Raw genomic sequence first — 141,215 nt, forward strand, 5'->3', positions numbered from 1 at the left:
CAACAGAATTCCATCTCACAGTTGCCTCCCATTGCCCCTCCTATACTTAGCCTCCAACAAAAGGTTTCCTTGCCTGCCCTCCACCCAAAAGTTAATTAGATCAAGGTACCTTTAAATCCTTAGAGGGACCACACCCTGATTTAATCCCCAGGTAGTAGCACCATTTACTGACAAAACCCAGAATTACAAGCAATTTAATAAATTATATATATTTTCTTAATCTCCTGATTACAACACCAAGCAGCACGAATGCTACTCTGCATGAAAGCCTTCTGGCTTTTGCCCAATCGGGAAGGTTTCAGAATGCCTCCTTTCCCCTATGTTCTTAAGAAATTTTCTTTTTCTATTCCTAAATGTTATGACAAGAAATGCTACCACACAGAAAATTAAAGCTGAAATGTAGGCCAACATGCAAATTCAATTGGATAATTTCAGATACTTCTTACCGGGTCAAATGGCAAATGCTGACCCCATCCAAAACATGTCTGATTTTTATAAGCCTGTTCCTGAACCACTAAGAGAGGAAAATCCCATTTCTCCCAAAATGGGAGAGGGAAGACCTATTTTCTATATATCAGGTGCAGAACCACCTCTCTCATGCTCTGCAACTCCTGGCTAACCTTACCTCCCCTGATCCTTCTCCTTTGACCCTTCCTCTCCTGTCCCTTCTCCCACCCCATGATCAATTCCAGCCCTGAGGAAATCTTGTCCTCCTATCAAACCTGTTTCTCCCCATGCTGCTTCAGTATGCCCACCATTACCCAATTCCAATAAATTCCTTTTCCCCTTAAGGGAAGTGCCGGAAACGGGGATGTGATAACCCTAAGACACCATAAACCTTTTATTCCCCAAGATATAAAGGAATTGATATGAAATGTTCCCAGTTATGAAGAAGATACATTTATGGTAACAAAAAAGATGGCTGACATAATTTTTCAATATAATCCATCTTATAAAGATGTTGAAAATTTGCTCCAGGCTTTTCTAATGGAACACGAGAAAAAAAAATTGTTTCTCATGTCAATAAAGTCTGGGGGCACAATGCAGCACACTGGTCATCTCAAGATCCAGAATGGGATTATAACAACTCTGAGGACTATTTACAACTATATCGTTGTAGGGAGGCCAGTCTAACAGCAATGAGAGAATGCTCTGAAAATAGGGATACATGGACAAAATTTGAAAACCATAATCAATCATATGATGAAACACCCTCCAAATTCATGGATAGGCTCACTGAGTTTGGGGGTTGGTACCTAGACTTTGGTCTTTCTAAAGAAGAGGATATTAGGCAAATAAGGTGACACTTTGTCAATAACTCTTGCAATACGTTCTGGAATGATTTTAAAACGCATTGCCCAAGGTGGCCTGAAATGGATCTGGACAAGTTGAGAAAAACTGCTACTTATTTTCCAAAAGGCAACAAAGAAAAACAGGAAGAGACTAATGACTTCATGGAAACAATTTGGAAGTAAAATATTTAAGAGATAGGATTGATAAATAGGAAAAAGGGCAGGATACTCAACCAATGGCACTTGCCCCTCTCCAAGAATCTATCGATCCCTTACCTGCTACTTCTGTGAGAAGGGTCACAAAATAATAAATTGTAGAAATTTGTTCAAGGCAATAAAAATAATATCCAGTTGAATAACAACTGCAGAAATAATAATTATGCAAATAACTCTAATAATGATTATAGGAATCACAACTTTAGGACTGATAACAATTCTAGGAATACAAATTGGACAAATGAAACTCAAACCAAATGACCCTAAAACAGTATAACTTAATTGGAGCTCATCCACGAAATACTTGAGTGCTATTGTCCCTCTATATGGGGCAGAAAGTGATGCCCCTTAGACTATTGTTTTTGTTGATGTTAACCCTCTTCAGTTTTGCCTCCCCTCCACATAGTAGCAAAGAAGAAACAGGTTTTTTTTAATACAATGCTGGTCTACCCTCTCACTATCTTGATTTGTACCATCCTTCTTGTCACATTGCAACCTGGTCCGCCTACCTGTACACAACCTTTAGAGATTTTAATAACCTAAATACTAATTGATTTTAAGGGGTTTTCATAGCCCCACTCCCTCTGACTGCTTGATATTGATTTGCGTGTAATAAAAATATAAAGGTCCATTTGGTAACTGAAGTGCTGTAGCAATATTTGTATTCCTCACTTCTGCTTTTTTAGAAATGAAATAGATGAAACATATAGAGGGTCAGTCTCCTGGGAGACATGATACCCCTGGGTAACTCCCTAGAGGGAGCATTTCCCATGAAGTCTACTGGCTTTTGGATATTTTGGACCCAAAAGAGTATTTTTATCAGCAGTACAGAGGGTTTGTGTTTTGGAATTTGTCGAAACCTATCTCCTCCAAGGTAACAAGATTTGTTAGATGTAAAACAACTTGTAGCATGTATTTGTCACACAGCAACTCATGTGACTGATTGTGCCTTATGTTGATAATTAATAATTGCTTTGACTATTGATTATGATAAGAGTTCCCTATTGATGGATCTGTACTATTTTATTGCACTGAATGTGATTGATCCTTCTACTTGAAGAAATTGCCCTTGTAGGACAACACATATATTACCTTGAAAAAGAAAACTTGTAGTAGTGACCTATATTGACCTGATGTGCCTTTTGTAATTTTTTTTGCATTTTCTTGAATGTATTATTTATCTACCTCATTTGCACTTATACTGTGGATCATGGCAAGTTGAAGAGGAAATGAATCTTATTTTTTTGGGAAAGTAGCCTCTATACTTTACCTCTGTGATTGTGAAATATACACATTTTTAACATTCTTATTTTTCTCCCTACATATGCCATACAGAATTTGATTTTTTTCTCTCATGTTTTGCATTTGAAGCACGTCACCAATATTGAGAAGTGTCTTCAGCCAGAGGTCCAGTCTCCCAGCAAGCCGTCACAGGATCCAGGAAAAGGTGTCCTCTAAGCCAAGGCAGGAATCTCTGAAACCAATCTCTCCAGACACCAGGAAGGGAATGAATGCTCGACCACGTTGGTCTCTTTTTTCACGGCACTTCCTGTCATTCCTCCTTCTTCACAGAAACCAATGGCAGTCTTTCAATTTGCCTCGCACTCTCCAAGGAGGGGGGAGGGGCAGTGACCTTTGGAGGTGTGACCTGTGAACTCTCATACTTAATGGCAAGTCGGGTACTTTAAGTTCTTGATTTGATTGGCTAAAAATGGACAACCCTATCTTCCTAGAGCACCCCATGGCCAGATTAGAAAAGGCTTCAATCTCCATCTTTCTGCTTTCTTTATTCAAGTAATATTAACAAACTCTACCAGACCTGGAGTTTGTCATTTAACTTCAATACCCTGCCTGGCCCACAGAAGCCCAGACATCGCTGTCTGCTATATTTTTAATTTAAAATCTAAGAATTTTTTTTGAGATTGTATTTTTATAAAAATCCAAGATTTTGATTTTTGTTCGAGATAAAGATCTTCAAGAAATAAGCTTGTTAACTCCTAAATCCAGAGAATGGATTGTTGCAGAAAGATGCTGGAAAACCCACACTACATCAAGAAGATCAAGGATGAACTTTGGATATGGTTGATTGAACTGAACTTTGATTGAACATTTATTGTAAAGGTACACATTTATGCCAAAAGGGACTGCCCCTAATTTGGCTTTCTGTCAATGCACCCAGCAAAACATTGGTTTTGCTTTCTTTCTTTTCTATTCCTCCCTCACTACTCTAATTTCCTCTTAGAAAATTGAATATTGTGTATATCTGTAGTTAGAAGTGCATTTAGGACTACAAATTGATTATGTCAAATGATCAATGGGGAGACTAGTCTCCCAATGATCATCAGGGGGGACTGTGAACCATAAAAATTCTCAGACCCTACTTCATAAGGTTGGATTGTGAACATTAAAAATTCCCCATTGGGACCATTCCCCATTTGGGCAGTGAAAGTAACTTAGATCAGGAATGTGAGAACTCTACTTCACCATACTTAAGCATGCCTTAGGGGAAGATAAAGTTGTAAACTCCTTTCTGAACAATGAAAAGTACTTAAATCCATACTTATAGTGGGACAAAAAGTTCTTTTTTTTTTAAAATATATTTTATTTGATCACTTCCAAGCATTATTCGTTAAAGACATAGATCATTTTCTTTTCCTCCCCCCCACCCCCCATAGTCAACGCGTAAATCCACTGGGCACTAGATGTTTTCTTGATTTGAACCCATTGCTTTGTTGATAATATTTGTATTAGAGTGTTCATTTAGAGTCTCTCCTCTGTCATGTCCCCTCAACCGCTGTATTCAGGCAGTTGCTTTTCCTCGGTGTTTCCACTCCCATAGTTTATCCTTTGCTTATGAATAGTGTTTTTTTCTCCTGGATTCCTGCAAGTTGTTCAGGGACATTACACCGCCATTAATGGAAACGTCCATTATGTTCGATTATACCACAGTGTATTAGTCTCTGTGTACAATGTTCTCCTGGTTCTGCTCCTCTCGCTCTGCATCACTTCCTGGAGGTTGTTCCAGTCTCCATAGAACTCCTCCACTTTATTATTCCTTTTAGCACAATAGTATTCCATCACCAACATATACCACAATTTGCTCAGCCATTCCCCAATTGATGGGCATCCCCTCGTTTTCCAGTTTTTGGCCACCACAAAGAGCGCAGCTGTGAATATTTTTGTACAAGTCTTTTGGGACAAAAAGTTCTTTAAGCCATGCCTATTTTAGGACTAATACAAAAGGGTGCTAAGTACCTCTAAAGGTCAAGCAACCTGTGAATTTACAAGGAGCGAAGAGGTGAAAACTTACTCAGAGATTTCCTGGTGTAAATTACTCAAAAGTTCACACCTTCTTGTGAAGTAAGAATGGGCTGTCCTTTGAAAAACGTCTACTGTGATTGGTAGATGGAAGAACTTAGGGGAGGTGACATAGGAGAAAATGCCCTTTAAATAGGAGCTCAGATTCATTCAGATGGGCATTCAGAGTGAGGATTGAGCTGGTGGAGGTAGCTGAGATGAAGCTGGCCTGGTGTCACTAGAATCCTGGCTTGGACAGATCTTGTGGTGAGTGATTAAGGACTGACTGATCTTTCTCTTAGGGCTTAGGCCTGGGTTGGCCAGGACTGGCCAGGGCCGAATTATCCCTTTCTCATTATTCTCTCTTTTTCTCTCTTTTTTTAATTCCTCATTTGTATTAATTAATTAAAATCTCTATAAAACCCTGCTATCTTGGGTATATTTCATAATTGGAAATATTTCCCTGGCGACCACCTTATATTTGATTTAAAAACAAGACACTGTAGTGAAAACATTTTCTGCGGTCACAATTTACTCATCCACTCTTATATCTACTACAATTTATATCTTCCACTATTTTAACTCGTACAGTTTATGGCCCCTCACTACTTTAATTATTACACTGCGAGGGTCCCAGGATGGTGAGAAAGTCCAGAGAATCTTCCCTCACTGGCTTCTTGTGAAGACTGGAACAGGGAAGGTGCTTGGCTCTTCCGGGACAGCGAAGGTTCAATATAACCCCGCCTCTTTTTAGGAGCCACTACTTCAAGGTTGAGGCTGAATCACCCAAAGTGCAAACGTGAAGTGGGAGGTCTGTGGGGCGACCAATCAGAATCGACTTCTGGCCAGTCCTAGAACAGAGCTTCACCTGTGATTTGTGGCCCTGGAATTGGGGGCGGCACAGAAGTGATGCCAGAGAAATGCCTTTAAAAGTGAGAGTGCTGCGGGAGTAGGACTTCCATTCCTGCCAGGACAATTCTTCCTCTTTGGAGTTGAGGCTGGGGAGGAGGGGCAGAAGGGTGTGCCCACTGCACTGACGCGTGGGGGAGTGGAAGCTGATGTTAAGGTCTGGGAATTCACCCACCACCAAGGCAGACCTCCGGCAATGTAATCAGACACGGAAAAGGCCCCTTATTGTGGAACTGATACCCGCATCAGTGGGAACCTCTGCCGTCAGAGTTCCAAGTTACTTCTGACAGGCTGGGCTTGAAATACTTTTCATGAATAACCTTTGCTGGAAAGTTGTTTTTGCACCTGGGATCTCGGGGCTGAAGCTCATCAGGGACCTTGGACAGGCCCCAGCGCAGGGGCCGAAGCTTATCTGTCTGTAGGGGGCCTCGGCCAGGTCCGACGTTTGCCTGTCCGCAGCGGGGCCTCGGCCAGGTCCGACGTTTGTCTGTCTATAGCGGGGCTCCGATGTTTGTCTGTCCGCAGCAGGGCCTCGGCCAGGTCCGACGTTTGCCTGTCCTCAGCGGGGCCTCGGCCAGGTCCGACGTTTGTCTGTCTATAGCGGGGCTCCGATGTTTGTCTGTCCGCAGCGGGGCCTCAGCCAGGTCCGACGTTTGTCTGTCCTCAGCGGGGCCTCGGCCAGGTCCGACGTTTGTCTGTCTATAGTGGGGCTCCGATGTTTGTCTGTCCTCAGCGGGGCCTCGGCCAGGTCCGACGTTTGCCTGTCCTCAGCGGGGCCTCGGCCAGGTCGGACGTCTGTCTGTCCGCAGCGGGGCCTCGGCCAGGTCCGACGTTTGTCTGTCTATAGTGGGGCTCCGACGTTTGTCTGTCCGCAGCAGGGCCTCGGCCAGGTCCGACGTTTGCCTGTCCTCAGCGGGGCCACGGCCAGGTCCGACGTCTGTCTGTCCGCAGCGGGGCCTCGGCCAGGTCCGACGTTTGTCTGTCTATAGTGGGGCTCCGACGTTTGTCTGTCCGCAGCGAGGCTTCCGCCAAGTCCGACGTTTGCCTGTCCGCAGCGAGGGCTCGGCCAGGTCCGACGTTTGTCTGTCTATAGCGGGGCTCCGACGTTTGTCTGTCCACAGCGGGGCCTCGGCCAGGTCCGACGTTTGCCTGTCCGCAGCGGGGCTCTGACGTTTGTCTGTCCGCAGCGGGGCCTCGGCCAGGTCCGACGTTTGTCTGTCTATAGCGGGGCTCCGACGTTTGTCTGTCCGCAGCGGGGCCTCGGCATTTTTCCTGGCTGAATTTCTCAAGGCAATTTTCAATTTGGATCTCCCTCACTGACTCCCCCGGCCCTGGCTAGTGCTCAGGCTGGAGGGCTCACCCTAAGCTCTCCCTGACTTCCTGCTTCGCTGTGAATCCGCCTCTGTGGAATTACTCACATCCCCAGCTGCGGCTTTTCGGCTTTTCTCTCCTACATTCCGGAGCTCCTCCTCCCCCCACTTTGATCTGACAGCACCCTGTTTCTGCGCCCTGGCTGGGTGCCTGGGCCTCTCTCCTGGGGCCAAGGGCCTGCTCTGGTGTCACACTTCCCGGCTGGGAGAGCTTGGCTGGTCCCTTCACTCCACCTGCCTCAGTTTCCTCCTCTGTCGCTAGTATAAGGGGGAGCCCTGGGGCAGGACCTCTTTCCCCTCATCTGGAAAATGGGGCTAGAAGCCCCGCCCCTTGCTCCTCGGCCCTCCCCTGGCAGCCCCTTGCCCCCTCCCACCCTGCTGCCAGCACCCTCCTGGCTGGGGCCCGCCAATCAGGGTGACGCTGGGCGGGGCGTCTTGGCCCCGCCTCCTTCATTCTGTGTTTCTCTCTACCCCGCCCTTTTCTCTGGCACTGAAGAGTCTGGCCGCTGGGCTGCCTCTTGCTGAGGGAAGAGGGGCGAGCCGGGTGCCGCGCGTCTTTCTCGGGCCGAATCTGCGCCCTCTTCCCCCCCTGCGGCCCCGCCCCGCCTCTCTCCTTCCTCCCCTCCCCCCCCAGCGGGGGCCGGCCTGTCCCAGCAGTCCAGAAGAGAATGTTGGAGGAATAGCCAGGGCGGGGCAGGGCTAGTGGGGCAGCTCTCCAGGTGTGGAAAGGCAGCTCCTCAAGTCCACTTGGGGGGGGGGGGGGAAGGAAGCAAAGTCACCCGGCCCGGGGACTGATCCACGAGCCACACTCGGCACGTCGGCCTCTCGGACCCGCTGCTCGCAGGGGGCAGCTACGAGATTTCCGAGCCCGCCAGCTGTGGCCTCTCCCTCCACAGGCACACAGGGCCGAAGGGAGAGGGAGGCAGGAAGACCTGAGTTCAAATCCTGTCTAAGACGCTTTTTGGCCGGAGTGACTCTGGGCAAATCACCTCGCCTCTCTGCGTGCCTGCTCCTGGCCTCAGCAATCTCCAAGCGCCCCGGAGGGCTCTGTGCCCAGGCAGGATCCCATGTCTCCCGCTAAAACGCAGCACTAGCCCTGGATGGTCGGTTTCTAAGCCCGCTCTGGTCCAAACAGCTCGAAAGCCCCGGGCTGAGCGGTAGCTATGGATACCCAGGATTAATTGGCTCAGGGACTACGTTGTCCCGCCTTCCCACGCTCTGCGTCCCTTGCAGGCGGGACTTTGAGGCGGCGGCCGGTGGGAAGAGGGCCGGCTGTCCCGGAGTTTTCTGGGATTTGTAGTCCAGCGTGTCTCTGAGCGCAGGCGCACTACGGTCCCTGAGTCTCGGCTGGGCGACCAGGCGCGTCCGCCATTTCAAGCTTTGTCCGAGTGGCCGTCCGTCCGCCACCGCTTCTTCCTCGCGACCCAGACAAAGGCTTTTCTATCAGGTATGGGCGAACTTCAACGTCCCAGGCCTACTGTTTCCCGGGCTGGATCTAAGAGACGGGGAGGGACGAAGACTGTTTCGAATGGCGGGAAAATACAGATCCTGGTGACGTCATCGGTTGCTAGGGCCCTCCGGGCAGAATGTAGAGCAGCTGCCGAGCCCCAGATGAACCGATTGCCCGGTGGCCCCCCCTGCCCATCAGCCCCCTCGTGCCTCTTCCCCGGCAGGTTTGGGGGGCCCAAACAGGAAATGTCAGTTTTGTTGGCAGAGGTCTCGGGGTGTCCCCGGCCTGCTGCCGCACCCCCTTGACGGTCGGGGACCCCGCGGAGGACCGGATGCTGGAGGAGGGAGGTGAGAAGGGTGCAGGGTCCTGGGTCCGAGGCCTCGTGGCAGCCTCTGATCAACCCTCGCCTCTTCCCCCAGCACTAGCCGCGGGAGCCGTGGCCCCCCTCCGTCCTGAAGCAGAGGCAAGGGGGGAGGAGCTCCCGGGCCTTCACGGGTTCTCCCCGCCCCCTTCCTGCTCCTCCCCCATTCAGGTGCCGTCGGGCCTCCCCTGTGGCTGAGGCGCCCCAGCATGCGCATGCGCGGCAGCCCACATCCTCCAGCATCCTCCTGCCGGGACTAGAACCACAGAACCACTTAGAGACCAAGCGCACTGTGCCAGCTGGCCAGAGCGGGAGGGGACACGGGGAGCCGCTAGTTCTGGGCCCGGCCTCCAGCAGGGTCTCCGCGGGTGCCCCTGGAAGTGCCCCCAGCCCTGGCCCTAGCGGGCACCGGCCTCTTGGGGAGACCCTGTGGGTGTGCCGTGCCGGCCGCCATTCAGACTTGGAGAGGCCGGCCCTTCCCCCATCCCACCGGAGGGAGGCGGAGCCCGAGGGCTCTCCGCAGGGCTCGCTGGCCTCTGGGTGGCGCCCTCTGTTGGCTTCCCCAGGCCCCGTGATGGGAATCGCCAGGCTTCTCCCAGGATCTGCTGCATGTTGACCGGGGAGGAGGAGCCTGGGTGGAAAGAGGGCCCGGCCAGCCCTCCCCGCCCCACAGCCATGAAGGCCGCCTCCAAGGGGCAGCTTCACACCGGAACTTTCCAGCAGGAGAAGAGCGGGCCAGCCTCGGAGGGAGGGCCTGGCTTCTGGGCACACGTCCGTGTTGTCTGGGGAGGCTTTGCTGGTAGGAGCGCAAACCCCCCCCCGCCCCCCCCCAGGGTTGGGTCTGAGGTTCCAGGGGCTGCGATTTGAACACAGGTCTGAGCCAGACCCAGGGCTGCTCCCGCTTCCTCTCTAGGGAGGTGCTATTGGCTTGTGGGCTCCGGTTGGGGCTAGGCTTAGCCTCCTGGCACCCTGCAGGGATTAGGCAATCCACAGCCAGGCCCCGAGGGGCCCCAATACACAGGAGATAGAGAAGCACTGAACGGGAAGTGAGCCCCAGGCTTCTTGGCTAGGATCACCCTCCCCGATCAGGGCATTTCCCCCTCCAGCCTTCTGAGTGCAGAGCGCCAACACCAAATCTCCACCTTCGGATCCCCGGCCCTCTGGACTCTGCCTAGGCATCGACCCCCCACGCTTTGGCTTCTTCCTTTCTTGCTGCTTCTCATTCTCTCCCCGCCATGCAAAGACACCCTTCTGGCCTCTGGTCATCTTTTTTAGGTGCGCCTCCGCTGCCGCCACATTTTCCCTGCCAGGCTCCCACTAACGCCTTATTTCAATCCCTCGCAGACTCCTCTCCCATGTCAGAGGTAAAGGAGCCCATCGCAGACAATGACTCATCCCAGGACCTGTTGCAAGAGGAAGAAAGAAAGCGAGAGAGCGAGTTGAAGAGGCTTGTGAGGCCAGTGCCTGCCCGCCACCTTCATCCTAGGGAGAAAAGGGAATGCGGTGCGTGTGGGAAAGCCTTCCTCAGCCACTCGAACCTTGTCGTGGCTCAGGGCGTTCCTGGCAGAGAGAGAACGTATAGATGTCATTCATGTATGATGGCCCCATCACAGAGTTCTCACCTCATCCCCAATCAGAGAATCTGCACTAGACAGAAGTCCTACAAATGCAGCGAATGTGGCAGAAGTTTTAGTCGTCATTCACACCTCATACAACATCAGAGGATTCACACAGGAGAGAAGCCTTATCAGTGTGAGGAGTGCGGGAAAGCCTTCAGTCAGTGTTCACACCTTATTAAGCACCAGAGGATTCATACTAGAGAGAAGCTGTGTCCCTGCGGTGCATGTGGGAAAGCCTGGAACAATCAGAGGATGAACCCTGCAGATATGCCTTATCATTGCGGCGAGTGTGGGAAGGCCTTGGGTTGCCACTCAGACTTCCTGAAGCATCAGAAGAGTCACACTGGAGAGAAGCCTCATCAGTGTCGTGAATGTGGGAAAGCCTTCAGTCACTGCTCACACCTTATTGTTCATGAGAGGATTCACACAGGAGAGAAACCCTATAAATGTAATGAGTGTGAGAAAGCCTTCACTCAGTTCTCAAACCTCATTCAGCATCAGAAGATTCATACTGGAGAGAAGCCTTTTCGGTGCAACGAATGCGGGAAATCTTTTAGTCGACACTCCCACCTTACTCAGCATCAGAGAATTCATACTGGAGAGAAGCCTTACCAATGTCAAGAATGTGGCAAGGCCTTCAGTAACCGCTCTCACCTTATTCAACATCAGCGAGTTCATACAGGAGAGAAATCTTATCAGTGTAATGAATGTGGGAAAGCCTTCAGTCACTGCTCCCACCTTATTGTCCATGAGAGGATTCACACTGGACAGAAGCCTTATCCGTGTAATGAATGTGGGATAGCCTTCAGTCAGTGCTCAAACCTTGTGAAACATCAGAGGATTCATACCAGAGAGAAACCTTATCAAAATAACGAGTGTGTAAAAACCATCAGTCACCGCCCGTACCTTATTAAACATCAGAAAGCCTTCATTCAGAACACGCCTCTTTCTCAGAGGGTTCATACCCAGTTAGAAACCTAGTTGTTTCTAATTTAATTGAACTGTTTCTGAATTCTAATCTGAGGCTTCATCATGGAATAGAGGTGACCACAGGCTCTTGATCTCTATGGCATAAGGACACACACTTGGGGAGGTTCTACCATGCTGTAAAGGCTTCAGATATGGTCCAAGCAAGAGACTGTGATTGCTTCAAATAGGCAGCCTAGACATCTAGAAGCTTGTTACTATTCATTGGCGATGATTTCTTTGACCTTGGCAACCTATGAAATCAAGCAAAATACAAACTGGCCCCTGGGCCTATATAGCCTTGAATTCTGAGATGTTGGTGACTGTCAGAAAAGGGGATCTCAGAGGGTCCCAAGGATCACCACGTTGAACCTTTTTATAGTTTAACTTACCTCTAATTGAGTTCTTTATCTAATGACCAAGAAGTGGACACACCACTGGAAGAACTGAAGAGTATCTGTTTCAATGTGGTCACTTTATATATGAAACCAAAAGACAAAAGGGAGTTGCAGCTCTTAGAAGGATGGCTCAGTTTCTTTGAAGAGAGGTCAATGTAGAAGTCAGTAAATTGCTCTTACCATGTATCTGAAGGCACCAAGGAATATTTTCTGAACTATTTGGACTTCTCATATTTCTCTGATAATGAGAATTAAAAAAAAAAAAGACCATTGTGAAATTTATTTCAACTTAGTTACCAACATTAATTACAGAGAATTAAGTGGGAGAAAAATTCTACAAACACCTCAAGAAGACCCTCTAGATTAAATCAGCTCATACTTTAGCTATCCAGTGCTTTGAGTGTAAAAGTGGGACTAGGCAAGGATAGAGAAAAATATGTTGGGAAATGTGGTCCAGGAGATTAAGGTGAGAGAAGCCAAGGATGTGAGGACTATACAGAATGTTCAGGCCTATATATACACCTCATTAATATCAAAATCACAGAAAAACTCAAGGGCTTTATTATTCCTGGAAATGGTGATAGCATCAATTGCTATTTCATCATGCCTATTTTCCTGTTATGTAATATATATATATATATATATATATATATATATATAAAAGAATCCATGAACTCAAGAAGGCTATTCTTTGTAATAGTATTAAAAGGGAGAAGGCAAGGTGTTGTAAATTATACTTCACAATAAACCACATCTTTATCACATTAGGGACTGAAAAACGAGTAATTCCAACGTTCTTCATTATTATTTTGGGAAGCATTTGATTTTAGGATAGTAAAATACTGCCTTAAAGGCTTTCCTCCAGTGTATCTTTGAAACATGTCTCAAAATCCTGTACGATTCCTTGAAAGATGAAACAGAAGTGATGATGATCAATAAACCTGTGACCAATGATATGAAACAGAGATATGAGCTTGCAAGCTTCTCACCCTTGGGAAAACCATTGGAAGACATGGACCAGGTGTGCGTTGTGATCTCTATCCTTTGAGGGAAAATTACTTCAGTATGTTGACATTCATTGGTGTCATGAGTTTATTGTTTTGCATTAAATATACTGCCATTAAGCAACATAATGATGTGTTTTGCTTCTTGATTCCATTTATTTAATGGGCAAATCGAGACCGTTTATGCTAATGAGTTCTACCTTCTGTCATTTTCTTTTTGTCCACACTTCCTGGAAGCAGTGAAGTCATTTTTATTAAATACAACTATTAAAACTAGTTGTTAAAACAAATTCTGTTTTTAGGTCATTCTTAATACCTTCTTAATGTTAATCCTCTGTTTTACACATAGTATTTCTTCTCTTGACAATTCTTGAATGTCTCCAGTTTATCAAGTGACTGAGAAATGGCATGACTCCCCAGTTCCATTCATCTCCAGATCACCTTTATCTAGACATTTGACAGCTTGTTAGAAATGCCCCCTTCTCCCTGAAAATAAATTGATTTGAATTCAGATCTTCCTGACTTGGGCACAGTGCCATATCCATTGGAAAGGAAAGGAAACAACCCAAATCGTCCTCCACAGAATTGCACAAATGCTTGTTAGTTCCTTCCTTCTCTCTAGGTTCTTAAATTCTTAGTCCGATTTCCATCTCCACTACCAAAACTGTTCTTCCCAAGGATGCTAATTATTTCTCTTTTTTTTTTAACCTCTACCTTGCATCTTAGAATCAATATTGTGTATTGGTTCCAAGGCAGAAGAGTGATAAGGGCTAGGCAATGGGGGTCAAGTGACTTGCTCAGGGTCACACAGCTAGGAAGTGGCTGAGGTCAGATTTGAACCTAGTACCTCCAGTCTCTGGGCCTGGCTCTCGATCCATTGAGCCACCCAGCTGTCCTCTCCAGTTACCTCTTAATTGCAATGGGTATAGTGCTGGGCCTGAAATCAGGAGGATCTGAGTTCAAATACCATCTGAAATACTAGCTTTGTCGCCCTTGGCAAGTCACTTCACTGCTATCTGCCTAAGTTTCCCCAGCTATAAAATGGGGATAATAATAGCACCTGCCTCATAGGGTTGTTAAGAGGATTCAATGACATTGGTCAAAAACAGCACAGTGGCTGGCACATATTAGGCCCTTATATTTATTTCCTTCCCTGTGCCACCCCCTTTAGTGGGTTCTGTCCTGGACTCTTCCTATTGTATACTTTAAAAATGTTTTATTGTCCGGGCTGCTCGTAGATACAGTTTTAAATTCTGTATACTTCTCTTCAGCTTCCATGGGTTCAAGTATACTATCTAAAAAGTTTCCACTCCATTGCTGTCGGATCTGGGAGGGGGGAAGGAAAGAAAAATAATCATGTAAACATGGGAAAATATCTTAAAAAATAATAAACGTTTCCACTTGACTCTACATAGCTAACCTTCACATCTCTGGAGCTCCAGCCTTGCATTTCCAACTCCGGGCTGGGAATTCCTCTCCTAACTTCCCGTTTCCAGCAAAGGCACTATCATCATTCTGGGGTGCCATTTGGGTTCCTCGCTTCTCTTCCTCAAAGCCATGTCCCTCCCGCTGATCAGAAGGAGGCCCGCAGGCAGCAATCTTCATTTCCTCTTCAGCTGCACAGTGCCTCAGGGCATGTGTTATCCCGCTGTTTTTCAGTCATGTCTGACTTCAGGAGTGTTACAGATAAAAGAGTGGTTGCCTTAAACTGTGACCATGAAAATATGGTTTCAAGATTTTGAATTGCCAAAACTGTAAGATAATTTTTTGTGTCTTGATTTTATATTAAAAATAAGTGGTCGCCCAAAAGAATATCTACCCTTTGACCCAGCCATAGCACTGCTGGGTCTGTACCCCAAAGAGATAATGGACAAAAAGACTTGTACAAAAATATTCATAGCTGCGCTCTTTGTGGTGGCCCAAAACTGGAAAACGAGGGGATGCCCATCAATTGGGGAATGGCTGAACAAACTGTGGTATATGTTGGTGATGGAATATTATTGTGCTCAAAGGAATAATAAAGTGGAGAAGTTCCATGGAGACTGGAACAACCTCCAGGAAGTGATGCAGAGCGAGAGGAGCAGAACCAGGAGAACACTGTACACAGAGACTAATACATTGTGGTACGATTGAAGGTGATGGACTTCTCCATTAGTGGCGGTGTAATGTCCCTGAACAACTTGCAGGGATCCAGGAGAAAAAAACACCATTCATAAGCAAAGGATAAAATATGGGAGTGGAAACACTGAGGAAAAGCAACTGCCTGAATACAGAGGTTGAGGGGACATGACAGAGGACAGACTCTAAATGAACACTCTAGTGCAAATACTATCAACAAAGCAATGGGTTCAAATCAAGAAAACATCTAATGCCCAGTGGACTTACGCGTCGGCTATGGGGGGTGGGGGGGAGGAAAAGAAAATGATCTTTAACGAATAATGCTTGGAAATGATCAAATAAAATATATTAAAAAAAAATAAGTGGTCGCCATGGGGAAAATTCCCAAATATGAAATACCCAAGTCAGCTGGGTTTTATGGAGATTTTAATTAATACAAATAAGGAATCAAGGAAAGGGAGAGAGTAAGAGGAAATAAATGTATGAGGGGCCTAGGCCAAAATGGCCTAGGCCTGAGCTTTAAGAGAGAGATCAGTCAGTCTTTAATCCACTCACCACAAGATTTGTCCCAAGCAAGATTCTAGTGTTCAGAGAGACCCTTCAGTTTAGCTCCTCAGCTCCACTAAGTTCAGCCACCGAGCCCTCCAATTCAGCCTTGGCAAGCTGAACCCCCTCAGAGGCCTTTCTGACCTTTTAAAGAGAATTTTCTTCTATGTCACCTCCCCTAAGTTCTCACATCTACCAATCACAGTAGACGTTTTCACAGGACTGACCATTCTTAATTCACATCTTCTTTAGTTCTCAACTTCTCTGGGTAGACTCAAAACTTCACACCTCTTTTGTTAAGCTTGTCCCTTGCAAGTTTGCAAGTTGCCTGACCTTCATAGGTACTTAGCACCTTTTTGTATTAGATCTAAAAATAGACCCAGCTTAAGGGCTTTTGCCTCACTATAAGTATGAGTTAAGTACTTTTCATTGTTCAGTAAGGAGTTCACAACTTTATTTTCCCCTAAAGTATGCTTAAGTATGGGTGGAGTAATGTTAGAGTTATCACATTCCTGATCAAGTACCTCCATTGTTTAAAATGGGGAATGGTCTTAACCAAATGTTCTAAGGTAGAGTCTCAGAATTTTTGACATTCACAAGTCTGAGAAATTTTAAGATTCACAGGAGGCAATTTCGGGTTTTCTTGGTAGAGATGTTGGAGTAGTTTGCCATTTCCCTCAGCTCATTTTACACATAAGGAAACTGAGGCAGAGTTAAGTGACTTGCTCAAAGTCATACAGTTCTTAAGTGTCTGAGGCAGATGGAACTCGGGAAGATGAGTTTGTGATTCAAGATTCTCTGCAGTGTCAGACAGGGATGACCTTGGAGTCCTTGAATCTTGCCCCTCACCCTCAATACTGAGTCACCAAATCATTTCCATCTCGCCTCCACCTCTCACTTTCAGCCCTTTCCACGTACACAGCCATGACTATAGAAGGATCCTCCTTCTCCAGACTCCTGAAAAATAATGTCAGAACTGGTCTCCCAGCCTCTGGCCTTTCCTCTCAGCAATCCATGCCCCACAAAGCTGCCAAAGCGCTCTTTCTGCAGCTCTAATGTGACTCTAGTGCACCCTGCTCAAAGCACATGCTGTTGCTGCTTCCTCTTTTCTAGTTCCTGCCATCCCTGAAGTTCTCATCGGAAAGCTCTTCTCCATTTCTTAGCCAAACAACTCTAGGAAAAAAGGGGTCAACACTTGCCACCAGCAGGCCTTGTCCTTGCACTCACTGTCTTGCAGTCTGCAGTTCAAGCCCATCATTCAATGGAAGGAAACTCCTCTCTCCAGAGTTACCAACTATCTTTCCACTGGAAAATATATTTTACAAGTTTTTTTTTCCATTAATTGATTTAGAACATTATTCCAAGGTTCCATGATTCACATTCTTCCCCCCCCCCCCCCGGAGCTGATGAGCAATTCCACTGGGTTCTACATGTATCATTGTTCAAAACCTAGTTCTATGTTATTGGAAAACTGGAAAATCTATAGACATTAGCTCAAGCCTCATCCTTGACCTCTCTGCAGGTTTGAACACAATGGATTGCCCTCTTGCAATACTTTCTTCTCTTTTAAGTTTTTGGTTCCCCCACCCCCACCCTTTTCTCCTTTTTGTCCTGCCTCTCGAGCTGCTCTTTGGTCTCCTTTGCTGGATCTTCATCCAGGTCCTGCTCTCTATGGGTGTCCTACAGGGTTCTGCTCTGCACCCTCTTCTACATCTGGTGATCTCATCAGCACCCTTAGATTCAATCATCATCCAAAAATGATTCTCTAATCTACTCATGGAAGCCTAACTTCTCCACTTAGCTACAATCTCACATCTCATACTGGATGTCCCATAGGTGGATTTTTTAAACCCTTACCTTCCATCTTAGAATGAATACTGTATATTGATTCCAAACAAAAGAAAGGTAAGAGCTAGGCTATGAGAATTAAGTGACTTGTCCAGGGTCATACAGTTAGGACTTATCTGAATCCAGGTCCTCCCATCCCTAGGCTTGGTTCTCAATCCACTGAGCTGCCTTCCAGTAGACATCATAATATCAAGACTTTTCCAAAATTGAACTCATCTTTTTCTCCAAACCCTCATTTATTTTTAAGACTATTGATTGATTGTCACCATATCTTGCTAAAAACATTATCTGGTGGCAGATTGCTTTCAAGTTAGAATGCCAGAATTGGAACTATGCCCAAAGGGTGCTAAAAGACTGTCTGCCCTTTGATCCAGCCACAGCACTGCTGGGTTTGTACCCCAAAGAGATAATAAGGAAAAAGACTTGTACAAGAACATTCATAGCTGCACTCTTTGTGGTGGCAAAAAATTGGAAAATGAGGGAATGCCCTTCGACTGGGGGATTGCTGAACACATTGTTGTATATGAGGGTGATGGAATACTATTGTGCTCAAAGGAATAATGAACTGGAGGGATTCCATGTGAACTGGGATGACCTCCAGGAAGTGATGTAGAGTGAGAGGAGCAGAACCAGGAAAGCATTGTACACAGAGACCGATACATTGTAGCATGATCTAAGGTAACTGACTTTGCTACTAGCAGCAATGCAATGACCCAGGACAGTCTTGAGGGACTGAGGAGAAAGATTGTATCCACATCCAGAAGAAGAACTGTGGGAGCAGAAACACAGAAGAAAAACAACTGCTTGATCACATGGGTTGAGGGGATATGGCTGGGGATTGTGGGAAGGAAATCACTTTAAAAGACTGATATATATTAATTTAAGGTCGCCAAGGAATTCAGCTATGTAATTGCTAAATGAAAACTCAAGTCAGCAGTCAACCTTTTATGGAGTTTAATTACAAACAGGAGGAAGAAAGGTATTAGAGATAGAGAGAGGGAGAGAGAAAGGGGAGAGAAGGGAATAGGGCTTAAATACCCCTTCTGTTTAGGCTGGGCCAAAAGGCCCAAGCCCTTAGATAGCTGAGGCAAAGAAAAGAGATCAGTCCCTATCACTCATGTGACCAAAATGGAGAAACAGTCTCAGGGGCCTCCACCTCCAGCTTCCTTCAGAGCAAGCTTCTCAGAGCACAACCTCTCAGAGCAAAACCTCTCCAACCAATCACCTCTAGTCCTCAGACCCCGCTATCTTTAAGGAAACCATCCAAGTTCCCTCCCCTCAGTTCTCACACCTACCAATCACTGTCCATGTCTTCCCTGTGCCAATGGTGGCTCTAGCTTAACCCAGGACCGCCCAGAGGTCTGTGGCTTTGCACATGTCTGTTGAAGGTCATATTCTCAAATAATTAAATCTTGATCTATGCTGCAGCCCTTCCTAAATCCTGTTACTCTGAGTAGGGTGGAGATTGGAAGTTCCAAGACCTGGTTCTGTCATTCCAAGTATCTCTATTGTATCAATTCTAAAATCAATCATGACTCAAAGAACTTCCTGTTCTATGCTTAAGCATAGGTCAAAGCCCTTTCCATTGTTCAGCAAAAGGTTTCTGTCCTAAAGTAATCTTAAGTAGGGAGGAGAAGGACCCTCCCATGCCAATGGGGTTCACATTCCAATAGACTATCAGTAAGAAATTTTCCAAGTATGAAATTTCCCAATGGTGAAATTTCCAACATTTATAAGTCTAAGAAATTTTAAGGTTTACAATCCCCCTGATGATCATTGGGAGACTAGTCTCCCCATTGATCATTTAACATATTTTGTAGTTCTAAATGCACTTCTAACTATAGATATACACAATATTCAATTTTCTAAGAGAAATTAGAATAGTGAGAGAGGAAATAGAAAAGAAAAGAAAGCAAAACCAATGTTTTGCTAGGCACATTGACAGAAAGCCAAATTAGGGGCAGTCCCTTTTGGCATAAATGTGTACAATTACAATAAATGTTCAATCAAAAGTTCAGTCCAATCAATCACATCCAAAGTTCATTCTTGATCTTCTTGATGAAGTGTAGGTTTTCGGCATCTTTCTGCAACAGTTCATTCTCTGGATATAAAAGTTTCAAGCTTCTTTCTTGAAGATCTTTCTCAAACAGAATCAAAATCTTTGACTTTTTTATAACAGTAAAATCTTAAACAAAATTCTTGGATTTTTATAAAAATACAATCTCAAACAAAAAAAAAATTCTTAGATTTAAAATTAAAATTCAATCCCCCCTGAAGTAAGTATTTAAAAAAATATCAAGTTTAGCTCAGAATGCAATGTTCAGTTATGGGGTTGTATGTGTCAATTATCAAAAGAATAGAAAAATAATCAAAGACATAAGAAAAATTCAAAATAGACCTTGTATAGGTCCAGTTTAAAGTAATTTCTATCCCACAAATATGTAGGACAGGATGCAGTAATATTTCACTTAGCCATTTGTAGCCAAGACTATAGGAAGTTGCCATAATATAAGAAGAAAAGAATTAGAATTCTATTTTGATGGGGAAATGTCATTCCCTCGTCTGATTTTTTTTCCTCAGGGATATAGGGAGCCAGCATGATAATCAAGCTTTGTACTTGTTTGAGTACTTTGAAAAGAGTGTAGATACAAGGAAGCCCTACGACTTAAACATAAGTTAAGCGTCACAACCTCGAGTCTCACTTTAATATTTCTTGTGTGCTCTATTGGCACTATTCAGGTTTAGTCTGTGCTCCTTGTTTTTATCCCTTTTCCTGGAATCAGACACAAACATTAATCACAGTCCTATAATATTTTATCAATAAATGGCAGGTTCCCATAGTTTAAAGCTTTTAGGCATATATTGATATTATAGCAAGAGTATATATATTAACTTGTATTACTGCAGGGAAAAATAATATTAATATTAATTATGTGTACCTTCAGTACAAAAAATGAGAAAAAAATCAAATATTCTGATCAAAAAATAAAAGAAATAAGAAAAAATAAGAAAAAAATCAGTAATTCAATATATTCTTGAAAAAACAGCATCCATTTGTCTATGGATTATTATCTCCAATTCATATGATAAGATAGAGTCACAATTCATATGATAGGATAGAGTCAATCAGTCTCAGCAGAAGATGCTTTCTTCACATGTGAGCAGTGAATCCAAGAGTCTCTTTTCTCCAATCTTTATAGATGTTGGAGTAGTTAATAATATTTGGAATGGTCCTTCCCATGAAGGTTGAGTTGCTCCAGTTCGCTTGAAATTCTTGATATAAACTTTATCTCCTGGGTAGACTCTAAATGAACATCCTGGTGAAAATATCAATAGTATAGAAATAGGTTTTGATCAAGGACACATGTAAAACCCAGTGGAATTGCATGTCAGCTATGAGTGGGGGTTAGGGGGGAGGGAAGGGAAAGAACATGAATCTTGCAACCATGGAAAAATATTCTAAACTAATTAAGTCCCCCTCCCAATAATTAAAAAAAGCCAAGGCTGTAAGTTAGACTCTGTCAAATTGTCTTACCAATAGTACTCTGGATAACTGTCACCGTGATTAAAATGTCCGAAGCCCACTCTAAGCCTTCAATACTTTCTCTAGATGGATATCGTAGTGTAATTATACTACTGAATTTAAAGAGATGACATGGTTCACAAATCTGATGACATCTTGGTTGAAATAATGGCCTTCCTTGAGTTTATATATGTAGTATGTTCTATTGCATGAATATTTGTGTTTTTTATTCAACGAATAAACGTAGCTTAAGCACCAAAAAAAAAAAAAAATAGAATGCCAGAAGCAAACAATACAATTAATTGCTGTTCAGGACTGTTATATGAGGACATGTCAGGGCATAAATTCTTTGGGTTTGTCAACTAGAAAAAACACAGAACAATTAGTCAACATCACTCTTTAATCAAGGGAAAAGGGGTTCAGTGCTACTAGTTGCAACAACAGAGCTGCCCTGTAAGGCTCAGCGCCAGGGTCGGCCAGCCCTGTGTGCCCTTGCTTGGGGTAACGAAAATGAAGAGTAACGAATGGACGCTATATGAAATGCATAGCGACAAAGTTTAGTGGATTCAGACAAAGCATATATAGGTTACAACCACAGGAAGGTATGACGTTACAGCCCAGCAACAGCAGGAACCAATAATTGGGCAGATTCATAGGAATTCATGACGTTACCTGCCAGGCACCAGGAGGAACCGAGAGGATTCCAAACAAGGGCAGAGAAACAAGTTTCTCACAGTCGTTATCAAACCTCCCTCTGCTGACTATTCCAACCTTGAACATGCAGCTGGGCAGGTTGTACACAGTTCAACCCAAGACCTTGACTAAGCAGCCCAAGCAGGGAGAAGATGAGGGCTTCCACCATTACGGCTCTGCCTCCACTACACTGCTCCCCGAGACTGCACAGTCTGGACGCCCTGGTCACTGACCCCTGGGAGTGCCACCGACTCAGGATGGACTCCAGGGAACAAAAGAACTTGGGGAACCTCTATACCCTTTGGGGAGTCCAGGGGCAGGGAAAGATGATGGACATCACTATGGCTCAAGGAAATGGGAGTGTTCAAACTACACTGACAGGATTCAATCAAGCTTGGGAAAGGAATCCTAGCTAGAGGCTGGGTGTAAGAGGAGGGGCTGCTTACAATGGATACTGAAGGATGGTTCCTGCTCAGGTGTGGATCTTCCTGGGAAAGGTTCTAATACAATAGGGGAGACACCTAAAACAAAGAGGGTCCTTAGCATATGCTTAAATCTCACCCAACCAGGATCCTCATTTCCCTGAGGGTCCCCCACTCAGTCTGAAGCTGCCAGCTTGGGATTCCCTTCAGGGTAGATTGGGGGGGGGGGAACAGGGAACAAGGACAAGCTTTGGGGTCTCCAATCTATAAGCTAGTCCTGAAAATTGGGGTTCATCAGATCCCACTAGGCCACAAGTTTGGGGTTCCTAAATTCCATGCTGACAGGTTTGTGATTCCGAAAAGAATGGTGATTGCAAAAGGGATGCGCAGCCTTCAGGGCAAGATGATGAAGCTACCCCTGGACAAAGGATCCCATTCCACAGGGCCTCCTCCTTTGGAGCCAGACGCAGTGGCAGAGGTTGAACAGGACCACTGAAAGCCGCAGCTCCGGCCGTGATGCTCCGAAGGATCACGTGGGCACTTGGCATCCCCTCTATTGCCTTTCCTTCTTTAAAGTGGGTTTTCGGAGTGGCATGGAAGCTCCTGGAGCACTTTACCATTCTTTTGGCGACCCAGCGCCAGGTGGGTCTGGTCTTGACACTTTTGGAGGATGTCGTTGGCTGTGTGGAGAAGTTCTTGGCCATCTTCTGGCCTGTGGGAGGCATCCCAGAATCCAGGCTCTGGTTTCTCACAGCTGCCCTGTGAAGAAGGGACTTGACCATCAACCCAGGAGCCCCTTCTGTCCTTTTTCAGCGGGGGTGGGGCTGGGGGGAGGGGCAGACCCGCTCATCAAACATGCTCGGAATCGCGCTGTCCCCGCTTCCTTCTTCATCGCTTCATGGTATCCTCCCCAGACAGTCTGGGCTAAAAAAGGAAGGACTTCCTTCAGGAGGCAAAGCGTCGGGCACGGGATTGACGTGTCCTGGGGGAGGCCAGCCCAACCACCCCGCCAGGCCCCACTTCCTGTCGAGTCATCCTCCCAGGCTAGGCCAGCGAACCCCTCCGAGGGAAGGACGAGGAGGGCGCAGCTCCAAGGGGGATTGCCAGGGAGGCCTTTATAGGTCCAAAGAAGAGCAACCTCAGGGGGGATGAAGGTAGGAGGGCGGCCAGGAGTGGCCTCTGCCTGTCAGGGTGGGCCAGGGGGGTGGAGGAAAATGGGGGAGCGGGCTGCCCGACCCCTCGCCATTCTCCGGGGGCCTCGGGAGAGGAGAGCCGGGAGGCCTAGGTGGCGGAGTGACGAAGCTGCACCCGAGAGAAGCGGATCCCAAAGGATTGGATCGGGGTGCGAAGGAGGGGCTGAGGGCCCCGTCAGAGAAGAGGGCAGGAAGTGGGGGAGACTGTTGGGGAGACCCAGGGGTCCGGGGGATGGGTAGGGAGCCTGGGCCGCAGGGAAGACGCCCAGGGCCAAGCGGAGTGTGGGATGGAGAGGGGGGAACTGTGGGAACCTCCCGACCGCTAATAGTGGGGGAGCCAGCATGCCAGCACCAGGCCCAAAGGAGCTCCGGGCAGGGTGAAGTGGAGATGATGCATGGGGAAGGAAGGCATTAAGGGGCGGGAAGAGGATGCAAAGCACCGGGGAGGAACAACTGGGCACTGTCCACACCAGGGAAGCCCATGAGAGCTCAGGAGCACAGCCTGTGCAAAGGCGCAGAGGCGGGAGATGGGAGGGCAGGAAAGCTGGGATATAAGTCGGCGCTGACCTCACCAGCTCCTTCCAAGCACCGGCCGAGTACCCCTCCTCCGCCCCCTGGGCTCTGCCTCCTTCCCTGGAGGCGCTAAATAAGTGCTTGGCGAAGGAATGACAGGGCTGAGTCTCCCGAGGACTCTGGGACTCGCCATCCCCACACCGACTTTGGGGTGCCCACTTTGGAGCACGTGCCCACTTCTGCCAATGCCGGAATCCCTCCAGTGGTTGCCATAGAGACGGAAGGGCGCTCTCCGCCAGAACCAATAAGAAGGAGCTGCATGGACATTGACAGGCTGAGGACTGGTACAGCTTGGGCCTTCCCATGGACATGCGCAGTGGAACGGAACCTGCGACTCCGCCCCCTCCTTTCCCTCCAGGCGTTTTTGGGATATGTAGTCCGGCGACGGAAGATGCGCAGGCGCACTGAACGCCCCGAGGCTGGAGGTGCGCGCGCACTCGCGTCCACCATTGCAGGCCAAGTCCGGCCGCTCGGTGGAGGTGTCTCTGCAGCCTCTTCCCCGCACCCCGGGGGAGCGTCCTCGCGGTCTGTACGTGCGGACCCCAACGGCCGAGTGCCCCGAGTGCCCCGACCCGGGAAGGTTTCCAGAGGGAGGGCAGGTCGGGGGTGGGCAATGTTGACGGGAAGGAAAGGGGTGGGGCCTTGCGATGACGCCGGTTCCCTGTCAGGACCCGAATGGGCGCGCGGATAAGGGGCGGGGCCAGGGGCAGTCGGCGACTCCCTGGGGCTCCTGCTCATCTGTGGGACGCAGGTGGGGGCCCCCCAGGATGGGTGCGGAAGCCGACACCGGGGCCGGGGCGGGACCTGACCCAAGTCTCACGTGAGGATTGTCCCCAGGCCCCTGACCCCACCACGGACAGGGGGGAAACTGAGGCCCGAGCAGGGCTCCGGCGGGGACACGCCCACTTTCCCAAGCCGGGTGGGGGCGGGGTCGCCCGCGGGCGGAGGGCGGCGTGTGACCCTCCCCTCCCCTGCTCCAGCTGCCTTCTTGGAGGTCTGGTGCCGGGGCAGCCGGGCGGGCGGCCCGCCCAAATGCTGCAGAAGGGAGGTAAGAGGGGTGCAAGGGCTGGGGGGAGGGGTCTGACCGGCCCGTCTGTGCGGGGTCCCGGGGGGGGGGGGGCGGCCTCCTCTGCTCCCCTCACGGCCCCCTTGTTCCGCCACCCCCAGCTCGGGCCGCCGAGGGCGCCGTCCGCACCCCAGGGGAGGACTCGGAGGACGCGGCCCCGGCTGGGGCCACTGCTGAGGTGAGCTTGGGGTCCCCCTCCTTCCCTGCCCAAAGCCCGTCCCCCGCCTGGAACCGGGAGCCCCCTTCTCCGAGCCCCTCCCCGGCGTCCCCTGCTCTGCGGGGGGGGGGGGGGGGGGCGGCGCAGGGCAGTGACCCAGCCAGGGCCACACAGCCCAGGGTTCCCGCCAGCAGGGGCTCCGTGTTTCAGGGGGCCGTGACCTTCCGTGACGTGGCCGTGGACTTCACCCGCGAGGAGTGGGGGCGGCTGGGCCCTGCTCAGAGGCGGCTTTACCAGGAGGTGATGCTGGAGACATACCAGAACCTGGCATCCCTGGGTAAGGCGGCCACCCGCCCCGGCTGGGCAGTGCCCGCTCCCCTCCCTCCCCCGCCCCGGCTGGGCAGTGCCCGCTCCCCTCCCCTCCCCCCCCTCCCGGGCTGGGCAGTGCCCGCTCCCCTCCCCTCCCCCCCTCCCGGGCTGGGCAGTGCCCGCTCCCCTCCCTCCCCCTCCCGGGCTGGGCAGTGCCCGCTCCCCTCCCCTCCCCCCCTCCCGGGCTGGGCAGTGCCCCGGCTAGGGGCTGTGCCAGGGTATCGGAAGGGCCGTGTTGTCTGAGCTGGGGCGGCTCCCGGGTGCCAGCACGAGCCGTGGCTTCTCTCCCCGGGCACAGGGCTTCCTATTCCCCAGCCGGCTGCTGGCTGCCACCTGGAGCCTGGGGAAAAGCCGTGGACGGCGGAGGGGGAGACCCCGAGTGGCTGCCAGGCAGGTGAGTGGCGGCAGGGGCTCCCCAGCAGCGAGAAGGGAGGCGGTGCTGGCTCCCCGCTCCCGGCGTCCTCGGTGTCCCTGCCTGGCCTCGGGGCGGACCCCCCGCGCCCCCCCTTCCCGGGGCAGTCTCTCCCCCGCCCGTCCTGCCTCCTGTCTCTGACGTCGGCGGGACCCTTCCCGAGTTCCTGTCGACGGCTGCGAGCCGGGGTCCCCGGGGTCCCATCTCGCCCCACGGCTGTCCAGGGGTCGCCATCCGGTCGGCGGGCATCCCTCGGGGGCTCGGGCTACCGGGACCAAAACTGGGCTCTGAGCGTGGGCCGAGCCCCGAAGGAAGCCGGCTTTGCGGGGCGTCGCGGTCGGCGCCCGGAAGATGACCCGCAGGCCGCTGTGGCCGGCCCTGCGTTGGGAGGGGGCGGGGACCCTGGCAGGCAGTTTGGCGAGCGCGGCTGCTCACTGGGCTTTACGTTGCTTTCAGACCGGAAGGCCGGAGCCGAGGCCGAGGGGGCCGGCCCAGGCGGGGACATTTCGGAAGGAGGCTCGTCCCAGAGGAGGGAGGTGGAAGGACGTGCCCAGGACGGTCCTTGGAGCCCCAGACCGAGGGACGCCCGGACGTGCGACGGCCAGTTGGAAGAGCGGGACAGACGGTGGCGGCAGGCGATCGTCCACCCTGGGGAGCCGGGCCCCGGAGGGGAGGACGCCGAGAAAAGCGGCAGCGGGAGGCCCCTGGGGACTCTCCAGCAGAATCTCCTCGTGGCCCCCCGTCCCCATGACTCGGGTGGGAAAAGCTTCAGGCAGCTTCCGCCCTCCACTGACCACCAGGTCCTCCGCGCTGCGGACAAGCGCGGCGACGACGGGAGGGACGACCCGGCCCCGCACGGCCGCCCGCCCCCTCCGGAGCCCCCCGGAAGCCATCCGCGAGGGAAGCCGCACAAGTGCCGCGAGTGTGGGAAAGCCTTCCGCCAGAGCGCGCTTCTTAGCAAACACCTGCGGGTGCACAGCGGGGACAAGCCCTACGCGTGCAGCGACTGCGGCAAAGCCTTCAGCCAGACGGCCCACCTGAGGCAGCACCGGAGGATTCACAACCAAGAGAAGCCCTTCGAGTGCAACGAGTGCGGGAAGGCCTTCCGGGTGAGCTCGTCCCTCACCGAGCACTGGAGGACTCACACCGGCGAGAAGCCCTACCAGTGCCACGAGTGCGGGAAGGCCTTCAACCGCAGCACCCACCTCACCCAGCACCAGAGGATCCACACCGGGGAGAAGCCCTTCGCCTGCAGCGAGTGCGGGAAGGCCTTCAACCGCAGCACGCTCCTCACCCAGCACCAGAGGATCCACACCGGAAAGAAGCCCTACGCGTGCGACGAGTGCGGGAAGGCCTTCCGGGTGAGCTCGTCCCTCACCGAGCACCGCCGGATCCACACCGGAGAGAAGCCCTACGCGTGCCACGAGTGCGGGAAGGCCTTCAACTGCAGCAAGCTCCTGACCCAGCACCAGAGGATCCACACCGGAGAGAAGCCCTACGAGTGCGGCCAGTGCGGCAAGGCCTTCAACAAGAGCCCCAACCTGACCCGCCATCAGCGGATCCACACCGGAGAGAAGCCCTACGTGTGCGCCGAATGCGGGAAGACCTTCAACCAGAGCACCCACCTCATTCAGCACCAGAGGATCCACACTGGAGAGCTTTTCTACGACCCCGTCACCAACACGTACCTGTGAAGGGCCTCGGACAGTCGTCCTTGGAGCCGCCGCCGCACCCCGTCTTCATTGGGAGCGAACCTCTGCGTGCCAAGCCCAGGCCAGCCCGAGTGCCCGAGACAGTCCAGAGCAGGCGGGAGGGTCTTTGGCCAGCCTCTGAGGGAACGAGGGCTCCCCTTTCTCTCCTTTGGCTATTCCCTCATCTCGCCCTGCTCTCCCGTTGCCGGAGAATTAGAGGGGCCCCACAAGAGATGCCGCCGGCAGGCCGGAGTCCCCTTTGGAGGGGGCTGAGCTGGGAAATGGCAGTGCACGGACCATCCTTGGGGAGGGGAAGAGAGAGCAGGAGGGCCGCCTGTGCCCTCAGACCCCGGGTGCGATGAGGATGGTCAATAAATGCTCGTCCCTTGGCTTTCCCTAACCGTCCTTCGGCCTTTTGTGGCTCCAGAGACTCCGGGAGCCCCAGAATCAGACTGCAGAGGTCCCAGGTCAGGTGGGCATGTTGGAAGCACTGGGCTCCCACTATGGAGACCAAGGGCCCCAGAGGAGGGCTGCAGGGGCAGCCCCGAAGCCCCTCACCCCTGCTGTCTGTCCCAGAGCCTGCCTGGCCACCTCCCTACACCTCTGGACATGATGTCTGTGCCCCTAAGCATGCCCGGACACCCCTCTCTGGCCCCTGCCCCAGGGCACACCTGTGAGGGGCTGACCCTTAAAGGCGCTCATCAAAGGTGGCCCTGGAGATCTCAAAGCACCTTCCCACACACACACCCCCATCTTGTCCTGGAGACCCAGTTTGACATCCTGCTCCCATCTTGCTCTGCCCCCTGGCTGTTGCCATAGAGATGGCTCCCTTTCTCCTTTTCCAAGCTTTCAGTCGATATAGAGCTGGTCCTTCCCCTGCTGTTGCTATGGAAGCCGATTGTGCGTCCTAGGCCCAGATCAACTCATTGTGCCTGCGCACCAGCAGAGCAAACCCAGCCAGACTCCATTTCCCATAGAGCCCCGCAAAGGTAGCAAAGGCATCTCCGAAGGCGCTAGACCCTGACATGAGATGTCTGCCTGCTTCTCTCAGGGCCCAGACACCGAGACAGATCCTAGGTGGGGAAGGGTCGCCCCAAGTCTACAGGCTCTGAGGCCTTGTGATGGTAGTCCTCCGGCTTGCCCTTGCTCCTTGCACTTGGGGGGGGGGCGGAGCTGATGGCCTCAGGGCCCTGGAATACATAGGCTCAATGTGGGTACTGCAAGGTAATAGCCTTTGGTCCAGAAGTATTCAGGCCCAGGACTGGAGGTTTCTGGGAACTGTAGTCCCCGGCAGATCATGGACGTCTTGACTGGACGCAGGCATAATCCATCCTGAGGCTGGCCACATGTGCCTTTGTACTTCTCTGCCCGGTCAGTTCCCCAGTTCGGTGGCTGAAGCGGGGTCTCCATGGCAACGGGGGGAGGGAAGGGTGATGCCTTGTCTCCATAGTAATGGCCAAGCCAGAGTTGAGAAAGGGTTCTGTGCTAACATGACCATAGCCTGTAGGGTGGGACCTGGAGAGGAAGGTGCTTAGAGATTCTTTGCCCATCTCCTCAGTTCCCAGTCCCTGCACACAGCAGTAGCCTACTGCGGGAATCTAGCAGCAGATAGTGCTTGGAGATCCTGACCCCATCTGCCTATAGCAGGTGTCTACTAACTGCTGGTGACTGATTAGGGGGAATCCAGAGTCCAGAGGTGCTTAGAGATCCTGTTGCCCCCAACACACAGTGCCACTTAGTGCTTATTGATTGGGTGAATGAGAATCTAGGGCTGGAGGATGTTTAGAGATTCCCCAGAGCTAGGAACTTCCTCCCTCTCAATGAAACAAGTCTTTATTAGGCGTCTTGTATGCCAGGCACTGTGCTGGAGGTTGTTGAGTGATGTGGTCACCTGTGCTTTAGGACAGTCACTTTAGGGACTGCTTAACTCCCAGCAGCCATAGCCATAGTCCAGGTTTGAGGAGGTGGGGGCTATGTCACAGAAGAGAAGGGGGGAATGGGAGAATTGATCAGAGATGGTGCTGAGGTGAAATTAACAGAGATGGTGCTGAGGTGAAATGGACCAGAGATGATGCAGAGGTGAAATGGACCAGAGATGGTGCAGAGATGAAATGGACCAGAGATGGTGCAGAGGTGAAATGGACCAGAGATGCTGCAGAGGTGAAATGGACCAGAGATGGTGCAGAGGTGAAATGGACCAGAGATGCTGCAGAGGTGAAATGGACCAGAGATGCTGCAGAGGTGAAATGGACCAGAGATGGTGCAGAGGTGAAATGGACCAGAGATGGTGCAGAGGTGAAATGGACCAGAGATGCTGCAGAGGTGAAATGGACCAGAGATGCTGCAGAGGTGAAATGGACCAGAGATGGTGCAGAGGTGAAATGGACCAGAGATGGTGCAGAGGTGAAATGGACCAGAGATGCTGCAGAGGTGAAATGGACCAGAGATGCTGCAGAGGTGAAATGGACCAGAGATGGTGCAGAGGTGAAATGGACCAGAGATGCTGCAGAGATGAAATGGACCAGAGATGGTGCAGAGGTGAAATGGACCAGAGATGCTGCAGAGGTGAAATGGACCAGAGATGCTGCAGAGGTGAAATGGACCAGAGATGCGGCAGAGATGAAATGGACCAGAGATGGTGCAGAGGTGAAATGGAGTTTTGGAAACATATTGGATGTGGGGTGGGGAGAGGGGAATGAGAGGTAGGGAGGTATCTTAAGATCACTCCTAGGTTGAGAGCCTGAAGAACTGGGAGGGTGGGTTGCCTTCTACAGTGAATGATAAGGAAGGTTGAGGAAAGCCATGGGCTCTGTTTTGAGCATTTGAGTTTAAGATGTCTGCAGAGAATCCAGTCTGAACCGACATTGGGGATGACAGGCAAGGGTTAGGGTATGCCCAGAGATGGGCATTAAATCCATGGGAGCTGATGAGATTGAGAGAAGTTGAGGGAGAAGGGGAGCCAGGACAGGACTTTGGGGGACACCTTCTGTTAGGGGATGTGCCCTGGATGGAGATCCAGAAAGGAGAGGGAGGAGCATCAGAGAATGAGGAGGAGAACCAGAGAGGAGTCATCCAAAAACCCAGGAAGAAGGTAGTCAGGAGTATCCAAGGCTGGGGAAGGAGGAGGAGGGAAAAGCCTTTGAATTTGGCACCTAAGAGATCAGTGATGACTGGAGAGGGCCATTTGGGTGAAATGATGGAGCTGGAAGCTGGATTTGGGGTTAAGAACTGAGAGGAAGGGCTGGGTCCAAGGAGAGGCCTTTGCAGGAGGAGGGAGACAGGCAGGTTTGCAGCCAGTGAGGAAGAAGCCAGATTGAACTGCACTGAAGCAGAGACTCTAGAGTTAATTCATGGAAAACAGGCTCGAAGAGGAACCAGAACCAGAAAATTAGCCTTCGGTTCTGCCGCAGGACTTGGCGCTTGTTCTGCAACGGGGGATCGAGGCCCATCGAGGAGGCTCTGCTACCCACTGCCATGTCGCCGATGCTGTAGTTTCATTCTGTTTAGAACGTGGGCTCGTCGGGCTAAACGTCCCAGAGCTCAGAGCGTTGGCTGCCATGACCTAAGCATCCCGGAAGCATGGGAGTTGGTGGTGTGGGAGCCGGGGAGCCGGGGTCCCATGGCGGCAGCGGCGAGAGGCCTGAGCCTGAGACAGGGAAGGGCGGGTGAGTCTGGGGAGAGAGAAAGGCCCCCATCGCCCAGGCCCAGGATGGGCAGCCTCCAGTTCTGGGTGCTGGGCCCCAGGGAATGGGGGGGCCCAGAGCAGCCAGTCGTCCACGGCCAGCCCCTCCCTGGACAGACAGTTCCCAGTGTGCAGGCAGCTACCTCAGGGAGCCACTTGGGGAGGGCCTGAGACATGGAGGAGCCCCCGGGGCCAGACTTGTCCCAAGACTGCTCCGGCCCCGAGAGGCTGCGGCTGCTCTCCAGGTCGGCAGGAGCCTGGAATGTAGATGTGCCGGGTTGCGGCCCAGGCGGAGCGCTGTGGGAGGAGGCTGGGAGGTCAGGGAGTCGACCCCCAGCAGGCGTTGGAGCCCCTTTTCTCCCCGGGCCGGGACCCCTCCAGGGGAGAGCGTCCAGCCTGGCGGGCCTCGGCCTCATTCCTGTCCCCCGCAGGAGAGGCCCACTGAGGGCCTCCACGTCCTCCCGTGGCCAGGCTCGAGCACCAGCCTGGCGGGGGGTGACGTCCCAGCTCACCCTGCTCTGTCCCTACCGCGCACCTTCCTGGCCTCGGGCACCGCAGGCGGAGCTAGAAATGGCGCGTGCGGCCTTGGGGGAGGTTTGGGGGCGCCCCGGCCCTGCCCGCCTTCCCTGTGAGCAGAGCCTCGCTTTGGGCCGTCTCTGTTTCTCCCTCCTCGTCCCCGCGCCGGCCTCCTGGCGGGTCTGCCTGGCTCGGGTCTCCCCACGCCGGCTCCGGGGACAGCTCGAGCTGCTCCCAGGCTGGCCCACGGCGGGCTCTGGGCCTCGTGCGTCCCGGCCCGCTCCCAGCCCCGCTCTGTTGGGCAGCAGGAGAGCGAGTCCAGCTGCGGCCGGGCTTCGGGGCTCCCCCTGAACCTCTCACAGCCAGCCCAAGCCTGTGCATCCCTCCTGGGGCCTGGCGAGGAAGAGGAGGCGAAGGGGAAGATGCTCAGGCTGATGAGGAGAATCGGCCTCGAACCCCGGCCCTGGGGGACCACACTCCCTCCTCCTGTGGCTCCTGCCCCACCAAAGGTGAGCCGGGAGGAAGCTTCAGTGGGTGTTGCCGGCGAGGCGGTCCAGAGTCAGGAAGACCCGAGTTCAGATCCAGCCGCAGGCACAGCCCAGCCTTGTGACCTGGGACAAGTCACTTTACCTCTGCCTGCCTCCGTTTCCTCATCTGTAAAGCGGGTAGGAGTGCCGTGAGGGTCCCACGGAGGGATCGGAGAGTGCTGGGCTCCGTGCCGGCCCTGCCAGAGGTAGAGCTGGAGGGGGCTCCGGCAGGGAAGCGGGGCAGAAGCCGCCCCCCCCCCCCACCTTGGCCTTCACCCTGACTGCCTGCGGCCTCTGGGCGGGCCCTTGATTTCAGGGCTTCACCCCAAGAAGTCGGGAGGGACCCGGACCGGGAGGTGATGCTGGAAAACTCCCGGAACCTGGCCGGCCTCATGCTTCTCCCTCCTTCGGTCCTGGATGGCAGCCGGACCGCCCTCGGGCCCAAGCGCGCTGGCCCGGCTGCCCTTGTTTCCCAGCATTCCCAGGAGCCCGGCTCTGGCGATCTCGGCCATCTTCCCTCCAGACGAGGGTCAGGATCCCTCCCCAGCACCCGACTGTCCCTTCTGTGCCGGGCTGCCCTCGGATCTCTGGGGCGGATGGGGGTGTCGGGGGGGGGGGGGCAGGAGCCACGCCCTGCTAGGAGCAGCATGGCGGGAGGCAGGGGGCCTCTGGCGAATGGGCGGGTGAAGCCCCGAAGGAGCTTGCTCAGACCTGAAGGCAGCGCGGGAGGGGTCCTCTTGGGCCGGGGCTGCGTAGTCAGAGCGCCCAAGGTCTCCTGGGAAATCCTCCAAAGGAGGCCCCTCTCGGTTCTGCCCTTGCCCTGACGTGCGGCTTATTTTTCCGCTGCGGTCCACGTGTGTCCTCCGGAGGCGTCCGAGCTCTCCTTTCATCTCTTTTTTCTCAGGAAACTCCCCAGTTGGTTCCTAGGGTGGCCAGGACAAGGCAGTGGGGGTGAAGTGACTTGCCCAGGGTCCCCCAGCTGGGAAGAGTCTGAGGCCAGACTGGAAGCCAGGACTTGCCACTTCTGGGCTGACTCCATCCGCTGAGCCCCCCAGATGCCCCTTTCACATGACTCTTGGAAAAGAATCCTCTGGGTTCGTCTTTGGCGCTCATCGTCCTTCTTGGATTTGGGCTCCCGTCAGTTAGTTCCCAAGTATCTGCGGGGCTGGCCTCCTTGCCCTTCCTTTGTGCCCCTCTCTTACCTAGTCGGGTGGACCTGCACAGGTCACTCTTCCTCCCCACTGGATCTTTCCACCGAATGCCCGTGGGATTGGATTCACATGACCCAAGGCGAGGACACGCTTACCGCCTCCACCAGTCTGTCTCCCGGGAAGCAGTCCTTGCCTCAATCGGCCTGTGTCCTGGGCGCGTCTCCTCGATTCCTGGCCATTTGCACTCTTCCCAAATCACTGGGCATCCAGTGGGAGGAGATGGGGGAGGATATCCCTTCCTGGTTCTTCCAGCAGCCAGTAGAAAGGCCAGTCTCCCCTCTCCCCCTCTGCTCTGCCATCTTTATCTTGCTGGCCTCACACCCTCATCACCCCTTTTCCTTTATGAGGGATTTCAGGCTTTAGGGCAGCCCTTTTCTTTCTTCTAGCAGGAGAAATGGGAATGTTTCCATCTCTTTCAGACTGGCAGTCGAGGCCAGAGAGCAGAGTGTCAACACCAAAGCGAGGCTTTGCTGAGGAGGCGGCATCTCGGGGGATGACTATGGACAGACCTTGGAACAAGTTGGGAAAAATCTGGGAGGAATGGGAAGACAACGTGTTGGGGAAGCAGCAAGGAAACAAGGAGAGACCTTCCAAGGAAATGAATAGCACCCATGAGAACGTTTTTCCTGAGGACAGAGACGAAGGAATCAAAGATTTGGGAGGAGGCTTGGTTTGGGATCAGCTCCCAATGCGCGACACAAAATTCTTGGTGGAGAGACTTCTCCGACATGGGAGGAACATCGACAGAGATGCAAACAAAATCCAGGCCCAGCCCGTTCAGGGAAGGTGGGTCATAAATGTAGTGGCTGGGAAAGCCTTTGCCCGCATTTCACACTTCACTGAACATCCGAGAGTTCGTACTGGACAGAAGCCCTCTAAGTGTGGCGACTGTGGGAAAGCCTTCTTCTACATTCCATATCCCAGCTGACTGGCCAGCAACGACTTCACACTGGAGAGAAACCCCACCGATTGAATGAAGGTGGGAAAATGTTTGGCCACAGGCAAATCCCTTACAGATCCCTCAGAAGATTCATGCCGGAAAGAAAGCCTACATGTGTAGTGAGTGTGGGAAAGCCTTCAGTCAGGGCTCAACTCTTTCTTTACACCAGAGAATCCACAGTGGGGAGAAGCCCTATAAATGCTCTAACTGTGGGAAAGTTTTCAGCCACTGCTCGTACCTCATCTGGCATCATGTAGATCACACTGGAGAAAAGCCCTACGAAGGTACAGAGTTGGAAGTCCTTTGGACTCTGCTCGTCCCTTTCGCTTCATCAAAGAATCCACACCAGAGGAAAACCTTACGAGTGTGGCGAGTGTGGAAAAACTTTCAGTCTGGGCTCTTACCTGTTGTTGCAACAGAAAATGCACATTATGGAGAAGTCCTGCAAGTGTGAGGAATGTGGGAAAGTCTTCAGCAATGGCTCCTCTCTTAGGAATCACGAGAGGACACACATGTCACGAATGTGGGAAGGCTTTCAGCCGCTTCATCACAGCACAGTGGGGACTTGACATGTGGTGAATGTGGGAAAGGCTTTAGCTGGGTTTCCCAACTTTCTGAACACCTTCCAAATGCCACGAATGTGGGAAGGCCTTCAGCGTCAGCACGTTCCTGATTAAGCATAAGAAACGTCACACTGGAGAGAAGCCTTATAAATGCAGCGACTGTGAGAGAGCTTTCTTTGACAGCTTCACCTTATTGTACCTCAGAGGACTCCCATCAGAGAAAAACCATCAAAGTGCAAAGAATGTGGCAAAGCCTTCCGCCACAGCTCATCCCTTAGTCAACACCAGAGAATTCACTGCAGAGAAAAATCTTATTGCTGTGGCGAGCGTGGGAAGGCCTTGACTCGCTTTTCCCGACTTGGTATACGTCCAAGAATTCATCCTGGAGAGAAACCGTACAAATGCGAGGAGTGGAACAAAGCCTTCACCCGTGGCTCCTCCCTTAACCGGCACAAGAAGACTCATCCAGGGGAGAACTCTCATAAACGCAAGGAATGCCGAAGAGCCTTTGGGCAGAGTCCACGCCTTAGACAACAGCAGTGGGTTCACACTGGCGAGAAGCCTTGGCCACCTACCAGATGTGTTCATCCCTTCCATGACACCAGAGCAGCCACCTGGGAGAGAATCTTTGAGAAGGCAGCCCAAATGGCGGAAGGCGTCCATCAGGTTTGCCCTGCGGTAGCTCACTAGTTGGGATATCAAGGATGAGGGCTCTTTCCTCTTCTTGGTGGGCTCATAAAGGCAAAAGCCAGTTCTTGTTCTCCAGGAACTTTTGAATGGGAAGAAAGCTGAAAGGGGAGATTCTGGGAAGGGCTCCCCTCCCCCCCTTGGAGTGACAGGGTGTTCTTGGGAGAGGCCAGGGCTGAAGTGCCCCCTCAGATGAGGAGGTTTCTAGGCAAACTCCAAGCCAGTCCCAGTTAGTGAGAGACCAGCATCCCTCAGCAAAACTGGGTCATTGGGCTTCCTTTCCCTAAGATGATGGCTCTGGGCGTTTTTCCTCCTTTTCTCCCCTGGTTGCCCATTACATCTTGGTCTGTCTCGCTGCCAATGGGTGGGAGGTACTGAAAGGGAAATAGGCCAACGAACCCTGTGTGAACCATACCAAGATAAGCACCCTTCCTAGGCCAACAAACCCTGTGTGATAACCACATTGACCCCTCCACCCTGTGCGATAACCACATTGACCCTCGGTAAGTTCCATGGTCAGTCCCGAGGGTATATAAGTTTGCCTTGGAAATTGCTTCGGGGAGGAACTCCCTTTGGGCTCCTCCCTGCGCGTGTGAAAGTGTGTTGCAATAAAGTACCTCTCTGTGCGGATAGCATCGTCTGTTCTGTTCCTTTTGGACTTCCAAACGGACCCTAACATATGGGGGCTCGTCCGTAGGGAGTCCAGGAACCACAGATGGAGAGTGGGAGACCTACGCCAAGCAGGTAAGCCTCTGGGACCCCTATTGGCTTTTTTGAAACCGAAACTGCGGGAGCGGCTGGTTCTGGGATTGAGTGTGTGAATGGAAACCGCTTGTGTGAGTGTGTGAATGTGAGAGCGTGGCACATACTTTATGGCTAGAGGAAAATCCTGTGAAATGCATATAGGCGAAGGGTGGCACACTGTGCTCCTGGTCGGGGCTTATACGACACACCTGTCCTAAGCGTCACGGGTCCGTTCTGGGGTGAGGGCTTGCCCGCGACTCGGTTGAACTCCAGACCTGTTTCTGAGTGTGGACTTGGTGGTACCGTGGTTCTATCCCCCCATGAGGGGCCCAGCCGGGAAACCAAGGAAGCGAAAGCCACCCCATTTGCCCCTCCCGCTACCCCTCCTAACCCCACCCGCTAGTTTCGGTTTCTACCAAATCTTGGTTCGAGTCCTTTCATAGTGTCTTGAGTTCGAGTCTCATCTCGACGCTACGATAAATGGGGTGTTGGATACGGGAAGAGGCGCCCTTCCCTCCCAACACATACTCCACCAAACCCTGCAGGTACTGGCCCCAGGTTCGAGTCCTATTTTGGTTGTGGGGCCACAGTTTTAGGTTCAAGTCCTTCAGTGGGTTTGAGTCCCTCTCGTTGTGGTACGCCGGCGCACCGACTGAGGGACGCCTCACTCGAACGCTGGCACATGGGAAAGCCCAATCTTAACCTTAATTTGTTTGGGCTATTCCCCCGCCGCAGGAACACTAGCTCGGCTGACGGTCCCCTTGAATTCTTTTTCACCACGCGTGGCCTTATATCTCTTACCTTCCTTTCTCTCCTTATCTGCCTCCTCATTTTTCTTACCACTTCCACTAAACAAGAATGGGAAACTCTCAAAGCCAGCCTATCAACCTGGTCCTCCAGCATTTTGGGGATTTTAAAAAGAGGGCGGCGGGCATGGGATTAAAAGTGAAGAAAGGGAAACTCCAAACCTTCCTTAACGTGGAATGGCCCACATTTGGAGTAGGCTGGCCCTTTGGGGGTACGTGGGATAGAACCGTAATTTCAGCCGTGAGGGCAAGGATCCTCCTTCCTGGGAAGGAGGGGCACCCTGACCAAATGCCATACATCCTCACATGGCAATCCCTAGCCCAAGATCCTCCGCCTTGGCTCCAGCTCTACATGGACCTGATGCAAGCCTTGGCACTCACCCTAGACCAACGAGCCGCCGCCACCGCTGGGGGCAAACAGCTGGACCCCTCGGCACCCCCCGTCCTCCCAGCCCCTGAAGAGCCTCTATTGGATCTTCCCCTACCACCCCCCTATAATCCACCAGCCCCCCTTTATCCCCATCCCCCAGGGGAAGCTCAAGCACCATCCCTGGGACCACCCTCTCCTCCCCCAGCCCACCGGACGAGGGGACGCACTCTCCCACAGGAGGAAGCTGTACAACCATCCTCCACTGTGGCCCTCCCTGTCCGGGCGGTAGGGCCCATGGTCCCGGGAGGACCGTTAATGCACCAGTATTGGCCTTTCACCTCCTCTGACTTATATAATTGGAAACATCAGAACCCCCCCTTTTTCAGAACTTATAGACCTCTTGGAGTCTGTCTTCTTAACCCACAGCCCCACTTGGGATGACTGTCAGCAGCTCCTTTGCACCCTCTTTACCGGCGAGGAGCGCAACTGCATCCTAGTAGAAGGGCGTAAGTTGATTTTAGGAGATGATGGCTGCCCCACCACTGACAACGTGCGGCTTAAAGCAGCCTTCCCCTCTAACCAACCCGACTGGGACTTATCCTCGGAACAAGGTAGGGAGCGTCTTCAGTCCTATCGCCAGAATCTCCTAGCGGGCCTCCGTGCAGCAGCACAGAAGCCTACTAATTTGACTAAAATTGGGGCAGTTAGACAAGGGCCAGAGGAGACCCCGGCAGCCTTTCTAGAACGGCTGCAGAATGCCTTCCGGATCTACTCCCCTATGGATCCCGCCGCCCCCGGCAATCAAACCGCCATTTTATTAGCCTTTGTTAACCAGTCAGCTCCTGACATCCGGAAAAAGCTACAAAGGGTAGATGCCTTCACAGCACAATCCCTGGAGGAGCTCTAAAGGTGGCAGAAAAGGTCTATAACTCTAGGGAAACCCCCGATGAGAGGGCGGAACGGCTTAGGCAGGAAGATTTACATAGGCAAGACTGAAAGCTCTCTGAGCAACGCTCCAGAGAAGACCGGGCACATAGACACATAGGCTTAAGGCCCAACAAGACACCACCCGCATATTGGCAGCGGCCCTTCAGCCTCCACCAACCCATGCAAACACCATTCCAGAGGATTCTTGCTATACGTGTGGGAGGCCAGGTCACTGGCAATGGGAGTGCCCTCACAGGACCTCTGGTACCAGAGGACGGCGGAGGAAGCCCCTACCTTTGAACAACCGACCCGGTAGGCAGGCCCTGTCCTTTAGCGATAGAGATTGATGGGGACGGGACTCGGGCCCCCTCCCTGAGCCCTGGGTAACTGCTCGTATTGAGGGGACTGCCGTTCCCTTACTAGTAGACACGGGGGCAGAACACTCAGTTCTCAAACAGACCTTCGGGGACGTAACCTCTAAGTTTTCCGTGGTTCAGGGGGTAGCCGGCTCCCGCCCATACCCCTGGACCACTGAACGGACGGTGGACCTTGGCTCCCACACCGTTTCCCACTCCTTTCTGGTCATCCCCGATAGCCCTGCGCCCCTTCTGGGCCGGGACCTCCTACACAAACTCGGCGCCTGTATATGCTTCCACCAGGACTCGGTATCGATCACAGATGCCGAAGGGACTCCCCTCACCATCCTTACAATGGCCCTCCAAGATGAGCACCGCCTTTTCTCCGCCCCCATCTCGAAAGACATTCCTCCACACATCAGACCCTGGGTAGAAGCCTACCCAGGAGTGTGGGCAGAGGTTTCAGGTGTGGGACTAGCAATCCACCACGCCCCAGTAGTGATCCCCCTGAAGGCCGGATCCACGCCAGTGCGGGTTAAGCAGTATCCCATGCTGCTAGCAGCACGACAGGGCATCCAACCACATATTGAGAGACTTATGAAAGCCGGGATACTAATCCCCTGCAAGTCCCCATGGAATACCCCCCTCCTGCCAGTCAGGAAACCCGGATCCGGGGACTACCGCCCAGTTCAGGACCTTCGGGAAGTTAACAAGCGAGTGGAGGACATCCACCCCACTGTCCCCAATCCCTACACTCTACTCAGCAATCTACACCCCTCGCTCACATGGTATACCACTCTGGACTTAAAAGATGCCTTTTTCACACTGCCCTTGGCCCCCGTAAGCCAACCCATTTTTGCCTTTGAGTGGCGCTCGCTAACCTCCCAAGTCGTCTCACAGATGACCTGGACCAGACTCCCCCAGGGACTGAAACTCAGCCCGACACTCTTCAGCGACGCACTAGCGCATGATCTGGAAGAATTCCGCTCCAGCCATCCAGACGTGACCCTCTTGCAGTACGTGGATGACCTCATCGCATCACCGTCCGAAGAGCAATGTAAAGAAGCCACTCGTGCGCTCTTACAGTGCCTCCAGGATGCCGGATACCGGGTCAGTGCCAAGAAAGCCCACATAGCGCGGACTGAGGTAACGTTTCTGGGGTATCGCCTCAAGGGGGGCTTCCGGTGGCTCACACCAGCAATGACCTAATCCATCCTGGCAATCCCCACCCCCTCCTCTCCGAGGAAAGTCCGGGAATTCCTCGGCACGGTAGGGTATTGCCGCCTATGGGTTCCCGACTTTGCCACCATAGCGAACCCCCTCTACCAGGCCGCTAGGGAGTCCAGAGAATGGACCTGGACACCAGAAATGGACTCCGCCTTTCGGAGACTCCGAACGGCCATGCTGAAGGCACCAGCCTTAGCCTTACCCGACCCTGAGAAGCCCTTCCTCCTCTTTGTGGATGAAAGGCAAGGGGTGGCCAAAGGAGTCCTCACCCAGAGGCTAGGACCATGGGACAGGCCGGTCGCTTACTTGTCCAAAAAGATGGACCCGGTTGCGTCAGGATGGCCAGCGTGCCTCCGCATAATTGCGGCAGTTGCCTTACTGGTCAAAGACGCAGACAAGCTGACCCACGGCCAGGCACTGACGGTAGCCATGACTCATGCCATAGAGACAGTCCTACGACAGCCTCTGGTCAGATGGCTCTCCCATTCCAGACTCACCCATTATCAGTCCCTGCTTCTCAATGAACCCCAAATCACCTTCAAGGTTACAACAGCCTTAAACCCAGCCACCCTGCTACCTTCGGGGGAGCAACCAAGCCTCCACTCCTGTCAGGAGATATTGGTGGAGGCGATCTCGGCCAGGCCAGATCTCAAGGACACGCCGCTACCCAACCCAGAACTTGTTTATTTTACTGATGGGAGCAGCTTCATCACTCCTTCCGGGGCCAGGGTAGCAGGGGCAGCAGTAGTCAATGATGAAGGAACCGTTGTTTGGGCGGCCAAGCTCCCGGAAGGGACGTCAGCTCAGCGAGCCGAACTTCTCGCCTTAGAAGCAGCCTTACGGGCGGCGAGAGGGAAACGTGTAAACATTTACACAGACAGCCGCTATGCATTTGCCACCTTGCACGTTCACGCCCCCATTTACTGCGAGAGGGGATACATAACATCCACCGGGAAGCCGATAGCACACCTACATTACATCCAGGAACTGTTAGGGGCCATATGGGAACCCTGCCAGGTCTCCGTTATACACACACCGGGCCACCAGAAGGGAGACTCCCACCCGGCGCTGGGAAATAGATGGGCGGATGAGGCCGCCAGGAAGGCAGCAATTCAAGCCCCAATGCCCTCAGTCCTCACCCTTACCTCATCCCCCGATGACCTCCCGATCCCGACCCCTCCCTCGGAACCGGCCCAGTACTCAAAGGAAGACCGGATATGGGTAGGAAAACAAGAGGGGGCAGCTCCGAGGGACCACGAGGCGTTCTCCCGGGACAAGGAGGGCAACCTCCTCTTGCCCCACTCAGAAGGCTGCCTGTTGGCTACCCACCTCCACTGCCTCACCCACTTAGGACACCGCAACCTCCGGGAGCTTCTATGCAAGGGGCGGATAAGGTTCCGCGGAATGGACTCCTTCCTCGAGGAACTTGTCCTCAAGTGCACCACCTGTCAGCTTGTACAGCCTGGGAAACCAACCCCAGCCCCCGGAACCCGCCTGCGAGGAACGCGACCCTGCGAGCATTGGGAGCTTGACTTCACAGAGGTAAAATCAGGGAAATTCGGGTACCGGTACCTCCTTGTCATGATCGACACCTTTACAGGATGGCCAGAAGCCTTCCCTACAAAAACTGAAACCGCCCAGGTAGTGGCCAAACACTTCCTAGAAGACATCATCCCCAGGTACGGGTCACCCGCTTCCCTAGGATCGGACAACGGCCCGGCCTTTGTCAGCCGAACCATTCAGCTCTTAGCGAAAGGCTTGGGGGTAAATTGGAAATTGCATTGTGAGTATAGGCCCCAGAGTTCAGGGCAAGTGGAGAGAATGAATCGGACCCTAAAAGAGTTTCTTACTAAGCTCACCTGGGAGACTGGCCGGGACTGGGTGACCCTCCTTCCCCTTGCCCTTTTTAAAGCCTGTAATACACCGGGCCCTCTATCCCTCACCCCTTACGAAATCCTTTATGGCTCCCTACCCCCGATACTCCCCTCCACACCGTCCCCCGAGAAGACCCCTCCCCACCTTCGAGAATTTGTTCTCTCCCTGTCCCAGATACATACGGATCTGTGGCCACGTCTTCGCGCCAGGTTCCAGCCGCCCCCTGCTGAACCACACAAACTCCAGCCGGGCGACTGGGTGCTGGTCAAGAGACATCGGAAGGAAACTCTCCAGCCCAGGTGGAAGGGACCGTACGTGATCTTGCTGACTACTCCCTCAGCTATCAAGGTAGACGGGATAGGCCCCTGGATCCACCACTCGCACGCTAGACCGACCGCAGCACTGAACCCAGACTGGCAAGCCAAGATCCACCCTCACAACCCCCTGAAGCTGACGCTTAGCCGAACCTAATGGCTGGGAGGCTCCACCTCCTCCCGTTAACCCTAGCCCTCCTCCTCCGTAACATTGCATTCACCTCCCCATCCCCGACGCAGTGCCCAGAGGGATACACTCCCATACGCAGTCGAGACCACGGCACAAGTTGCGCAACATGGTGCAGCACCCAGAACTCCGTGTTGCTTGTTCGCTACCCAGCAACATGCCCCCCCCCACTCCCTTTCCTAAAGCTTCCTGCTTAACCCGGGACACCTCGGGAAGTTGTACCTCCTGGGTGGGGCCGGTCGAGACCACCACTCATCTGGTGGACACCATTACCCCCTTTGAGGCCAACACCCCTGCTCTTGAAACCGTCACCGCGCCTACCATCGCGACCTACGGCACCCCCGTACCCGAACCTTCCACTCGGACCAGACCACGGAGGGACGCGAACCCCCACAGGCTGGCCACTTGGACCTTACCGTGCCTATATGTTTATCACCGGCCAGCCGGGTGGACCACCACCCATACCAAGCGGGTCACCCTTGCCACCACCACCACACCACTGACCCCGACCTTTACAATCGAGGTGTGCAAACTATTCCCCTACCAAGGGCCCCCCATGGACCCAGTGGAGCGCCGGCGGGCCATTTTACGTACGCCCTCGTCACAACCCGGGAAAGCCTTACTGCAATGCCCCCGGCCAGTTTTACTGTCATCGCTGGGGCTGTGAAACTGCAGTAGCTGGTGATAGCTCCTCCGGGGCCCCAGCAGAACAGGACCCCTTTATCAGGCTTGCCTGTCCCCCCTCACCCCGCCACTGTGCCCACCTCAAGCTTACGGTCCTCCACCCAACAACCGGATCCTGGTTCCCTGGGCGGACTTGGGGCATCCGGAAACATGCAGGGTGGGGAAGAGATGTTGGGGCCACCTTCAGGATTACAAAAAGACCGGCCACCCCTCCCACAGCATAGGGCCGCTGCAGAGTCAGCCCCGGCAACCAAGGCCCAGGATTAGACTTAGGGAAGCAACGCCTGCCCCTAAAGCGGAGGGACCTACCCGTGCCCACCCCGACCTGCAAGGTGGCCACGTTATGGCAATATGCCAGCTCCTCGTGCACGGGAACCGCTGTAGCCGTTATCAGAAACCTCACAGGGCATTACGTCTGCCTAAGGTAGGATCTTCGTCGGCGTCGGGCCAAAGGCTCCTCAAGACACTGGCCAAGTGGACGCCCGCCGCCCCCCCCCCCCGAGGTCCACCGCCACGGACGTTGGCTCCCTACCCCCCTGCTCCTCGCGGCGATCCCCTTCCTCGTCATAACCAGGACCTGGCTTCCGACCATCCTGATACCTCCCTTACCCCTCGCCCTCGCGGCTGGTAATTTGAACCCCAGACTGGACCCGTACCTCGACTTACTCGATGGTACCTTCCTGGCCCTGAATAACACTCGGCCGAATCTCACTTCCTCCTGCTGGCTGTGCCTCACCCCCTCCTCGTACCTCTCGGGGTATGGCCAGCCCCGGGCCCCCTCCAACCTCACCACACGCGACCCAAAACGCTCCAGCCAAGATTCTAATTGCAATTGGACGGACACCACCGTCGGGGTAACGGTGGAAGTGGAGGGAAGAGGACTGTGTGGGCCAGTCCAACCCCACCGACCAGGGGACCGACACCTCCCTCTGCCGCCAGCACGGCCCTGGATCCCTCACGTTCCGACCCCCCAACGCTACGCGGTGGGTATGCTGTTACTCCGGCCTACAGCGATGTGTCTCCGTCGCGTACCCGAGCGCGGGCCGGGACTTCTGCGTGGCCGCCGTCATTATCCCCAGAGTCCTTTACCACCCAGAGGACGAGATCCCCGCGCTCCGGAACACGCCACCCACCGCCAGGAAAGGGCAGCCGTAGGGGCCACGGGAGCGGCCACAGGGGGAGGGGCCCTCGTCGACCAACAAGCTGGGCCACAACCCGTCCTGGCCTCCATGGACAGCGACATGGAGCGCCTCGAGGACTCCATTAAGTTCCTAGAACAGTCCCACAGCTCCGTGGCCGGAGCGGTGCTGCAGAACAGACGGGCCTGGACCTCCTCTTCCCTAAGGAAGGGGCCTCTGCGCCGCCTTGGGGGACGAGTGTCAACCACTCCGGAGTGATTCGGGGGGACTTGGCCGCCATCAGGAGAACCTTGAGAGGAGGCAGAGAGGAAGGGAGTCTAACCCGTGGGCTACACTGTCCTCCCCCGGATGGTTCGAGTTCTCCCCACGGCTGACCAGCCTCACTGTCACGATCGGGGGCGTCTCACTCGTCGTCCTACTCCTACTTATTGGGGGCCCACCCCTGGTCACCCGGATACTCAGCCTCCTTAGAAGACAGGTACCGCTCCTCCTAGCGCAGGCACTGCCCAAAGGTTCACAGGCCCAACCACCCCCGGCCATGGGAATCACCCAACAACTGCGGACCCTACCCACGAGGGCCCTCCAGTAAAAGTCCGGGGACCCCACGAGGGCCCCCGTGTAAAAGTCCGGGGACCCCACGAGGGCCCCCGAGTAAAAGTCCGGGGACCCCACGAGGGCCCTCCAGTAAAAGTCCGGGGACCCCACGAGGGCCCCCGAGTAAAAGTCCGGGGACCCCACGAGAGCCCTCCAGTAAAAGTCCGGGGACCCCACGAGGGCCCCCGAGTAAAAGTCCGGGGACCCCACGAGAGCCCTCCAGTAAAAGTCCGGGGACCCCACGAGGGCCCCCGAGTAAAAGTCCGGGGACCCCACGAGGGCCCCCGAGTAAAAGTCTGGGGACCCCAGGCCGCTGGAAAAGAAAAGTGTGGAATGAAAGGGGACTGGGCCAAGGAAGCCTGCGTGAACCACACCAAGATGAGCACCCGTCCTGGGCCAAGGAAGCTTGTGCGATAGCCGCACTGACCCTCGGGGAGCTCCATGGTCAGCCCGAGGGTATATAAGCCTCCCTTTGGGCTCCTCCCTGCGCGCGTGGACTGTGTTGCAATAAAGTACCTCTCGGTGCGGATTGCAGGTCTGTTCTGCTCCTCTGGCCCTCCAGCTTCTTGGGAGGGTCTGCCGAGCCCCCGCCCTGCGCCCCCGCGGGAAGAGCGACGCGCGCACACGGCTGCCCAGGAAGCCATCTGAGGGCACTCGGAGGGCCCGGACGGGCCATGGCACAGCAGGAAGCGGATCGCGGCTCAGGGTGGGCCCTCCTTCAGGGGCCCCGAGCAGCCCAGGCCAGCCATCATTCCGCTTCGGCAGGGGCTCGGGCCGAGCGTGGCCGCCGGAGCTCCGTCCTCCGAGGCTCAGCCTGGCCCCTGACCAGCCCCAAGATGCCCCAAGGCCGCCGGCTGCTGGGCGCCGCACACGGTCCCCACGGCGGGGCGGGCGAGACCCTCTCCTCCCCGCAGTGGCCTCCCCAGAGACGGAGCCCAGGGGCAAGCGAGCGGTCGCTCTCCTTCCTGGCTCCCTCTTCGAAGCTTTGGGCCCCTGCCGGGGCGCCAGGACGGGGCACCCCGCCTGATCCCTTCGTCCCCCACTCGGGCGTGCGGGATCCGAGGGGCCGGCCTGAAGCCACCCCAGCTGTGCGAGCCCCGCTGGCCTCAGTTTCTTCGTCTGAGCAGGGTTTCTCCTCCGGGAATACGGCGAGGGCAGGAAGCCCCCCTGCCGGCGCCCGGCGGGCCCTGCGCTGCGGGGAGCGGAGCGACTTTGACGCGGGTGACGGGAAAGCCCTGACGGAGACCGCGGGAGGCGGGGGGTGAGAGCGGCCGCCCGTGTGGTCTTGGGAGCCGGGATGGGAGAGCCCGAGGCGAGGGGCTGGCTGAAGGGGGGCCGCCCTGAGGAGGGAGAACCTGCGGAGCCCCATCCTGGACCCTGTCCCCGGCCATGGGGGGCGCCTCAGGCGGAGATGCTCCCCGTGTGGGCCGGCCCGAGGCCGGGCACCCAGCCGGAGATTCCGTTGCTGCCCGGGGCCGGCTGTCCCTGAAATCTCGTCCCCACCGCCTGGGGGCCAGGCAGGGCTGGAGGTGGGGCTCGGGCGGCCCCAGGCCCAGTGGGCTTGGGGGAGGTTCGGCCTGTCCAGGCGCGTGGGCGAGCGCCCCCCCGGCTCCCCCTCCTCGGCTTCCCTCCAAGCCGGGCGCCATCCCCGCTTTGGGCTCCGCGCCTGCTGCTGCTTCTCTAGGGGAGCGCCCACCGCAGCCTCACCGTCCCCACAGGCAAGAGGAGCCGACAAGGCGGAAAGCCTTCCTCCCCCTGGAGCAGCTCCTCAGCCTGGACCAACCGGCTTTGGTCATCTGGCCGGCTCCCTTCCTGGGTGCACCCCAATGCTTGTCTTGTTTCCGATGGGCGCTGACGGCCCCCCCCATTCCCGGGGAGCCCAGACGTCTGTCTGCTTTCTGCAGGAAGTAGCCGGAGCGGCCTTGACACGAGAGCGGGGAGGTGACGGGGACGGCGCCGACTGGCCCAAGCGCCCGCACCCGGCCAAGGCCAAGGGCACCGACGGGCTGCCACCGGCCTGAGCACAGCCCCCAGGGCGAGTCCCTCCGCTCCCCGGCTCCCCGGCAGCCCTCACCTTTCTAGACTTCCCGCCTCGCCTAGCACTTCTCCCCACAACCCCAGCAAAGCTTCGCCCCGAGGGATGCCTCGAAGGATCAGGCCGGGTCAAGAGGAGGGACTGGAGCCTTTGCAGGGCCCGAAGGAGAGCCAAAGAGGGAGCAGAGGGCTTGGGGTGTGACACGGAGGGAGAGGGTCCAGAACTGCAAGCAAGAGCCCTCCGAGCAGGCAAACGTGTGTCCTTGTGTAGCGGAAAGGGGACTTTCGAGCAGAGAACGTGCCTCCAGCCAAAGCCTCAGGAGAAACGCGGAAAGGGAAACTGGGACGGAACCAGAAGAGATCCGGGAAGCCGGACGGTTTCCACGTCTGTGTGGGGAGGCGGCACTCGCAACTCCCAGGAACTCCGCCCGCGTTAGCAGCTGGGGGACCCCCTAGACAGGCACACGAGGGCAGGGTGCGCACTGAACACGCGCCACCAAAACAAGGAAATGAAGGCGGGCGCTAGAAGGGCAAGGGGGAGGCGGGAAGGGCCAGCATCTCACGTAACAGAGGCACAAAAGGCGAAGACGAGGGAAGTGAAGAAGGGCACTCGGACCTGCCTCTGGAGTGGGCTCAGAGCCAAGAGCACACACCTAAGTAGGTCAAGACGTCTGTCTTCTACAGGGAAGTTAGAAGAGAAAGGAGGGGGAGAGCGGGGAGAGCGGGGAGAGCGGGCCGGCAAACTGCAGGCGGTACTCGGTGGTCGGGACTAAAACACTTGGGGGCGAAGGGAGAGAGAAGCAGAAGCAGGGCAGGAAAGAGCACGGAAGCCAACACGGGAATCACGAGGGTGAAAATGTCTTCGACAAGACAGAAATGAGTTGGATACAAGTCAGCTGAGAAACGGCCCAAGGAAACGACTACGCAGTTCTCAGGGAAGCGCTGAAAGCGCTCCAGAATCACGTGAGGAAATGCTCCAAGTCTCGTGTTCTGAGGAGCAATCCGAACCTACGCCCAAAGGGCTATCCGGCAGTCCATCCCCTTGGACCCAGCGATACTGCTAAGAGTTCCGTACGGCAGATTAAATAAAAAGGAAACGGCTCTACATTCACAGAAATACTCCTGGCCACTTGTCTGGGTGGCCAAGAACTGGAAAGTGAGGGGAGAGCCCCCGATCGAGGAAGTTGTGGCACGTGAGGGCCATGGAACACTATTGTGCTGCAGGAAAGGAAGAGCAGGAAGAGCTCAGAAAAGCCTGCAAAGACTTACATGAACTGAAGCAGGGAAGGTGCAGAATGAGAGAACAGTGTACACAGTCGCAATAGCATCACCCGATGAACAGCTGCAAAGAACTTCTCGGCAATCCAGGGATCTGGGGCCACCCCAAAGGATTCGGGGGGGGAAATGCCAGCTGCGGTAGCCCGATTGCAGGCCAAAACAAACTGTGTTCCCCTTTCCGTTTTCATTCAGGGGAAGGGGGCAAAAAGATTATGATTTCACTCGTAAAATCTTCATCAGGCTTCTTGCGGATGGAAGGAGAGAACGAGACTCAGAAACTCCCCTGATGTTGAAAACTGTTGTTTCATGTAATTGTGGAAAAAATGTTATCCAAAAAAGAGAAAAAAGGTGCAAGGAATGGTGGGGACGTCTGGCTCCCTGTATGGCTAACCTGGCCCTCAGAGGCTCAGGCCTCAATTTCTGACTTAACTTTTCACTCCCTTGAGCTCATCTCTACCACATGATCTTGGGGCAGGGAGCCCCATTAACATTCACCTGGACCTTCTGCTTAGTATCCTGTACTCATGAGATGGGTCCAAGAGAAGTGAGAGCCACCATGCCAGGAAGGTCTTGGGCAAGGTCTCTCCTCTTCAGGCTTCCTCAGCCTGACCATCTCTAAAACAAAGGGGAGGTGATCTTGGAGGGGCTGACTAGGAAGGGGCGTGGGTGCAAATGCCTGTGATCAGAGGGCTCGAGGTGGTCATAGGCCAGGCCTGAACTTCATCAGAAGACCTGGGCTCAAATATTGCCTCCATCACTGACTTCTAGCTTAAGCCCCTTCCCAAGTCTGGGCCCATTTCCTCATGTGAGGAGTCGTGAGGATGAACAACTCTGATCACTTCCTCAGCTTGGGAGAACTTTAAGGACACAAGTGGGTGAAACTTGGCTGGCATGCTATGAGAAGTAGGGTTCAAGGAAGGAGAACCTGGTAGCTTCTGAGGTGGGACCTGAGACTGGTTCAGAACAAGCGCCATAGTTAGAAAGCCCCCTTTCCCAGCCCTGGGGGCTGTCAGATCTTCAAGGGTTCCTCCTTGGCCCGAGATCCGAGCAGTGCTCCGCCGGCCTGTTGATTCGGAAGGGCAAGAGAGGAAGCTAGGAAGCGAGGTCCCACACTGAGACAACGCCCTCCCCCAGGAAGGGCTAGCCTACTGCATTTTCAGGGTTTCCTGTATGAAAGCAGGAAGGACTCATGAAAAAGGAGGATCACAGAGGTGACCCCCGAGATCTCGCTGTGGTCTGATCCTTTTGTATTTCAGCAATGAGGAAGTGGTCGGAGATTGAGGAGCGAGGCGATCCCATTGAGGCGGCCTGACTCCAGGTCAAGCCTTTCCTCCCCCAGGCCTCCTCAGTAAGCCTAGGGGAAGGACTGAAGTTTGCCAGTACCCAATCTCCCTGTCCGTGGCCCTTTCTGCCCCGAGCCGAGCTGCCATCTCTACTCCCTCTGGTTAATGGGACTCTTCCCAGATCACTCAGTGAGTGAGAGAGGGCACAAGGAACGCTTAGTTGCTGCAGAGGGTGGCAGAATAAGGGTGCTCACACACATGGCCCGAGAGTCAAGACCTCCCATGTGTCACAAGGTTGTGGGGCAGACCCGGAAGAGATGAAGGGTAAAGGCTTTGGGTCCACATGCCTTTTCCTTTCCTGTTTTCTCTGGCACTCTCCAGAAAAGGAAAGGCTCTGGGAGGGGAAGGCCTGCGAGTCAGCCCTCGGCCCTCTTTTCTTTCAGGTCAAAAGACCCGCCCGGCTCCTGGACACCTTCCTCCTGGGGCAAGGTCTTGGGACTGAGGACAGCTCTCCTGGCCCCTCTCACCTTCGTCACGAAGGCTTCAACCTGCTGCCCTCCGGTCCACAAAGGCCCTTTTTTCCAAAGAGCCGCTTGCTGCTGGCCCATTCTGAACCTGTGCCATGTGGGGCCTAGATACAGGGTGATCACCGCCATCACCCTCGTTACAGTTGGACTCTAAGCACGAAGACATTGAAATCCCAGTGGTTTCTACTTATCTCGCACTTCCTCACAACAACCCTGAGGTGGGCACAAAAATGCATCAGCTCCATTTTACAGAGGACATCGGGGCAGTCAAGGCCTTGCTCACAGTCACACGACCTGTGTCCCAGCTGGGACTTGAACCAAGTTTCCGGACCCAAACCCAGCACTTTCCAATGGACCAAACTCTAATTTGCTGCCTGCTTTTGAGACCCGCAGGATTAGCCCCTTCTATGTCTTATTAGTGTTTTAATAACGAATTGTAATGACTTATGAGGGAAAAAAGTTCCAATCAAAGAGATGTGCCAGACTCCCAAGAGTCCAGCTCAGGCTGCTCTAGGGCAGTTTACTCAGTCCAATTTGTGCCTTTCGTATATTCCGGTCAGCCTCTTCTGGTTCTCAAACATACCTACTACTTACAGAAATCTACCCATTATCTGCAGCTGCTTATCAGTAGTTTCTAAGACACCCATGGACCCCCACCGTCCATCTACAGTGGGCCTGCACGCTCAACGGCTCAGTGTGACATCCAATCCGTTCGATCCTGCTCCAAATCAAGGGGACTCGGACCAATACAGACTCCACCAAGACAAAACATGTTTTCCTCTTCCCATCTGGTGCCTCCAAAGGGGCCTGGCACACAGGTACACAAGCCAGAGGCACGAATCAGGACTACATTTTCTCTTGACTTGGGAACAACTGCAGTTCATCAGGAGTCGAACCGTGGCTGATGCTTTTGCTGCCAGCACTCGGGACAGGCAGCTTTTCCTCACTGTGAACACTCTGGTGCTGAGTAAGCATTAAAATCTGACCGAAGGCTTTCCCACAGTCACCACATTGGTAGGGTTTCTCCTCTGTGTGAGTTCTCTGGTGGCGAATGAGTGCTGAGGAGAAGCTGAAGGCCTTCCCACACTCACTGCATTCATAGGGCTTCTCTCCAGTGTGGATGATATAATGCTGAATCAAGTACGACCGGTTACTGAAGGCTTTCCCACACTCATTACACCGGTAAGGTTTCTCCCCAGTGTGGGTTCTCTGGTGCAGAGTCAGGGATGAGCCCTGGCTGAAGGCTTTTCCACATTCATTGCATTTATAGGGTTTTTCTCCAGTATGAATTTTCTGATGTTCAATAAGAGATGAGCCATGACTAAAAGTTGTCCCACACTCAACACATTTATAAGGTTTTTCTCCAGTATGAATTAAATGATGTTGAATAAGGTGTGAACGATTACTGAAGGCCTTGCCACATTCGTTACATTTATAAGGCTTCTCTCCAGTATGAATCCTTTGATGCTGAATTAGGTGTGAAATCTGAGTGAAAGCTTTTCCACATTCATTGCATTTATAGGGTTTCTCTCCCGTATGAATTCTCTGATGTTCAATCAGGGATGAGCTCTGACTGAAGGTGGTGCCACACTCATTGCATTTATACGGTTTCTCTCCTGTATGAATTCTTTGGTGCTGAGTAAGGTGTGAAATCTGGGTAAAGGCCTTCCCACACTCACTGCATTTGTAGGGTTTCTCTTCTGTGTGAATCCGCTGGTGTCGAATGAGAGCAGAAGAGAAACGAAAGGACTTTTCACATTCCGTACACTCATAGGGTTTCTCTCCAGTGTGAATTCTCTGGTGTTCTATCAGGGAGGAGCGATTCCTGAAGGATTTCCCACATTCGTTGCATTTGTAGGGCTTCTCCCCAGTGTGGGTCCTTTGATGTTGCGTAAGGTGTGAGATCCTGGTGAAGGCTTTCCCACATTCATTACACTTATAAGGTTTCTCTCCAGTATGTGTTTTCCAATGTGAAATAAGATAGGAGCCCTGGCTAAAGGCTTTCCCACACTCGTTGCATTCGTAGGGCTTCTCCCCAGTGTGAATCCTCTGGTGCAGGGTAAGGTGTATGCTCTGGCTGAAGGCTTTCCCACATTCTTTACAGGCATAGGGCTTCTCCCCAGTGTGAACTCTCTGGTGAAGAACGAAGGCTGAGCAGTAGCTAAAGGCTTTCCCACATTCCTTACATTTCCAGGGCTTGTTCACCTCACAAACTCCCTCTGGCTTCATCAGGTTTGAGTTCTGTTTGAAACTTTTCCTGCATGGATCAGGCTTCGGGGGCCACAGATCCACAGATCCTCGGCCTCTCGGAACCAGGACTGACTTCGGGTCGATGGGGCTCTTGCGCTCTTTGTGTTCCTGGCCACCATCCTTGGATGCTGCTTCATGGGGGTCTAAAGGGGTTTCCTGGTTTCTGGCTTCTCCTCCTTTGGAGTCCAAGGGAACATCGCTCAGGAGTCCTTCCATCGTAGTGGGGGGACGACCTTTCTTCAGCGACGCCCTGCTTCCCAGCACACTCTCCGGGGGCCCAGACTGAAAGAAACAAAAAAACGATCCAAAAATATCCCGTCGGACATCCTCTCCTGGAGGCGGAGAGAGCTCCTTCCGCCTCAGGCCCCCCAGGGTCCACCCGGCTCCCACCCCTCCTGGTCTTTCAGGTCACGCCACCCATGGCTTGCTGGCCATGCCAAACTGGATGGCCCCACAAACTCCTCTCTTCCCCCTTCCAACCTCCCTCTTTCTTCCTGGGGCTCCCTGACCCTTCCAGCTTCCCAGGCTCGGGCTCTCCCCTTAGCTTCCTCCTGTCTGTGCCACCTCAGAGTCCGGATTTCCCTTAAATGCAGATCTGGCCACAGCTCTTCCCCCTCCATCCATCCTTCCCAGCCTGGATAAATACTGCTCCCTGCCATGGTCAGCCATGACCCGGCGTCCAGTCTACTGCCAGCACCCCATCCTTCCTCAGCCCCCCAGGATTGAGTCTTCCCCTGCTCAGGACACATGGGCGAGGCCGTCCCTCTTGTGCCGCCTTGGCACAGTCAGGGCCTCCCCCCATGCCTCCTGGCCCTTGGCTTGAGGGGGCTCCATGGTGCTCTCAGGTCCGTCTTCCCCTTATGGCCACATGGACCCTCTGCGGGGAGAGGCTATTCTAGGGTGCTCCAGTGGCCCCTTGGGCCCGGGCCTGGGAGCCCCCTATGGCAGGCAAGGAGAAGCTTTGCCAGACGGCACAGGGGGCAGCTCTGGAGGGCATGGGCAGATGTGTGGGGGCTGCTGCAGGGAAAGGGACAACCTGAGGGGGGCAGGGGTGGGGGATGGGGGCTCACCTCTCTCCTGCAGCCCAGGGCCGGCTGTAAAGTCCAGAGACACAAAGGCAGGGGGCACCCCCTTGTACCCCCAACTCCTGCCCAGGGGCCCCGTGGACTCCCAGCCTCAGAGGGGGGCAGTGCCCTGGGCAGGGCTGAGAGCTCCCCTCCTGCTACCCCCCCCCCCCCCCCAGCCCCAAACACTGATCAAATAGCATTAAGTGCGCACTGCACGCTAGGGGTGGGGGTGGGGGAGGAGGCAGCTCCAATCTGGCTGGGTCACTTCCCTACTCGGCAAGGGAGGCTCCTAGGATAGGGCGGGGCAGTCTTTGACCACGCCCCCGTGATCTCTTAGGGCGCCCCTCACCATCACCATGGAAACCAGGAACCCCAGGCAGCCCCGCCCATAGTTACAGAGACGCAAGGCCCCCCTCCTCCCTACCTCTGACCCCTCCCTCTCCTCGCCTTAGACTCCCGGCCAAAGTGCAGCACAGACTCCCCCCAACCCCCTCCCCGGGCAGGCGTGCACAGCGGGACAAAGCAGGAGGAACGGGTCGGTTCAATCGAGGACTACGCCTGGGCACCCAACAGGCCACGGACTACAGCTCCCATGAGCCCCGGACCCTGCGCATGCGCCCTAGACAGCCTCGGGGGGGCCGGGCTTCAACTCACCGCGGATGCGCGTGTGCAGTCGCGAATTTGCAGCTGGGCTACTCGCCAGGACTCAATTTCCCAACGGCCCTAGCGGTGGAGCTTGGACTTCCGCGCGCTCCCGACTAGGTGAGGCTGGGTCCTGGCCGAGGCCCGAGTTGCGATTTCAGTCTCACCCGGACCCAGCTGTCGCCCCTCTTGGATTGCCACAGCGCTCTGGCCCAACTTGGAGGCGACCCCACCTTGACCTTGGGCAAGACCCTCCCTCCAGCAGCCTGGGCCTCCACAGCCGCAGCGAAAATAACGCCATTTGTGGAGGCGCTGTGGGAATTGTAGGCTCTGACTGCTAGTGCGCAAGCGCCCTTCCGGTGCATTGTGGGACTCGTAGTTCCAGAGTCCCCACCGGCGTGTGGACTTTGTACAGGCGCAGTCTGGCTCGAAACACTCTCCCCCCCACCCCGCCTTCCCCCAATCCCGCTTTGGTGTATCTCCGCGCAAGGGAGGGTAGTCTGGTCCCGCAGCGGCCCCTGCTGGGCTGCTGAGACCCTGACAGGCTCTGGCACTGGGAAGGGCTTGGAGGTCCCCTGGCGGAGGGAGCGGAGCGCAGTTCCCAGACTTCCCTGGGAGGCTGCCCCCATTGGACAGATGCAGAGTCCGACCCTCCGGGGCTTCGAGACCCTCGGCTGAGGGCGTTTTTGGAATCCTCGAGTCGTAACCCTTGGGTGTGGGCTGGAAGGGGCTGACCCTGGGCAAGTCCCTCCCTGCTCGCCTCAGTTTCCCCATCTGGCCAATGGCACCTCTTCTCCTCCGCTCCTGGCGCAGGGTGGGGCCCTTGCCAGGGGCGCCCCTCCCCATCCTGTGCCCTGGAGGAGGCACCAAACCTTGTTTCCAAGCTGGGGGGCCCCCAGGGCGCAGGGTGGGTGGCTCTTTTCATTCCCACTGCACAGATGAGGAAACTGAGGCAGACAGGCAAGCTGGTGGGTCCCAAGAGAGCCCTCGAATTCTGGGCCTCTGCCTGCCCTCTGCCGGTACTGGTCCCTAGAGCGGGCACCCGAGGGTGCTCACCTAGCAGCCACGCTTGGACCCCGCGTGCTCCATCTCACTCCTGGGCACCGACGAGGCTGTGGCAGAGCCAGGCTTGGTGGCTCCGGGGCTGCCCATCTCCCCATCCCAGCTCTGGCCCTTGGGGGGCCCCCAGCAGGCGCCCCATGTCCAGGAGCCGTGGACTTCACCCACCAGGTGTGGGGGCCCTGGGTACGGCCCACGTCACCCCGCGGGGGCTCCCTCGGGACGCACCACTGCAGAGCTCTGGGGACCACAGTTTCCTCCTCAGTCACCACAGCAGGAAGGAGCTGTGGCTGGGGGTCCCTCTAGGGCTCTGCTGCCCCCCTTTAACCCTCCCAGCTGTGGCTCCAGGCTTGACCTTTGACCCCCATTCCTGCCAGGGGTGACACCGAAAGCTCTGCGGCCCAGGGAGGGGTGCCGTGGATTTGGGGGGCCCCAGCCTTGGCTGAAAAGCCAGAAAGGGTCCCCCGTGGCCCAGCAGGTCTGTGCCCTCCCCTTCCACCTTCAGATCAGTTCTCTCTGTCGCTTCTGAGGCAGAAGAGCAGCAAGGGCTGGGCAATGGGGGTCAAGTGACTGGCCCAGGGTCACCCAGCTGGGAAGTGTCAGGCCAGATTGGAACCCGGGACCCTCCCTCCACTGAGCCAGCCAGCTGCCCCCCCCCCCCCAGGTTTTTAGCCAGTCCCACGGTGCCTCCTGAGCCGGCCTCCCTGTGGGCCGACTCCTGGGGGGCGTCTGTGGGGATCTGGACGGCGAGAGCCCCGTGACCTCTCCCGGCCGGGGGCCTGTCAATGGAGCACTCTCTTCGCTCCACAGCGGCCCGCGGGTGGGAAGGCCTCCGGCCCGACTGGCCAGCTCACGCGGCACCAGGGGACCGTCATGGGGGAAAAGAGGAAAGAGCTGCAAGAGGCGCTGTGGCTTCCCCCCAGCCTCTGGGGCGCCGGGCCGAAGCTGCTGGGCCTGGAGGGATCCACAGGCCGCTGGACACTGGGCGGAGGGGCCGGAGAGGCGGGAGCAGCCCGAGCTCCCTCCTCCATCCTCCCCTTCATCGGCTGCGTTTCAAGCAGACCCTCGTCCCAGGTGGACACGGGGCTTGCTGGCCCTCTGCAGCGCCTTGGGGTCCCTCGAGGAGCCGGCTGTCCACTGAGTCCAGGGCACAGCGGCTATGCGGAACGTGGGAAAGGCTTCCGGGGCCTTGCTGCGCCCGAGTCCTGGGCTCCGGGGAGGGAAGCAGATGCCCGGCCCGGAGGCTGCTCTCCTCATTCTCCTGGGAAAGGAGTCCCACAGTGGAAAGCCCTTCAGGGGGCCCTCCTGGCCTGATTTTCTCTCAGCCCAGAATGGCCATGGGGCTGCACCCTGGGCCCAGCGGGACCTCACAGGCAGGCAGGGGCCCCTCTCGATGACCCCTCGAGCGCAGAGGCTCCTCCAGGCAGTAAGGTGATGTGAGTGGGTTTGGGAGGGCCAGAACAAGCTGGCCCACTGCCCCCCCTTCCCCCTCCCTGCAAGAGGCATCCATGCCTGCCTAGGCAGCAGCTCTCAACAGGGATCTGGTCCATCCAGGGCTCCGGGGCTTTAGGGAGAACCTCGGAGCGTCCTCTCACCATGGCACCGGCCTCTCCCTGACCAAGGCCAACACGTCCCCCACTCCCCCCCAGGGCGGCCCCCACGTGGCCTCTTCATTGGCTCAGCTGCCTCCATCTCCGAGTTCTGGGGCATCAGTGTGAATTTGGCCACAGAGCCAGGCCCCCGGGCACCCCCCAGCCTTTTGGAAAGGTTAGATTTTCGGCAGGACTTCAATTCTATGAAATATCTCAAGCCAGAAGTTTATTTCCCAAACTAGAGGGGAAACACTAAGGCAGGGAACTGTGAGAGGTTAGAGAAATTACCTACAGGAGTCCCAGTCACCGCACGGCCTCCTCCAGGGTAGAAGCTAGTCTCTCCAGAAGCTAGGAAAGGAGTCGGCCTTTCACACACTCCCTCCCTTGGAGACTATCTCCAGGAGACTCCCCTTCAGCAGCCTGCCCCAGCCCAGGGACTACAGGCCAATCACAGCTTCCAACCTGTCCAGCCCTGCCTGGCTTAGCTGTCGCCCAGTTTGACAGTAGACTAGCTTGTGGCAATTGATTCAAAGTAGACAAAGGAGAGGGAATCCTGGCCTCACACTCCAGGGAGGTACTTAAGTGAGTGCTACCAGAGTGTTAGCTCCAACGAGGCAGAGGCAACCCAGAAGAGACAAAGAGAACCCAGAATGGCCTTTCACACTCTCCAGGGCCAAGAGCTGAGGCCCCACAGCCCTCAGTCATCTCTTCTCTCAGCGGGATGCCCACGGCCATGGCCAGGGAGAATCCAGCCCAAAGAGGACCACACTCCCCGCTTCGGATCCCCCCCAAACCTCCTGGAGGCTCCCCAGCCTGGCCCTGGACTGTAGGAGGGGCTTCCTGGCCTCCAGATGAAGCCTTTGGAAGGGAAGCAGGTGGGTCGGGGCTTTCCCCAAGGTTCTCTCTGGCCCACCAAGGACACCCAGCATGGGGGAGTGGGCCCAAGGAGGGGCTGGGGTTGGCTGCCGGCCTTTCTCCCCATCTCACAGGTGGGGAGCCTGAGGCTCCTGCAGTGCCCCTGGTGGGGCCACCTCACCCCCTCCTTGGCACCCTGGGGCCCACACGGGGGAAGGCCTGGCATTTGGGGGGCAGAAGGAGCCTTGGGAGCTGTCTGTTTGGGCCTCGTCCTGGGAAAGGATTCTGGCCACCAAGCCGCTGCCTTTACCCAGAGGCCTCCCTGGGGCTTCCGGCCAGCTGCTGCACCCCTTTGTCTCCATGACAGCTGTCCAGACCCCTGACCCCAGCCCCTTCCATCTGCCCTCTGGGTGGACAAAGCCTCAGCCAGGATTGGCCCAGCTCCCGCCCTGGGGGCTTCCTGAAAGCCCTGGAGGTCTTTCCGGCTCAGCACTGGCACAGTCCTGGCACAGTCCTGGCCCCTAATAAGATGCACTTCCTGCTGTGTGGCCTTGGGCAAGTCACCGGACCCCCAGGCCTCCTGGGTTTCTTCCTCCCCAGGATGCCCCGCGTGGGAGGTCAACAATTGGAGATCTCCGCAGCAGCCCCAGGCCCAGGCCAGGCTGGCTTCCAATCCCCAGCGACATTAGGGGCCCTTCTCTAAGCCCAAATGTTAGGAATTGGGGCTGCCTGCCTCAGTGTGCCCAGCTGTAAAATGGGGATGGCAGGGGGGCGAGTGCCTGCCTCCGGGGCCCCAGGCTGGGAGGGAGTAACCAAGGGGAAGGGGCAGCTTCAGGCAGTCGGGAGGAAGCCGGCCTGTCCCCCCAGTGGCGCCCTCTAGCCCCGGGGCAGAAAGAAAGGACTCTCGGGTGTCAGGGCAGATGGGGCAGCGGCCAGCCCGGAGTCGGAGCCCGAGCCGCGGTCCTGGGCCCATGGCCGGCTCCCCTGGGTGCTTCTAAGTCCCTTCCCTCCCCAGCAAACGCGCCCTGACCGGAACTGAGAAGGCTTCGGCCGGGGGGAGCACGTGAGCTCCAGGAGGAGCCCCGCCCCTTCTCGGCAGGGTGGGGGGATGGCGCTCGGCGGAATCCTGGAAGGGCCTCCGCAGGGTTCCGGGGCGGAGCGCGGGGCCTAGTAATGCTTTTCCCAGAGGGACGGAGCAGAGACCTGCAGTCCTACCCCGTGCTCCCTGTTGGGTAAACCGAGGCGCGGGAAGGGCCGCAGGGGAGGAGGGGTGCTAACGGGGCGCGTGGAGATGCCGGTCCCGGGGGAGCATCGCAAGGTGGTCGCTGTAGTGAAGGAATAACCGCGCTAAGTAGCGTGGTTGCTATGGGGTCAGCCCGGCCCTCTACACGCGTCTGGCTCTGGGCTCCGCCTACGTGGAGCGGGGAGCTGTAGGAGGGCGGGGCAGCTTGCTTTTCTCGCCTTTCTATTGGTTAGTGTATGTAACCCCCGGAAGTTGCCATAGAAACGGGACGCTTCGTGCCTGATTGGCGAAGGGATGACCTCGTGTTCCCTCCGAGTCCCGGCTTTCCTTTCCTAGGTGCGCCATAGAGGCTCGCGGTTCCCTGGCCGGAGGTGAGTGTGAGCGTGACGGAGACAGGTGAGCCAGGGAGAGCTTTTCCACAGCGCTTCCTTGGAGGAGAGCTTGGCGGTTCGTGTCGCGGCTCAGTCTTCTGTGGACGGCCGCTTCCGCGCACACGTGTGCGGGAGCGTGGCCCGGGGAATAGAGGTTGTCTTGCGCATGCGCCTGGCCTCACGGCCAGTCTTGGGTGCGAAGCTTCTTGGTGACCATGGTGACGACCACGCTGCCTTCGGAGCGTGCGTGCGTGCGTGACGTCTGGGGGCGGCGAGCTCCTTGTGGCTGGTGTGTGTGGATGTTCCGCTTCACGGTCTGGGTCTGGGAAGCCGAGGGCCCAGGCTCCCTGCGGCGCCCCGCCCCCGGCCGCGGGCTCTTTCCTCTTTGCCCGCAGGGTGGGGAAGGAGCGGCCTGGCCTGGTGCGCCGGGGACAAGTGACTTGTGCAGGCTCACCCGGCCAGGCAGGCGCTCCAAGCAGTTTACATTCACCCCGCCCAGCGCCCCCTGGGAAAGCGAGGGTGCCGCCGGAGATGGGCGTGGGGGCTGGGCGGGGCGGGGCGGGGCACGTGCCTCCCGGACCAGCCAAGTGGGCGGGCGGGGCCAGCCGGAGCCGGGGATGGCGGATGGCGGGAGGGAGAGGGATCCCGGGCTGTGGAGCCTGGCCGGGGGGAGGGGAGGCCCCTGGGGACTGCGGCCGGCCTTTACCCAGAGGGCCTCGGGGCGGCCCAGCCGAGCTCTTTCTGCTCTGCTTGCCCCCTGGAAGGAAGGGCCTGGCTGGACTCTGCCTCGGACGCCCCCCAGCGACAACCTCCACCGCAGCAGCCCCGAGGGAAGCGCCCAGGCTGGGAGGGCCTCTGGGGGCCGGGAGTCCTGCCAGGGCTAGAGGGCACGCTGGGGAGGAGGCGGCGGCGGGGGGGAGGAGGGAGCGGAGGCTGGGCCCGTCCCGGCCTTGCTGGGGTCAGAGCCGCCCCCCCCCCCCCCCCCCCGCAGAGGGCTGGCCTCTGCCTCACTGGCTCTGCGTCCTCACTGGAGGCTGCTGCAAAGCGTGGGCACTCCTGCCCCGTCTATGCCCCTGTTTGCCCCCTCCTGCCCCGTCTGAGCCCCCTCCTGCCCCCTCCTGCCTCGTCTGAGCCCCCTCCTGCCCCATCTGCCCCCTCCTGCCCTGTCTGAGCCCCCTCCTGCCCCATCTGCCCCCTCCTGCCCTGTCTGAGCCCCCTCCTGCCCCATCTGCCCCCTCCTGCCCCGTCTGAGCCCCCTCCTGCCCCCATCTGCCCCGTCTATGCCCCTGTTTGCCCCTTCCTGCCCCCTCCTGCCCCGTCTGAGCCCCCTCCTGCCCCGTCTCGGCCCCCTCCTGCCCTGGCCCGGGGTGGGGGGCACTCAGAAGCTGGGGGGGTCTCACGCTGGGGGCTTCTGTAGTGAAAGCCTATCAGCAGAGCCTCTGCACGCTCTCGGGCCTCCTCTGGCTGTCGGGGCCCTTGGCTGGGGCTCCAGTGGCACCCTGATGCGGAGGCGTGGGGGGGGGCTCTCCTGGGCTGCTTCTCTCCTTCCCTCTCTGGGAGGGCTCCGAGTTCGAGGGCTCCCGGGCTCTCCCCTTGTGTCCCAGGATCTGGGCTGTGGGGGGCTTCTGAGGCCTGACCCAGAGCGGGGGGCAGGGGAGGTGGGACTGGTCCAGGGTCACCCGGATCCGAACCCAGGCCCTCTCTCTGTGCCCCCTGCTCTTCTCCAGACTCGCCCCCCAGAGGTGACCAGACGGAGGGCCGCCCGAGGAGCCGAGGTGAGGAGGGAGGGTCTGTGCGGGTTGGGGGGCCCCGGGGGGTGGGGAGAAGGAAGGCCGCCTGGTGGGGCGGCCCGGGGGGTTCCCCGGTCTGGGCAGGGGAAGGCGGCCTCCGACCCCCGTCCGTCTCGCCTTCCAGGCCCGGCGGGGCCCGTCCCGGCAGCATGTCGTCGGCGCTGCTCCCCGCCGGCCTGGTGCCCTTCGAGGATCTCTTCTCCACCCCGCCCAACCCCATGCTCGGCCCCGGCTCCCCCCCCACCGGACCTGCCGCTGAGAGGCCGGACCTGGAGGGTTCTGAACCTGCGGAGGATCCCGCCTGCAGCCCCCCCAGCCCCGAAGGCCCTGGGGTGCCCCCCTGCTGGGATTTCGGGGACCTGTTCGGCAGACCCCCAAACCCCATGCTTTCCCCCTGTGAAGCCCCGGCCTCCCCCTCCCCCAGGGCCGCTCCGGGCGCCAGCGAGGGCCAGCTTCGGCCTGAGGCGGCGAGCCTGGCGGGGGGCCCAGCTGGGGAAGTGGGGCCCAGGAAGGGGGGCGGCGGCCCCCGGCCGGACGCCAAGAAGAGCCAGGGGAAGCCCCAGGACGAGGACTTCGCCCACCTCCTGGAGCAGTACCGGAGGGACAGGAGGGCCCCCAGCCCGGCCCCTGCGGCCCCCCCGGCCCCCAAGGGCGTGGCCAAGAGGGGGGCCTCCACGGCCGGCGGCCGCGCCAAGAAGCGGAAGCGGAAGGGGCCCGCGCGGGCCCCCGCCCCCCCCGCCGCCCAGGAGCGGCCCCCCGTGAGCCAGGAGTTCGTGCACAGGAACACGGTGGCTCTGGGCGGCCAGAGGGTGTGCAAGTACTTCCTGGCCGGCCGCTGCCTCCACGGGGAGCAGTGCCGGCTCGACCACAGGGCCGACGGCCTCAAGTTCCAGCAGCTGTGCAAGTTCTACGTGCAGGGCTACTGCACGCGCGCCGAGCACTGCCGCTACCTGCACCACGAGTTCCCCTGCAAGTTCTTCCACACCGGCGCCAAGTGCTACCAGGGCGACCGCTGCGGCTTCTCCCACGCGCCCCTCACGCCCGACACCCAGAGCCTCCTGAAGGCCGCCCTGGCCGGCCCGGCGGCCCCCCCGCCGGACCCTGCTCCGGCTTCCTCCTGACCCCAAGCCATTCTGACCCCCCGGTCGGGGGCCGGCCGGCAGCTTCGTCCCCCAGAACTCCTCTGGCCCCCCACGGCGAGCCCCAAGATCCTCCTTTGGGGTCTGTCACGGGCACAGCGGGGAGGCCCCGAGACGCCTTTTAACGATGGACGTGGCGTGAGGTGGCCCGGGGGTGCAGAGGCCTGGCCGCCCTGATCACACTCCTGTGGAGGCTCGGTTTCCCCTTCCGTCAAGTGGGGTCAGTAACAAATAGCCCTGGGCCTTCGGAACGCTGCTGTCCGCCCCCCCCCCCCCCCCAATCCCGTCCCAGGGGCCTCTCGACGTGCCCCGGGAGTTGTTCAGAGAATCTCCTCCAGCCCCGGGGAGACCTTGAGAGTGCGGCTCGGCAGCTCAGGGGTCCCCCTTGCTGGCCAGACTCACACCACCAGGCGTCCCACAAGGGAATAGACTTCTCACAGGATCGAGTGCGGACTAGGCCCATCGTTTCCCAGAAGGAACCCAGCTGCCTCCAGAAAGGGAGGGAAGTCTGGCAGGGGGAGGGGTCGAATCTGGGCACCCGAGGGGGAGGAAGTGGCAGACAGGCCTCCAGGCACCTCCAGGCACCTCCAGGCCCCTCCAATGTGCCAAATAAAAATGGATCCAGAGGCTTGTGTCAGAAGAGTTGGGTTTCAGCCTCATACGCGTAGAGCCCAGATTTCAGCCCAGCACCGCCCCCTCCGTGCCACGCTGCCACGTGCCAGCCTTAGCTTCTCCCTTCATGGCAGCGCTTCTCTGGGGCATCCATTTCCGTGGCAGGGAAGGGCCTCAGGATAGGTCCTTGAGGGAATTTACTTCACATGGAAGCAGCCCCAGACTAGTCCTTGGCGATCCCAGTGCTCGAGAGAGGGGCTCAGGCCAGGAGAGAGTGAAGAGAATCTCTTCACAGTGCCCACACCTAGCCGGGACATCCCAGAAAAGACCCTCTGAGGCCAGCCCAACCACCATCTACCATGATGAGGTCACCTGACTGTTCAGGGGGCCCCATTCCTCCTTGTCTCCTCCCTCTGCCATCCCCTTCTTCCACTTGCCCTCTGATGCCCATCAAATGATCCCTCCGTCCTCACTGTCATTCTAAAACTCTGCTCCCTTTTGGGACTAAACTCCACGAAAGGCTACCCACAGTCATCCTCTCTTGTCTCCTCAGCTACGTCCTCCTCCCATAGGTACTCCCCAGGGCTCCTTCCTGGATCCTCTGCTCCCTCTGTTCATTTCACTTGGGGCTCTTCTCAGCTTCTAGGGATCTAATTACTAACCCTAAGCTGACAATTCTCCAGCCTGCCATTCCTGTCCCAAGCTCTGCAGACCTCTCACATCTCCTCCTGCTCTTCACACATCTAAAACTGGATGTCCAGTAGACACTCCTCTTTCCTCCCCTCCCCTTCCTTGTTACTATAGGAAGCAGCCCCTCAGGCTTATCTCCCAGGTGTCATCCTGGACTCTTCCAGATCCAGTGTAGTGTGAATTTATGATTCCTGTGGATTTCACCTCTGCTATATCTCTTGTCAATTTTGCTTGTTTCCTCTCTGATGGATTTCCGGTCTATAAATAACATCTTTGGTTTATTTCACCTCCCAGCATCTCTGCTATATTTCACCTCTGCTACATCTCTTGTCAATTTTGCTTGTTTCCTCTCTGATGGATTTCTGGTCTATAAATAACATCTTTGGTTTATTTCACCTCCCAGCATCTCTGTTATATTTCACCTCTGCTACATCTCTTGTCAATTTTGCTTGTTTCCTCTCTGATGGATTTCTGGTCTATAAATAACATCTTTGGTTTATTTCACCTCCCAGCATCTCTGTTATATTTCACCTCTGCTATATCTCTTGTCAATTTTGCTTGTTTCCTCTCTGATGGATTTCCGGTCTATAAATAACATCTTTGGTTTATTTCACCTCCCAGCATCTCTGTTATATTTCACCTCTGCTATATCTCTTGTCAATTTCGCTTGTTTCCTCTCAGATGGATTTTCCAATTGTAACATCTTTGGTTTACTTCACCTCTGCTACATGACTGACTAATTTCAGATTTTCAGTATCCTGGAGTCCTCACTCTGACCTCCCAGATCCAGTTTAGTGCCTGTGAATTTCAACTCTGCAGGATTTTTTGTTGATTGCATTGCTAGCGTCTCTGGCCTGGTCCATTTCATTCAGTGGGTAAATGGCTTGAGGAGGGAATTGGACCCAGGTCCTATGATTTCAGACCCAGACACTTGAGCAGCATTCCCCTCAATGGCTGAAAGAAGGGCCATAGCCCTTGGATGACTTCTATTCTTTCCCAGGCATAGAAGCAGGATCAACAGAAAGGTCTCCATGGCAGGCTGAGATAGAGGGACAGGAGGGTGCTCTCATACTAGTGTCCCTCAAAGTTTTCATGATGCAGAAACATGAGAAAGATTTACCAGTTTATCCCAATTAGTCCCTCCTTCCCATCCTCCAAGGATTGCTGTTCTCAAACTCAATTGGTGACTATGCTTTTTGGGTGAAATCCAGCTCTGGCTAGCAACCTACCCCAATGTTGGTCAGCTTCTTGCTGGGGGGATGAGTCTCCTTTAGATTCCACCCAGGCATTCCAAGGCTCTCTCCCTATAACCTGAAATCTTACTAAAGCCACCAAGTCTATAGAGGATCTTAGTGCTATTAAGATCAACTTATAGATGGGGAAACTGCAGCCTAGAGAGTGAAATGGTTTTCAGTCCTTCCTAGATTGAAGATCATGGCATCTGATGATTGGTTGAAATAACTAGGGGGAATGCCTAGTATATTTGGAAATCTTTTTCAGTAGGTGGTCAGTGAATTCTTTCAATTTCTATCCCCCACCCCCACCCCCCTTCAAGAAAATCAGGGCATTTTTCACTGATTTCTTGTAAGACAGTGTTTCAGGTCTTTTTTTGATCATGGCTTTCAGTTAGTTTAATGATTCTTAGATTCTCTCTCCTGGGTTTATTTTTGAGATCAGCTGTATTTCCATTGAGGTATTTCAGGTTTTCTTCAAATTTTTATGCTTTTGATTTTGTTTAATTGTTTTCTGATGTCTCATGGAGTCATTAGCTTCCATTTGTCCATTTTTAATTCTTAGGGAGTCATTTTCTTTGAGCTTTTGTACTTCCTTGTCCTTGTAACCAGTCGTGCTTTTTAAACAGTTGTTTTCTTCAGTGAGTTTTTGAGTCTCTTTTGCCATTGGGCCAGTTTTAGTTTTAAGAAAGTGTTTTCTTCAGTTAATCCCTTCCCCCCCTCACCTGTTGACTCATTTCTCTTTTATTATTTGGTTTTTTAAAACTCCTTTTTAAGCTTTTCCAGGAGTTCTTTTTGGGCCCAACTTCCTTTCATTCTTTCCTTTGAGGCTTCACATGTTTCTGTTTTGGCATTGTACTCTTCTGAGTTTGCTAAAATAGATTTTTATGGTCATGGCTTTTCTTTGACATTTGCTAGTTTTCCAGCTTTTTTTTTTTTTAATGTTCATGTCTGTCTATTGAAGTTCAGTTCGATTCTTGTGGTAGAGGGAGTACTTACTGACCCAAGCTTGTATTGTGGTCTGATATCATACTTGGGGACAGCCTGGTTGCCTTAGGTCCTTTGAGGGGATGGCCTAGCTGCCTTGCTTCCTCTTTCCCCAGTGAAACTTGTCTGGTGTTATCTGGAGATGGAACACGGTTTTTCACTGTCTTTTGTTGGTTCTGCTGTTCCAGAATTTGTTGTTTGGAGGTGGATTGGGTGAGCTTGGAGCATTCATTCCTTACTCCACCTTCTTAGCTCCTAGAAGCCTGGGATGCTTAGTCTAGAAAAAACACTGGAGTGAGATCTGGGGGACAGTTCAGTAGGAATCTTCAAGCAGAAAAAGGAAGAGAGCTCCAGAGGCACCCAGGCCACGAGTCAGGAAGGGGAGGGTTTAAATTTGACCTGGGACAAGTCACTTCCATGCCGTCTGCCTCAGTTTCCTCATCTATAAAATGGGCATCAGTCCTCCCTCCAAGGGGGGTGGGGAGGATCCAATGGCATGAAATTTGGAAAGCCCCACATAAGTGCCACAGAATGAGCTCGTTGTGCCCCCCAGGTGGAGGCTGGAGGGGAGGCAGCAGACAGTTGTTCCTTTCTTTAGAGTGGGCAATCACGAGCCTGCTGTGCCAATCTCTGTTTCACCAAAGGGTCGGAGCACCACAGCAGCCCTCTGCCAAGGGCTCGGCTGGCCTCACTTTCCTTGGGGATTCTCTGCCGTATCTCTCCTCTCGGAATCTCCCCTCCATGACCTTTTCATTTCCCCCAAGCCCTAGGATGACCCTGGCTAGAGGCTGCCAGAGCCCTGCGGTCCCTTCCCCCACCGGGCTGGCGCCTGTGAAGGCGGGAGCCTCCTGGCCTGGCACCCTGGCTGTCTGCCTCCTGGGGATGCTCCCCCCTGCCTGTTCCTGCCTCCATCTTTAGGGAATGCTGAAGGGCCACCATCCTGGGAGTGCTGGGCCTGCGGCCCCCGGTCAGCACCACTCTCCAGGGCTCCCCTTTCCCATCATGGCCCCTTTTGGGTTCTGGGGCCTGGATTGGACTGAGAGCAGGTGGGCCAGGGCACCTGGGTGCCTCAGTTTCACCACTGCCACAGAAGTAGGAGGTGGGGCTGCCTGTTGGGGTCTTGGGGGAGGAGTCTTGGCTGGCCCAGGGTGCCCCCTCCCAGCACTTGGGCTCCCCTCACCCCCCAGGGACCAATGTTCCCCAGGCCCTGGCCCAGGGGGCTTCTGGGAGCTGCCTGGGGACTGGCAAGGGCTGCAGAAGGGGTTCCCCTATCATGGATCTGGATAGTGACTCCCAAAGAACACCTGGTGGGGCAGCTAGGTGGTACATTGGAGAGAGTGCTGGGCCTGGGTTCAAATCTGGACTTGGTGCCTGGTTGTATGACATCAGGCACATTATTTAACTTCAATTATGCAGCCACTGTCACTCTTCTCTTTTATACTAAGACAGGACTAAAGGTTTGAAAAAAAGCACCTGGGAGCCCAAAACAGCTGTGGAGGGAGCTCCACTCTGCACCAATAATGTAGAGAGGAGTCTGGGTTCCTGCCCCTCCCCCCACATTTGTCCCACCCTGGAGAGACCTATGGGTTGCTAGGCTAGTTCCCCAGAGCCAGGGAATTCCAAGGGATCAGAGGGCGAAGGGATATCCAGGTGGTCTTGCCCATGGACCCATTATACTTCCAGAGAGAATGAGGCAAAGGACTGCTGTGGGGTCAAACTGGCCTGGGAACAGACTGGTTCAGAATCCAAGCCTGCTGACTCCCAACCCACTGTTGGAATGCGAGCATCATGAGACCAGGGGCTGGGGAAAAGTCAGAAACTTGGGGGGGGGGAGCAGAGGATTAGGGATGCCCATAGAGGGCTAAGAGAAAGAGGGTAGGACCAGGTCAGATGATTTCTTCTTGCCTGGTGCCTTCGGGCAGCATCTGGAACCCAAGGCAGGCTCAGGAGGGTGGAGAGGAGAACAAGGAGTCGCCATCTGACAAGAATACCAACCAAGGAGGGAAGAGAGAAGGAAGTGGACAAATCCATGAGGACAGGCAGGGATCAGGGAATGAGGCAGAGACAGGTCTGGACTGTGAGCCCCAGAGAAAGGCCTGCAGTCTCCCTCCTCCCCCACCCCAGCCAGCCCAAAGCAGCTCAGGATGGATGGGAGCAAGGTGGGGCAAGGAGGAGGACCAGGATACTTCAGAATCTAGGAACTTGGAGGAGGAGGACTTTGAGGTCCCTGAGCCCAGCAGGCAGGAAGATAGGTGGAGAGGATCCAGCCCTTGCCTGATGGGATGGGGGGAGCAGAGCCCTGGACATCCTCAGCCCCCCCACTGTTCTTGAGTAATAGAGCGAGGGATGTTTGTTCATGACTGGAGCCTTAGCAGCACTAGGTGACCTCTCATTTATCCTCCCACGCTGAGTCTGGTCAGTCAACAAACACTCCTACTGTGTGTGAGGCACTATGCTAAAGAAAGGCAAAGACAATCCTTAAAGAGCTCACTGCCAATGTGGAAGACAACAAGCAAACAAGGAGCTCCAAACGGGACATGGGAAAGCTCTGGCATTGATGGGGATGGAGAGAGCCTTCCTGCAGAAGAGGGTTGTTACGGACTTGGAAGAGAGGCTGGGGAGGGGCTATTCCACACATGTGGGGAAATGCCTGGAGTTGGGAAGGAGCACCTGGTGGGAGCAAAGGGGTCAGTCACTGAACTGGGTGGGGCACAGAGGAAGGGCTGAAGAAACCCTTCCTCCCTCCTGTTCTCTCTGAATCCTACACCCTCATTTTCCAGGGGAACCAGACCCATGGAGATGGAGTCTCCCAATTAAGCAGAAGGGGCAGCATTGGGCTTCAAATGGGACTGTTCCCTGCTCCCACCCGCTATGCATCCCCCTGCCTTTCCCCATCTCTCTCGGACTGGCCCTGGCTCTGCACCTCTAGCTCTCCCTGCTCTGTTATGCCTCTGCCTCGTCCATCCTGTACACTCTTCTCTCCTCCTGATCTGTCTGTCTCCACTTTCTCCTTGATCTCTGACTGTCCAGAGGTCTCTGCTTTTTTTGAGCAGACTGAATTGGAGCCTCTATTGAGGAACAGACTGGGGAGGAGGGATGTTGGATGGGTGAGGGTGTCTTGGCCCTTCTGTGGCCTCAGCTCACCCCAGAACCCCACCCCCACACGCCGCCCATCTACTCAGAGTGAGTCAAGTATAGGACAAGAAGGCAGTGAGGGCTGAATGGGCTGCAGGGAACCAGGGGCCAAGAGAGGAAGGTGGGTGGTTGGCTTCTGAAGACCCAGTAAGCCCCGGCCTTAACGGCTGAATGTAGCCAAGGGCCTGAAACAATGGAGGTGTACGGGGATGGAAGCTGGGGGGATTGGAGAAGTGGCTGCCTGAGCCCCTCAGAGATTCAGGAAATTGGGGAGGCTCTCCAGCCCAGCCTTTGCTTGTTGCCGAGTCCCCTCCCTAGAGTCCCATCTCTGAACCCACAACCCCCCACCTTCCCAAATCCTTGGGGGAAAAGCTTCAGTCCATCTTCTCTCGGCTGGTGGGAGACTTTGGAGACACTCCCTCTGAGCCTGTCTTCCAAGCTTGGTCTCCCTCCCAGCCCAGGCTATTCTGCAGGGACCGTCAGCTTGAGGGTCTTGATGGCCTCATTCCTTTGGCCAGGGCTACACAGGCAGGCCTGGGAGGGGATCAGGTGGTTTCTAGAGGAAAATACTTGGGGGCTCAGAGCTAAGAGCAGACTGAAATTCAGAGGGGAGGTGCTGGGCTTGCCCACAGGCCTGTGGAGCTGGAAACTGAAGGCAAGAAGCAACCTCCTCCCTGTACCCCACTGCCTCTCTGCTCTCCAGCAGAACCTGCACTTTTGTGAAGCAAGGGGGGTAAAGGAGTGATGGGAGGGCCCCACAGGCCCCAGGTGAGCAGGCCGGGAAAGCCTCAGCTTGAAACTGCGTTGGGTCTTATAAAGGGAGAATGGAAAGAAGTAGAGAAGGAAGAAAGGAAGGGAAAGGAAAGCAGAAAAGAATGGAGAGAAAGAAGAAAAGTAGGGAAGGAAGTAGAGGAGGGAGGGAGGGAAAGAGGAAAGAAGCAGAAAAGAGAATGGAGAGAAGGAAGGAAACATTAAATGCTTACCTTGTGCCCTGGTTCTGGACAAACCTTGGAGCTACAATGAAGGCTAAAACAGCCTGGACCAAAGGAGCTCCTCTAATCAGGGAGACACATGACACACCTGGGCCCATCCAATGCAGGAACAAAAGACAATGGGAGGCAGTCTCTAGGGCAGTGATGGTGAAGCTGACTTAGTGACCCTGCCTTTACCGCCTTTCTTGAGGTGTGAAGCCTCCAGGTGAGGCCCATCTCCTTCAGACTCTCTTCCCAGATTCTAACTGGTATCAGAAGAAGCCAGAGTGTCTGTCTGTCTGTCTCTCTCCTCTCTCTCTCTCTCTCTCTCTCTCTCTCTCTCTCTCTCTCTCTCTCTCTCTCTCTCTCTCTCTCTCTCTCTCTCTGTCTGTCTCTGTCTGTCTCTGTCTCTCTCTCTCTCTCTCTCTCTCTCCTTAATATCTTCCTTCTATTGTAAATATTGTAAATAAATTACTATACATTCCATTTTCTTTAGTAATTCATTTTGGGGTTAGAAATTAAATCCCTGGCAACCACCTATATAAATATTCAGAGTCCAACCACAATTAATTAACAATGTGTAATCATGAGGGTATAAAATAAAGCCAGGCCTCAGCCAAAGTGGAGCAGTTTATCCTGTGAAACCTGTGCTGCAGGTTGAATGTGAAAGCTGGGTCCAATCCAGCATTTCACCGACACCGTCCCACCTCCAAGGCCCCATCCCCTGTGGGAGGCTGGCCCACACCACAGCAAAAATACATAAACTGTTTGAGAAAATAGGCAAAGAAGAAGCCCTAACAAATCCCTTTTAGTGGCACAACTAGGATGCTGATACCTAAGCCAGGAAGAGCAAAAACAAAAACCAAAAAAATTAAAGAACGATTTCCTTTTTCATTGAAAATTATTATTTCATTAATTTAGAATCTTTTCCCAGGGTTCCATGATTCGTGTTCTTTCCCTTCCCCCCTCCCCCCTCCCCAGAACCAATGTGCAATTCCACTGGGGTTTACTTGTGTCATGGTATTGATCAAGACCCATTTCCATACTATTGAAAAGTGCACTGGGGCCATCATTTAGAAAGACCCATTTCCTTATGAACACAGATGGAAAATCTTTAAGTAAAATACTAGCATAGAGATTCCAGCAATATATCACAAGGACGATTCACTCTGACCAGGTGCGGTTCATGCCAGGAATATGCCAGGGCGGGTTTCATGTCAGGAAAGCGATCAGCATCATTGACCAGAGCCAGAACCGAATGAACAGAAATCCCATAATGATCTCAACAGACACACAGAAAAAGCTTTCGACAAAAGGCAAAATCCTTCCTTTGTAAAAGCATAGAAAGCGTGAGAATGAATGGGCCTTTCCTTAAAATGAGAAGCAATCTCTGTCTCAGTCATCTGCAGTGGGCCAAGTAAGACCAGTAAGAAGCCGGGATGCCCAACGTCGTTGTTTCCAAATTGCATGTAGAAATACGTGTAATGTTCATCTAAAAACGGATATTTCCCGATCCTCTCCCTCCTGCCCTGCTCACATTAACTGAGAATCCAGACAAGGAGATTATGATTTCACATGGGAAGTATATAAACCCTATTTCCCTTTAGTCATGTTGCAAAAGAAAACACAGAAAAAACCAAAGGCAAACAAAGTATGCATGCGTGTGCCTGCGTGTGTTTGCCTCGGACTGGACTCAGAGTCCACGAGTTCTCTCTCAGGAGGTAAATGGCAGTTTACTCATGGGTTCTTTGGAATTCTCACAATTGAATATATTTACAATTTTTGTTACCGTGGTCCATGTTCCCCTGGTAGCCAGACAAGCTCCTTTTGTGCCTTAACTCTGCCATCTGTTGGTATATCAAGGGAAAACCTGCCATTCAATAGCCATCCCGTTGGATGACCACAGACCCTGGTTTCTCATCTTTTGGGATCAGTAACAACAAACTGAGCATTCCCTCCTAATATTTGTTTGTCTCCTCATGGGTCCAATGGAAACAGGTTTATACATTATTAGTCATATGCATTTACTATTGGACCAGTTTATTGTAGAACTCTCACCGAAAAACCTTAAAGGGTGTAATGATAAAATTCTCTGGAATTCGTACGTTTATTTATTGTCCACCTGGACAAAGGAAAGGGAGCTAGGTTGTCCTGTGACAGTCACAGGAGAGTCTCTCTTGTAGGCTTCGCTGCTAAGATACAAGCCAGAACCCTCCTTAATGGGTTGATTCACCACCTGGAAAATGGTCACCTACTGGAGAGTCCGGGTGGCTTCAGAAAGTCCTGGAATGCTTGATATGGTGTTTGCTGCCCGACATCTGCAGAAGAGATTGTTTTGTGTTTGACCTCTGGCCCCAGTGATAGATAGCCCATGGTTGGCATTTCCCCAACCATCCCGAACTCAGACCTCATTCATGTCCCTTAAGCAATATTCTAACCATAAAACCAGGACCATATCTAACTCCAAATCAGTAGTCAGTAGGTGGAGCAGAGGAGGGAGTTCATTCCAGACTTGGGGGGGGGGCAGAGAAAGTGCCCAGAGCTAAGAGAGAGAGGCCCTTGTTTGTCAGACAGCCAGGAAGACATTGCCAGTGGATAGAAGAGTATATACTGGGGACTGCAGTGCAAGATGACTGGAAAAGAAGGGAGGGGAGCAGGTCATAAAGGGTTTTAAATGCCAATCACAGCAATTTGTATTTGACAAAAGGTCAAGAATATCAAGGGAAGTAATGAAACAATGTGAAGGAAGGAGGCCTAGCAGTACCAGACCTCAAACCATATCATAAAACAGCAATCATCAAAACAATCTGGTGCTGGCTAAGGAACAGAATGGTAGATCAATGAAGTAGATTAGATATACAACATACAGGGATATGTGGCCTTAGCAACCTAGTGTTTGATAAACCCAAAGATCCCAGCTTTGGAATAAAAACTCACTCAGCTGGCCTCGGCAAAGCTAAGGACCCAGGGAAGTCTCTGAGGAGGATAGATCTTTCCTGAGGCCAGTCTATTCAGAAAAACAGCAGTTAAAAAGTCAGCTTTTCACTCACCAAGTGTCAGTTCAGTCAGCAGATTCTTTATCAGCCTCCACTCCAAGTAGAACTCTCACTTGGAGTGGAACCTCCTGGAGTTCTACTGGGAGCTCTACTGGGAGTTCTAAGTTGAATTTCTAGTAGAGCTCCCAGTAGAACTCTCTCTCACAGTAGGTTTCACTCCAAATGAGAATTCCAAGTTGAACTTCACTCAAGCAGAATTTCATCTTCCTGTGAGGGGATTAAGAATGAAAACTGGATAAGATTAAAATAAATAACAACAAACAATAACCAATAATAAATAATAACAATGTGTAATTTGGGGGGACTCATATTCCTTAGATGGATAAATGAGGCAGTGAGGAAAGGGTTGATGAAAATGGCTTCCCTCACTACTCCCTCCCAGAGTCCCTGAATTACTTGAGGGACCTGAAAGTTTTTAGGAAGATATAAAAGACTAGATGATGTTATCTATTTGTATCAAATCTATTTCTATTTTTTTCTAAGGCATTGAGCATGCTTTAATTCCTGCCCAAGTCAGCCTAACCACTGGCCAGACACTCCCTGCATTGTGAAAACCCACAGCCCCTTAGCCAGCTACAACTGCCGAACTGAAATATCCTGAAGTCCATCCATCATCACATGTGTGACAAAAATAAAAGAACAAAAGGCTGTTCATGGGCTTTTTACAATGATATGTTCTTCAGTACAGGTATAGAGGAGGTACAAATAAAGATAAAGTAACAGAATATTTCAATTTTGATAACTTATGAAGTGGTTAACAGCAAATTATGGACATTTTGTATGGAGGGGAACAATCTGAAACAGTTAACATTTATAAGGCAATGAGGTATGAAAAGGCTTGAAATTCAACTCCAGACTATTTGATGTTCCTTCCCAAGTACCATCATTCATCTGAATTTCTTTGTCCACACCTCTGCAGTCCCCCATACTGAGGGGGGGGGTGTGTCCTGCACTGAGTATGAATGTTTGGGTGTGAGTTTTGATTTGCCTCATTTGAATTATTATTCCTCCTATCAATATCAGTATTTCTGAAGCATATTTCTATCTTCCCTATTTCCCTTCTTATGACCCACCTTTCCGCAAAAATAATAAATTAGTTGTTTTGTGGATTCTTGTAAGGGAGCTATGACCTCTACCTGCTTTGCCTGTCCAACTGTTTCAGTTAATTCTTTTATTTCCTTCTTTAATGTTTCCACTAAAGTAGCTTTATCTTTATCCTTCTCTCCTTGTTTAGGAGTTAATTCTTTTATTTCCTTCCTCAATGTCCCATTTGCATCCCATTTGGGATCTTCAGTTGGCCAACTAGGTGTTACCTCTCCTTGGGCCTGATTAATAAGAGAAAGAATCTTATTTCTTTCCCTTTCCATTAGCAGGGCCTGGAGAAAATCTTAAATCAGTGTTCTCCTTCTGCTTTTCCTTATATCCCTCAAAAGCATAAACTGCCACTCTTTTCAATTCTTCAAGGTCCATATTAGACTAGTTTAGACAACTAATCAAAAAATAATTCTTAACTACCTTACAACTGTTTTTCACAAATTGTATTCTGATTTGTCTACTATCCCCTTCCCTAGCAAGATCCAATTCTATATACCTTCCTCCCAGCTCAGTAGAGTTATCCATAAACTGAGAGGGATTTTCATTATCTTCCTGATTAAGATTTTTCCATTTAGTCCACATACCAGGCCTATCATAACAAGCTCTCATTGCTTTTAGTAATGCATTTTTAGCCTGACATAGTTGTAAGTAATCTTGCTCTGAATTTGGTTCCCATTTGGGATCTTCAGTTGGCCAACTAGGTGTTACCTCTCCTTGGGCCTGATTAATAAGAGAAAGAATCTTATTTCTTTCCCTTTCCATTAGCAGGGCCTGGAGAAAATCTTCCACATCAATCCTCATGGGATTATATGTACAGAACACTTCCAACCTTTTTTATGAGCAGTATGGGTTTGGTTTCAAAAGAAGGAAAGTTTTTTTTTAATCTCTCAGTGTCCTGTGGGGAGAAAGGTGTATGATTTCTAATGTTTACTAAGTCTCCATGTCTATTATAAGTAGGAACATCTCTGAGAGGAAATAGGCCCTTATTTGAATCATCTGGGTAACTGCTGCTTGGCCTATTTTTTTGGATTTCAATAGAGTGGATTGTAGTGAGGCTAGTAGGAGAAGGGGGAGTGGGTGAATGGAGAGGGAGAAGCTGGTCAGGAGCTGGGGAAGCAGGGTGAAAAGATCAGGGGTTGGGCTGTAGGTGGGGTGGAAAGGAGGGGGTGAGACTGGGGTGAGGTGGAGAGGAATATGGAGGAGAGGAGGAGTGAGGCTAGATCAAGCAGGGGCAGTACTGGGGAGGAGAGGAGTAGGCTGGGTGAGGTCTAGAGGAGGAGTCATAGTAAGGTGGGTGGATTTAGTCAGGGGAAGGGGGGTAGGGAAAAAAATGACCAAGAGAAGGATAGGAATGGTTCAGGTAGCTATAGGGGAAATGGATGGGCACTGGGTAGTGAGAAGGAGGAAACTCTTGAGGTTATAAGTAGTGGGATGGTAAGGGAGGGTAGAGAGATAGATTGGGAGGAAAGGGGAGGGCAGGAGTGGGGGATGAGCAAAGTCGGACAGGGAGAGGAGCTAAAGAGTTCAAGTCCTGGTCTGGGTTAGAATGAGGAGAAACCTGCTCACAGTCCAGGTGCGATGATAGAGTGTGTTTCATGCTAGATCCAATCAATGGCTCAGGAGAAGGAACTGCAGTAGTTAAGCCAGAATGATCTGGTTCCAAATAAAGAATGGTTTCCTCACTGGAGGGGATGGTTAATTTATCAACATGATAAGTCAAGTCAAAGGATCAGTATTTTGGTCAGGTAAAGGATTTGTCCATCCAAGCTTTGCTAAAGTTTTTAGCTTCCTTTTTGCCACCCAATTCTCCCTAGGAAGATCAGGGTCACCCCAAGAATTAAAAAGTGTATGCAGGGGTGAATCTGGGGTAATATTTCCTGATTTCCCATGATTTGTTGCACTATTTCCCATAGTGTCTAGTCTGTCTGTCTTAATCTGCCTATTTAAGCTAGTCTGAAAATTGCTAAACAGCCAGTTTATAAAATGAAATGTTTCTAAAACATAAAATAATGGAGACACAAATTTTTTCAATGTTACTGTGAAAGGCAATGAGAGTGGGGTTAAATAAGAAGCCAATATAAGGAACTAAGTCATTGTTGCACAGCAATAGTACCAGTAATGAATATGCATTTATTATAATTATTGATGTTGTTATTAATTTTTGATAATAGCAAATAATAATAAACAAGTATCAATTATCAATAATAATTATTAATAATAGTTGTTAGTTACTAATATTAATTCTTGAAAATTAATAATTATTGTTATTGATAGTATTATTAATTCTAATGTGTTCTAAAATTATTAATATTGCATTTAATTAATTTGATTTAATTTTGGCTTTGTTCAGCTTTATGAGTTTGATTTTGATTCAAATATTTAGCTATTAATAATTCTCTTATTTAAATGTATTCAATTTAATGTTATTATTCTAGATCACTTGCAGCAGTAGGGAAGGTATTTTTTTTAAATTTCCTGCGGTTTTACTTCTCGCCTCAGGGTGGCGTGTACTGCATGTAGAGGGTATGGGATTCCCAAATACAAACGGGATGAGTGTAGGAGCCTCTGGGAGAGGAGCTAAGGGACTCAAAGACTTGGTAAACTTTGGTATGGCAGTACCAAAAAGTAGCCCAAAGTTGAAAGTACTGAAATTTGCTTTTGGAATTGAAATCTTCTGGAATGTAATTGATATTATTTGGAGTCTGATTCCAGATGTGTTCATCAGGACATGCAGTTAAGGCAATGATCCTACTGCAAGGAGCCCAATGGGGGGGGGGGTGAAAGTCTGTGGTCTATCGGGGAGCTAAAAGATGGGGGAATGGCTTTCTTCTTGAGCAGCAGTAGGCCTTGAATGTCTTAAATGGGAAATGATTCCACCTGGCTGATTGTGAGCTTGGCTGATGGAAATTTTTTGTCAATGCATTTGGCTTTGTCTATGACTCTTGCCTGGAATTTACATCACACACCATTTACCTCTTGCTGTCATCAATTATTTAAAATCTTCCCAATATCTCAGAGTGGCACAATTAGGCAATGATATGGGCATATGTAAACCAGAACTGCATGAGGTTACATTAGCAGCATTTTTTGTTTTGTGGTAAAGGCTTGTGTGCCATCCTTTATCTCAGAGAAAAAGTATTTCTGTTCTTTCTTTTGTTATTTCTGAGTGACTTCTTGATTCATTATATAGCTGACAATACTAACATGTGTGTAGGAGATACATTCTGTAGTATATGGAGAAAATCTTAGGGTATTATTCTATAGAAGTATAATATCTAATTTATTTGAGCATGGGTAGAAGAAACTGGTTATGTTTGACTATAGAAAACTTGGTTGATGCATTGTAACTTGTGATGTCATTTGCCCAGCTTTGAACAGATCCTAACCCAAATCTCTTGTGATACTAGAAGGGTGAGACACCTTTTAGGTGAATTCTTTTATGTTACCATCTCATTTAGGAATAGAAGCCACATGTCTGCAAAAAGTGATAACTAAGGCTCTCAGGGAAGGATACGGTTCTTACAGAATTTCATCTTCCTGAGAGGGGATTAAGAATGAAAACTGGATAAGATTAAAGTAAATAACAACAAACAATAACCAATAATAAATAATAACAGTGTGTAATTTGGGGGGACTCACTCCTCAGATGGATAAATGAGGGCAGTGAGGAAAGGGTTGATGAAAATGGCTTCCCTCACTATTCCCTCCCAGAGTCCCTGAATTACTTAAGGGACCTGAAAGTTTTTTAAGAAGATATAAGAGACCAGATGATGTGATATATATATATATATATATATATATATATACATATATATAGATACCCACACATATATATACATATACAAACATAGAAATATATATATATTTCTATATGTGTCAAATCTATTTCTATTTTTTCCTAAGGCATTGAGCATGCTTTAATGCTAAGTTTTCTAAAATTGGGTATACATCCACTTTGTTCCTTTCAGTTTGTTATTGGCAGTTTTCCAAAGCAAGTTTTTGGGTCAGAAAGAAGTGAGGCCAAACAAAAAGTAACGGAAATGTCAATTCTTTAATGTAGAGGTTCATAATTGGACATCCTTTATATTAAGAAAATTAGACTCCCAAGGTGTGGGTTAGCTCCCCCCATCTGACCTAACGACTGTCAATGCAAAATGGTAGTGTCCGTGTTAAATTAGATTAAGGTCTATTTTTCAAGCGATTTTAGGGAAAGACGTTATCAGGGACTCTGGAGCAGAAGAAGGCGGATCTAAGGGCCAGTACGCCTCTGGACAGCCTAAGAAGACGACACTAGCAGCAGAGGGCCCCAGAGATCAGAATGCTGCATCATGGGACGTGGGCAGACTGGACTGGACATTGGGGCTTGGGCCACTTATCCCTTTCATGTCTCTCCCGTGCGCTGTTACTTTGTTTCTAAGATCTTGTACCGCGAGAGGACTGCCTCCTCAGTGGCTTCCTGCGATCATTTGTGACACGATGCTATGAAACGCCTGAGCATCTTCAGCAGGCCCTCCGAGCCGGGTCAAGTCATCATATTCCGGGTGCTTCGTTAAGGGAAGGGGACCCAGTTTCCCCAGGAAGCAGAGGGGGGTTGAGAATGTCTATCTTTATACGCAGTATTCTTTTTCCCATCAGGATCCTGGGCAGAAAGGCTATATGAGGGGGAAGCTGGCTCCACTCAGCCGGTGGCCTTTTGCGTTCCTTTTGCCCTGAGGCACGCGCTCCTTTCACGGGCTGGCACGGCCAAAGTTCCTGTCTGTTGGGGAAGGGCGGGGGGTCTGGCAGAGCATTTCGTGATGAACGCTCTTGGGGTGGTCAAGGGGTGCCTGAGTTCTGAGCCTCCAAAATGTGTGTTTGTATCTGGAGTCTCTGTTGGGCTTATGATGACGGAGAATCATTCGGCAGCCGTTACAAGGTCTTGAGCGGTCAGTGAGCGCTATTAAAATCAGAGAAATCAGTCTCTCAGTGGAGACATAGAGAAATGGAGGGATCAGCAGCAGCACCTCAACCCTGGGCAGACAGTGGAAGAACACCAACATGTATGGGGATAATTGACTCCTCCGGCACGTCTCCATCCTGTCCGGGTGCCAAGCTGGTGGTGCTCCCCAGCCTCCTCCTTTGGCATCCCTGTGCTCTCCAAGAATCTCCACCATGTCTTCCCTCTCTGGCTCTCCTCCGAGTTTCCACTCCTCTGTGTAGCTAATAATTATATCGAGCATTCATAGCGTACTTTAAGGTTTGCAAAGCACTCGAGTACCTTATCTTTGATCCTCCCAACAATCCTGGGAGATCAGGGAAATGAGGCAGGCAGAGGTGAAGTGACCTACCCAGGGTCACACAACTAGAATGCCTCTGAGTCTGGACTTGAACTCAGGTATTTCTGACTCCAGGCCCAGTGCTCTGTGCAGTGTGTCATCATCCTAGTGGTGGCTTCTGTCTCTGACTGCGTCTTTTAGCCCCAGCACTTAGCACAAGTCCTGGCCCACATCAAACCCTTCCACTCTGATTCAGCCACTCATTTGTTCTTTCTTGTTTCATTTGGTGCCTTGTTTTCGGTTCTCTGGTTCATCTTCTTGGTAGCTGCCCATTAAAATGGAGGAAAGGGCTTGCTCCTTTCTTGGATTTTCCCCCTTTGAATGCTGGGATGCCTCCCCACCTAGTCTTCTTCTCACACTTGAACTACAGTTAGGCCCAGTAACTGCAAATATGGTGTTTCCATGTGTTTTAGAATTCAGCATTCAGAGTTGTAGTTGTGTTCCAAAGAGTCGCTGGTTCCAGCCCAGTGGAACTCCACAATGGGAACCGGAATCACGTGATCCCTCCCCGAGATTCCGTCGTCATCCGAGGTCGGACCTGGCTGTAATTCTCTATAAGCTCAGCTTCGGCCAATGAAGGTAGACCCGTTTGTCCTTCCCCTTCCTTTCCAATGGAAAGCTCTTTCCATTGTAGTTGCAATACTCACGAAAAAGCCTTCTTGATTTGGTCTTCTCCGACTGGGAGCTTGTTGTTGTGCCATTTCGAAGCCAGACGTGGTCCCACGGATCAATAGAGATGTGGAAATGTGGCCATCTGGAAAGTATTCCCCGTGACCAGGTGGGTTATTCTGCCAGTGTTGGGGATCATTCCGTAGCCTCTTGGCATTCATTTATTACACGCTGAGAAGAATCACACCATAGCACCAGCACTCCGCGCTCCCTCGTGCTCGAAATCCGGAAAGTCATCGGACTGAAAGGACCATCCAAGACAGCATCCGAAGCTTGTCTGTCCACCAGAGAAGTAGCAAGATCAGGAACGGCAGCCACATGCTCCAAGCTTTCCTCCGATGAGAAGAGAGCAGGTCCGGGATCTAACATTCTTTTCCCTGTGCGAGTGACATGAGAGGAGAAGAGAAGAGAAAGTAAGGGAAGAGCACTAGAGAAGAGAAGGCAGAATGATGTGATCATAGATGGATGAATTAGAGAACACCAGAGAGCTGCAGCCCATCTCAGCGTTCCTCCCACGATCACAGCTTTGGACTCATCTGGCTTCTCTTGGTCCAGCTTCTGGAATGTGTCCGCCTGGGTCCCTGTCAAGTAGGTTTTCCAGTCTCCCGGTTTCCTGTAAGAATAGGAAAGAGGGCAGCAGGTTCTCGGGAAAGTTCCTTAGTGATCGGCCCCTTGCATCCCATTCTCCCTGCCTCCTTGGCCCAGCAAAGAGTTACTGGCTGCACTTCAAGTGACTGCGATTTCTTGGGGAGGAGCTCCCTGCATCTCTCTCTCATCCTTCAGGGGGTGTGGCTGATGGATCTCTCTGACGCCCCCCCTAGGATCTTCCTCTGACACATGAAAACGTAGAGAAGGTTTCTTTGGATTCTCCTTTATCCAGGCTCGGAGCTGGTCATCTTATAGGCATCAGGCATTGTCTGGGGCGTAGATGGAGCCAACTACTTGGCTGCCTCCTTTCTGTCCTGTTGCTTTGTGCTTCTGACCCTCCGTTTGGACTCGTAGATTGAGGGAAATGGCAGCCTCTCTCTCTCTCCCCCTCTGGCCCCAGACCGTACACAGCTCCTCACCTTTTCTCATCGTTTTCATTCGCAAAGCTTCTAGGTTTTCTGGTAGCATAGCTTGCCTCTTTCTCCCCATGACTGGTCAGAATATTTTCCTCTGGTCCTCACGTACATGGAAATCCACCTTTTGCCCTTCGCTTTCAAAGCTTTGAACCAAATTCTCCCCCTCTCGATTCTCCAGCCTCCCCCCCTCCCTTGGACAGCAAGCAATCGAGTGTAGAGTTGATGCAGGTAATCGTGTGAAAGACTTTCTCATAGAAATCATTTTGATGAATAGAATTTATTCACAAGTGTCTCAGCCCGTGTCCCCCTCCTGCACCATAAAGGCACTCACGTGTACTAATGATGTCCTCCATGTGGCCATTTTTCGGTGGGTTCATTCACCCACAGATTCATTGCAAGTTCTCATTGTGGAGCCGTGCAACGTTTTCGTCATTCTGCCCCTTTCCCTGTTAATGAACATCTCGTTCTTTCCAAGCGTTCTTCAAATGGCCTTGCTCATGGCCTCTTCTGATGAGGTAGCATTCCACTGCAATCACAGACCAGCTTGTTCAGCCATTTCCCCACTGATGACTCAACTTCCAGTTCTCTGCCACTCCCAAGAGAGCTGAGATCAATAGTTTGGCCCATTTAGAGATAGGGAAGCGAAGGCAGCATGAGCTCCTTCTGCAGATCATCTGTGGGTGAATTAGAGAGGACGAGATGCCACAGTCCAGCTCAGCGTTAGTCCCCTGGAACAGCCCCTCCATCTTCTCTTGGTACAGCTTATTGAATGTATTACCTGCCTCTGCAGATTACTGGCACAAGTGGGACAAGGGCAACAGGTTCTGGGAAGCGCTTCTCGGCGATCCCCTTCTTCCATCCCATTCTGCCTTCTACTTGGCCCAGGAAAGCGGGACTTGGTTGACCTTTAATGACTGCCATTTATGGGGGAGCACATTCCTTTGTAATCGCTGGGCTCTTCCATTCATCCATATCATTCAGGGAAAATGGGGGACTAATCATCTTTCTGACATTAGCCCCTTTTACCTTTCCTCTGACTCAGGAGAACCAGGAAGGGGTGTCCTTGGATGCTCTTCTATTGGATCTTGGAGTGGGGCTCTGCAAAGGCATTGGCTATTGTCTGTGGTGTAAATGGGTTGAATTCTTTGGCTGCCTTCTCTTTGTCTTGAAGCTTGGGGGAGGGTGGCAGCCCATCTATTAACTCCCTCATGGTTCAATGTTCATCTTGGAAGCTTCCATGCTTTCTGTTCACAGAGCTCCATCGTTTTCCAGCATGTGTTTGTTCACAACTTGGAAAGAGAGTCGTTCCCTACGACTGAGCTGATTTATCTCGCACTCAGCTCTTTGCCCAGGAATTGGCGATCTTCTTCACTGGGCTCCCAAGATCCAGGAAACCATACTGAACCCCACAAAGCTTGGCTTAAGAGTCCTGGAGAAAGCCGAAGGAAGACCAGATGTTCCACTTACCACTTCAGTTCGGGAGCCTTTGCCAGCATTTTTGTACCTTCAATAAAGCCGCTATTCACAATAGCGACACTGTTAGATATTAGACACAGTCCTTTACAGAATGAAAGATCTAAAGCAGGGCTGGAAGGGCATCAGCACTGATTGACCAAAGCTGAACAGAAATGAATGACATCAACAGTCCAGGGAAGAATTTCTATGGCAGGGCTATTGCAACTCTGAACAAAATCGCTTAGAACTGAGAACAATTCATTTTAGTGGTATTATTTATAAGCAACATTTCCTTGGGGATCCCTTTTCTTAAACTAATTTGGAAGATCAGCCTGTGGCCAGGCCAAAGTAATTAGCCCCTAGGCCCCAAGGCACCCAACCAGGCTGGGGACTTCTGTTTCTTGTTAAAGACTCTCAAAGCATCAAGGCCTCTTTTTAAACAAGAGCATTTTCCCTAAGACATTTGAAAGCGAGACTCTCCCTACCTGGATGAACTTGACTTAACTGGAGAGGAGCCTGGATTATTACTTTAGTTATTTTCTTTTTTTATTATGTAGATTCTTTTTCCATGGTTACATGATTTATGATCTTTCCCTCCCCCTCCCAGAGCTGATGAGCACTTCCACTGGGGTATCCATGGATCACTGTTCACAACTGATTCCCATGTTATTCATATTTGCAATAGAGGGATCCTTTAACACCAAATCCCCAATCACATCCCCATCGAACCATGTGATGGATTGCAGGTTTTTCTTCTGTGTTTCTGCTTCCACCATTCTTCCTCTCGATGTGGATACATTCTTTCTCCTAAGTTCCTCTTGATTGCCCTGGATCATTATTGCTGCTAGTAGCAAAATCAGTTACATTTGATTGTGCTACAATGTATCTGTCTCTGTGTACAACATCCTGGTTCTGCTCCTCTCACTGTGCATCAGTTCCTGGAGGTCGTCCCAGTTCACATGGAATCACTCCAGTTTATCATTCCTTTGAGCACAATAGTATTCCATCCCCAACAGACCCCACAATGTGTTCAGCCATTCCCCAATCGAAGGGCATCCTCTCATTTTCCAACTTTTTGCCACCACAAAGCTATGAATATTCTTGTACAAGTCTTTTTCCTTATGACCTCTTTGGGGTCCATGTAAGATATTTTGAAAGTTGGAAATGAGTTTTGTTTTATGTTTCAAATTCATGCTAATGTTTATGATTATGTGAGATTTGGCAAGCTTTGTAAAGATAGGCTGTAGAAAGGCAAATGATCTTTAATATAGCTATTGTTAGACTACAAAATAAACTTTTAAAAGAAGGTGAAGAAAAAGTATATGTACATTTGGGAACATGTGGTATTATTTTATTAGCCTACATTGAATAATATTCAAAAGCATTTTTGTTAAGAATTTTAATTCCTATTCCAGTTCTAAATCCAATTCATAAGTGTTAAGTTTCATTTTGAAGTTATTTGGCTATCCCTTAAGAAAATGGAATAACAAATTGTTAAGACTATTGCATGATATTAATTGCAATATCATAACACAATATAGTTTTATCATTGTGGGGAGTAAAATTATCTGGGAGACCTCTAATTTTTATTTATGATAATTTTGCTACCAGAAGTTGGTTAAGTGCCCTCTCTATTGTTATTTTTTCTTTCCGTCTTTTTCTCTTCCTCTCAGATTTTTATAAAAGTTGCTTACTAGAAAAGAAAAAAAAAATATATGTATACATATATATTAGTTTTGTTTTCCTGAGACACACAACAGCCATGCTGGGGATTGCTTGGTGAGATCTCAATCTTGTGTTCTTTTCAGTTGGATTGTTGGACTCTGGGGAAGTGGAAAGCTTTTTAGTTCAGCTCCAGAGAGGGAGGGATCAGCATGATTATAGTGGAGAGATGAAGAGTTTCCTTTCTATTTGCATTTTTCACTTTCAATTACTTAGTGCTTAGCCTGGTTCCTGGAGACCACATGGTAGCTTGAGAAGGAAGTTTAAGGTAAATTTTAAAAATGGGACCTCTTTAGGACAAATTGAAAGTTGAGTCAGATTAGAAAACCCCATCCCCCCACTCCCCTTTTTCTCCTTTTGGGGAATTACAAAAGTTTACACAGTGGGAAATGTTCCAGCACCTTGAAAAAGTTTCCTAAATAGATCCCAAGAGAAAGTCCTTTGTATAGAGTACTAATTTCATGGGAACATAAGGGTGTTCCCATAGAGTCCTGGATGATGAGTAAGGAAGCAATTTATTTCTGCAAATCTTGGTCCAATTGGGTTTTCTCATGGCCTAGATATGGTTCATTTGACTATAAGAAATAGAAATAGAAATTGGCACCAAAGAAGACAATGTGAGCAGATAATCCCAGGGAACTTTTTTCCTTTTTTTTTCTGGTAAGTTCTACTAAGCCAATCTCTACTCCCTTTTTCTTTCCTGCACCCAATCCCTGTTTTATATCCTTCCAAAGAAGACTTGACTCTCAACATGGTGCTATATCTTTTCACTGTCTTCCCTCTCTTCCCCACTCCCTCACCACACCCTTTCCTTTTGCCCCTATCTCCACCTCTCCCACCTCCTCTTCCTCCTTCTCTAGTTCCTTCCCTTCCTCCTCTGGTTCCTCCTCCTGCTCTTTCTCCACCTCCTGCTCCTCTCCTTTCTCATCCTCTTCCTTCTCCCCTTTCCCTTCCTGCTCTTTCCCTTTCTCCTTTTCCTCCTTCTTTTAGTCCCCACTACTCCCCCTCCCCCTCCTGCTCCACCCCTTTTGCCTTCTGCTCTTCTTCCACCCTCTCCACTCTAGGAATCTTCTACTCCATTTCTACTCAGTCTCCAGCCTTGGTAGTCGGTATCAATGATGGCCCAAATAAAGGCATGTTTCCTCTGAAGGAAGTTCTCACCCATGATCATAGAGTAAATTTAGTAATAATAAGAAATCATGTTCTCCTCAGTGGCAGTCATAACAATAGATGGATGGACCATATTCCTTTTGACATTAAACCCTTGCTTGTAATCTAGTAGTTTGAAAATATTTTTGGACTCATAATCTAAGCTGGGTGGATGGAATGGATCTCATGTATGCCTTACTGACTGAGGGGGATAGACAGGCCATCCTTGCAGCTACTAATAATTCTCAGGATAGGAATGGGGGAAAATGGTCTTTAAAAGACCTAAAATGGGAGCTGAATTTAGCTAAGGACCATATACAATTATGTGAAGCCAGGGAAACTTTATTAAGGGGTATGAAGGCTTGCTCCTCAAGACCAGAGACCTGGGTAAAATTTGAAGGTATTAACCAAGAAAAAGATGAATTTTCAGCCTGCTTTTATGGTAGGATTGTAAAATTAGGAGCTACATACCCTGGGCTGGATGTTTCAAAACAGACAGATTCTTGGATTATAAGAAACCATTTTGTAAATCAGTCTCCACACCCCCCCCCCAAAAAACCTAGAGAGTTATTTTTAGAACTGTCCAGACTGGCCTAGCATGAACATAGAGCAATTGAAGAGAACAGAAGTATGTCTTTTGTAAGATTATGAGGGGAAGAATGCGAAAGAGTGGAAAAGGAGGATTTGACCAAGAAAGAACCAGACAAAGGAAAAGAGGCAGCTAAGTTGTCCCCTTTCTTAACAAACACAATTGAAAAAATCATGGCCCCTTTGAGAGTAATGGCAAGGACCCTCCCAGACAAAGGGTCTGTAATAAGCAAGGCCATGTAGCTATGGATCGTAATTAGAAGAATCAGGAAAATGGAACAGAAGTTGGAGTGATAATAGTATAAAATCTCCAGCAGGTTTCATAATCCTGCAGTAAATTATAACTCTAACCATAATACCCCTCAAGGAACCTGTTGCTACTATGGGGGGACCCCAGAAGGATGGCCAGAGGAACCAGGATTTCTGATGGCATAAAGGAGGGAAAGGGATGTCTTGTTGATGCTAATTCTTTCAGTCCACTCCCTCCCTGTAGAGAAGAACCTTAGGTAATGCAGATCTATACTCAGGAGACAAAGTGGATGTAAAGAATTTCCCCTGCTTGGGAAGGGCCTTTCAGGGTATTGCTAACTACTCCAACTGCCTTCAAAATTGGAGCAAAAGACTCTTGAATTCATTATTCTCATGGAAAACAGGTACCATTTACTGACACTGAATAAATGTACCCTGTTCTACACATTGCATTTTGTTGCTTGCTTTTTTGTTTTGGGATTTGGTTTTGCTTTAAGTTTGTAAATTAATCTAATCTATTTTATTCTGTTACACAATGTTACCTTCAGTTTGTATATTTTGGTTATCAGTTATCATTTCTGTTTCCCTGTCTTCATTTGTATCCTCTTCCCATGACTGCACTAGGGATGATGCTATTATAAAAGTGCAGAGTCAAGTGGGACATACTCTTTTCCAAGGCAAGACACATCCAGCATCCATAGGAGCTCTGTTTTGCCTTAGGTAACAATTCCAGTACGTGGGAATGAGAATTTGCCACAACTTGCATCCTAGGAAGGTCATATGTTACCAAAAGAGCCTTTTTCCCCTTTTGCTTTTGTTACATGTGATATAAATCATGACAGATGGGCTCCATCTAACTAGTCACAACCTCCATCACTGGGCTTTGAGAAACTTAAGGAGCTGAAGATCTCAGTTGATTTTAATAGGTCTTCTGATGTGGTTTTCAGACATCTGGGAGCTCCACTGCCTCTGACTGATCGATCACATGCCCCCCTTTGACTTGTGGGTAAAGAGAGCATGAGGTTGCCTCTTTAGCAAAGACAGTTATTCCAAACTGGCTAGCTCTTCATATGCGTACAGCCACATCGGGAGGAGCATGTACCCTTACTAATGCAATCTTGTTATGTAAATAGATCTGGCGAAATTGTAACAAACAAATATCCATCATCTTCAGAGGATTTTGAATGATACTCAGCAAATTGTTTTAGAGACCTGTGACACACCTGATGCTGCACGTTGGAACCTGTCATGGCTCCAGGGAACTGGCTTGTTAGGTATTATAGGCAAATGAGCCTTTTTAATCCTGGGAATTATCAGTTGTTTAAGTGATCAATCTTTTGGTTAAGCCTCTGTTTGTCTGGCCCATTGTTAAAGGGGATGTGCAATATGATTTTCTTTTTTTCTTTCTTCCTAATTAAAATTTGATTTTGAACTTGAATGTATGGAATCATTATTGATGTTTTGATATTAAAGGATCTGTGCATTGCCTATTCACCCTGACAACATCCATAGCCAAAAGCTTTAGACTATTGAAGCCTGCCATAGTTTGTTAAATATTATGGACTTTTAACTAACGTTTGTGTCTGATTTCAGAAGAAGGAACGGCTAATGAGCATTGATGAGTGCCAAGGAGTCCAGGATCAAGGACCAATGCCAAGGTTGAGGACCTGTCTTAGGGGACACTGGGAAGTGGCTGTTAGTAAGGCCTGAGGTTGGACTTCCCTGTTTTCTACCTTTAAAAAATGAGAGTAAAATGTGTTTCTATTTGGCTTTACCTCTAGCTTGGTATCCATGTACTGGAGTGGAAATCACACCAGGGGCTCATATCTCCCTTATTCTCAGACTTTTGTCCCTTCTTTCTTCTTTAGTAAGGCAATTTTCTGCAGTTGAGGCTGATGGTGGGTAACTGCTCCACTCCATGCTTGTAGTATATAAGCAACCTCAGTCGGACCTTGATGGCAAAATAAGGACATGTAATGATTTTAATTTATACTTATATTTGTATACATATATGATTTTGACCTGTATATTTTAAATTTAATCTTTTCTCTCCTCTTTTTTTTTTTGGAAAATTGATTCAGATACTTTATAGCTTAGCCATGCATCCTGTGTCAGTTCTATTGTTGGTATCCTCCTGAGGGGGGATTGTGTAATTATCCTCAAAGTATATAATAAACTAAACTGAAATGGATTTGAGTGCTCCATTTATTTTGATTATAAACACTTGCCAAAAAAGGGGAATGTCCCTAAATGACTCTTTGTCAATGCACCCATCTATCATTTTTCTTTTCCCCTTTCTCTTTCTTTTTATTCCTCAAATTATAGGAACTCCCTCCAAGAAATGTATGACATCTTTTGTGCTCTCCCTTCTTCCCAACCCCCTACCTCCCGTGAGATGGTAAGCAGTCCCATATGGATTTTACATGTACAATCATGTAAAACATATAATAATAAAAATATCAACCCATTTGTGGAAGAAAACCTAAATAGAAAAAAAAATTATGAAAGTGGAAAAAGTTTGTTTTGGTTTGGATTCAGACTCAGTTATTTTCTCTAGAAGTAGGTGACTTTTTTTTTATCATGAGTCCTTAGGGACAATTTTGCATCATTGCATTGCTGAGAATAGCTCTTATTCACATTTGTTCATTGTAAAGTACTCCTGTCACTGTATAATTGTACAATATTCCCCTGGTTCTGCTTATTTCACTCTCCCTTAGTTTGTGTACGTCTTTCCCAATTTTTCTGAGCTCCTCCTCCTTGTCATTTCTTATAGCACAATGGCATTCCTTACATTCAAATGTTAAAATTAACTCAGCTATTCCCTCACTTTCCAAATCTTTGTCACCCTAAAAGGAGCTGCTTTAAATATTTTTGAACAGATGTCTCCCTCCCCTCCCCTTCAAAAAATCTCTTTGGGATATTGGTTAAAGGGTATGCACCGTTTTACAGATCTTTGAGCATAGGTTCAGATGGCCCTGAATGATTGACTCAGTGCACAACTCCCCCAACAATGCATTCTTGTCCGAACTTTCTTAGGTGGCACCCCATCCCCCCACCCAAGTTTGGTCATTTTCCTTTTTTGTCATAATAGCCAATCTGATAGGTGTTGGGTGGTACCTCAGAGTTGTTTCTATTTACATCTCTAAATAATAATGATTGAGAGCATTTTTGCCTGATTATACAGAGCTTTACTAAGGTTGTTGTGAAGATTAAAACGAACTCTGCCCTGCTTTTATGCCTGTGAGGATTAACATTGTAACCCCTGCCAATTTTTGGAACACCCCACTTAAAGGTGGGTGGGAAGATCTGCCCATTTTTAGATTTCATCACCAGAAGTGTAAACAGCCCATTTCACGCATTAAGTGGGAGGTCTGTGACCCACGTGTGAAATGGCAGGTGACGAATCAAAATCAACTGACTGCCCCTGGGCAGGCTTCAAGGCAAAGCATCAACTGTGACTGGTAGATGTGAAAATGAGGGGAAGTGCCTCAAAGGAAAGAGCCTTGAAAAGGGAGTGACAACTGCCCAGTGCCGTTCAACTTGGAAGTCTCACTTGGAGAGGAACCTCCTGTGAGAGAGAGTTCTACCGGGAGCTCCCCGGGGAGTTCCACTTGGAGTGGAGCCTGATAAGGAATCTGCCGACTGGACTGACGCGTGGTGAGTGACAAGCTGACTCTTGACTGCTATTTTTTCCTGAAGAGACCCGCCTCAGGGAAGACCTCCTCTTGAGAGTCTTCCCCGGGTCCTTGGCTTTGCTGAGGCTGGCTGAAACTAACTCTCCCTCATGGGGATGGGGGCAAGGGGGGGCTGGGAGTTGGGAGTAATTACTCAGTGCTTGGGCTGGGTATCTTACCCATCCTCTCTCTGATTTCCTCCATCATTCTTCTCTATATTTTGTAAAGACATGAAATCTCCTTGGAATTAATGAAATTCCTGGCGACCACTCTTAAATAATCAAGTCCAACCCTTTAAAAATAACCCCTTCCCCCCTCACATGCTCTAAGAGCTGCCTGTTCAAATCTGAAGCTGTCCTCCAACTTCACAAAAGTTCCTAGTGGACAGAACACTCAGAAAGAGGAGCCAGAGGCTGAGGGAGAACTGTGAGGCGGGTTCAAGTCTAAGGGAAGGAGAGCACAAGGGGAGAAGAAAGGCACGCACAAAGAGAGCTCCCACATGAAGCGGGCAGCCAGCAAGTTGGCTGTGGTGGACAAGAGCTCCACTCCTAGCCCACGTGCTGGTGTTTCTATTGGGTAACAACAGGCATGGGGGAAGGGAGAATGATCATTAGACAGTGGTCTGATGCATGAACGTTATGAGGTCATCCTCACAAGAGACAACAGGTAGAGCTAAAGCCCAGATCAGGAGTTCATCTGGCCCAAGGCATCTAAGCTTGCTTGATTCAGATGTTAATTGTTTGTTAATGGCAAAGCAGGGAGACTGAGAGCTGGCCAGTCTTCTGGGGTGTAGCCTCAGGGAAGGGCTAGGAATTTCACCAGGTTAGAGTTAACTCCAGGTTGCGACAACCCATCAGAAGAAATATCATGAGTGGGTCAGCTTTTTGAGCACCTCTAGAATGTTATCAAGACTAGTACATGCCTGGACAAATCCATATCCCCCTTTTTTATAAAAGAGAAAAAATAGCGATAATTAGAGTCATTTAAAAGAAAACTAAAAAATCAAAAAGGAAAAGGAAAATCTGAAAAAGGGTAAAATTTAGGTTCTGGAGAAAAAAGATGTACATGGAAACACTGACAGAAAAAACTACCCAATGAAATCTGGCGATGAAAAGACTCTAAGTTGAAAGAACAATAAAAAATGTTCACGTCTGACCAATGTGTTGTAATCATCAGTTGGCCCCAATTCATCTGAAATGTACATTCCACAAGTCGGTGGGACACTCGTGACAGTATAGCATTTTACCCGTCGGCAGTCAAGCCTTTAAAGCGAAAGAAGGGACTCCTGTTTGAGGCAGTGAGGGGCAACCTTTTGAGCTCAGTGTGTCAAAATTTGCCAAAGAAATCCAAGCATAACTTGGGTGGTGCATCACTGCGAGAATAAAAGTCCTTCTTGGCACGCGGCCCCATACTTCTCTGGATGCAGCTGCATGCGACCGCGTGTCGTGGAAAACAGCTATGTGTGTCTGTGCTGGCACGTGTGGCATACGTTCACCATCACGGGTTTGAGCTGAGAGGGAAGTCTTGTCCTCTTAGTCTGACTGTGCGGAGAGTCTTAGGGGTGTTGGAGCCAAGACGCCAACCACATCGATTTTATTGGAACTTTGGCATCAGGCTGCCTGTGCTTGAGGGTGCCAAAACATCACGTCCTTTTACCTCTACCCAAGACCTTAGCAAGCAGCATCCATCCATCGCCTGTGGATTTCGGGTCTCTCTCGATCTCAGGCTTTCTGGCAAAGCATAACGGCTCTATCGCGACTCCTGCTTCGGAAATCAGACATAGTAATTCGTACCAGTCGCATGATGTTCAACAAATTCTTGCAGGTCCCTACAGTCTCGAGCTTTGGGGTAAGCGTATAGGGCCAATACCTGTAATGAGCTTAACCTACAAAATCAAAAACTTAATACTGATTTCAATGTACTTCAGTACTGAACATGTAGGGAAAAAAACAGTAGAAAAAATGAAAGAAAAAAAGAAAGAAGATAAAAAGATAAAAAACCAAATGGTCTATATTAAGTAAAAAAAATTAATAATAAAAATTTGAATTCATGGCTCACATTCTATGTGGCAAAGCCAGAGGTGCAACATAAATGTTTCTCACTCAAAAATGAGCTCTATATAATAAGAAAAAAAGCTAGATATAATAGTTTCCCTATTTTAACTTGGCCATGTTTCACAGTGCGAGTGTACAAGATTTTTCAGGAGGTAAAAGCTTTTCAACAAACAAGAGTACAACAATTAAAGCATATTCTAAAAAGTACCAATATTCCCAAATTATAACCTTCTATTTGGTTGTTCATTATATCCCCTTTTCAATTAAAAGAGATTTTTTTATTAAATGCAATTTCTAGCCAAAGTAGGTTTTTGCACAAGCCTAATTCTAGTAAAGACATACTTTTTTGCAAACCACGAATCAACAGGTTCAGAGAATTGGCACGTATACATTTTGGACAATAGAAACAATTTCTGTTGCGAGTGAACAGTATCCAATGTACTGTTATGACACTTCCAATAATGAAATTTGTTTTTAGATCAAATTTGAGGAACACAGAACAATTCCCACAAAATAATTGCAAACAACATTTAGTACAATACAATTTGACATTTTAGGCACATAAAAAGAGTTGATCTCATTACAAATAAGCATAGACATTTAGGAAATGATTGTAAGGAAATTCATACTAGTCTTTCACAGGGAAACTGTCTCTTAGTCAAAAGTTCATTAGCTCTGTTCTTAAGTCAGTGGCTGTGCCTAGTTTGTTCTGCTGTTCTTCTGGTGCCTGGTTGCGATGTTGTACTGTGGTTGGTGCTGGACTGACATCTGCTTTCTCTGCTCTCGGATTGGTCTTCTCTGGGAATGCTTGATGACTCTGGTTTTCTTCCATGGATTTCTGATATCTGTGAAGATGGAAGCAAAATTTTGACCCCGAATGAAAGACTCACTGGGTTTTATTAAATCTATTTCCTTTGGGAATAGTTTGTTGGGAAGTGTCTGATGATATCCTTTGTTTTTGAATTTGAGTTGTTAAATTTCTTTTAGCTCTTTTCCCAATTGGTTGTCCTTTAGAATTTGCTGGGATATCAGCCTCAAGAGAGACGTTCCATGATTTGTCCAATTGTACCCGTCTCTTGATGGTGTGATCGTTGCTATTCCAATTTTGAAGCTGTTTTGGAATGGCCAAATGGGCAAGATTATCTCAAAGATGTGCAATAACATTGTTTATTTTGCCACGTTGAGCTTTAGCCCGTACAGTATGAGAGTGATGATCTCCAGCCACACATCTGTTTTTTCATTTTTCCAAAAGGAGCACATCCTAATGCCTCCCTTTGCCACAATTGTGTAGGTCTTCAGACTTTGCAGTTACCTTGTAGGTGAAGGAGGGACAGAATATGGACCATGGAATTTTCATTGCCAAGTAAGTTCACAGGCTTGGCTTTTATTTATAGCAAATTGGGATTTAAAAGACTTTGCACTCTGGTGTAAACAAGAGTGACAAGTAGTGGTTACTGGGTCATTCACCTTTGCATTCTCCTCAGATAGAGGTATGGGGAGGTGCGTGTGAGAACAAATGTGTGTAACACAAAATTTGTTCTGTCTCTGCCAGATTACAGTATGTGTGGTGTGAAATAAAAGAAATAATTCTGATCTTGTACTGGCTTAGCTCTTTCCAGTGCATTTACCAGATTAATAATATACAATGAATCATAAATGATGTTACAAGGCTCTATGGTGTCCTTAAGCACATTCCTGACTGCCTCCAATTCAGCCTTTTGGGGACAGCTATATTGTGTGTGCATTATTAACATGACAAGATTGCTCATGTTAAAATTAATTGTGGTTGGACTCTAAATATTTATGTAGGTGGTCACCTATAATATAATATAACTATAGGTGGGTTCTAAATCCCAAAATGAATTACTAAAGTAAATGGAATTTATGGTAGTTTATTTACAATAGAGGGAAGATATTAAGGAATGAGAGAGAGAGAGACAGAGAGACAGAGAGAGACAGAGAGAGACAGAGACAGAGACAGAGAGACAGAGACAGAGACAGAGACAGAGACAGAGACAGAGACAGAGAGAGAGATCTGGCTTCTTCTGATATCAGTTAGAAATTCTAAGCCCCAGCCAGGGGAAAAGAGTCTCAAGATGATGGGCCTTTCACTAAGTCAGCCTTTCACTCACCAACAGTGACTGTCTAAAAGGAAAAGCAGTCAGGGGTCTCCTGCATGAATTCCTCCAGGGGTTCAGTTCCTCCAGTCCAACTCCAAGTCACAGATCTTTCATCAAATCCAAGTTCAAGAGGCTGATCCTCCAACTCCAATTCAGAGATCCTCCATCTAACTCAAATCTTGAAACAAAGATATCTCAAATCTCTTCTTTGGCCTCTGGTCCTCTTTTAAAGATCTTTTTCTCTTGTGTCACCTCCCCTAAATTTCACGTCTACCAATCACAGCAGATGCTTTTCTCCAGGACTGCTCACTCCTTAGTTGACACCTTCTTTGGTTATATTATACCCTTTTGGGTTACTTAACACCTTTTTTGGTTAGTTCACCTTTTGTAGTTACTTAACACCCTTTTGTAGTTAAAATGGGTAGATCTACTTAAAATACTGAGTTATCACCTTTTTGTAGATCAAAACCTAAAAATAGATTGTGGATTACTTAGAGCTAAGTACCTTCATTATACAATCAGGAGATTACAATTTAATCTTCACAATAAAGGAAGAGCTAAGTGTCTTGATTGTTACAACCAGAGGATTACAATTTAATCTTCATACTCATAACAGCTCCTGCTTTGCCATTTCTGGTTGCATCAGTGAAAATATTTACAGCATTAATAACAGGGTGCAGAGAGGCTATTTCTGGAAAGGGAATTGGCCTTCATTTTACAGATTGTAAGATTTTGTTGCTAGGAATGTGATTGTTGATTTTTCCTGTGAAATCTGCAAAAACGATTTCCCGTGTTAGGGATTGTGCAAATAAATTTGAACTTGTTCTTGTGTAATTAGGAGGTGAATTATATCAGGATCCAAACCAATTAGCTGCTGAGATCTTGTCCTATTTTGAGTTCCCACCAACGCTGTTAGTTCTAGGTAACTACCGAGTGATTTTGTTTACTGTCTAGATAAATGTGACGTTCAGTTTATGTGCTGCTCCCCTTGATGCAGTGCGCCAGTGCTGTGTGCCTGATTCGCAGCACTGAAGCCGCTAAAGGTAGAGAAGGGTCCATTCTAAATAATCTGCCTTTTGTAATTCTTTCTCAGCCTCAGTCCCCGGGTGAAGAAAGTGAAGAGTCTCTCCAGAGAGAGGAAGCCAAGGGCTCCAATTTCCCTATGGTTATTTTTTTAGAAAGGTCTTAGCCAGTCTATTGTCAGAGGTCGATAACTGGGAGCGAGTCTGTCCAAGAACAGGCCCAGGTGCCCTCTCCCTCACCTCTTTAGGTGTCTCATAACAAGACCATTCCATGAGCCTGGAGGGCACGTGGATCACTATCTCCCGCCAGGTGGTGACCTACAATTCTTTTTACGCTTTCCCGAGGACTTTTCTCAGAGGTTTGCTTTCACTTTCTGTGATCTATGCCTTTCACAGATATGACCAGCTCCCATTCAGTGTACTCATTCGCCTCCAGTGGTGAGACCCTTCTGACCTCACACTGTGCCTTTTAATTCTCTCCCTCACCCTCACCCTCACCCTCACCCTTTGTATTCCTCTCATTTCCCCTCACGCTTACCTGGGGAATTCTGGCCCCAGTCTTGTCCCCATTATTTCTGAAAGCCATTCAGGGTCTTTGAACAGTCTCGCGGATCTCTCATGGGGGGCCTAATCTCCTGTTCACATGCAATAGTGCCCGGAGAGTTCGAAGGCGGACTCATTTGAACCTTCTCAGGAGAAATGGGCAGGCTAGCTTTTGCCAGAGCGGCTTTCGTGTCTGCTGGCATTTCCTGAGCTGGGCCAGTAGATGGGGCTGCTGGCAGTACACCCTCCAGATACTGACCCACGTAGCGAGTTTTCCATTTCTCTCTGACGGCGAGCCCCACAGTTTTGCATTCCCAGGGGCAAAGCCTTACGCTCAAATCTTTTAAAAGGTGCATTAAAATTCGCAGCTGGAACCCAAAAAACGAACCTGTGCCAGCCTTCTGCGGAGAGAGGAATGTGAAAGAAAGCGCCTTTTTACATCGGTCACTATGGTGTTCCAATCCACGGAAGCAGGACTAAGAGAGGGAGTGCCTGGCTGGCGTCCCCTTGTTAAGCATTCGCTCATTTACCTTCCTTAGATCAGGTCCCAATCTCCATTTCCCCGACTTTTTAGGGCTGAGGCAGACGGGGGTGTGCTGAGGACTGTCGCAGTCGTTTATATGCCCTAATTCCAGCTGTTCCTGGATTCATTTGTTTAAAGGGTGCAGTTTCTCTCCAGATGTGGGCCAGAGGTTCACCCAGGCAGGTTCAGACATGATCCAAGTTAGGGGATCAGCACCTTTAATAGGGGGATCTGTTACTGGCCCTAAAAACCTTGTCCGTGCCAAATTAGATGTGTCCGAGTTCATCCATTTCAGCTAAAACATCTCTTCCCCAAAGAGATTGTCCAAAATAGAAGGCTGAACCAGCCTATTGTGTCCTCCGTCGTCAGCCCGTGCCAATTCTCTGGCAGATTGTGGGGTTTCCTTGGGCACCCCAATACCAATTAACTGAAGATGAGGTGAAATTGTTCCCCAGATGCAGGCCAACGTTTTCTAGAGATCACAGACATGTCTGTGCCAGAATCCAAAATGCCTGTCATGGTTTCGTTTTCTACAGAAAGGGACACGATGAATCTCCCCTTAGTAACTGTTGGAGTGCAAAGCAAGAGAACCCCAACGCTCTGTTCACCACTGCCCTCTTTAGCTGGAGCAGAGTTGGCCAAAGGAACTCAAGTGGTGGCTTTCATTCCCTTTGGGATCTAAAGGACGGGGGCCCCGGCTGAGAGGTTCACTTTCCTTCCCATCTGCTGAGAAAGTCTCTAATCCTCGTGCTTTCCTTGTCTTTCCCTAACAATAGGCCGATGGACTAGGAAAGCTCAGCTATTCAGGAACGTGGCATACTCCCATCTGCCAAGTAACTAGGTCTGAGGCCGCTTTTAGAGCAAAATGATCCTCCGGAGGAGTTGGGGAAAAGTCTAGCTTGGAATGCCATTTTGCTGGAGTAAGAGCCTTGCTTTGGTCCCGATTGTGCCCAGGCTCCAGAGCTGCCCCAAGATCGTTTGTTGGAATCTGCCTTTGATCATCTTCGATCTGTTCGAAATGGAAACTGGGACGCCCAGGGCTTGCCTGGAGGGTCCCTTGGGCAGGAGCTAGGAGGGATTTTTTGTCTCCGTTTGTCTCCAGATGGGCCGTGTGGGAAGCAAGGGCCTTTGGGTCACTTCATTGGTGCTGCCAGCACTTGTGTGTCCTGATGTGCCCGTGTCCTGGCAAACTCTGAAGAAATCTGACAGGAACATCCTTTTATTGGGGCCCAAGGCCTTCTTTGGATCTGCATTCGTGTTTCTCAACGCAAGATCTCGTAGAAGAATGTCTGCTGGCTCGACTTGGACAACCTGCCAAATTCTCTGACGGCTTTTGCTTAGCTCCCAGCTCTGAAGGGCTCACGTTATCCTTTTTGGGTCAAGATGGCGGCACTCTCTGGGCTGCTAGAGCAATGTGGCTCTAGGCTTGGTCTGGACATGCTGACAGTCCATGGAGGACTTCAGATCCACCCTCTCCTATTGACGGATCTTGTGGCACGTCCATTCCTGCTCTGCTCTTCCCCTTGCTAGTTCCTTACCTCAATCTGGAAATCTTAATGTCGCATTCAAAGAGTCACCTCTGGAAACATGGATTCAGCGAAAGGACCCCCGTATTCCCCCCTCCTGAGGAGTTGTTGCCTGATCGTCCTAATCAGCGCCATTGGGAAGGGAGCTGCGAGCGGGTTCTGGACTGCGCTCTGAGAGCTTGAAGGGCTTCCATTCCAACGTGGTGTTCTGCCCGTTGTTTGCCAGGATTCTCTCTCCACATTCCTGGGCAGGCTAAAATGTCTGCCCTCTCTTCGGGAGGTGCGCCGGGGTGGAGGTCCCGGTGGGGGTGGGCAGGGGGCGCCCAGCTGGAAGAGACAGGAGGGAGGGGGGACGAGGAGGAATGAGCGGGGCTGTGTCTGCCTCTGCCAGGTCCTGATCCCAGCTGGGAGAGGGTTAGCTGTGGAGATGGGAGAATCTCCTGCAGTATGGGGGGTGGATAGTGGGTGAAAGTGGGCCACGTGCCTGCCGGAGATGATCAGGCCTCGAAGGCTCAAGAGGAAGGGCAAGCTGAGAGCAAGGTAGCATCTGGCGAGGCTGTGGAGCACCCAAAGTCATCAGAGGGATGAGTGGAGCCAGATGAGTGTTCAGGTTAGAAGGAAAGTCTAAGAGGGAGGAAGGTTGGGACAAAGAATTCGAGATGGTTTCTGCCTCTCATGCTGTCCTAACTACATTCCACGGGAGCCAAACAGCTGGTGCGACTTGAAGTCCCTTTTCTTGTCCTTTTCTTAAAGTCTGTCCAACGAGGTCCCATTGTCGTACATCGAGTCTCCCTACTTCTGGGAGCCCCGATAGCATAGCAAAACTACCTCCGTCGGGGCCTGAAGCACAGCTCCGTCACTCTGCTTCCTTGTCTCTGTCCCAAAGATTTTAACCAGTACGTGTAACAAGTATGAGAAGAACCCTTTTGACCCATTTTCTAATGGTCAGCGACTGACTCACCCCAAGGGCCAGGCGAGGTCCATGGACCATCCCAAGTCCGGCACTGCAAACGTCGTTTCTGGTGTCCAGAATCCACGTTGGGGGCCAATATGGAGCCCTCCAGGAGCTTCACAAAAGTTCCTGGTGAGTAAAACACTCAAAGGGGAACCAGGGACTGAGAGAAAATGGGGGAAGAGTTAGTCTAAGAGAAGGAAAGCACAAGGCGAGAAGCAAGACACAGCGACAAAGAAAGTTCCCACATGAAGCGGGCAGACATGGAGTTAGCTGTGGAGGGCTTCATGGCCTAGAGCTCTGCATGAAGGAGCTAGCTCTTAGCCCAAGACCCGTGTTTTCATTGGGGAAACAACCCCATAGCTTTAGGGGGAAGGGAGAATGATAATTAGACAAGTGGGGCAACACATGAACATTACGAGGGAATCATCCCAAGATCCAACAAACTCCTGGATCCCAAGACAACAGGTAGAGCTAAAGCCCAGATCAGGAGTTCATCTGGCCCAAGGCATCTAAGCTTGCTTGATTCAGATGTTAATTGTTTGTTAATGGCAAAGCAGGGAGACTGAGAGCTGGCCAGTCTTCTGGGGTGTAGCCTCAGGGAAGGGCTAGGAATTTCACCGGGTTAGAGTTAACTTAACTCAAGGTTACAGAAACGAATAATATATAAGAAATATCATACGGGTCAGCTTTTTGAGCACCCCTCAAATGTTATCAAGATTGAAAGAATTTCTCCAGGTATCTGAGGAATGAGACCTTTATTAGACACTTGCAAACATTTTCCCACCATTCTGATTACTGTGTTTTACTCTCCATCCTATTTACTCCTGTTTGCTTTCTGATCTCCTCTTTACCCAGTTTGCCTGCTTTTCTATCAGCTCTACCCTCCTTCTTTTATCCCCTTCTCCTCCTGCTTTCCTATAAGGTAAGACAGCTTTCTCTAACCAATTGATTGTGTATGTTCTTCCGTCATTGAGCCAATTCTAATGAGTAAGCGTCACGTCTCCTCCCTATGTCCCCCAGCTTCCCCTTGACTGTGAACGCTCTTTCATGCCTCTTCTATGTGCAATAATTTGACCTATTCCATTTCCCTTCTCCCTCCTTCCAACACATTCCTCTTTCTCATGCCTTAATTTAATTTAATTTTTAATATCATCCCATCATATTCAAATCACACCCTCGCCCTCTGTCTATGTACACTCCTTCTAACTCCCTTAATGATGACAAAGTTCTTTAATGTTACAAGAATCATTTTCCCTTGTAGGGATATCCACTATTTAACCTTCTTGAATGTTTTTTGAGTTCACTTTCTTGTTTATCTTTTTGTGTTTCTCTTTAGTCTTATATTTGAGAGTCAACTTTCCTCTATATCATAAAATAGCCATTGTTTTCTCTTAAAGGGTGATGCTCAATTTTTCAGGGTAAGTGACTCTTGTTTAAATCCTAGCTCCTTTGCCCTCTGGAATATCATATTTCAGGCCTTCTGATTCTTTAATGTAGAAAGCTGATAAGTCATGCGTTATCTTGACTGTGGCCCCATGAAATTTGAATTGTTTCCTGTTAGCTGCTTGCAATATTTTCTCCTTGACTTGGAAGTTTTAGAATTTGCCTATAATATTCCTACTGCTACTCAGCAAATGCTCAGAGTTCGAACTCACCATCATGAACACTGTGTTCAGAATGGCGAACAAATATAAAACAACGTGGATGCACCCAAGATCAAAACAGTGGCATCTCATTGACTACATCATTGTACGCCAGCGAGACATCCAGGATGTAAAGATCACCAGAGCCATGAGAGGAGCTGAATGCTGGACAGACCACCAATTGGTTAGAATGACTCTTCAAATGCGCATTGCGCCTTGCCATCCAAAACTCGCCCAGACAGTTCGCGCATTTTACAACGTGAGTCATCTTAGAGATCCATCTTATTTGCAAACATTCCAGTCCTGCCTGGACAACAAGCTGTCTGCCAAGGGACCACTCACTGGAAGCTCAACCGAGAAATGGAACCAGTTCAGAGACACAGTGAAGGAAACATCAAAGGCAGTCCTAGGCCCAAAACAACGCAACCACCAGGACTGGTTCAATGAGAACAACACTGCTATTGAAGACCTATTGAGCAAGAAGAACAAAGCCTTTATGGAGTGGCAAAATAACCCAAACTCTGCTCCTAAAAAGGACAGATTCGAGTCTCTCCAAGCCACAGCGCAGCGTGAGATCAGGAAGATGCAAGACCGTCGGTGGGGAAAAAAAGGCAGACGAAATCCAGTGGTTTGCTGATATGAAAAACTACAAACAATTTTTCAGTGCCCTCAAGACTATCTATGGGCCATCAAAACCCACCACCACTCCCTTGCTATCCTCTGACGGTGACACTCTCATAAAAGATAAAAAAGGCATCAGCAACAGGTGGAAAGAACACTTCAGTCAGCTTCTCAACCGACCCTCTTCAGTCGATCAAAGCGCCCTTGACCAGATCCCCCAAAACCGCTCCATTGAACAACTTGATGTCCCTCCTTCATTAGAAGAAGTCCAAAAAGCCATTAAACAAATGAGTGCAGGCAAGGCACCCCATAAAGACGGGATCCCAACCGAGGTGCACAAGGCCTTAAATGGAAAGGCACTCCAGGCATTCCACATAGTGCTGACCAGCATATGGGAAGAGGAAGACATGCCCCCAGAACTCAGAGATGCCTCCATCGTAGCCCTATACAAGAACAAAGGCTCACGAGCAACCTGTGACAACTGCAGAGGCATCTCACTATTCTCCACTGCCAGAAAGATCCTTGCCCATGTTATACTCAACAGACTCCTGTCATCTGTTTCAGAGCAGAACCTGCCTGAATCACAATGTGGCTTCCAACCAGATCGCAGCACCATTGACATGGTCTTCACGGTGAGGCAAATGCAGGAAAAATGCCTTGAGCAGAACCTGAGTCTCTACATTGTCTTCATAGACCTGATAAAGGCATTTGACACAGTGAACAGGGACGCATTGTGGGTGATCCTCAGCAAGCTCAGTTGCCCAGCAAAATTCGTCAAACTGATCCAGCTCTTTCATGTCGACATGACAGGGGAAGTCCTATCTGGTGGAGAGACTTCTGATCGCTTCAACATCTCCAATGGCGTGAAACAAGGCTGTGTCCTCGCTCAGGTACTATTCAACCTATTTTTCACCCAAGTATTACAACATGCTGTGATGGATCTAGACCTGGGCATTTATATCAAATACTGACTGGATGGCTCACTATTCGACCTTCGCCACCTGACTGCAAAAACAAAGCCAACAGAGAGACTCATCCTGGACGCTCTCTTCGCAGATGACTGTGCTCTCATGGCCCACCAAGAAAATCATCTCCAAACCATTGTGGACAGGTTCTCTACAGCAACAAAACTGTTTGGCCTGACTATCAGCCTCAGCAAAACAGAGGTGCTGTTCCAACCTGCACCAGGGAGGCCAACGAACCAGCCGTGCATTACAATCGACAGCACGCAGCTTTCTAACGTCAACACTTTCAAGTACCTGGGCAGCACCATCGCCAACGACGGGTCCCTAGACCACGAGATCAATGCCAGGATCCAAAAGGCCAGCCAGGCACTCGGGCGGCTGCGCTCCAAAGTCCTCCAACACAGCGGTGTAAGCACTGCGACGAAGCTCAAAGTGTACAATGCAGCGGTCCTCAGCTTGCTCCTGTACGGTGTGAGACATGGACACTGTAGCGGAAGCACATGAAGCAGCTGGAGCAATTCCACCAACGCTCCCTCTGGTCAATCATGAGGATCCAAAGGCAGAACCGAATCACCAATCAGGAAGTCCTCAACAGAGTCAACTCCACCAGCATCGAAGTCCTGGTCCTCAGAACCCAGCTACGATGGTCTGGACATGTCATCCACATGGACCCACTGTGAATATCAAGACAGGTATTCTATGGTGAACTGTCAGCTGGACTCAGGAAACAAAGCCAACCAAAGAAAAGATTCAAGGATCAGCTAAAGTCCAACTTGAAGTGGGCTTGCATTACACCAAAGCAACTAGAACTCGCTGCCTCTGACAGAAGCAGTTGGCAAACCCACATTAACCATGTCGCCACCACCTTTGAAGATGAATGACGTCGACGTCTTGCCGCTGCGCGTAAATGCCGACACCAGGCCACAACCGCACCTCCCATAACAACTGGCGTCCCATGCCCCATGTGCCACAAACTGTGCGCCTCAGCCTGTGGACTCCAAAGCCACATGAGGGTACACCGTAGATGAAACTTCACAAAGACAATCGTCATTCTCGATCACCGAGAGACTACTATATATATAATATTCCTTGGAGTTATCCTTTTGGGATATCTTTTAGGAGGTGATCTGTGGGTTCTTTCCATTTCCATTTGTCCTCTGGTTCTAGAATATCAGGGCACTTTTCCTTGATGATTTCTTAAAAATGATGTCTGAATCCTTTTTTTTTTTCATCATGGTTCTCAGATAGTCCAATAATTCTTAAATTATGTCTCCTGGATTTATTTTCCAGGTCAGTTCCAACCCCTCTCCCCCACCATGAGATATTTCATATTTTCTTCTTTTTTCTTTCTTTTAATTTGGTTTGTTTATTAATGTCTTGTGGATTCATTAGCTTTTACTTCCCAAATTCTAATTTTTAAGGCATGATTTTCTTGAGTGAGCTGTTGTACCACCTTTTCCATTTGGCCAGTTCTACTTTGTAAAGAGTTCTTTTCAACAGTGAATTTTTTGTATCTCTTTTGCCACGGGGCCAATTCTGTGTTTCAAAAACCATTTTCTTCTTCAGAGCTTTTTTGTATATCTTTTTCCATTTGTCAATTCTGTTTTTTTTAAAGAAGTTCTTCTCTTCTTTGAATTTTTGTGCCTTTTAGCAATTGAACTATTCGGTTGCTTAAGGTATTAATTTATTCCATAGATTTTCTTGCCTCCTTTACCAAGCTGTTGACTCTTAAAAAATTTTTTTTATTGTCATGCAAAACATAGTTCCATATTGGTCATTGTTGTAAGAGCACATTCATATATAATCAGAACCCCCAAATAAAACCATAAAATACAGTGCTTGGAAAGACCACTCCAAAAGTTCTTTTTCTGGAGGTGGATAGCATTCCCCTACATGAGTTTTTCAGGGTTGTCCTAGATCATTGCACTGCTGAAAGTAGCCAAGTTTTCACAGATAATCATTGTTGAATACTGCTGTTATTATGTTCAATGTCCTCCCAGTTCTGCTTATTTTTCTCTGAATCAGTTCCCACAGATCTTTCCAGCTTTTTCTGAAATCACCTTGTGTATCATTTCTTATACCACACTAGTATTCCATCACCAACAAATACCATGATTTGTTCAGCCATTCCCCAGTTGATGAACATCCCTTCAATTTCCAATTCTTTACCATCACAAAAAGAGGTGCTATAAATATTCTTGTACAAGTAGGTCCTTTTTTAATATTATATCTTTGGGATACACACTCAATAGTGGCTTTACTGGATCAAAGAATATGCACAGTTTTATAGCCCTTTGGATATAGTTCCAAATTTTCCTCCAAAGCAGTTGGGTCAGTTCACAACTTCACCAGCAATGCATTAGTGTACCAATATTGCTACCTCCCCTCCAAAATTTATCATTATCCTTACTTCCACATGGGTCAATCTGATAGGTTTGATGTGGTCCCTCAGCATTGTTTTAATTTGCATTCTCTAACCAAGAAAGATTTAGAACATTTTTTCATTTAATTATTGATGATTTTGATTTCTTCTTCTGAAAATCACTTATTCACATCCTTTGAGCATTTGTCAGTTGAGGAATAGCTTGTATTCTTATGAACTTGACTTAGTTCTTTATAAATCTGAGAAATTAGACCTTAATCAGAAATATTTGTTATAAATTTTTTCCAGTTTGTTGTTTCACTTTTAATCTTGGCTTCATTAGGTTTTTTTTTTGTATAAAATCTTTGTAATTTAATATAATCAAAATTATTAATTTTCATCTCATAATCCTTTCTACCTCTTATTTAGTCATAAATTCTTCCTTTCTTCAAATATCTGCCTGGTGAACTATTCTGTGTTCCCCTACATGTGCAAAAAAGGACAGACCTCTTGGGTGTCCTAAGTCAAGCTAAGTCCTCATTGGTACAGAGGAGACGCAGAAAAATGATGTAAAAACGTCCATATAAGGATGTCACTTCCTGTCTTATGTCTCTTTCCCTGGAGAGACGACTGTGGCTGGCAGTATGCTAAGCGTTCCGACATCTTGGAGTGTTGGATGGTGAGTTTGCCCTGGAGCTGATTTCAGTTTCGGGCATCTTGGCTAAGCCTCTTTGGAGGTCAGGCTGATTCTTTCCTCCTTCACACTCAAACCCTTACTTTCTAGATCTCCTATTTTCCTGCCCAGTATTAGCCCCTTCTTTCCTCCTTCTTCTTAAAATCTTCTCTACTGTATCAATTAAATCACCATAAAATTTGGCAGCTGACTTGGGTATTTTATTATTTGTGATTTGCCGTTTACAATATCCATTTTCACTTTATCTTGGTATACGGTATGAGATATTGGTCTATACCTAGCTTCTGCCATATTACTTTCCAATTTCCCCTTTTCCCAACAGTTTTTGTTAAGGAGTGAGTTTTTATTCCAAAGCTGGGATCTTTGAGTTTATCAAAAACTAGGTTGCTAAGGCCACATATCCCTGTATGTTGTATATCTAATCTACTTCATTGATCTACCATTCTGTTCCTTAGCCAGCACCAGATTGTTTTGATGATTGCTGTTTTATGATATGGTTTGAGGTCTGGTATTGCTAGGCCTCCTTCCTTCACATTTTTTCATTGCTTCCCTTGATATTCTTGACCTTTTGTCAAATACAAATTGCTGTGATTGGCATTTAAAACCCTTTATGACTTGCTCCCCTACCTCCCTTTGCAGTCATCTTATACTGCAGTCTCCAATATATACTCTTCTATCCACTGGCAATGTCTTCCTGGCTGTCTGACAAACAAGGGCCTCTCTCTCTTAGCTCTGGGCACTTTCTCTGCCCCCCCTCCAAGTCTGGAATGAACTCCCTCCTCTGCTCCACCTACTGACTTCTCTCTCTTCTTTCAAGTCCCAACTGAAATCTCACCTTCTTAGACCTCCCAAACCCAAATATTGTTTTGACCTCTAAATTACAGAGGTCAAAAGCAGAGCAAGGAAACTATAGGTCAGTTTTCCTAAATAATATTGACATAAAATTTTTAACTGAAATTTTATCAAAATAACTACAGTAATATAGCACAAAGATCATACACTATGACTGGGTGTGATTTATACCAGGAATGCAGGGCTGGTTCATTATTAGGTAAAATTTGAACCCAGAACTTCCTGTCTCTAGGCCTGGCACTTCATCCACCGAGCCACCTGCCAATCCCTGAAGCTAATGACTTCTTAAGTCATAGAAACAATAAACAGTTTTATTAAAGAGAATGATGACAATGAGATAACACACCAAAACATATGAGACACAGCAAAAGCAGTAATTAGAGGAAAATTTCTATCTTTAAGTGCTTATATCAGTGAAATAGAGAAAGAAAAGAACAATGAATTGGTAATGCAACTACAAACTAGAAAAAGAACAAATCAACCCTACCCCACATAAATACTAAACTGTAAATCCTAAAAATCAATGGAAAGATCAATAAATCAAAAGTAAGAAAACCATTGAATTAGTAAGTAAAAGTAGGAGTTGGTTTTATGAAAAAAAATCATCCAAATCAATAAACTTCTGTTTAATGTGATTAAAAGAGAGAGAATACCAAATGACAAGAATTAAAAATGAATAGGATGAGTATACCTCCACCAATGAAGATGAAATCAAAGTGAAAAGTTATTTTACCCAATTACATGCCAAGAAATTTAACAATGAAAGCCAAAGGGAAGAATATATACAATATACCTACAAAAATATAAACTTTGAAGACTATCAGAGGAGGGAATATAATATTTTAAAAATGTATTTTAGAAAAAGAAATTTTATAGGCCATAAATGATCTTTGTGAGAAAAAAAGCATCAGATGCACATATATTTACAAGGGAATTCTACCAAACATTGAAAAATCAAATAATTCCAATATTAAATGAATAATTTGAAATAATAGGTAAAATAGGAGTTTTATCTAAATTCCTTCAATGATGGTGCTGATATTAAACCAGGAAGACCAAAAACAGAGAAAGAATATTCTCAAACAATTTCATTAATGAATATTGATGCAAAAACCAGAATGGAATAAGAAATAATAAAACTGTGACTTTTTGCACACAGCATGATGGCATATGTGGAAAACCCTAGAGGTTCAACTAAAAAGTGACTTTGAAGTTACTCATAATTTTGTCAAGCTCATAGGATATAAAATAAACTCATATATATCATCCACATTTTACATATTACTAACAAACACATGCAAGAAGAGATAGTAAGACATGCCCTATTTCAAATAACCAGAGACAAAATAAACTACGTGGGAGCATGTATGCTTCATCAAAACCAGCAACTACATGAATAGAAGTATAAGACACTTTTTTACACAAATAAAATCAGTTTAATTAGGGAAATATTAATTATTCATGGATGGGCAGAGCAAATACAATTTAAATAACAATCCTGCGTAAACTAATATACTCAGTCAATTCCATCCCACTGAAATTACCAAAAGAAATCTATTGAACTAGAAAAAATAATAAAATTGATCTCGAAGAACAAAAGATCAAGAATATAAAAGGAGCCAATGAAAAATGAAGAAAGGAAGTCTAGCAGCATGAGATTTTGAAATATTACAAAGCAGTAATTATCAAAACTATCTGTTATCCGCTAAGAAATAGACAGGCCAATCAATGTAATAGAACAGATAGACAACCAACAGTAGGAAAAGATTTTCATAACCTTGCATGTGACAAAAGAAGAGATCCAACTCTTGGGAATAAGAACTCAGTATTTGGTCAGAATCTTGAGACAACTGCAAAGCAGTTGGTCAGAAACTAGGTATGTACCAGTTCCTTACACCATTGACAGAAATAAGCTCAAAATGAATACATGAGGGGACAGCTTTGTACTGAAAAGGAATTCATGAATAAACAAGAGACAGAGAGCCTCCTGTGATGTAAAGGAGCTCGTGTAGACTACATTAACTTAAAAAGGCTTTGTACAAATAAACCTCATGTAGCTAAGACCAGAAGGAAAGCAGAAAATTGACAAAGAACATTTTATATATAGTTTCTAAGATGGAGGTCTCATATCTAACATATACAAAGAACTTTATAAGAATAAGAGTGATCTCCCAAATGATTCATGGTGAAAAGATAAAAGCAGACAGTTTTTGCATAAAAACAATCAAAGCCAGATATGGGCAAATGAAAAAATGCTTTAAAGCGCTAGGGTTTAGAGAAGTGCTCTCCGAGGTCAGGGTCACAATATAGCAATGGTTTATGGAGAGAATGAGAATTAGAGGGAGAGTTGAGGTCAGGGTTCCAAATGGTTCTGAATCTCTTCAGGTTTGGGATTCGGATCAGGAGAGCACCAAGACCACTGAGTCAAAGCAGCAGGAGAGTTTTGAATGGTGCTGAGTTCAGGTGTGCATATGGAATCAGGCTTCAGACTCCCAACCTAGAAGTCCTCCTGTATTTCTCACTATTTCTCACCACCACTAAGTCCCCATTTCCAAGCTGTTGTCAAGGTCTTTTGACTTGGCCTTGGTGACATCTCTGGGATATAACTTCTGTCTTTGGATACTGTCCCCATCCTAGTGGAGGCCCTCATTACCTCCTACCTGAACTATGGCCATGGCCTGATTGGGGTCTGTCTGCCCCAAGTCTCTCCTGACTCCAGTTCATCCTCCTTTCAGCCATTAAAGTGATTTTCTTCAAATGAAGGTCCAATCATATCACTCCATCTTACTCAATAAACTCCATCTCTTGCCTCTGATATTTTTTCTGGGCATTCCTCTAGCCTGGAATGATCTCCTTCCTCCTCTCTTTCTACTTGACCTCTCCAACTTTCTTTAAATCCCGGATAAAATTGCACTTTTTACAAGAACCCTTCCACATCTTTTGGCCCTTTAATGAAGAAGCTGCTAGGTCCTGTGTAACATTGACTATGGATCCATGATATTTAAATTCTCTCCCTCCACAGCCTAAGGAGTATTTTTCCCCTTAGGCCTAGGAATTCTGAAGTTTGGCTAAAATAGTTCTGGGATCATTAAATTGGGATCTCTTTCAGGCAGTGATACTGGATTCTTGCTTTCAGTTTATCTTTTCTCTTCTTGTTCAAGAACATCAGGGCTGTCTCCCTGATAGTTTCTTGCAATATGGGATCCAGGCTCACTTCTTGATCATGACTTTCAGGAGGTCCAATGATTCTTAGGTTGTGTCTCTTGGATCTGTTTTCCAGGTCAATGGGTTTTCCAGTGAGATGATTCAGATTTTCTTCTATTTCTTTCATTCTTTTGAATTTGCTTTATTGTTTTCTGTTATCTTTTGGAGTCATTAGCTCCCATTTGGCCAGTTCTAATTTTTTATCAAGTTATTTTCTTCTTTGAGGCTTTGTACTTCCCTTTAAAGAGAGTTATTTTCTTCTTTGAGATTTGTTTTTTAAAAGAATCTGTTTTCTTTAGAGGTTTTCTCTAAGTTGTTGGTTTTTTCCCCTCTATTTTTTTATTTCTCATTTTAAAAAATCTTCTTTGGACCTCTTCCAGGAATTCCTTTTTTGTCTGGTCACCTTTCATATTTGGCATTGAGGGTTCACACATTTCCATTTTGGCCTAACTGCCCTCTTCTGACCTTGCATTTTGGTCTTCTTTTATGCTGAAATAATTTCCCACAGACAAACATTTTCTTTGTCTTTTACCATTTTTGGCTCTACTTCAGTGATCTTGCTTATATGTTGAGGCTCAGCTACACTTCTGTGGTGGGGGTACACTGTCCCTGGGTTCCCCTGGGTTTGTCTGCCCTTGGTCACTTCTCATTCTGCTGATTCCACTGCTCTCATCTCTTATCCTGATGCTTGGCCCAGGCTGAACTCAGACAAGACAAAAGTGAACATCTCCAAGGTACTCATGACAAAAAATGTTACCCACAGATATAGGAGGAATTGACAAATTCTGAATATAGAGTGAACCGAGGAACCCTTTAGTTTATTTCCTCCATGACTATTTCGTGAGTGTAAGTGATATGTGTCTTCTTTCACAACTTGATGAACATGGAAATCTGTCCTGAAGGGGGGAGAGAGGGTGGAAGGGAGAGACTATGGGTGTCAAAATGCCAGAAAATCATTATTAAAATTTAAACATTACTATTATTAAATATTAAGATTAGAATTATTAGATTTTGTACTTACATGTAATCTGGAAAACATTTAAAAATGTAAAACAAAGCAAAATTTAAAAAAGAAGACTTCCCCAGATTTTTGGAATTCCAGTGTCCTCATTTGGTTTATTCTTTTTTACTTGTCCTATATATAGTGTCCTCTGTCTACATTTATTTGTGTGGTGTCTCCCCTATTAGAGGGTAAGCTCCTTCAGGGCAGGGACTGCCTTTGGTCTCTGTTTCATCTCCAATGCTTAACACAGGGCCAGGCACATAGAAGGCCCCCAATCAATGTTTACTGACTGAGGAGTTGATTTGGAGTTAGATGTGGCCCTGGTTTTATGGTTAGAATATTGCTTAAGGGACAGGAATGAGGTCTGAGTTCGGGATGGTTGGGGAAATGCCAACCATGGGCTATCTATCACTGGGGCCAGAGGTCAAACACAAAACAATCTCTTCTGCAGATGTCGGGCAGCAAACACCATATCAAGCATTCCAGGACTTTCTGAAGCCACCCGGACTCTCCAGTAGGTGACCATTTTCCAGGTGGTGAATCAACCCATTAAGGAGGGTTCTGGCTTGTATCTTAGCAGCGAAGCCTACAAGAGAGACTCTCCTGTGACTGTCACAGGACAACCTAGCTCCCTTTCCTTTGTCCAGGTGGACAATAAATAAACGTATGAATTCCAGAGAATTTTATCATTACACCCTTTAAGGTTTTTCGGTGAGAGTTCTACAATAAACTGGTCCAATAGTAAATGCATATGACTAATAATGTATAAACCTGTTTCCATTGGACCCATGAGGAGACAAACAAATATTAGGAGGGAATGCTCAGTTTGTTGTTACTGATCCCAAAAGATGAGAAACCAGGGTCTGTGGTCATCCAATGGGATGGCTATTGAATGGCAGGTTTTCCCTTGATATACCAACAGATGGCAGAGTTAAGGCACAAAAGGAGCTTGTCTGGCTACCAGGGGAACATGGACCACGGTAACAAAAATTGTAAATATATTCAATTGTGAGAATTCCAAAGAACCCATGAGTAAACTGCCATTTACCTCCTGAGAGAGAACTCGTGGACTCTGAGTCCAGTCCGAGGCAAACACACGCAGGCACACGCATGCATACTTTGTTTGCCTTTGGTTTTTTCTGTGTTTTCTTTTGCAACATGACTAAAGGGAAATAGGGTTTATATACTTCCCATGTGATATCATAATCTCGTTGTCTGGATTCTCAGTTAATGTGAGCAGGGCAGGAGGGAGAGGATCGGGAAATATCCGCTTTTAGATGAACATTACACGTATTTCTACATGCAATTTGGAAACAACGACGTTGGGCATCCCGGCTTCTTACTGGTCTTACTTGGCCCACTGCAGATGACTGAGACAGAGATTGCTTCTCATTTTAAGGAAAGGCCCATTCATTCTCACGCTTTCTATGCTTTTACAAAGGAAGGATTTTGCCTTTTGTCGAAAGCTTTTTCTGTGTGTCTGTTGAGATCATTATGGGATTTCTGTTCATTCCGTTCTGGCTCTGGTCAATGATGCTGATCGCTTTCCTGACATGAAACCCGCCCTGGCATATTCCTGGCATGAACCGCACCTGGTCAGAGTGAATCGTCCTTGTGATATATTGCTGGAATCTCTATGCTAGTATTTTACTTAAAGATTTTCCATCTGTGTTCATAAGGAAATGGGTCTTTCTAAATGATGGCCCCAGTGCACTTTTCAATAGTATGGAAATGGGTCTTGATCAATACCATGACACAAGTAAACCCCAGTGGAATTGCACATTGGTTCTGGGGAGGGGGAGGGGGGAAGGGAAAGAACACGAATCATGGAACCCTGGGAAAAGATTCTAAATTAATGAAATAATAATTTTCAATGAAAAAGGAAATCGTTCTTTAATTTTTTGGTTTTTGTTTTTGCTCTTCCTGGCTTAGGTATCAGCATCCTAGTTGTGCCACTAAAAGGGATTTGTTAGGGCTTCTTCTTTGCCTATTTTCTCAAACAGTTTATGTATTTTTGCTGTGGTGTGGGCCAGCCTCCCACAGGGGATGGGGCCTTGGAGGTGGGACGGTGTCGGTGAAATGCTGCCTGCAGCACAGGTTTCACAGGATAAACTGCTCCACTTTGGCTGAGGCCTGGCTTTATTTTATACCCTCATGATTACACATTGTTAATTAATTGTGGTTGGACTCTGAATATTTATATAGGTGGTTGCCAGGGATTTAATTTCTAACCCCAAAATGAATTACTAAAGAAAATGGAATTTATAGTAATTTATTTACAATATTTACAATAGAAGGAAGATATTAAGGAGGAGGGGGAGAGAGAGAGAGAGAGAGAGAGAGAGAGAGAGAGAGAGAGAGAGAGAGAGAGAGAGAGAGAGAGAGAGAGAGAGAGAGAGAGAGAGAGAGAGAGAGAGAGAGAGAGAGAGAGAGAGAGAGAGAGAGAGAGAGAGAGAGAGAGAGAGAGCGCTTCACCTGGAGGCTTCACACCTCCAGAAAGGCAGGGTCACTTAAGTCAGCTTTTTACTCACCAATGTGACAGTCTAAAAGAAAGTCTGGGTGTTGTTCCTCAAAGGTCTGTCTTCCAGTCGCTCCTTTGAATCAGTGCCCAAATGTCCGAAGGAATCCCTGAATGTCCGAATGTCTGTCTTCCTCCAGCTCCTAGTGACCGATCCTTCACTCCAAGCCTGGGTGACTGACTGTCCTTCTTCAGTCTTTGTTTCCTCTATTTAAAGATGTTTTTCTCTTGTGTCACCGCCCCTAAATTTTCATTTCTACCAATCACAACAGACACTTTTCTCCAGGACTGCCCATTCTTTAGTTCTCACCCTTCTTAGGTTTTGATTTTCTCCAGGACTGTCCATTCTTTAGTTCTCACATTCTGTGGTTAGATTATATCCTTTTGTGTTGCTTAACACCTCTTTTGGTAAATTCACCTTTTGTAGTTACTTAACACCTTTTTGTGGTTAAAATGGTTCGATGTATTTCAAGTTACTGAGTTATCACCTTTTGTAGTTAGAATCTAAAAATAGATTATAGCTGTACAATTCTAACTTCACTATAAAGGAAGAGCTAAAGTACCTTCATTGTTACAATCAGGAGATTACAATTTTATCTTCACAATAAAAAGAGATAAGGATCTTTTGTTAGAATCAGGAGATAGCTAAATCCAATCTTCCTAACATCTACTTGGTACACAGTTTCATTCTCAACATACGTTTCCATAGAATGTAACAACAGACAAGGAAGACTAGGGAGCTGGTCAACGAAACATTGTTGCTAAGGGCAGGATCAGTGGGTAAAATCGACATGACCTATATATAGGTTAGGGAATTCAGAGCACAGATTTGCCAGAAGTTTTTATGCCTAAAAACGAGGGTCCTCTCTAAGTGGGTATGTAAGAATCCTTAGGTTTAATTTTGTAAATGGGCTCTCCTGGCAAAATGGGGGGGGGGTTAGTGAAATATTCAGTGAAATAAATGAAGTATCTTCTTCAAAAAACAATTCTTCAGGGGAAATCATTTTTAGAAGGTAGAAATGAGGGGAAGAATAGCACATCTAGATCTTAAACTGTATTATGAAGCAATAATCACCAGTAGCTCAGTAGGGTTACCACGTCTGTGGGGGATACATTGCAAGACCTACCATGGATGGCTGAAAGCTCAGCTATGCCTCTGCTGACCCCATATATATGGATCTGTCCACCTGCTCCTACCCCTCTGCTGAGAGCTCAGAGAATCCCCACCACTCCAGGAAGCCCTAAAAAAGGGAAAGCACTGAGGAGAGCCATTTCTGTAGGGTAGACCCTGGAGATGCCAGTGCAGAGAGGAGACCTGCACACCTGGTCCTGGTCTCCATATGCCACTGAGTCCTTTGCCGGGCCCATCCCTCATCTGCTGGCTGCCTCCTTCCTGTCCCCCATCCCTTCCCTGGGATTCATGATTGACTGTGGGCAACTGAAGCCACAGAAAGTGAAAACTGTGGGGAAGGGGAGACAACTGTATTTGCTATTGCTTAAGAAGAAAGAAGTAGGTCAATAGAGTAGATGAGGAAAATGAAGGATGACAAGCAGGACAACTCGGCCATGCAGAGCTTCATAAAAGAGAAAACAAATTACTTAGGAAAGAACTGCTTATTTCATAACAAATTGCAGGGCAAACTGAGAAGCAATCAGGCTGAAATGAGCCCAAGACCCACATCTTATGCCATCGTCGTTACTCCCTCGTATTAAAACCCTACCTTCTCTCTCCCAATCAACACTCTGCATTAGTTCCAAGGCAGGAGAGGAGTAAGGGCGAGGCAATAGGGCTTAAGCCACTTGGCCAGAATCAAGCTGTGAGGAGGTGACGAGGGTCACACTTGAACCCAGGACCTCACATCAATAGCAGGAGGTAGGAAATGGATTCTTAAGCAAACCAAGGAAAGAGGCAACGAAACTCAAGCACTCCTGCCTAAGCACAACTAAGGCTCTGAGGAGAAGGCAAGTGGTTGAGTGGGCCAGTTTTCTCGTAGGAATTGCTAGGAAATCTACTTGACAGCTACGTGTACGCAGAGGCACAGGTAGCTACATGGGTGTGTGTCTCCCCAAATACCATTCTCTGACAATTTAAGGAAGATTACTCACTAATCATTGACAGCTCCATTAAAGAGTTCCGTCATCTTGGCTGACTTGTTTAATGGGAAATACGCCATTAGGGCTCAACTGAGCGTGGAGACTCTGAAGAGTGCCATGTGACCAAGCCTCTTGGCTCTCATCATGAGTCCAGTTGGGCTGATTCTACTGACCTCAGCTCAGAGAGAAAGGAGATTGAATTCTGAGCGTGGGTCAGAATGGGAGATTTTCCCCAAACAAAGGCGGAGATCACTGGCCTTGAGTCTGAAGACTGCATTCTTTGTCATTTTGGAAAACAGGACAGAATGCGTCCTTTGCACTTCTCCAACGCCCCAGGGAACGATGAATGGCTTTCCCAACATCCCTGATGGGCTCAGGCATCACCGCTGGCTGGCACGTCGAGTTTCATTCACCTGCCCAGGAGACTTGATGCCAGCAAAGGCAGTCCAGTGCTCGCTTGCTATCTGTTCCATTCTCCATTTGGGCCATCACTTACCTGGCGCAAGCATTCTCATCCCCAAACAATGGTCCTGGGAAGAGAAACGTGGAAAATACAGAACTGAGAACTTCTGCCTTCTACCTCCCTGTTGACATAGCCTGGAGAGGGCTGGATGTGGGAGGCAGGAAGGCCTGGGCTCCTGGCTACCCTCGCACTCCAGGTGTGTGAATCAGAACTAGACCTCTATCTCCGGGAGCCCCCGATTCCTCGGGTGTCGTGGGGGAGCCAGACTGGCTGCTCTTCCAGCTCCAGTTCTGCCACACTCCGACGACCTAGTCCACCCACCCCCCCGGAGCATCCCTATGCCAGTTCCTCCTTCGAGTCTTCTTTCCCCAGTCACCAGCATTTCTATCGTGCTTTGTGTGAATTCAAAATGTGAGGGCCCTCCAAGCCACCCCAGTCCCCAATGACTCACCACAATAGGAGTCACAGTCATGTGTCCCTCCCCTCCCCTCCCAGAGATGGAGGATTTATTGTTTTATCCGGCAACACTGGCTGCCCTATTGCTAACTCTCAGGTAGAGCCAAAATGCCCCCAAGAAACACAAATAAAAGGAAATGAAAAACCCCAGTTTGTTTTGAACTGTGCTCTGACTGGAGCAGTTCTTCCTGGGGGTGGAGCCATTCTTCACTGCAGTCCTGCGGAATGGCTGACAGGATCCAGTCTATCCCAGGGGATCATGGGGCCACAGCGACGTTCCCCGCTTCTGCTCCTTTCCCTCTGCATCCGTTCATGGAGGTCTTCCTGGCTCTCCGAACTCATCTCGCTCATCATTTCTCATAGCACGCCGACATACATCCCGGTGGATGGACGCCCCCTCCACTTCCCACCCGCAGAGAGCCGCCTCGCCTGTTTCTGTAGCAGGAGGTCCTCCCTCCTTTTGGAGGGGTCTCTTTGGGGGCAGACCTGGGAGTGCATCTCGGGATCCAAGGACGTGCCCAGGTCCAGAGCCCTTTGGCCGGGTTTCTGTTTCTCGCTGTTGGACTTCGTCGGCGATTGACAGAAACGCTGCTGATGTCTGCGGGTTTATCAATCCGCACCTCTTTCCTTCGTTCAGGAAAGTTGTGGAAATGCATTGCAGTCTTCGCCCGGGTCAGGAGCAGAGCCTCGGGCTTCTCGGTACCAGGAGGATGGGCCGCGGCTCCCGGCCCCCTGGAAGAGGCTTGCCTCGAGTCCCGCGTGGCTCCTGGCATCCCGAACACTGGCCCGAGCCCCGGACTAAGGTCTGGTTTGTCCAAACAGGGCCGCCCCCGCGGCACCACGCCCGGGTTAGCTAGGCTCCTGCCCGCGTGCTGACGCGCCTTTTCTCTCCAAACCACGGTCCCTGTCGAAGAAATAATCACAGGCTGCATACAGGCTGCAGAGGGCGCTCGTCTTCACGCCCAAGTCTCCGTTATTGCTGCTGCCTTTCCAGTTGGCTCTCTGGGCAGACCATCACGGCACGCACGGCAAAGGGGGACCCTTTGGTCTCCCCGCTGCCTACGCAATGCCTTCCGGCTCGCTCTCTTCTCTCACCACCGTTGCCAGTCCCGATGGACAGCAGAGGTGACGCCGGGTCTTACTTGTCCCGAGCCCGAGATTGCGTTCCATTTAAGCCAAGGCCGCGCGCCGGTTCGCCCTCGCGGGGTCTCCTGCTTTGCCTTTGCTTTTTCCGCGAGTCTGCGGAGATCCTGAGGGGGTCAGTCGGCTCGGGCTCTGGCCATGGTGCTGATCGCTTTCCGGGTTCCTGGCTAAACCCCGCCTGGTCGCAGTGAATCGTCCTTGTGAAATAGGGCTGGAGTCTGTGCTACGATTTCACGGAGAGATTGTCCGTCCGTCCGTCCGTTCAGAAGCAGACGGGTCTTCCTAAACGATGGCCCCGGGCAGCGATCAGTAACATGGAAACGGGCCTTGATCGACGCGACGACACAAGTCACACCCAGGGGAACTGCACATCGGCTCTGGGGAGGGGGACATGCGTCATGGAACCCTGGAAAAAGAGTCTAAATAAACATTTCCAATTAAGCAAAAAGGGCACTGCTCTCTGATTTTGTTGGTTCTGATGTTGCTCTTCCTGCCTTGGGTAGCAGCATCCTATTTGGGCCACGAAAGGCATTTGGTAGGCCTTATCTTTGCCCATTTTCTCAAACACTTTGTGTACTCTGGAGAGTAATTGTTCTTTAAATATTTGGCAGAATTGACTTGGGCCTCCACCTGGCCTGGGTTTTATTCTTGGGGAGTCCATTGATGGCTTATTCAATTTCCTTTCCAATTAATTTTTCATTTGTCTCCCACCCCACCCCCGTTTTTGGCTTCATTTATTTAGTTCTGAAAGGGAAAAATTGAGGTACCCCTCTAGTTTAGCTTTGCTCTCTGTTTCCTGCTGTAAGCTCATTTAATTTCTCTTTTCTTTTTTTTTTGTTAAACCCTCACCTTCCATCTTGGAGTCAATACTGTGTATTGGCTCCAAGGCAGAAGAGAGGTCAGGGCTAGGCAATGGGGGTCAAGTGACTTGCCCAGGGTCACACAGCTGGGAAGTGTCTGAGGCCAGATTTGAACCCAGGACCTCCTATCTCTAGGCCTGGCTCTCAATCCACCGAGTTACCCAGCTGCCTCCTAATTTCTCTTTTAAAAAATTGGAGACGTGGCCATTTTGTGCCTATCTGTTTAGTACTGATATTACTTCATGGATTATGGTAACATCTATGCAGATATAATTTGCTTCCTTATCTCTTCTAATTCAATCTATTTCTGCTTTAGCGGTGTCTGACATCTTGCCTGCTACTTCTGCTTTTTTAAACTTCCTCTGAAGCCTAAGACATTCTTCTACCATCTATCTCTGCCCTGTGTGTGGCCCCCTGCCTCAAATATGGTTTTTTGTAAACACTCATAGGATTCTGGTTTTTAATCCACTGTTTTTTCACTTCTGTTTTAGGGCTTCTGTCGGCCCATTCCCATTCCCATTTTGCCCTTCTTTTCCCCTTTTGATCCTGCTCTAGGCCACCACCCACCAAGGACTCTGATTCCCTTATTAGAATATAAATGCGATCAGGCTAGAGACTGACTTGCTTTCAATACTTGCCGTTTTAGCATTTAGCCCAGTGCCTGGCACACATAAAACACAAATTCTGATTTGTTCACTCATTTCTCCATTCTGGATTCTTTTTTTATTCCAGTCGGATTCCTTGTTTCAGCCTCTCTAGTTCATCTATTTTGTACCTGGCCTTAAATGTCGATGTATAATGCTTGATGGGCGTATGTCTTCCTCTTCTCTTGATTTTCCCTGTGAACTCTGGAGTATCTTTCCACCTATGATTCTTCTTACATTTGTGCTATAGCTAGGGCACAGCACAAATAATGAATGCTTGAAATGGTGCAATAGCTTTTATTTTTCACTATTCAAAGTCATAATTATATTCAAAATAGTCCAGCCCAATGAATACAAACAGTGTGGATTTCAATTGTGATTCCTTTGTGAAACGAATTAATTATTCTTCCTAACCAGGACCTGCCTATAATCTTCTACAATCTCAACTTTGGCTGCTATTGCACAAAGTTTTCTCATTCCTCCTCCTTTTCCAATCCAAAGCTCTTTACATTCTATCTGAAACACTCCAGTAAAAGCATTCTTAGTAACCTTCATTATGTGTACTTCATCCCTGACCGGGAGCTTCTTTCTAAAGACAAAAGTGGTCTGGAAACCAGTGGATCAACAGTGACCAAAGACATGGCATTTTAGAAATGATTCACCATGACCAGGTTGGAGTTATTCCAATTATTTCAGGGATGGGCGAGAAGGGAATTCACCTCCCTTCCTCTTAATTTAATCGATCAGGGACATGGAGGTCCTTTACCATTGAGATGGGCAGGTATACACCAGCCCACAGTGAAAGGAAGTTGAAATCAACAAGACAGGAAATTGAACCCACAAGCACTTCCCCCCCTGAGTGGTGCCAGACAAATTAAGGAACTATGATTGGTTCTTGAAGATGTAAAGTGGGAGAGCTAGTGGGTGGAGAAAACTGCTGTAAAGACAAGATCACGGCTCTGGGGGACATTCTGACTGATATTGGCATTCGGATTCAGAGTCCGGAGTTTGTGTCTCTTGCTGAAGGGACTTTCTCAGACTTCTGGTTGGAGATTGGACCCCTGCTGGTGTAGCTTGGAGTCCATCAGAATAGCACATAGGGTGGTAGGCTCGGCAACTCTCTCCCTCTTTCCTACATTTCCCTCTCATCACAACCTCTACTTAGATGTAATAAAGCTACTAGCAACCTCATAATTTAATTGTAATTGTTACAAGCAAGCACAGCTCAAGATGGCATAATCTCTTAGCATTCATTTATTGGAAAATGGTTACAATCACTCTTCTACCATTAGGAAGAAAAAGTCTACAACGTTCGGCATTCCTTGATGTTTACAGTCCTGAAAATCATAGCATTAAAGGGACGATTCCATTTGGATAGCATCCAAGCTCATCTTTCAAAGGGAGAGTTAGCAAACTCGCGACTGGGTACACACAGGAGCTTTCCTCTGGGAAGAAGCATGAATGCCCAGAGTCTCTAACGCTACATTTCTTTGTGTCCAGTATAGAATAAGACAAGTAGAGGAACAGGGATAGGGAAGAGAGGCAGAATTAGCTCCATCTGCAGATCATATATGGGTGAATTAGAGAAGACTAGAGATGCCACAGTCCAGCTCAGCACTGGTCCCATGGGAACAGGTCTGTGCCCAGCTCCTCCATCTTCTCTTGGTACAGCTTATTGAATACATCCGCTTGGGTCACTGTGAAGTGGTTTTTCCAGTCTCCACAGATACCTGCCATAAGAGGAAAGAGGGCAACCGGTTCTGGGGACAGTTCTTTCCTGATCATCCCCTTGCATCCCATTCTCCCCACCACCTCGCTTGGTCCAGGAAGAGAAAACTGAGTGGACCTTTCCTGACTGACATTGATGGGGCAGCACCTTCCCCTCTAGCCAGTGAGCTCTTGCTTTCTACATTCATCATTCAGGAAGGACAGATGATGGTCTTTCTGACATTATCCCTGTCCTCTCCTTTTTCCTCTGACACATAAAAACTGGGGGAAGGTTTTCCTCAAGGCTCCTGCATTCTATTTACCAATGGGACATTTCATGGGCTTCTGTTGTGGGCGTGGAACAACTTCTTTGACTGCTTTCTTTCTCTTCTGCTGCTTTGGGATTCACACTCTCTCAGATTCCATTCTAGGGTGCCTAGATTTCAGCTGGCAGGGGGTGAGGTGGAGGCAACCTACCTATTGAACCCCCCGATTGCCCGAGACCACACCTCCTCACCTTTTCTCATGATTTTCACTTTGAAGGGTTCCATATTTTCTAGTGGCATGGGCTCCTTGTTTTCCAGAATGTGTTTTTTCATGACTGGGAAGGAGGCATTCTTGAGGACTGAGCTGATTTCTTCCTCACTCAGCTCCTTGCCCAGGAAATGGCAAATCTTCTCCACACTGGCCTTGAGATCCTAGGGAAAGCACCAAACTCCAGAATACTGAGCAGTAGAAGTCATGGAGGGAGAAAAGAAGGACCAGGAAGAGGCCAAATAGAAGAAGGAAGAAGAGAGAAAGGATGGAGGAAGCAGCTAAGAATTGAAAGAGGGGCAGGAAGCTCAGATGGATAATGAGTTGGAGAGGAAGAGAAGCAGAAATGGGCTTTATAAGGAGCAAGAAAGAAGATCCCCCAAAGGGAAGCTCTGAGGGGGACAGAGAAAGGATGGAGAACAGGAGGAAGAGGAGTTGGAGTGGCAGAAGGGGGCAGGGGAGGAGGGAGGAGCAAAACCAAAAGATGGACCTGGGATCATTTTGTAAATATGATGGGGTTTGTCAGGAACACTAAGCCTGAATTCCTACACTGAAGCTTTACTCTGTGTGATGATGGGGATGTGCCAGAGACTAAACAAAGAAGAGAACCATCACTTGGAGTGCATGGGATTATAGCAATGACCTACAGGGAGGGACCAAGGAGACCTCCAAATCCTGCTGCCACCTTCTTCCTTCTTTCTTCCTGCCACAGAGAATGAGTGATCCTTTGGAATGGAATTTGAAAAATCAAGTCCCAGGAGAAGACGATGCAAGTTTCTATTCCTGGCCTGTGTGCATAGAAAGCCCACTTTAAATGGCTTTGCAGCAGTGAGTGTGAGTGAGAAGGATGTGAATTGAAGCCTTATGTAGGGGGCAATGTGTGTTTTCCTCGACCTCTCTCTCTTCAGCCCTAGACACTGTGAATCACTCTCTCTTTCTTGGTATTTTCTCCTGCCGAGGTCCTTGGGTCACCCTACTGTCCCCTTTGCTGGATCCTCTCCCAGATCAGGCCCTCCAATCATCCATGTCCTTAAGGTTCTCCTCTGAGCCTTCTTCTCTTCTTCCTCTTCAGAAATTCATTTAATCGATTCCCAATAATTGAATAGCATCTCTTGATAATGATTTCAAGGTCACTTTCCCTGCTTCAGTCTCTCTGTTGACCTCTGATCTTGCATCTCCAACTGCCTTCTAGAGCAAGCTAGCTTCCCTGGCTCCTCTCAACTCCAGCCCTTCTCTCCTGAATGCTCCAATTTATCACACTCACAGTCTTATTTGTACATTGTCGTTACATGTTTTTTCCACCATTACATTGTGAGCTCCTTGAAGGCAGAGACTGCCTTTTGTCTTTCTCGGGATCCCCAGCACTTTGCAGAATACCTTGCACAAAGTGGGTGCTTGATAAACATTTTTGATTGACACCCCATGCAAAGGACTATGCACAAATAAGCCAAACACAAGATAAATGGGAGGGGATTGACTAAGGGAAGCCATTAGCCTTAGTGGAGAGACGAAGGGAAGCCATCAGCCTTAGTGGAGACTCTTTGGAAAGATGGGAGAAAGGAAAGAGACAGGGACCTTACCTGGTGAAGTTTCTCATAATTTAAGAGCAAAAACCTTTCTGGATCTTTCCTGGACAGCCATCCTTTGATGTGGTCAAACCAGGACCCAAAGGACACTGGAAGGGAATTGGGAAGGAGAAATGGGATTCCTGCCCATTTCTGTCTCATAGATTTAGAGGGGCTTCCTCTGCCCTGGATGCTGTCTAGAATGAGGGTCAAGGGCAGAGAAGTACAGTATTGTCTGCCCTCCTATGACTTACAGTCTGCTGATAGGTCAGCATTCCCAGACACAGAGAAATGTCACCCATTAAAAGCTTACCTGGGAGAAAGGCAATGACAAAGTCACAGGGAAAATCTTGGGCCAGATGCTGGCCTCTGCTCAAGGGATCTCACCAAGGATGGTCGACCATGAGGGACACATCAGGTTGGCCTCCCTGGAGGAGGTGATGTTAAATCATCACCAGGGGAAAATCTGGAGAATGGGAGTGACCTGCTTTTCCATCCTGGCCCTAGGTTGGTCTCTTGACATTCTGCTCCTCAGAAAGAACACTTGCATTAGATTAAGGAAACCTGGCTCAAATATGGGCAGCTACATAGTCATGCAAACTTGGGAATGGCACTCCCCATTCTGGGTCACATCTCCTTATCTAATACCAGGTTGAGAATTCTTGCCCTCTCTCTGTCCCTGGGTTGCTGGGAGGAACGGACATCACAACATATGGAAGGGCACCACTAATACATGGAGTTTTGCTAAGATGTCAAGGAAATGGGGAGGAAGAGGAGAAAGAGGAGAAGGAAGGAGAATCTCATGTGGTTCTACCTTTCCCCCCACTCACCATTTCCCTGCTGGAAGTTCTCAATGACATGCTCAAAAGTGAAGCCTGACTGGAAAGATGGCATCTCCTTTTGGAAATGGTACAAAGAGACAATGACGTCCTTTGGGTCCCTGGCAAGGTAAATCACCTAAAAGAGAAATTGGAACTGTGGGAGGTCAGCAGATCCATTTCACTTACTCACAAAGCATCTCTAGAAGGGGGAACATTGGATCTGCTCCTTGGAACTGCTATCTCTACCCACCCTGTGTATGTCAAGGATTAGCATAGTGCCTGGCATGAATTGGGTACTTAATCAATGTTTATTGACTGGCTGTCTGATCTCTCCAGCTACTTCTACTGAGTAGACAATCCCCACTAACTCCACCCCCAGATTTGGGGGTAATTGCTGGGTGTAGTGGACCACTCACACTGGTAGCATTTCATACCTCCCCTACAGGTATATGGATACTCAATTATTCTCTAGAATAGCTGCCTTATTTCCACCTGAGCATACACTGGCAAGTCTAGGTTCTTGGAGAAAACCCACTTCAGAATTAGAGTTATATTTAAGATTCTCTCGGTATAGAAGTGATGATGTTTGGTCAAGAAATACATTCTCCCTCTTATCACTTTTGTTCATGAGCCCCTACCAATGTGTTTCCATTTAAACAAAGGAGAAAATATATACAATAATGACACTTTTAGATATGAGATATAATCATTTTCTTAGGAAATAATCTAAAAGGATGTGGGAATGGAATAAGCATTTATTGGGAAAAATTAAAATAAAGGAATTACAGCATCTTGACTGAGAATAAAATCTGGGTAAGAATTTATATGGTGGTGTCAGCTAGGGGACTGAGTAGATTAAGTTCCAGGTCTAGAAATAGGAAGTACTGGGTTCAAATCTGGCCTCAAACATTCCTTACTGTGTGTCTCTAGCCAACTCTAATCTGCATTGCCTAAACCTTACCAGTGACCTCTGTTGGTACCAATAGACAGTATGGATTTTAAGATGCTAAGGGGAAAAAGACTTCATATGGAAAGAGTCTTATAACTATTGAAAATAGCTTTCAAATGAATCATGTGCAGAACAGGATTAGGGGAAGCATGTAGCAGGCACAATAGATAGGGTGGGAGGCCTGGAGTTGGGAGGACCTGGTTCAGATCTGGCTTCATCTACTTCATAGCTATGTGACCCAGAGCAAATCACTCCATCCTGTTTGCTTAGCCCTTGCTTGCCCTTCTGCCTTCCAGTTGTTTCTATGAAAGAAAAGGAAAGTGTGTGAAATTAGGAGAAGAAGGTGGGAACCAATAGAGAAGATGTCTGCTCTGGGGGGGGGGGGAGGGGGATTCTCTAGAATAAAATCCTGAAGACAAGGAGAAACATTTCAAGGGATGGACTGATTGCTTAAAAACTGCCTATTGATCAATTGACTAGAGAGAAGAAATGGGGATAATTCTCCCAAGAACCAGAAGAAGAGGGTCTAGGAAGCCACTGATGAAATTTTCATACAAAGTGCAGATGTTGGGAGCAAAGGCAGGTGAAAGAGAAAGTACACTAAATCACAAAACACTCCTGGGTAACATGGTCAGTGAAACTAGAGGGGCCAAGGGGGCTGGGGGGAGCCAGGACAGCCTCAGATCATTTTCTAGCAAGAGAAACACAAGGGACATGAGACAGTTTGAATTGTGATGAAAACAATTTTCACAGATTTGACTTCAATTTTTTTCTCCTCCCAGAGTTCCTCAGGGATGATCACTTTTTACATAGGACTATAGAAGATCTCAAGATCAATACTGTATCCTATAAAAGAAAGGAAGAGGAGGAGGAGGAGGAGGAGAAGGATGGTAATGATATGAAGAAGGGGAAGAGGAAGTTGATGAGGAAAATAATCTAGAAGAGCACCTAGAGAAAAAGCAAGATTCACTGGAACATAATCACCCCTAAAGCTGTGTGGATTTTTTCTGGGGGATACCTACATTGATATAGCCCGTATGCAACTCTTAGTTACTTAGGTGTTTGTACTCTCTAGATAGGATCAAGGAAACAATTTTTGTTTAAGAAGGACAAAAGTTTTCAACACTGAAAAACCAGTTCAAGACATGAACTTATTCTATCTAGTGTTTTAATAGCATGACTTCCCACCAGATGGGTGGAGCACAGAATATTCCCTGAAGCATGGCAGTTGTGACAGCATGTGGCTCTTGTGGAATCATGTAGCCATTAGACTATTGCTGTGAAAATTATTCAAACAGTTTGCTAGGACAAATATTGGGTTAGAAAAAATAAATTCCAAAGAATTGACCAAAGTATTTTTTCCACCTAGTACTTGAAATAGGCTAAGTCTGCTTTCACTAGCTGTACATTTATGCCTTTGTTTTTCTTTTTAATTCCGTCCTCCTGTATTAGAATTGATAGTAAGAATCAGTTCTGGAGGTGGAGCCAATAAGCTGGAGTAGAAGCAAGGAAAGCACAAAACCACCATGAGAATCCTCTCCAACCAATCTTAAAATACTGCTACAAAATGAATACTGGAGTGAATGAATCAACAAGGAGATGGTATGAAGCAATGTCCATGCAGAGAACAACTTGAAAGGTAGGTAGAAAGTGTTTGGTTTACCCATGTAAAAAGAGAGCAGAACCAGCAGGAAGCTTCTAAGCCAAGGAGAAAAGACTGCAAGTATCCACAAAGAAACAATCAACAGTCTCCACATTAGGCATGGAATATAATATTCCCAAAGATCAAACATCTAAGTTTACAACCCAGATTCACCTATCCAAAAATCTGAGGGGGGAAATGGTCATTCAACAAAAGAGAAGAGTTCCAAGCATTCCTGGTGAAAAGACCAGAGGTAAACGGAAAATTTGATGTCCAAACAGAAGACCCAAGAGAAGCCTAAAAAGGTAAATGAGAAAGAGAAAATTTAAAGAATTCAACAAGGTCAAACTGTAGGCATTCCTACAGGGAAAGAGGATATTTGTAAATCTTAAAAATGTTTATCAGTAGTAGAGCAGTTAGAAGTATACATACAGTGTGTGGGAGTAAGATGATTAGGATGATAGGCAAAAAAAAAATCAAGGGGGGAAAAAGAGGATTGCCCTGAGAGAAAAGGGAAGGGAGAGATCAAATGAGGTAAATTATCTCACCTAAAAATGTGTGAAAAACTATTACAGTGGTGAGGAGGATAAGCATCCATTCTTATCCCATACAGAAGTAGGAGGGGAATAAGACAAGAGTGGTGGTAGTAATAGGAGGGAGAGTGAAGTATAGAGGATGATAAAAAGCAAAACACTAATGAGATGGGGGGAAGGGAAAGGGAAAAGAGCAGGATCAAAAGGTGAAAATAAGATGGAGGGGAATACACAGTTGGCCATCCTAACTATGAATGTGAATGGGCTGAACTCATCCATAAAATGGGAGCAGATTAAAAATCAGAATCCTAATATATGTTGTTTACAAGAAACATTTGAAGCAGGATGACACAGGAAAGGTAAAGGACTGGAGCAGAATTTATTGTGCAAACAAAGCAGGAATAACAATCATGATCTCAGACCAAGCTAAAGCAAAAAGAGATGTGCTTTAAAGAGATAAGGAAAGAAATTGCATGTTACTAAAGGGTCCTATAAACAATGAAGAAGTACCAGTACTAAGCTAACATATATCCATCAAATGGTGTAACCTCTAAATTTTTAAAGGAGAAATTAAACAAACTTCAGGAGGAAATAGATGGTAAAACTATACTAATGGAGGAACCCAACTTTCCCCTTTCAGCTCTAGGTAAATCACATAAACCAGAAAGAATTAAGGGAAATGAAAGAAATCTTAGAAAAGTTAGAACTAATAGATCTCTGGAGAGAACTGAATGGGAATAGAAGGGAATATACCTGCTTTTGAGTAGTATCTGGCTCTCATAAAAAATTGAGCATGTATTAGGGCATAAAAACTACACAATTAAATGCAGAAAAGGAGAAATAACAAATGCATTCTTTTCAGATCATAATGCAATACAAATTATAATCAATAAATCTCCATGGTTAGAGAAATAAAAAATTAATTGGAAGCTAAATAATCTAATACTAAAAAGGGGGTGGTCCAAAGAACAAATGATAGAAACAATCAATAATTTTATTAATGTGAATTACAATGAGGAAGATCAAAATTAATGACATACTGGGGACAGCTGGGTAGCTCAGTGGATTGAGAGCTAGCCCTAGAGAGGGGAGGTCCTGGGTTCAAATCTGGCCTCAGACACTTCCCAGCTGTGTGACCCTGGGCAAGTCACTTGACCCCCATTGCCTAGCCCTTACCACTCTTCTGCCTTGGAGTCAATACACAGTATTGACTCCAAGATGGAAGGTAAGGGTTTAAAAAAAAATTAATGACATATAGTCAAAGAAATACTTAAGGGATAATTTAATTTCTTTTTCTTTTAAACCTTTACCATGCATCGTAGAATCAATACTGTGTGTTGGTTCTAAGGCAGAAGAGTGGTAAGGGCTAGGCAATGGGGGTCAAGTGACTTGCCCAGGGTCACACAGCTGGGAAGTGTCTGATGTCAAATCAAATGATGACATCAATAAAATAGAGGAAATGGAGATCAATGAATTGAGTGTGCAACTAACAAAAATAGAAAAAGAACAGGCAATTGAAGACTAAGTTGGAAATCCTAAAAATTAAAGGAGAAAATAATAAAATTGAAAGTAAGAGAACCATTTAAGTAATAAATAAGACTATGAGTTGGTTTTATGAAACAAATAGACAGGGCATTGGTTAATTTGATTTAAAAGAAGGAAAAAGAAAACCAAATAATCAGCATCAGAACTGAAAAGGGTTAATTCACCACCAATAAACAGGAAATTAAAGGAATCAATAGGAGCTCTTTCGCCCAATTATATCCCAATAATCTGACAATCTAAGTGACATGGCTGAACATTTGCAAAGATACTCGGTGCTCAGATTAGTAAAAGAGAGGAAAGAGATTACCTCAATAGTTCCATCTCAGAAAAAGAAATTGAACAAGCCATCAGTCAATTCCCTAAGAAAGAATTCTCGGGCGAGATGGATTTACAAGTGAATTCTCTCAAACATTTTCAGAACAATCAATCACTGTAGAAACGATTTGACAGAATGAAGGAGTCCCGCCAAATTATTTTTATGAAACGGATATAGCGCTGTTTCTTAAGCCAGGAAGTGCAAACACAGAGAAAGAAAACTATAAGCCAATTTCATTAATGAATATGGATGCAAAAGTTTTACATACGGCATTAGGAAGGAGACTCGCAAGGACGATTCACTGTCACCAGGTGGATTTTGACCTGCTTTAATATTAGGAAAAGCACCCACATAACTCACCATATCAATAAGCAAACCAACAGAAATCACATGACTATCTCAATAGATGCGAAAGGGCCTTTGACAAAATACAACACCCATTCCTACTGAAAACACTAGAAGGCATAGGAGGGTCGTTCCTTAAAATGATCTAGCTAAAACCTTCAGCAAGGGCCATCTGCAGTGGGGATAAGTTAGAGGCCTCCCCAACAGGATCAGGAGTTGGCCAACGATGCCCATTATCACCCCCATTATTAATATAGTATCAAAATGCTAGTTTAGCAATAAGGAAAGAAAAAGAAATGGAAGGAGTTAAAGTAGGAACAAGGAAACTAAACTATGGCTCTTTGCACATGCCATGATGGCGTTCTTAGAGAATCCAAGAGAATCAACTAAAAAACTATTTGAAATAACGACTTTAGGTAATTTGCGGAATACAAACTAAACCCACGTAAGTCATCAGCATTTTATATATCACCAACAAGGTGCAGCGAGTGATAGAAAGAGAAATTCCTTTTAAAATCACTCTAGCAAAATAAAACATTTGGGAATATACTTGCTAAGACAAACACGGGAATTATGTGAACACAATTACAGAATACTTTTTATACAGATGTAGTCAGATTTAAAGAATTGCAAAATATGAATTGCTCATGAGTAGGCCAAGCTAATGTGATAGAATACAATATAATAAAATGACAATTCCACCTAAATCAATTTATGCTTTCAGTGCCATCCTAATCAAACTACCAAATCATTATTTTATAGAACTAGAGAAAATAATAACAAAATTCATCTGGAAGGACAAAAGGTCAGGAATATTGAGTGAAGAATAAAAAAATGCAAAGCAAGGGGGACTAGCAGTGCCAGATCTCACACTGTACTATGAAGCAGTGTTCAACAATATGGTACTAGCTACGGTATAGAATGGGAAATCAGTTGAGTAGATTACATACACAAGGCACAGGGGTAAAGGACCTTAGCAACCTCATGTTTGATAGGCCCAAAGATCCTAGCTTTCAGAAAGTGAACTCTCCTTTAACAAAAACTGTTGGGAAAATTGGAAAATGGCATAGCTAGGTTTAGACCAGCATCTCATACCTTATAAAAATAAGTTAAAATGAATACATGATTTAATATAAAGAGTCATACGATAATTAAATTAGAGGAACACAGAATAATTTACCTTGCAGATTTTTGGAGAAGGGAAGAATTTATGACTAAATAAGAGATAGAGAGTATTATACAATATAAAATGAATAATTTTGATTTTTTTTCATTAAAAGGCTTTTGTACAAACAAAACGAACATAACTAAGATTAGAAGAGAAACAACAAACTAGGGGAAAGTTTTTACAACAAATTTCTCCTACTAAGGTCTAATTCCTCAAATTTACATAGAACTCATTCAAATTTATAAGAATACAAGCCATTCCCCATTTGACAAAGTATAAAAACAAGCAATTTTCAAATGAAGAAAGCAAAGCCACCAACAGTCATATGAAAAAATCTTCTAAATCACTAGTAGGGAAATGTAAATAAAAACAATGCTGAGTTACCACCTCATACTTAGCAGATTGGTCAATATGGCAATAAAATGGTAAATGTTGGAGAGGATGTGGCAAAACTGGGATACTGATGCATTGAACTGATCCAAATATTCTGAAGGGTAATTTGGAATTGTGCCCAAAGGGCCATAAAACTGTGCAGACCTTTTGATCCTATAATGCTACTACTGGTCTGTATCCCAAAGAGATAATTTAAAAAGGGGGAAGGACTTGTACAAAAATGCTGGGAGCCATCAAAGACCAAGCTGTTTGACATGGTCCAGGTGGAAACCAAGGACTGCAAAGCAGCCCCCAGGAAGGATGGAAAAACCCACTGAAACCCCCCTAAGTGACTTTCATTATTAATATCCTCTTATTATTGGAATTGCCATGATTATTATTCTTACTTAGCCCCAGGAAAAATAGATGAGAGCAACACGCTTGCAGGGTTAATACAGATGTCCCATTCTGTCCCTCCAGGATATTACCAGGAGAGCCCACTTACAAAATTAAACCCTAAGGATTCTTATATACCCACTTAGATAGGACCCTATTTTCTAAGCAAAAAAACTTCTGGCAAATCTGTGCTCTGAATTCCCAAACCTACATCTGGGTCATGTCGATTCTACCCTCTGATCATGCCCTTAGCAACAATGTTTCATTGACTATCTCCCTAGGCTTCCTGTTTGTTGTTAGATTCTATGGAAACATGTATGTTGAGAATGAAACTGTGTGCCAAGTAGATGTGTGAACATGAGGGTATAAAATAAAGCCAGGCCACAACCAGAGTGGAGCAGTTTATCCTGTGAAACCTGTGCTGTGGGTTGAATGCAAAAGCTGTGTCCCATCCATCATTACACCAACACTGCCCTACCTCCAAAGAAACCTTGGAGGCTGGGAAGAACTAGTCTGAAGCAACCTAAATTCACAGAAAAACCACCCATATAACCCGGATCCCAGACCAAAAAGGAAAGGGGAATAAAACCACCAAAGGGATGGCTCACATGGCCCAAAATCAAGCCTCCAGGAAGAAAGGGGAAAAAGTGACTATTGAAAACTTTTATGGTGGAAGTACCCAAGGAAAGGAGGAGAATGAGGAGGAAATCCAAAAAAAAAATCAGAACACGCCTCCCAAAATGGAAACTATCAACAAGCTCTGGAAGATCTCAAACTGGAACTTATCCAAAAGATGGAAACCTGGAAAGAAAAATGGGAGAAAGAGATCAGCTGTCTGACAGATAAGAATGCTCAATTGGAAAAAGAACTCGAAGCATCCAATAGAAGGGCAGACAAGACTGAAAAGCAAAACCAGTCCCTAACAACCAGAATTAAGCACCTCGAAGAAAGCGAGATGATAAAACAGCAAGAATCAATAAAGCAAACCCCAAAAATTAATGAATTAGAAGAAAACATAAAATATCTCACTGAGAAGGTCACAGATCTGGAAAACAGAGGGAGAAGAGAAAATCTCCGAATTATCGGTCTCCCAGAAAAACCAGAGATAAACAACAAACTCGATATTATTCTACAGGAGATTATAAAAGAAAATTGCCCTCACGTTCTGGAGCAAGGGGGCAAAATAGAAATAGAAAGGATTCATAGAACACCTTCTATACTAAATCCCCAAAAGACAACCTCTAGGAATGTAATTGCCAAATTCAAGAGCTTCCAAGTAAAGGAGAAAATCCTACAAGAAGCCAAGAAGAAGAGCTTCAGATATAAGGGGGCTCCCATAAGGATCACACACGACTTAGTGGCTAACACACTAAGAGACCACAAAGCATGGAACACGATATTTAGAAAGGCAAGAGAGCTGGGTCTCCAACCAAGAATCAACTACCCAGCAAAACTGACTATATACTTCCAGGGGAAAGTATGGGCATTCAACAAAATAGAAGATTTCCAAGCATTTGCTAAGAAAAGACCAGAGCTCTGTGGAAAGTTCGATATCCAAGCACAGAAAGCAAGAGAAACACGAAAAGGTAAATATGAAAGAAAGGGAAAAGGAGATAAATCTTATCTTTTTCTTTAAGTCAAACTCTCTTCTATAAGGACTACATTTACATCAAATTATATATATTAATATGTGGGGAAAATGTTTTGTGTAACTCTCATAAATTGTATCATCATAAGAGTAGTTAGAAGAAACATGCATAGGGAAAGATTGGGGCATTAAGAAGATTTGGGGAAAGTGGGGGCAAAGAAAGGAAAAGGGAGGGGGGAACCGTGATAATACTAAGATTAACTTCAAGAAATAGGGGGGGAATCAATAGAATAATCTTTCCCATATGAAGATACACATGGGAAGGGGAGGGGAAGAACTCTCATATGAGAAGGAGAGGAAGAGAGCGTGAAGTGGAAGTACTTAAACCTTACTCTCAGTGAAATCAAATCTGAGAGGGAAGAACATCTAGATCCAGTGGGATCCTGAATTCTATCTTATCCATTAGGGCAAGAAAGAAAGGAAAATTAAGGAGGGGGAGGGGAGAGGGAGTACAAAAAGGGAGGGAAGGAGAGGGGGGAGGGGAAGGGAGCATAAAAAGGGAGGGGCTAGAAAGGGAAGCATCTCAAGGGAGGGGACTAGGGGGACTGACCTAAAGTAAATCACTGGTTCAAAAGGAGAAAGCTAAAGAAGAAAGGTCAGAACTAGGGGAAGATATCAAAATGCCAGCGAATCCACAAATAACAATCATAACTTTGAACGTGAATGGGATGAACTCACCCATAAAATGTAGACAAATAGCAGATTGGATTAGAACCCCAAACCCTACCATATGTTGTCTTCAAGAAACACATGTGAGACAGGTTGACACTCACAAGGTTAGAATTAAAGGTTGGAGTAAGACCTTTTGGGCCTCAACTGATAGAAAGAAGGCAGGAGTTGCAATCAAGATATCTGACAAAGCCAAAGCACAAATAGACCTGATCAAAAGGGATAGGGAAGGTAAATATATTCTGCTAAAAGGGAGTATAGACAATGAGGAAATATCACTAATCAACATGTATGCACCAAATGGTATAGCATCCAAATTTTTAATGGAGAAACTAGGAGAATTGAAGGAGGAAATAGACAGTAAAACCATATTAGTGGGAGACTTGAACCAACCACTATCAAATTTAGATAAATCAAACCAAAAATTAAACAAGAAAGAGGTAAAAGAGGTGAATGAAATCTTAGAAAAATTAGAGTTAATAGACATATGGAGAAAAATAAATAGGGACAAAAAAGAATACACCTTCTTTTCAGCACCACATGGCACATTCACAAAAATAGATCATACACTGAGTCATAGAAACATGGCACTCAAATGCAGAAAAGCAGAAATATTAACTGCAGCCTTTTCAGATCACAAGGCAATTAAAATATTGATTGGCAAGGGTACATGGAGACCCAAATAAAAAATTAATTGGAAATTAAATAACATGATACTCCAAAATCGGATAGTTAGAGAAGAAATCATAGAAACAATTAACAATTTTGTTGAAGAAAATGACAACGGCGAAACATCCTTTCAAACCTTATGGGATGCAGCCAAGGCAGTACTTAGAGGAAAATTCATATCCCTGAGTGCATATATTAACAAATTAGGGAGGACAGAGACCAAGGAATTGGAAATGCAAATCAAAAAGCTTGAGAATGAACAAATTAAAAACCCCCAGAAGAAAACCATACTAGAGATCCTAAAAATTAAGGGAGAAATTAATAAAATAGAAAGTAACAGAATTATTAAGCTAATAAACAAGACTAGAAGCTGGTACTTTGAAAAAACAGACAAAATAGACAAAGTACTGGTTAATCTAACTAAAAAAAGGAAAGAAGAAAGGCAAATTAACAGCATCAAGGACGAAAAGGGGGATCTCACCTCCAATGAAGAGGAAATTAATGCAATCATTAAAAACTACTTTGCCCAACTATATGGCAATAAATATACCAACCTAGGTGATATGGTGATATGGATGAATATTTACAAAAATATAAATTGCCTAGACTAACAGAAGAAGAAATAGTTTTCTTAAATAATCCCATATCAGAAAAAGAAATCCAACAGGCCATCAAAGAACTTCCTAAGAAAAAATCCCCAGGTCCTGATGGATTCACCAGTGAATTCTATCAAACATTCAGAGAACAGTTAATCCCAATACTATACAAACTATTTGACATAATAAGCAAAGAGGGAGTTCTACCAAACTCCTTTTATGACACAAGCATGGTACTGATTCCAAAACCAGGCAGGCCAAAAACAGAGAAAGAAAACTACAGACCAATCTCCCTAATGAATATAGATGCAAAAATCTTAAATAGGATACTAGCAAAAAGACTCCAGCAAGTGATCAGAAGGATCATCCACCATGATCAAGTAGGATTTATACCAGGGATACAGGGCTGGTTCAACATTAGGAAAACTATCCACATAATTGACCACATCAACAAGCAAACCAACAAGAACCACATGATTATCTCAATAGATGCAGAAAAAGCCTTTGATAAAATACAACACCCATTCCTACTAAAAACACTAGAAAGCATAGGAATAGAAGGGTCATTCCTAAAAATAATAAACAGTATATATCTAAAACCATCAGCTAATATCATCTGCAATGGGGATAAACAAGATGCATTCCCAATAAGATCAGGAGTGAAACAAGGATGCCCATTATCACCTCTATTATTTGACATTGTATTAGAAACACTAGCAGTAGCAATTAGAGAAGAAAAAGAAATTGAAGGCATCAAAATAGGCAAGGAGGAGACCAAATTATCGCTCTTTGCAGATGACATGATGGTCTACTTAAAGAATCCTAGAGATTCAACCAAAAAGCTAATCGAAATAATCAACAACTTTAGCAAAGTTGCAGGATACAAAATAAACCCACATAAGTCATCAGCATTTCTATATAATTCCAACACAGCTCAGCAGCAAGAACTAGAAAGAGAAATCCCATTCAAAATTACCCTAGACAAAATAAAATACCTAGGAATCTATCTCCCGAGACAAACACAGGATCTATATGAACACAACTACAAAACACTTTCCACACAACTAAAACTAGACTTGAACAATTGGAAGAACATTAACTGCTCATGGGTAGGACGAGCCAATATAATAAAAATGACCATCCTACCCAAACTCATCTATCTATTTAGTGCCATACCCATGGAACTTCCAAAAATGTTTTTTACTGATTTAGAAAAAACCATAACAAAGTTCATTTGGAAGAACAAAAGATCAAGGATATCCAGGGAAATAATGAAAAAAAAATACAAAGGAAGGAGGTCTTGCAGTCCCAGATCTCAGACTATATTACAAAGCAGCGGTCATCAAAACAATTTGGTACTGGCTAAGAGACAGAAAGGAGGATCAGTGGAATAGACTGGGGGCAAGCGACCTCAGCAAGACAGTATATGACAAACCCAAAGATCCCAGATTTTGGGACAAAAATCCACTATTTCATAAAAACTGCTGGGAAAATTGGAGGACAGTGTGGGAAAGATTAGGCTTAGATCAACACCTCACACCCTACACCAAGATAAATTCAAAATGTGTGAATGACATGAACATAAAGAAGGAAACTATAAGAAAATTAGGCGAACACAGAATAGTATACATGTCAGACCTTTGGGAAGGGAAATACTTCAAAACCAAGCAAGAATTAGAAAGAGTAACAAAATGCAAAATAAATAATCTGGATTACATCAAATTAAAAGTTTTTGTACAAACAAAACCAATGTAACCAAAATCAGAAGGGTAGCAACAAATTGGGAAACAATCTTCATAAAAACCTCTGACAAAGGTTTAATTACTCAAATTTATAAAGAACTAAATCAATTGTACAAAAAATCAAGCCATTCTCCAATTGACAAATGGGCAAGGGACATGCATAGGCAGTTCGCAGCCAAAGAAATCAAAACTATTAATAAGCACATGAAAAAGTGCTCTACATCTCTTATAATCAGAGAGATGCAAATCAAAACAACTCTGAGGTATCACCTCACACCTAGCAGATTGGCTAACATGACAGCTATGGAAAGTAATGAATGCTGGAGGGGATGTGGCAAAGTTGGACATTAATGCATTGCTGGTGGAGTTGTGAACTGATCCAAGCATTCTGGAGGGCAATTTGGAACTATGCCCAAAGGGCGATAAAAGACTGCCTGCCCTTTGATCCAGCCATAGCACTGCTGGGTCTGTACCCCAAAGAGATAATAAGGAAAAAGACTTGTACAAGAATATTCATAGCTGCGCTCTTTATGGTGGCAAAAAATTGGAAAATGAGGGGATGCCCTTCAATTGGGGAATGGCTGAACAAATTGTGGTATATGTTGGTGATGGAATACTATTGTGCTCAAAGGAATAATAAAGTGGAGGAATTCCATGGAGACTGGAACGACCTCCAGGAAGTGATGCAGAGCGAGAGGAGCAGAACCAGGAAATCATTATACACAGAGACTGATACATTGTGGTACAATCGAAGGTGATGGACATCTTCATTAGTGTCAATGCAATGTCCCTGAACAATCTGCAGGGGTCTAAAAAACAGCATCCACAAGCAGAGGATAAACTGTGGGAGTAAAAACACTGATGAAAAGCAACTGCTTGACTACAGGGTTGGAGGAGATAAGACTGAGGAGAGACTCTAAATGAACACTATAATGCAAATTCCAACAACAGGGAAATGGGTTCGAGTCAAGAACACATGTGATAACCAGTGGAATCATGCGTCGGCTATGGGAGAGGGAAAGGCGGGGGGGGGGGAGGGGAGGAAAAGAAAATGATCTTTGTTTCCAGTGAATAATGTATGAAAACGACCAAATAAAATAATGTTAAAAAAAAGAAAAAAAAGGAATCAGTTCTAAAGCAGAAGTGCTATAAGCTCTAGGTATTTGAGGGTGAGTCACTCGCCTGTCTATGTCTAAGGCCAGATTTGAACCCACTTCATTCTTTGGTCATAGAAATGAAGTGACCTGGACTACCCAGAAGACATAATATATTTGGGCATTTGATTGGAGAAGATTAGTAGATGGTTGAGAATTTCCAGGAAGACCATATCTAATGTTCTTAACTATCTGCTTGTGGATAGATTTTTTTCTTTTAAACCCTTCCCTTCCCTATTGGAATCAATACTGTGTATTGGGTCCAAGGCAGAAGAGTGGTCAGGGCTAGGCAATGGGGGTCAAGTGACTTGCCCAGGGTCACACAGCTGGGAAGTGTCTTAGGCCATATTTGAACCTAGGACCTCTCATCTCTATGCTTGGCTCTCCATCCATTGAGCTATACAGCTGCCCCCTTGTGGATAGATTTTTTCATGTTACCATGATGTAGAGATCTGAAAAAAAACTTGGTCATCATATTAACACGATTATCTATCACTGGGGTGTGAATACAAATGAGCATTTTCAGAAAAAAAGAATACTCCCTATTAGATCCCAACAAATGGCCTCCAGGGGTCTGCCTGAAGACCTCCAGGGATCAAGACTCTACTACCTCCTGAGAAAGCTAGCTCCATTCTGTGACAACTTCAATTGTTAGGAAGCAGTTCTTCACTTTTAGCCTCAATTGTACACTATGTAACTTGACCCCACTGCTCCTGGCTCTCCTCTGGAGTTAGGCAGAATAAACCTGACTCTTTCTGCACATGATGGCCCTTCAGATACTGGAAGAAGAGCTATTCTTACTCTCCTGGTTCTCTCCCTAGAGCTACTCATTCTCCTACACAGTTTCCTCAATTCCTACAAAAATATGCCTTTCTCCAAGTTGATCCCTAGCCTATGTCCAAAGTCCTCCAAGTGAGTTTCCTACTTCCATTCCATTCTTTCTTTTTTCTTCTTCTCCTTAATCCCATGTCCTTCTAGGCCTTTGTGATAGAGTCCAAAGATCACTAGATGTTGGAGTGAGCATTGGCATGGGCAGGGGGAACCCCTAGGTAGATTCTTAGGGCAATATGTCGAAGGTGGAGAGCAGAGAGATTCCTGTGTCTGCCTTCTGATTTCCCACCAGTCCTATGGAATTTCGACCAGGAATACATTTACGGCCTCTCTGCATCCATTCTCCCTCCAACTTCTAGATAACTGTTTCTTTCCCTGTTAATCGAGGACCACCTGAACTCACCTTGGCCTTGCTGGTAAAATAAGCCTTAGGGAAGAGATGGATAGGGAGATGGGAAGTGAAGAGTCGTGGGTCTTCCTTATTCTTCACCATTTCCATGCCATATTCCATTTCTATCCAGGGGGAACGTTTCCAGAAAGGGACAGATTTGACCCAAGTGGGGTCCCCTTTTGAGTAGATCAGGCTGATGATATCTATCATCCAGTGGGTTCCTGCATGGAATAAAAGGGGCAGAGGAATAGTTCATTTACAAAATCACCATCCCTCAGAGGCAAGAGAGAACTCAGAAGTATCAGTCCCGTCCATATCAGTTCAGACCAATGAAAGACTTCTAGGGTGAGAGCAAGAGAAGGTGTCCCAACTCTCCTTGGGACAGTGCTACTTGTCAAGAAGTTCTCCCTGATGTGAAGCTCACGTTTCCTTGGATAGTTGGATGGCCACACCAAAGAGTATACAATTATTTGGTAAACTTTATTTATTGAGAACTTCCTGGATGCTGGACACTGTGCTGAATAGAGGAGCTACAAAGAAAGGCAAAAATAGAGTTTCTTCCCTCATGGAACTCACAGTCTAAGGTGAGAGGCAACATGTAATTATGTCCGTTTATAGAAGGGCCATTAGAATGATGTGTGTGTGTGTGGATGGAAATCTCAGAGAGGAAGGCACTGAGGGATTGGGCTACTAGGGAAGGCCTCTTGGAGAAGGTGGGATTTGAGGTCAGCTTTGCAGGAAGCCAGAGAAACCAAGAGGCAGAGGGAACACAAGCAGGGTAAGGATTCCTTACTGTACTGTGGTCAGAGTTGGAAGAAATCCGTATGGGATCCCTGCCTATAGTGCCACGGACGTGGGTCCAGCCCCACTTGTGGCTCCAGGGGTTCTTGGCACGTGGCAGAGAGTTGGCAGGAGGCAGGCAAAAATAAAAAATGGAAGACAGCTCTGCATATGTATCAGCCAGGGGCAAGTTTTCCATCTGGTGGCTGCTCCCCCATGCCCGGGCTTGGTGTTTATTCTCATGCCCATTTTCTTGGCACTCGGATTCAATTTTCAGCACACATGTTTGAGTAAAGATAACTGGGAAAGTGATACATTAACTTCTGAAAAATCACTTGATTAACATTCTGAGATCATTCTATATTTTTGTATTGCAACTAATGATTTTTGACAGAATGAATATAGATTCCACACAAGATAAATTATTTCCTTACAGGTGACTTAATTCTCTCATTAACCTGTGAGGAGTCTTAGTTTACAATCAAGGAAAATTACTTATTACTTTTAATAAAAAGAAATAATCAATCAGAAATTCTAAGGACAGTCCAACAATCCTAAAATTGAGGTTGAGACATCACAGAGGCATTGAGAACACGATTCAGATTAATTATTAGGCTGATCATTTCTCAGGGTTTGTAGGGAGTTTCTGGTTAGTGAAATGGAGTCACTGAGGCAGGGTAAAGCTTGGAGTACCTGTACATTTTATATGGACCTTTATGATTGATTTATGTACTGGCTTTAGGAGAAAAAGTTTCAATGCAGAGGGAGTGGGGAGATTCTGGGCTTGACTTGTGTTTAGCTTGCTGGGAATGATGTTCCAGAGCCAAAGTTAACCCATGATAGTCTTTTGGGGTTTGGATTTTGGAGTCTGATCTTTTGGTGATATTTTGGGGAAATAGAGTGCAAGTATTTGCTCTTATATTATTCCTTCTGAGTCTAGGGAGAGAACAAGAATCATATCAATTTCATTAGTAAGGGATGTTGATGAGAGAAGTCATGCAGAGGGAGCTGAGTGGGCAATTCTATCTTGCCAAAGAGTCACTTTGTGACCTCTTGGTTACCATGAGTGACCTTGTCAAGATGCCGTGGCCTAAAGCTCCCAGCAGGATCCAGTCTCCATCTTCTCATGGATGGCATTCCCATGCCTACCCTTTTGCATCACTGTTCTGATGAGGTATTTGAATGATGTGTGACCCTGTGGTATTCCCCTCCCAAAGGGATTGTATTTGGAAGACTCTGCGTGTGTTATGGCTCATTACTGATGACTTATTCGGAGCGCTTTTCTTTGTTCCTTCATTTTCTATGAGAAGCAAAAGGCCGTCCCCTTCCACCCTAGAGCTCCCTTGAGAGGTGTACTCTGAGTCAACTCTACATCAGCCTCCAGTGAGTCAGGGAGTGATTAGTGAGGCAGCTTCTGAAGCAGATCATGTCTGAGGAAGCCCAGAGATGGGAAGGTTGAGTTAGTTGAGGCTAACAATGCCAACTCTTCCACAGGTGAGCAGCCACTTTTAGAAATCGTGGCTTCCCCATAAGTCCCCATGGACAAAGTACAGCTCTGGCCAGAAGACTTGTTCTTGGGGATATTGGGTGTTTTCAGAGATGCCTGCTCATATGGGGACTGTCTTGGATGATGCCCATGTTACTTCTTATGGAGATTCTGTGATTCTCTGCTCACTCCATTGATACTCCACACACCATCAGAAGTGGGGAAGAAGGGGAAAGGGTAGGAGGAAGAGGGAGAGGACCACAATGGGGATGAGGAAGGGAGAGGGGATGGAAGTAGAAATGATGAGGCAACAGTGTATTCTGGAGACAGTCACCCTGGATTAGAATCGTGCTTCAGGCTTCAAATCCCTTCAGCTCCCCTGGGCCAGAGTCACCTCATTTCTAAAGGGAGGCAGGGGGAAATACTTGCAGTATGCACCTCAGGGTTTTGTTGGGAGAGTGGAAACGGAAGGGAAAATGGAATCATCATTAGATTAAAGATGGCCTCACTTGGAAAATTGTCCTGCCCCTTCCGCACTCCTTGTCTTCAGTCTTGTCCTTTACCGGTCCCTGTGACACACCTATCATTGCTCTGAAGCTCAATGCTCTAATCCTTGCCCTTTGATGTAGCTCACTGTTTCCCAGGAACAGGAACACAAATCCAGCCTGGGCCCACTGGGGTGTCCCAAACCCTCTTGCACAGAGGACTGAGGACATAATGGAAAGACCAGAGCATCTGGATTTCATGTTCACTCTGAGTTTTTGTACCTTTTTAACTTCTAGCGAGTTTCTTCTTCCAGAGCCCACTTGGGGTTCTTGTCCTGGGACCTATGGGGGGGTGGAAACCCCATCTTTGTCCTTACTAATCAGTTCCTGAAATTCAGCACTTCTGTCAGTTATCTACAAATCTTACTTTGATTATTAGTGTGCCGGCCACAAGAGGTGAAGAATGTTGGCTCTGCAATGAGGAGGCGCAGCTACGGGTCTCTAAAGTCCTTCTGTCTCCAAGTTCGGAAGCCTGCATTGTGGACAGACCCCAGAAAGCTCATCCCTTCTAGACTCCCAATCCTGCTCCTTACCTGACTTGGGATAGGTCACTATAATGACGTCTTGGTTCCGGACTTCAAATTCATCCTGCATCCTTTTGATTGCCTCCACATTATAGAAAGTGGGTGATAAAAAGATCCCCTTTAGAAGCACGCGGTTGCTGGGCTTCTCCATGCTGGTCTCTCTCAGCTGGGGGACTGCTCTCTCCTGGATCTGTCTCTCTGCCATTCCTCCACCCTTCTCCTGCGCTCTGCTCAACTTCCTGTGCCCAGAGAGAAGAGAAGGGTCATCAACAACAATTGAGATAATTGGGAGAAAATGGTAAAGGTCAACAATCTGAATTGCTGAGGCCCTTCTGCAGGAAGATCTAAGCATGGACCTCAGGTGAAGAACAACGACGCGGAGATGAA

General features: G+C 48.7%; 6 protein-coding genes across 9 annotated transcripts; 4 read left to right on the forward strand and 2 right to left on the reverse strand.

Moving 5' to 3' along the window:
* Window positions 1–7,882: 7,882 nt before the first annotated feature.
* LOC130458786 (zinc finger protein OZF-like) lies at window positions 7,883–13,011 on the forward strand. Of its 2 annotated transcripts, none has more exons than XM_056825487.1 (2): window positions 7,883–9,694; window positions 10,240–13,011. In XM_056825487.1, exons 1-2 carry the CDS (start codon window positions 9,505–9,507, stop codon window positions 11,493–11,495), a joined length of 1,446 nt encoding a protein of 481 aa, XP_056681465.1. In that variant the 5' UTR covers window positions 7,883–9,504; the 3' UTR covers window positions 11,496–13,011. The 2 variants fall into 2 exon arrangements, with proteins under 2 accessions (XP_056681465.1, XP_056681466.1); XM_056825488.1 differs by having other exon boundaries at window positions 7,886–8,531.
* A 5,313-nt stretch (window positions 13,012–18,324) lies between these two features.
* On the reverse strand, window positions 18,325–54,073 carry LOC100619377 (zinc finger protein 835-like). 3 transcript variants are annotated; one of them, XR_008918171.1, is made up of 3 exons: window positions 53,936–54,073; window positions 48,146–52,496; window positions 18,325–20,711 (listed from the first exon to the last, which is right to left on the reverse strand). XR_008918171.1 is itself a non-coding variant. In XM_016426942.2 (2 exons), exon 2 carries the CDS (start codon window positions 52,428–52,430, stop codon window positions 50,811–50,813), a length of 1,620 nt encoding a protein of 539 aa, XP_016282428.2. In that variant the 5' UTR covers window positions 52,431–52,496; window positions 53,936–54,073; the 3' UTR covers window positions 47,721–50,810. The 3 variants fall into 3 exon arrangements, 2 of the variants coding, with proteins under 2 accessions (XP_016282428.2, XP_007505746.2); XM_016426942.2 differs by lacking the exon at window positions 18,325–20,711 and having other exon boundaries at window positions 47,721–52,496; XM_007505684.3 differs by lacking the exons at window positions 18,325–20,711; window positions 53,936–54,073 and adding an exon at window positions 53,285–53,563 and having other exon boundaries at window positions 47,721–52,496.
* On the forward strand, window positions 24,198–27,893 carry LOC100619292 (zinc finger protein 383-like). The gene is made up of 6 exons (XM_056825485.1): window positions 24,198–24,327; window positions 24,779–24,846; window positions 24,966–25,042; window positions 25,232–25,358; window positions 25,689–25,784; window positions 26,259–27,893. The coding sequence occupies exons 2-6, from the start codon at window positions 24,831–24,833 to the stop codon at window positions 27,494–27,496; spliced, it is 1,554 nt and encodes a 517-aa protein (XP_056681463.1). The 5' UTR covers window positions 24,198–24,327; window positions 24,779–24,830; the 3' UTR covers window positions 27,497–27,893.
* Window positions 36,755–42,551, forward strand: LOC107650404 (uncharacterized). The gene is given in 4 exon segments (XM_056826244.1): window positions 36,755–37,919; window positions 37,921–38,441; window positions 38,444–38,507; window positions 38,816–42,551. Coding segments are annotated over 4 exon segments (4,863 nt in total). The 5' UTR covers window positions 36,755–37,221; the 3' UTR covers window positions 42,396–42,551.
* ZC3H8 (zinc finger CCCH-type containing 8) lies at window positions 53,910–65,147 on the forward strand. The gene is made up of 6 exons (XM_056825493.1): window positions 53,910–54,043; window positions 56,632–56,749; window positions 57,246–57,449; window positions 59,009–59,043; window positions 60,771–60,818; window positions 60,958–65,147. The coding sequence occupies exon 6, from the start codon at window positions 60,983–60,985 to the stop codon at window positions 61,952–61,954; it is 972 nt and encodes a 323-aa protein (XP_056681471.1). The 5' UTR covers window positions 53,910–54,043; window positions 56,632–56,749; window positions 57,246–57,449; window positions 59,009–59,043; window positions 60,771–60,818; window positions 60,958–60,982; the 3' UTR covers window positions 61,955–65,147.
* Window positions 65,148–119,298: 54,151 nt separating this feature from the next.
* LOC100018596 (sulfotransferase 2A1-like) lies at window positions 119,299–140,979 on the reverse strand. Its single transcript, XM_056826245.1, has 6 exons — window positions 140,838–140,979; window positions 137,506–137,714; window positions 122,537–122,663; window positions 121,722–121,903; window positions 120,125–120,305; window positions 119,299–119,630 (listed from the first exon to the last, which is right to left on the reverse strand). Exons 1-6 carry the CDS (start codon window positions 140,977–140,979, stop codon window positions 119,512–119,514), a joined length of 960 nt encoding a protein of 319 aa, XP_056682223.1. The 3' UTR covers window positions 119,299–119,511.
* Window positions 140,980–141,215: the final 236 nt, after the last annotated feature.

Source organism: Monodelphis domestica, chromosome 4 (assembly GCF_027887165.1).
Source record: "Monodelphis domestica isolate mMonDom1 chromosome 4, mMonDom1.pri, whole genome shotgun sequence".
Classification (NCBI taxonomy): domain Eukaryota; kingdom Metazoa; phylum Chordata; class Mammalia; order Didelphimorphia; family Didelphidae; genus Monodelphis; species Monodelphis domestica.

What these genes read in the sequence shown, in the direction of transcription:
- LOC100619377 (XM_016426942.2), bottom strand. Translation starts at nt 52,430, where the DNA reads ATGGAAGGACTCCTGAGCGATGTTCCCTTGGACTCCAAAGGAGGAGAA.
- ZC3H8 (XM_056825493.1), top strand. Translation starts at nt 60,983, where the DNA reads ATGTCGTCGGCGCTGCTCCCCGCCGGCCTGGTGCCCTTCGAGGATCTC.
- LOC100619292 (XM_056825485.1), top strand. An exon ending in CCAGAACCTGGCATCCCTGG is followed by an intron (nt 25,359 to 25,688) that starts GTAAGGCGGCCA and finishes CCCCGGGCACAG; the next exon opens with GGCTTCCTATTCCCCAGCCG. An exon ending in CCCGAGTGGCTGCCAGGCAG is followed by an intron (nt 25,785 to 26,258) that starts GTGAGTGGCGGC and finishes CGTTGCTTTCAG; the next exon opens with ACCGGAAGGCCGGAGCCGAG.
- LOC100018596 (XM_056826245.1), bottom strand. Translation starts at nt 140,979, where the DNA reads ATGGAGAAGCCCAGCAACCGCGTGCTTCTAAAGGGGATCTTTTTATCA. An exon ending in AGTGACCTATCCCAAGTCAG is followed by an intron (nt 137,715 to 140,837) that starts GTAAGGAGCAGG and finishes TATTCCATGCAG; the next exon opens with GAACCCACTGGATGATAGAT. An exon ending in ATTTTACCAGCAAGGCCAAG is followed by an intron (nt 122,664 to 137,505) that starts GTGAGTTCAGGT and finishes TTTCTCTTTTAG; the next exon opens with GTGATTTACCTTGCCAGGGA.
- LOC130458786 (XM_056825487.1), top strand. Translation starts at nt 9,505, where the DNA reads ATGTTGACCGGGGAGGAGGAGCCTGGGTGGAAAGAGGGCCCGGCCAGC. An exon ending in TGTCTGGGGAGGCTTTGCTG is followed by an intron (nt 9,695 to 10,239) that starts GTAGGAGCGCAA and finishes AATCCCTCGCAG; the next exon opens with ACTCCTCTCCCATGTCAGAG.